Raw genomic sequence first — 125150 nt, 5'->3', positions numbered from 1 at the left:
AAACATGATATAGTCACAGAGCTGTTAAACTAGATCTGTGGGTCTCAAGATAGGTAGATCTCAAATACATAATGTTGAGTGATAAAAAGTGACTTATACAATTATTTGTACACTATTATATGAAAAATAACAAAACATACCAAACCATGCTATACATTTTTATGGGTACATATATGTGAGCAAAATATTTTAAAGTTCTGAAAAAATACACATTAAATTCATAAAATTGTTTATCTCAGCAGAGAGAAGAAAGAGACCAGAAGTAGAGATGGTTTTCCAAAGGCACTTAAATGTTAACCACAATATTCTAGTTTTTCACAAAGAGAATGGATTTTTGCATTACTTATTTAAATTTTGAAAGTAAAGATAAAGGAAAAAGAGAATAGACTTTGGAGCCAGAAAGATTAGGCTTTAGCTTTTAGCTTCTGATTCCACATTGAAAAAATATTTAACGTCCGAAAATCAGTTTCCTCTTTTACTACAAAGATAAACTATATATAGATGTAGATATGTAGATAAATATGAGAAAATAGAAAGAGAGAGACTATTGAATGAGTTAAGGTGTGTAACACACAGAGCACTCTGTCTGTTTATAATAGGTGCTCAAAAAATGCCAGTTTCCTTCCCCTCCACTCAATGAAAACAGAGCATGTGTAATGGTGCTTAAGCCTTTTATGAGGGTGCACCTAAGTCGTGGGTCTACAGTCTATCTTCAATGTATCTGAGAAACACTTGACCACGAGGATGGGAAAGAGCCCAAATCCTAAGTTCAGACATGATTCATTAACCTGTATGTAGTCTTGACTTCTCTTTAAAACTCATCTGACAGTTTTAAAACATATTCTTCACTCAAAGGAATTGAAACATTATTACACTAATTACCTTAGAAAACTAGAGGAAAGAGCCAAAAAAGTCTCTGAAAAAACATTTTTTTTTTGCCTCTTTGACAAATATTTCTAAGCACAGTAAAATTAAATATCCCATTGTAAAAAGATAAAGTGCACCCAGTTGGGATATTACTTTCTGAATAATCCTGTAGATAGTCCCAGTTTGAGCACCAAACCGTAACTCATTCTTGGAGGTTTGTTAGAATCGTAACTGCCAGACTACGGTTTTATGAAGGACAGAAGGACCTCAGACTGAACTTACCCAATTAAACAGATTACATTTAACTGTGAATTCGGGCCAGAGCCATGCATTATTGTTTTACTACAGAATAAACATAAATTTACCGATGCGGTGAAGCTTGCAGCTGGTGAAAGCCCTTTCCCCAATTTTCCCAATGGAAACGTTTATTTATTTAACTCCGATTATAAAGTTAAAAAGGAATCAAATGCATCTAAGGCAGAAAAATGAAGAAAGAAAACATCTGTAACCTAGAGATAAACATTTGGGACTAAATTGTTTCTCAGTTATTTGGGAACTATTTTAATTTGAGTTAGATGCAAAGTACTTGAGGTGCCTAAATTCACGGAGCAATAAAATATACCTTACAAAACAATGTCCCAGCGTACAAGTTGCAATGAAGATAATTTGTCTAAAAAAGTATTTGGCCTTAAGAACTGTATGTCAAATATAATTATTGATGTAAGGTGAAATTTTTTGTTTTAAGTTGACCCATATATTTTTCTTACAATAAATAAAACTAGTCAAAAGAATGAGAATAAATTAATATTTGTAAAATCTTTAACAATTTGGGGTTTGCAGGACAGAAGTGCTGCTTATAAAGACTAAGTGTTATTCTTTTACCTTAAGCTTGATGAGTCCTTGATTTAAAAATTAGTCCTTTTCCTTACACAACGACTTGAGGTATCATCAAGTCATTAACACTTTATCCCGTGATAACCTGTATATATCTGAAAACATAAGGCACCATCATTCTGCAGTAATTGCTGCGTGATCCAAATGGCTTGTAGGAAATTCTTGCAAGGACAGTACACTAAATATAAAATTTGTACACTGACATTGCAAGAACTCAAAGCATATGCAATTAAAATGGCTGTTAATGAGTATTTGCACAATGTAAAACTTCCTTTAATATTTCTCCCTTTAGAGATGTACAGGGATAAATAGATATAACCCCCTTCGAGAACTGCTTGCCTCTTGGGAATACTGGAAGTTACAAACATTCTGTGTCAAAAACATATGGCCTTAAGAACTATGGTTCACTTTCTCGTGCTGGTTTTCTTGGCATTCTAATGCCCAGAAAGACATGGTATCAGCTAGAATAGACTGACATTTTTGAACCAACGTGTACTAATTTGGGGCTTTGCATGGGGGCCTCTCTCTTGTGCACATACATATGTAAGCACACATGCATTCACTCAAATAACCAGGTTTGAGGAATCAGAAGCAGGCAGAACATTAGAGTAGTTCCCAGATGCTGTTATAATCAAATCTGAATTACCCATTGGCAACTACCTCCTGCCAGGGAAAAGAGTAATGAATCTTGACAGATGGGACACCTGGGCCCCGAATCAAAGCAAATTTCCTTACCCAGCAAGGGTATGTTGCTATCCGTACAGCATGACCCTCCTTCCCCAGGCTCTGACTCTTAGTAGCGTGGTCTTTGCCACAATTCCAGTTTTATTTGCTACTAAACCTCCATTGGAGCCCTATTGAGCAATCAACTGATCCCCCACTTTTTCCAAACATAGCCAGTGTGTCCTGCCTCCACCTAGGATGTTCCTACCATCTCCAACTGAAATGTCCTCTTTTCACCACTCTGCCTACCAACTTGCCTACCATCCCTCAAACCTAAAAATTAAAACAAAACACAGACAAAACCACACACACACATTCTACATCCTCTTTGATGCCTTCCTTGATCTTCCCGGAAAAAAAGGATCTTTGTCTGATCTGACTATCAAATACACTCATCTATATTGTCTATTTTACTTATGGTCTTTCTGGACTTTGGTTACAGGTACTCTTTCTCTGAACACGGTAAGCCATTGAGAAAAGAGGACCAGGAATAGGTATCTTATGGAATGGATCTGTCTTATGGAAATTCTACCTTACGTGTGCTGCAAAGTTCTCGTTATAACTCAGTTTCCTCGGTTGCAGAACAAGGGAATTGGGCCAGTTAATCTTTTTTTCTTTGCACCCCTGCCACTCCACGCAGCATGTGGGATCTTAGCTCCCAACCAGGGATTGAACCTGCACCCTCGGCAGTGAAAGCGCAGTCCTAACCACTGGACCGCCAGCAAATTCCCAGTTAATCTTTAAGATACCTTCGAACTCTAAAAATTATTAACTCTAGCATGTTACTGGAATTCATAACATTTTTATTTCTTGATTTCTCATTTTTCACTCATTGTGTTAGTTTCCTAGGGCTGCCGTAACAAAATGTCACAATTTTCTGCTACCTTTGACGTCTGACAGTTGGCCGTAATCACCTGTCTCAAAAGAATATCATGAGAACGATACAATAAGAAAGACTTTAAAGCACATTGGGGGACCATTTATCAGGCCCTACCAATAAATAGGAGCTAAACTGTTCTCATTTCAAAGACATATTAACTCTTTCAAGCCATAATAATGTGACTAGTAATATGGATCGTGATATTAAGCCTAACTCTAATTAATGAAAAAATCCCTTTGAAAATCTGATCCTCTATGAACAACAAGTGTCAAATTATATTGCATTTCTTTCTCCTGTCTGATAACCCCCTTTTAATCTCTTGGAATTTGTAAAATGCAATATCTTCGTGAAGCTAATCTGGTGATGAAGATTTGAGAATGGATTTAAACCAAATATGAAGTACATTTCTCATGTAATAAATGTAACATTGATGGATTTTTAATAAACTTATTGTCAGAATACTGTGGTTTCTGTCTTTCAATTCTTTCCTGAATCATTCAAGCCCATCTCTAAGCTTGTGGATTTAATAAATCCACGTTACGTTCTGAACCTAGAGAAACCTAGCCAAGACTCATGCTGGTGTCTGCCAGTGTTCCTATAGCCCTCAACCTTTGTAATGATGCAGGCGAATTTTGATGTCAAATTCAGGAAGTGGTGTGAAACTCTTGCTGAAGCCTGGACAGATTGTCAGTGTTTTCTTAGGAAGAAAATATGCATTCTGAATCATACAGTCAGATTCTGAAAATAAAGTTCCCCAGGAATTCTAAGGTGCCAGAGAAACTAGATGAAACCAGTAAAAGAAGTTGATGGGTTCCACCAGCAGGGAGTGCGGGTCCAGTGCCTCAGGGTTGCTCTTTCCTTGAGTTCCACCTCCTCCAACCCCACACATCCTGCCCCATTCCCCACTCCTACTCTTTACTTTTGCAGAGAAAACTTAAGAGGTGCTTCCTTGCCAAACTCCACACAAGTGGAGTCTGTCCTCTCAGCTGGTTGTCCAAGGTGCCCATATTCCTTCAGGCTGTCTTTATTAAATCATTCAGCTTCGATTCAAAGAAATTCATAAAAAGTAAAATATATACTCTCACATGCACAAATATACAACTCAGCATTTCAGCTTTACTAACTAGGTAAATACATATTGATTTTTCTGGAATGGTGTAAAATTCAGCCATTATTTGAAAACTAAATGTGCAAAAATGTATAAACTTTTATTCATATAGTTTCATTTCCAATAAATATATTTTATGACAAAACTAGATTTTATAAAGTACAGCACCAATGAAAGGTATCAACTAGACTTTTAAAAATCACTGTGGAGGCCTGTTTTCAAGTTCATAGTTAATGGCATACTTAACTTGCGGAAGACAATTTTGAGGCTGATTTTCTTCACTAATTAAAATATTGTAATATGTATAATGTGTAACCATTTAAAATTCACCTCCATTCTGCACTGGCAAAGAGATGACATAAAACTGATTGCCAATTCTAATAATTACATGTAAAGCTACTAATAACTTTTTTGCTTTCCTTTCTCTATTTGTTGTTACTAAAAGTGTTACAACACAAAATTGCAGCCTCGCCTCCTAGAAAAAACACAAAAGTCAACTATGACCATTCAGCTAGAGAAATTGCACATCTCTAGATGAAGTAGTGCACTGTAGAGGTTAAGTTTTTATAGATATGTGTTGTTCTATATTTACTTCAACAAAATAAATATTGCTTGGTAATGTAAAAAAGCAGTAGTTAAGGGGCTTCCCTGGTGGCGCGGTGGTTGGGAGTCTGCCTGCCGATGCGGGGGACGTGGGTTCGTGCCCCGGTCCGCGAGGATCCTGCGTGCCGTGGAGTGGCTGGGCCCGTGGGCCGTGGCCGCTGAGCCTGTGCGTCCGGAGCCTGTGCTCCGCAACGGGAGAGGCCACGGCAGTGAGAGGCCCACATACCGGAAAAAAAAAAAAAAAAAAAGCAGTAGTTAAGTTTTTTGTTATGCTTGGTTCTACGGTGAGCAAGTGTGAATAATCTTTTAGAAGTAAGTCATTCATTAAGTTAGATCATTTAAACCAGACTCACACAAGAATTTATCACTTTTTAAAATGAAATTCTCCCTCATTTTCCCTCCAAGCAATAGGAAGCAATTTTGGTAAATACAGTATTTAACTGAATGGGTTTGCATGTAAACATCACCCCAGGGTTACTCTTATGGCTCACATCACAGAGTACCAATCTAGGTTATTTCCCCTAGAAAGCACAGGTCTTCTAGAACTGTTCATTGCTTTCACATGCGATGATATTCAACAAACTTCCCAGAACCTGAGGAAAATAGAGTTTCCACACATTGTAGTTTAAGAATGTTGGGGAAAATGAACTGCAAAGGTGAACTCATCTGTTACATCAATCTCTTTATTCAATAAATGATAAACACCCATTCGATCCATCCTTCTTCAATTAAACTATTTCAAACAATAATTATAAATACTAAATATGAATAACCTCTAAGGGATTCATGCATTAGTATGGTTGGAGGCATAGCCCTTCTATAATTGGTTCTAAGCCACCATTTTCTCCTGTTTTCCTTAGATGTATCTTCTCATAGTCAGTGAGTCTTCAATCTTTTCTTCTTCTTTTTTTTTTTTTTTTATGCAGTACGTGGGCCTCTCACTGCTGTGGCCTCTCCCGTAGCGGAGCACAGGCTCCGGACACGCAGGCTCAGCAGCCATGGCCCACGGGCCCAGCCGCTCCGCAGCATGTGGGATCTTCCCGGACCGGGGCACGCCCTGCATTGGCAGGCGGACTCTCAACCACTGCGCCACCAGGGAAGCCCTCAATCTTTTCTTCTTGTTTCGCTCATCTAAATCCACCAATCTGGAACATGCTTTCCGTTTCTCTTTCCCAGTCCAAACCTTGAAGTCTTCCTTGATTCGTAAGACCACATTGCCTTCTTTCTGTACAAGTAGTTTTAATATTTAAACAGCTGCTGAGATGTGAACATGGTATCACTACTCTAGTTCTCCTGCAGACAATCTATTTCCATGAACAAATAATATTCTGATTACAAGTATTTTTATATTTATATAGATGTTGTACAATCTTTCAGAATTAAAGAACATTATAAAGATTTCTGAAAACCAGCTCATTCTAACCTAAAGTTTCCTAATTTAATTAGTTTCTGACCCTACTGTCTGCAAAGTCAGAGACTGGTTTATTGGTACAACATGATATTTATGTATGACATTTATTAATAGTTAAGAAAATTATCAAAAGGAACTCTTATCCCCCTTAAATACAGGCATATCTCTTACTGTACTTTGCCAATAGTGCATTTCTTACAAATTGAAGGTTGTGGCAGCCCTGCCTCAAGTGTCTTTTGGGCATATGCGTCATTTCTCCAGTAGCATTTGATCACTTCCTTTCTCTGTGTCATATTTTGGTAAGTCTCACAATATTTCAAATTGTTAATTATTATATTTGTTATGGTGATCTATGATCAGTGATTTTTGATGCTACTATTGCAAAATGATTATGACTTGCTGAAGGCTCAGACAATGGTTAGTACTATTTAGCAATAAAGTATTTTTAATGAAGATATGTCCATTGTATTTTTAGACACAATGCCATTGCACACTCAGTAGACTACAGTATAGTGTAAAAATAACTTTTATATGCACTGGGAAACCAACAAATTTGTGTGACTTGCTTTACTGTGGTGGTCTGGAACCAAACTTACAGTATCTCTGAAGGATGCCTGTACTGCATTTCTGTTCAAATTAACAGGCTCACATATTTTTCACATAGCTTCCAAAAGGAAGTTCATAGCCATGTTTCACTGTGTAAGTTACTGGAGTATGTATACAATTTCTCAAATGTCTCCATATATTTAAAACCCAACAACATTTTTGGCCAGAATTTAAAAAGAGGAGGCGGTTTTACACCAGGTGCACTTATAACTATAAGGCACATAAATGGTAGACTATTGATGGTCAAGATTTGTCTTTCAATGAAGAATATGTGACTGTGATGGTACTTATCCTCTTCAAAAGTGATTCACATCATTTACTTGACTTTGATCGTGGGCAGCCCATCACTTTACTCACCGTTGGTCCACTGCAGGTTATCCAGGGAAGGGGAGAGGAGCGTGATGGGCTGGAACTCATGGAGATATTGGCAAGTGTTAATAACCCACAAAAGTAAGTATGCAATTAAAATGAAAAATGTAAAACAGTGTGCAATTTTCCCTTAGAAAAATCAGTTTACTTAGGTGTGGATAAAAGTGTGATGTGCATATGCTAATCCTTCTTTTTCAGAAAACGAATAGAAGAAACATATAGCCTCCAAACCGCGGTCAAGTTTGACAAGTGTGCTCAGGATAGATTAGGCACCATACTTAATATTTGGCTTTAAACGGTGTTTCTTGAAGCTGAGTTTTTGGTGAAGAGCGTCAGACTCTCAACTCGCTTACCCTTTTATTATCTATGGCCAATGGCATATATATATATATATATATATATATATATATGATAATTAACATTAAGTGAATTAATAAGGTGGAGGCAAAGATTGCATTTTTGAACCAGTGAAAATAAGCTTTCTCCTCTTAAACTGGGAGACCTAATGTTAATGTCCTCTCTCTCTGGATTTCATTCAGGTAGCTGAACCATTATACTCCTTAACTTCCCAACCAACTTCTTTAGGGAGTTTATTAGTAAAGGAGAGTTAGTGATTTAAAAAAAAAAAGTGTGAAGAATTTCCAGAGTTTAATTCAGCTTTAACTTTCTATTCAAATTCATTTGCTTATGCAAAACACATGAAAAACACTCTGAGAAAGATAAAACAGAAGTCTCAGAAGGTCAAGCTCTTTAGCATAAATGCCAAACTGTGAAAGACGTTAGGTTGTTAAAATACCCATCATACTGTCAGCTACAAATTGGCCCTCGCCATCTACCTCTACAGGGATTAAATCACGTGCTGCTGCAGCTGCTGATTTTCAACACCCCCTGAAAGGAGTTCAGGGTGGAAAGCAGAAATGAGACACTCTGTGCTCTGGGAAAAACTGGCAGAACAGGTCTTCAGATAGATATTTTCAGGAGCCAATTTTATGAGCCCAATTCTTGCATCTCCTCAAAACTAGAAAAGCACTAAAATCCTTCATGGTGACGTCTGCTCTTGTGACTAGCAGTAACGTGCACGAGACTAGCAGAAACCTCTGCAAAAAATATGCACTTGATTGCATGTATTTCCCCTTCACCAAAATCACATATATACTGACCTTCCCCACTGCGTCTTAGGAGCAATTTCTCAGAGCTATCTGAAATGCTGTCTCCGGGGCTGCAGTCCTCATTTTGCCCCAAATAAAACTTAACTCGCAACTCTCACGTTGTGCATTTTTTAAGTTGACAATACTGTACCCTAATATTATCCCATAACACTTAGTCTTTTACTATTATTAATACTCATTATATAATAATGACTGTTTACTGACTAACTGGCCAAAAATCTATACCCCAGAGACAAGGCCTTTAGTAGCAAGAACCATAAGAAATAATGGTATCAAACTTTTTTCCCCATATTTAAACTTTCTTTTTATTTTAGTGATGGGGACATTGCTGACAGAGAAAATCAGACAAGGAGTATCTGATACATAATCTTGCAACAGAGACAGAGATCCTCAGAAATGTGCACTTCTTTCATATAAGGAAAGCTACTGGTCCATGATTTAGAAAAACTGTGTTCTTTTCTGACATATCTAAAAGAGCAATGTATGGGGCTTCCCTAGTGGCACAGTGGTTAAGAATCCACCTGCCAATGCAGGGGACACGGGTTCGAGCCATGGTCCAGGAAGATCCCCCATGCCGTGGAGCAACTAAGCCCGTGCGCCACAACTACTGAGCCCGTGTGCCACAATTACTGAAGCCCGTGCACCTAGAGCCCGTGCTCCGCAACAAGAGGAGCCACTGCAATGAGAAGCCCGTGCACCGCAACGAAGAGTAGCCCCCGCTTGCTGCAACTAGAGAAAGCCCGTGTGCAGCACCGAAGACCCAACACAGCCAAAATAAATAAATAAATAAAATTTAAAAAATAAAAAAAGAGCAGTGTAAACAATTCCTTCAGCAAATATCTGAATAATACTTTCTAATTCTCAGTTGTTTCTGCTCCTTGTGAAAGTGGCAAAGCAAGGCAAGTAAGGTCAAGAAAATTATAAACCTGGAAGGAACTCCTGGAAGGTTTAAGCTAATGTTCAAAAGAACAAAATTAGAGCCAGAAGTTGCAAGACAAACCCTCACTAAGCCTTTATAATGGGCAGCAAGCTTCCTTGGGTGCAGGTGAGATTGTCTGAAACTGCTGGGCCCCGTTTGTGGCTGAGTCTCAGGGCTTGGGTCTGGAAGGTGACACCCTGCTTCATCAAATTGCTTTTGACAGCTCTTGTACTTCCCCAGCAATAGCTCAGCACGAGGGGAGTCCCCTTGCGAATTAGGAGGGATGAGGATTAAGGGGAGGATGTGGTATCACTGCAGGGCATGGGCAAGGTCATATAACATCCTATGTACTACATTCTGCTTCTGAAAGATCAAGCTTCATGACTCTTTTTTCCTTCACAGTCTGGTGTTAATAGGAATGGGACAGTTGGAGATATAAGACCTGGAACGAATCGCATTGACATGAACTCAACACAAACCACATGTTCACTACTGATTTCAAACTTGTGCTCCTCAAAAGAAATCAAAGACATAATCTACTTTCTTAAACAATTAAACAGGCCTTTTGTCAGTATTTAAGAGGGCCCTTCCACCCTTTGGGAAAATGCTACCCCTCCCCCTCCTCCATGTCATGTTGTTTTTTCTTTGCTTATACATTTGATGATGTAAAAAACATGTTTTTTTCCCTCCAATATATTTTGATTTGCTACGAGCAAATGATTTATAAAGATAAAAATTGGTAACATTTGCATCTAGAAGTGATTTCAAAACCATTTCACTTCAATCAGTATTTCAATCTAGGCCATTAATTTCTTCATTACACGAGTACCATCACCCCCAACTAAGTTAAGTTTGGGTTAATTCAGGTTTGGAGAATTTTATTTTTGATCAGCAGAAACATGCTTATTAAAGTGACATGATGCTGTCAATTTGCTACCTTATAAGGAAGAGGCTTTCATTATAATCATTTCTCAATTTTCTAGTGTTTTCCCCCATCCTATTCATATTTTAATTAATGTTGCAAAGAATATTGTCTTTCCTCTCATCTCAGATTCCCCAACTCCCAATCATCCTCAAAAATACATACGTAAACAAAATTTTAAAAAGAACCAACTGTGTGGGTCCGGGGGAAAAGACACATAGTCTGATGTTTCCACCTGACTGTTATTTTCAAACATGCATGCTTTCATTCACCAAGCCCTTTTACCTCCATTCCAATCTTTTACTCTACACATTATTAAAAAGTTCTGTTTTCTTTTACTATAGGAACATAGACACTTAAGATAATTAATTACCATCCTCATTATTTCTTTAAATAATAGCAAAATTTACAAAGCAATTTAATACAGGAACCCATCTTTAAAACACTTTACAAACTTAAGCTAATTTGCCATTGTAATTGCCCAAGAATAGCTATTATCCTCTCTTAACAAAGGGTGAGCTAAAAGGTTAAGTGAAGAGCTTAAGGCTACTGAATAAGTTAATACTATTTCTGGGAGTTGATCACAGGAATGTCAGGTTCCTGACTTTAAGCTCCAATTAGAATACCACTTTCAAAAGAATGGCCCACTGAAAAGTCTGAATGTAGGCACATTTTATTCAAAGCACTTTTTCTTCTTTAAAAATAACCAAATAAAATATATCTGATCTATTTAATTTTTTTTTAATTAATTAATTTATTTTTGGCTGCATTGGGTCTTTGCTGCCGTGCGCGGCCTTTCTCTAGTTGTGGCAGGGGCTTACTCTCCGTTGTGGTGCGCAGGCTTCTCATTGTGGTGGCTTCTCTTGTTGCGGAGCACGGGCTCTAGATGTGCAGACTTCAGTAGTTGTGGCTCACAGGCTCTAGAGCACAGGCTCAGTAGTTGTGGCACACGGGCTTAGTTGCTCTGCAGCATGTGGGATCTTCCCAGACCAGGGCTCGAACCCGTGTCTCCTGCATTGGCAGGCAGATTCTTAACCACTGTGCCACCAGGGAAGCCTTGCTCTATTTAATTTTAAGTAATTTTTCTGCATAAATGTTTATTGTAGAACAGTTGGAATATACAGAAATATATAAAGAGTAAAATAATAACCACTCACCATTCAAAGTTAGCCATTAGTCAAATTGTACATAGATGTACATTTTCTGCACATAAGCTTACTTTTATTTTGCATAGTTGTGGGTATGCTTGAGTTGAGATTTGTAAACTTTTTTTCCACTGAAATACACATTATATACATAATACATTCTCATGTTAATTTTTTCCTAAATTATAGCAAAGGCAAAGCGTCAGTAGTGAATAGAAAATAGGCAGAATAGAACAAAGCATACAACTTGAGGACAACAGCAAATGTTCATGTAAGAGGTAGCTTAGAACCAGAAAAATGAAGGCTTTGTCTATTAAGCAAAGGAATCTGAGTTTGATAAGTGAAACCATCACTCACAAACCTGAATGCCCCTATCTTTTAGTGCATGATTTCGCCAAAGCTAAGAAACATAAAACATGAAGGACATCAATTACAGCGAACGTCAACTGAGACCTTCCTATGTGCCTGCCAAGTATTTCTCCCAAAGTGCCAGGGGCGGATCCAGGTTTTGTGGGTTCTAACGTGTATGCAGTTGCGGGGGGTCGTAACTTCAAGGAAAAAAATACAAAATTAAGACACAAAATTAGGTATGAAAGTGAGAATTTATTTAGATGAGAAAGAAATAATAAATTATAAATTTTAAATAGCTGAAAAAACAGATAAGTGCATTCTGTAGTATATAAATTGTACTTTGAACAAAAATTTTTCAATGAAACTACAAACATCCCAAAATCCAGGGGAAAAAATGCAATATGCTGGACACACTTCTGTAGGGCTTCTCTGGTGGTGCAGTGGTTGAGAGTCCGCCTGCCGATGCAGGGGACACGGGTCCGTGCCCCGGTCCCGGAAGATCCCACATGCCGCGGAGCGGCTGGGCCCGTGAGCCATGGCCGCTGAGCCTGCGCATCCAGAGCCTGTGCTCCGCAACGCGAGAGGCCAGAACAGTGAGAGGCCCGTGTACCGCAAAAAAAAAAAAAAAAAAAATGCAATATGCTGGACACACTTCTGTAATAATTTCATTGCCTCATTTTTTTGGTGCACTCTTTTTTATTGCTATTTCTTATGACAAAGATTTAGTGATGTTGTTTTCCATAGAGAGAAGAGAAAGATAATTTAAAATTTCCTCTAGCATGATTACTTGAAATTTGTTTTAAGTGCTAACAGTTTGGAAAAAGTGTTTTGTAGCTTCACAAATTATTATTAGTAAAGTCACATAAACTTTTGTATGTTTTGTTAAGTTTGCTGAAGTCCCCTACTTTTTATAAACTGTAGGACTTTGGGGCACTTAAAGTTGTGTGTGTGTGTATGTGCGTGTATGTGTGTGGGTATATGTTCAGGAAGTGATCATACTCATTAAACTGATGATTAGGCAACTTTTAATTGGTATCTTTGGTTGTAATAGTGGTTATGTTTCATTTTATTTGTTATTGTCAGTATTTAATAGCCAATCATCAAGACAAGCAAATCTTTTTCCTGTGTGTATATAATTCACTTCTCTTCAGGAATTTTATTGTTAAACAATCCCAGGGCCTATTTATTATTATTTTCAAACCTTATCTCTTCCTTTTAATTAATTGCAACTTTTGAAATCATCTAAGGTATTTTTTATTACAATTTGCTTTTCAACATCAAATTAATTTATATAGATTTCATCACTCACCTTAACACTTCTGTTTCATATTTCATTAATTTTTATCTGAATTTTCAGTTCTTTAATAAGTAAATTTAAAGATAACAAAAGCTATGACCAAATCAAGTGAAGTTTATAAATTTTCCACTTACTTTATTGAAGTATTCCAAAACGTCTTTACAACTTCCAATTAAAATGGTGTACAAGAGCTTTATTGAATATGACATAAAAAATAAAATTAAAGTATTATGTATCTATAATTATATACTATGCATTATGGACTATATTCCTGACAGGAGAGAAATTTCCACAGATTGTCTTATACTATGCGTTTCAAACCTGGTTTCTCCACCATTATCCACATACTTCAGCACTGGGCGCTATAGAACGTGCTCATACTGTGACCTCTGGCCTTGCCATGCTCTGTCATGGCACAGGTGGGGACGGGAATATTCCTGGAAATCATTTCTACACCAGGGACAGCTAGCAATAACTTAACTATGCACCTCCCCCAAAATGCCATGGGCCACTCCAACCTCACCCAACCAGAGAGAAACTGGGATGGAGGAGGTTGGAGTCTTTGGAAGTCTTAATCAAACGTAAGACATCTTATTTTTGGAAAGTTTATAAGAACATATAACCATTTGAGTAGATTTCTAGCTACCTCCTCTACCCTCTGCCAAGGTCTTGGGGTCTTAGAAGGAGCCCATAGAAATGAGAGGCTTAGTTTCATGGTAAATCCACCTCAGATTAGTTCATCTATCCTTCATGGCAACCTTATGAAGTAAATACTATCATTACCTCTAGACGAGGGAATTCAGGATGGTTAAGTGACTTGCCCAAGGTCACATAGCTAGCAAGGGCTGGAACCAAGATTTAACTCCAAGTGGTTAAGTGTGGAGAACAAAACATGTAACTAAGTCCTTACCAGGAATTACGTGAGCCAGGAGTTATGCTGAGCACTTTACAGTCACTAGTTAATCCTCATAGCAATATCATATTATAGGTACTGTTATCATCCTCATTCGGTAGATGGGTGTAATCAAAGAGCAAAAAGATTTTTATCTTCCCAAGGTCACCCAGTTGGTAAGGAGTAGGGTGGGCTTCAGATGCAGGTTTTGGAGTCCAAATACTGAACCACTACAGCACCCATACCTCAATTCCCAAACATCATGACTATTATATGGATATATTATGAAGAAAACTGAAAAATCCACTTTAAAACATTTAAAAATAATTTTTGCACTTGCAGAGAGCCCCTTGGTCTAGGCTCCCAGATCTCTTGTAAGGGGTAAGCACACACTCTTTTTATCTATTAAACCTGCTTTGATGAAAGTTGACATTGACAATAAAAGCATTGTGAATTTTTACACAGGGGATGGCATGATAAAAATATTGTTTTAGAAAAGGCATAAAGAAGGTTTGGGTTAGGAAGAAAAAGGAGGCTAAATTAGGGCATAGCTGAAGTGGCAGAGGGGAGTAGCCCCCGGAATTGAAAAGATAGACAAGGTTTGAAGAGAGAAGTTGGTGAGAGATGTTATAAAAGACAGAAAAAAGTCAAAAGTAAAGTGCGACAGAAACTGGAGAGTAGGGTAAGAATAAGTGCTTTGAGGTAGAGAGAGATCAACTCAGATTTGGAAATAAATTAGCACGAAGTCTTTGGAATTCCATGAGACTTTTGAGATCATCTGGTCCAACCTCCTCATTCTATAATGGAGGGATAGTGAGACCTAGAGGGTGGCATGGCTTATTCAAAGTTATCAAGTGGTAGGAGTTGGCACCAGCATTTGAGCCATGGTGTTGTCTAGCTAATGCTGAGACTTTTCACAGGAGATGTCCTATCCGCACTCAGGAAGTAGGGACCTGGAATGCAGGCAAAAGACAGGGAATATGATATTCCTTTAGGAATTATCTGTAAAGGTGACAGTCGAAACCCTGCAATTGGATGAACTCAAGGTTGGGAACTTATAGAGAGATGAACAGATGTACTCAGATAAAACTGGGTGCAAAAGCAGCATAGGAGGCCCAACCAGGGTTGCTGGGGAAGGAAGGAGGCAGTGTCAGTAAAGAGGATGAACCAGCAAGAGTCAGAGCAACGGGCAAATTGAAACACTGAAGAGAGCTGGAAGGCAAGCCAAGGGAAGACAAAATTGAAGAAAGTCTGAGTGGTACAAAGAGGCCTAGGAAGAATCAGAGATGGGGATTGAGCAAGGGCCATTTCAATTTTTCAAGAAGTGGTCAGAGCTGTTGTAATTATGTTAGGTTTTTAAGAGTTGAGAATAAAGGGATTTGAGGATCTATTTGCCAGAAGTTACATCGGGGATGTTCATGCAAGCTTTTTTTGCGGTATGCGGGCCTCTCACTGTTGTGGCCTCTCCCGTTGCAGAGCACAGGCTCCGGATGTGCAGGCTCAGTGGCCATGGCTCACGGACCCAGCCGCTCTGCGGCATGTGGGATCTTCCAGGACCGGGGCACGAACCCGTGTCCCCTGCATTGGCAGGCGGACTCTCAACAACTGCGCCACCAGGGAAGCCCCATGCAAGCTTTTAAATGCCCTCCTACTCTTTAAGTTTATTACCATCCTTTAGATATTTTTATTTGCTTCAATTGCAAGAGACACACAGAGGTGTGTAGGAAATATTTTCAATAGACATGCTAAATATGAAGCTATCAGTGGGAAGAACGCAAGCTTGGGTTCTTTGAGGGCAGGGACTGTTTCTTTTATCTTTGTAGTTTCTGTGCCCAGCACAGAACTTGTTACATATCGGGCGCCCAGAGAATGGCAAATAAATGAAACATGACTGGTCAGCAACAGAGTGGTTAGTAATTGGATCTTTGGTTTCTTAGTTTACTGTCTCCTGCACTTCACTCAGCTCCCTTAGGACAGCCACCAAAGCTGAAACTGGTATTTAAGTATTCTATATACAGAGTACCAGAAAATAATGTGAGGTTTGGGGGTGAAAATAGTCTGTTAAACCAAGTAATGAAACACATCAAGTCTCTCTCCCCAACCTCTCCTGTATGTAGTAACTATTCAGTTTGGAGGGCTGACCTCTAAACTCCAGAAGTGAACCTTGATTGATAACCAATCAGGTTAATTCCATCTTCTTTGCTACAAGACACGTGACTCATGCTTAGGCAGCTGAGTGCGAGACATTTGCCTGGCCACAGAGATTATTTCAAGGACTATGGGGACACGCACAACCTCTGTCATAGAAACCCTCGCTTTTTTTCCATTGACTTAAATTGGGACAATAAAAGGTGAATAGCACAGAAATCAGGAAATTTTCTGGGGATTCTGGCGTCTCTCTCTCTCCCCCTTTTGGGATTGTGTTTGATGTCATGTGGCAAAAAGCACAAACTGTCTGCTTGATGCTTTCTTTCGTGGCTTCATTTTCCCAAAGCTTGAGCCAGCAACTTGGAGAAGTACAGAGTAGAGAAAGTGACCCTTCTAGACTGGGGAAGGAATGGAGGTCTCTGGGGTGCAGGGGAACTGCATTCTGCTCTCTGACAGAGCCCTTGGAAGGAATAACCACACGGGACATTGAGAGAGGCCAGTTTTGAGTGACTAAAACTTCCCCAAAATATCCGTGCCAAGGGTGACATCACAGGATCAGAATGGCCAGTCCTGTTGAGTCCCTTTAGGATATAACCCTCGGTGTCTTACCAGCAAAATGGGGAAAAATGACCAGCAGTGACCCAAAGAACCTTATGATGTGCTATAACATAAAACACATATATATGTTTACATAAAACTCTAAAGTATACATAAAACTCTAGAACCTTTCCACACGTTTGCACAGGGGAGCTTGGTATTGACTGAAACTGAATTCTCTTCCAGCTTGACAGAATGAGGGCTTTAAAAAAATAAATACAACTTTAAAAAATTTTGCTCACTTGAGTTTGTAAACTAAGAATCATACTCTCTTTAGCTATCTCCTACATTATGGTAAGCCCCTAACACCTAACACACAGTGGTCTAAACATAAGAGGTGCCCACCAAATGTATGATGGATGGATGGCATTTTAAAACTAGATTTGAAAGTTAGTGCTCTAACAGATGCTTCTTACTCCCCATTGAATAACTTTGAGAACAATGAACAATGATCAGAGATCATCCACATCCTTAGTAAGTCTGTAAGAGTCAAGCCTAGGTGGGTTAACCTTTCAGCTGTACTGAGTATTATGAAAGTACATAAATGTGGTGTTACCCTACATCTGAGTCACTCGGGCCAAACGAAACTGAGCAGAAAAGGAAACAACAGAACTCCAAATTGCACAGAGTTCTTGATAATTTGAGTCAGAGAGGTCTGCTCTGGCATCCAAGCACAACAGAAGTGCAGGTGCAGGTGCGGGAAGAGAAGTCGCGAACAGAGCACATGTGATCTTGAAAGTCACAGAGTGTATTCACTTGCAGAAGAGTTAACCAAGTGATTGAGTGGCTCCAGTGTGTTTTAGAAGCCTTATTTTTCCCCGTGCAGGGATTGTCCTTTTGGAAAGCTCTATAAATTAGGTACTGATCAAGGGACTATTTTGGTCTATCAGTTAACTCTCTACATTTGGCAGTACAACTGTACAATAAAGTCATTATGAACTCTTGAAAGACCTTTAACAGTCTGAAGTGTTTCTGTAATGAATAGGACATGGAAGTTTAAATTCCATGTTGGGAATTTCCACGAGAAATAAGTCTATGCTAGAGCAGAAGCGCTCCTAATTGATAAATGCCAATTTACCTATGTTCAACGTGAAGTGTTAAGTATTCAGATCACCCCATCATTTATTAACTTATATTTGGAAGGTGATAAATAGCTACATAGCATAGATATAATTCTCAAGAGACTGTATTCAGTAACTGCCGGAGAGGTAATATTCGTATTGGCACAAGAATGGACACATTCTGAGTGTTTCCATGACTAACAGTACACTGGAAAAACATTTCAAGGATGTACTGTATGTAAAAAATTACCTCAAACCTTTACGGTTTCTTCTATACATGATGAAGAGTACCATGCAAAACTGACCCCAAGGCAGATTTCTCTAGACGATGGATGAAGTGTACAGTTGCTGCATACTGACAGAAAGAAATTCTTTGAAAATATGTAACTCCATAACAACCTTGGAGTGCTTGATAAGTCTAAAAAAGAATTGAAATTGAAAAGCAAGCTTACGAGTTGTATAGTCAGGACAGCTTTCCATTGTTCTGGGTCCATGGAGAATATCTGAAGAAAATATATCTGTCTTCAGTTGGGATGGTATGTTTTTAAATCTTTGTCTAAACAAGTCTATTCTACTATTTGCCTCTAAACTATCTTGCGCAGGTCTTATCCATTACTTATAAAGTTCAAATGACAGCGGTGGCAGAGCAAAAATGCAGGACAGGAAATATTGCATCATAGCAGTGGAACAAGTTTTAACGGGTCTTTTGGCAGGGATGCCCAGTCAATGTGCTTGCAGTGAGGACCTCAAAATCGTTACTCAGTGGAAGGAGGTGTGAGGGGAAAGAAGAGATTGGGCAAATAGATACATTTTCCTGTCCTATCTTTGCTTACAAAATTGATCAATGGCCAAGGGAGACTTAAGGTAACACGGCCTCTATTTTCCTTGGTGTCACTTTTTCTCCCTCTTTCCGTGGTAATGAGGGAAAATTTTAACTTAACCAAGAATGCTGTGAATGTCTCAGAATAGGGTAGAGTCATCTTGGTGGAATGGCAATAGTTCTTAATTTTCGAGGTTCCTTCTGCTGTGACCTGAGAGGTCATTGAACCTAAACATGTAGGGGCCCTGTATAAGTCACCCCAGTCCATCTTTCCTTCTACTCTTCTTTACTAGAGTCTTCCTTTTCAAAAGCACTTTAGGGGTTGTCACTTCACCGTTTGAGGAGGTAATCAAGAGGACGTGACTGCCAGTTGACCCTTGGGCTGGACCTAGGCGATCGGAGGCTGCTCACCCCCGCCCCTGTCCTTGGAATGTACGGTCTGCCTACCATTTCTACAGTGAGTGCTGTGCCAAGGATGTAGCCTTGAGAGAGTGAGGAGGACCTCTGGATACTATACATGACCAAACCCAGTTAAGGCCTCTTTAGAAACTTTTAAGATTTGGCCATGGGTGCAGAAATTTCCTCGTCTTGTAACCACCCAGGACAGGCCTCTCTTGTAAGTTCCCTTGCTCATTAAAACTTCATCAATCTGGAAGCCTTGCCTCCTTCTTAGGTCTCTCCCTGCCCTCCAGCTGGTTTCAGATCACCCAGGAAACTCCTCAGGTTATAACCCAACAATCACCTTAACTATTGTCCAATTTATTCCTGAAAGATGTACATTCACATGTGACAATAATATCAGTACAACATTCCAAAAGATGGTCCTATCGTCATTAATATGTCCTAGTAGGGAGAGGATGAAAGGCTTCATGGATATCTCTAAGAGCCTCACTTTGTCATATACCTGGATTGGTCTCAAAGACCTAGGAAGAAATAGCTCTGCAATATATGCTCTTGTTTCACTGAATTCTCCTAAAGCGACTCCACGTTTCTATCCTACATTCTCTTACCTACTGATTGGCCAGTGCTTGGCAGCTGTCTTGGGCAATTTTCTGAACCAAATTTGATCTAAGACAACTTCATTTGCATATTAGAGCCTCCAGGACATTGCAGTGAACTGAAGGGATACAAGAAGTCAATGGAACATGTTGAATCCTTCCAGAAGGATTTAATTCAAATGTTTATTCAAAGGTTTGAAGAAAAAATGTTTCAATGTTAGAGACTGCAAAGAAATTTTACTACAAGCAAATTTGCATTTTTCCTTTGCTGGGCTGTGCAGAGTGGACATGAAGACTTACTTTTGTGAGGATGTAAATAAAGACAATGAACCTTAAAATTGGACATGAGCAGCCTTTGTTTTTCAAACTCTCACTTTTCTTCCACTAATCTAAATTGAGAGTAATAAAACGGGATGTCAGGATGACTAAAATTGTTTCACGTCCAGGCTGACTCTTTACAGGGACTGAGAGAGGAATTAACCAAACAGACTCACACAGTAGGCAGCCTCGAGGACTGTACTTTGGAGAAGCCAATGAACTGTGGCCTCAAAGTTCATTACTGCCTTGTTAGCCTTGGGTTACTTTATATGATTAAGCTGCGGAAGGTGCTGATCAAAATTGTTTGAACTCATGGGGAAATTTCCAGAGGTAGAAGAAAAGAGGACAAAAATCTTGAAGTAAATTAATTCATGGTTCATCTTAATGATAATTTTTAGCTCATTAAATGATTTAACATTAAAAAATATCTGTTGGTATATTACTTCATGAGGCAAGAGTGTTTCAATAAAAGTGAGGCTCAAATATCAGATAAAGAATATCGATTGGGCTTCCCTGGTGGCACAGTGGTTAAGAGTCCGCCTGCAAATGCGGGGGACACGGGTTCGTGCCCCGGTCCGGGAAGATCCCACATGCCACGGAGCGGCTGCGCCCGTGAGCCATGGCCGCTGAGCCTGTGCGTCCGGAGCCTGTGCTCCACAACGGGAGAGGCCACAACAGTGAGAGGCCCACTTACCACAAAAAAAAAAGAATATCGATTATAGGGAAGAAATTTTCTATTTTTTCAGTCATTTAAGAATCATTGGGCTTCCCTGGTGGTACAGGGGTTAAGAATCTGCCTGCCAATGCAGGGGACATGGGTTCGAGCCCTGGTCCGGGAAGATCCCACATGCCATGGAGCAACTAAGCCAGTGCACCCCAACTACTGAGTCTGCGCTCTAGAGCCTGTAAGCCACAACTACTGAAGCCCTGTGTGCCTAGAGCCCGCGCTCCGCAACAAGAGAAGCCACTGCAATGAGAAGTCCACGCACTGCAATGAAGAGTAGCCCCCTCTCACCGCAACTAGAGAAAGCCCACGCTTAGCAGCAAAGACCCAACACAGCCAAAATAAATTAATTAATTTTAAAAAATCATTAAATTGTAAAATAAAAGCATATGTATTATGAAATAGAATGTAAAACTGACCTATATGTTTATAATGAATCAGATTTTAGGGCTTCCCTGGTGGCGCAGTGGTTGAGAGTCTGCCTGCCGATGCAGGGGACACGGGTTCATGCCCCGGTCCGGGAAGATCCCACATGCTGCGGAGCGGCTGGGCCCATGAGCCATGGCCGCTGAGCCTGTGTGTCTGGAGCCTGTGCTCCGCAACGGGAGAGGCCACAACAGTGAGAGGCCCGCGTACCGCAAAAAAAAAAAAAAAAAAAAAATGCATGCCACAAGCCAAAGAAATCATTTGAACATTTGGATTATACCTAGAACTGTCTGAATTCAGCAAGAAATAGTTAATTTTCCTCTGCCTTTTGAATTAGTTTACCAGGGAGAGAAAGAGAATTGGGCCATTGAGCTTACTTAGTAGTAAATGACAGACAAATCCTAGCCCTGGGAGTAATTCCATTTCCATTTCCCAAGTCTGATACTAGAGTGATATGGCCTCCTTCCCACCCTATTGTATGAAAGCACCTTTGGGAGTTACCTTATCCAAGTTCACAATAGAACACCTCATTAGTCATGAGTAACACCTACTAAAGAGCCAAAGATTCTTAGAATTCCTCTGTAAAATTATTCTTCTTAGAATTTTTATTTTTGACCTTCAAAATAGGTTTTCAGGAACTCAAATTCTAGGCCAGTACTAAATTCCCATGATTTGATTCCTTTAACTCCCCAGGAAAATACACTCTAAGCTTCTTTGATTAGTTTAGTGGGAAATCACTGGCATGATGTTTGCTTCTCATGGCTCAGACTTCCCACTGGCAAGTGAGATGAATAATGATACAGGTTACTGCCCACAAAGGTATGCTTTGAGAAAGTATCAAAGTTTAAAACAAACATGGAGTAGTAAAGCATTTAATTTTATATGCTTTATAATTAGACACCTGAGAGAAAACCAGTTCCTAAGTGTGACAATTAGATGAGAAGAATGAGAGGTGTACATGCAAACGATAGCTGGTGTTATAAACTGCAATCCTGATGATCTGCTCTTCAAAACAGTCTGGTCAGCTTTTCATTTCACAGCAGGACGTGTTCAAATTACGAAGCTGTCTGCTAGGCAAGCCAAGGTCATATGAAAAAATGAAGGAAAATATCCTTAAATCTTATTTTTGGCTGCAGTAGGTCATTATTAATGTTGCTCTCAGTTTTAAGAAGAGTATTTTTTCCCCACTACAAATTCAGGTTTGTGTATTTAAAATTAGACTTCTGGATTTAAAACAAAATTTTAGTGACTAACCAGGAATGGAAAACTTACACTTAAATCTGAAGGAAGTATTCTAACCATCATTCTATATAAAACTCACTTTCCACCTTATATTGTTCTTATGTCAAAGACTTCTTTGGCTTATCCTTCGCTAGGTTCCAAATATGACAGAAATTAGAATAGAAATAGAATTATTATAAATCTATATTATGCTGAAATGAGCAATCTCATTTATTCCACTATGGACACCATAATGTACCTAACAGAAAAACTATATGAAATTTGAAAATAGGCAAAGGAGATGATATGGTGTCCTTTTAGTGTAGCACTGGGCTTGATGTTTGAATGACTGGGGTATATTACAATTCTGTAGGAGCAAAGGTTATATGAATAGTTTCGGTCTGGTGGAACAGATAACCACAAAATTAACCACCTTGGAAGATATTAACCAGTTTAGTACCTAATCTAGCAATTTTATCCTAACATTTTTTAAAAATTTCAGATAGATATTTCTTAAATGTTCTTTGAGCCAATTAAAACATCTTTCATTTATTAATGAGTTAAATAACATCTTTGATACACATTCATTTACACTTGCTTGACAGTCATAATTTTAAACTGATAATTATATTTAACATGCCCTAAATTTTAAGTTTAAAATAATAACAACCATAAATAATGAAGCTATTAATGCACAAACTTAACATTACAAATTTATGGAATTTTACAACTAAGAGCCCTCAAGGATCTCTGATTCATTGTTTCTAATTTCAGTTGATATTCCTGAGGCAAGGTAACTGGAAAGAAAAGTAAAATCCTTGATATCTTCTTTTCCTCTAATCCTCACATCAAATGAATCTATAAATTCTGGGGATCCTACTCCTTAATACGTCTTAAACTGCATTTCACTGAAGCCACCCAAGCCCAAGCTACCGTCATCACTTTCCATTACCAAAATAGCCTTCTATCTAGTCTTCTCATTTCCATTTATGTCTCCTTCTTTCTATATTGTACAGAGAAGCCAGAGTGCTCTTTTAAAAGTATTTACCTGGTGAGGACACTTCCTGTTTAAAACACTTCAGTGGCTTTCCATGGAACGTAATAGAAAATCAAAAATAGTTTAACTATGATGTTAGCTGTGGGTTTGTCATATATGGCCTTTATTATGTTGAGCTTGGCTCTGTCTGTACCCACTTTTTTGAGAGTTTTTATAATAAATGATGCTGAAGTTTGTCATAAGTTATTTTCTGCATCTACCTAGATAATCTTACAATTGTTATCCTTTGTTTTGTTAGTGTGGTATATCATGTTGATTGAATTGTGGATATTGAACCATCCTTGCATCCCTGAATATCTCACTTGATCATGGTGTATACCCCCTTCAAGATAGTGTTGAATTTGGTTTGCTGATATTTTGTTGAGGATTTTTGCATCTACATTCATCAGGGATATCGGCCTATAATTTTCTTTTATCGTATTGTCTTTGTTTGGGTTTGGTATTAGGGTAATGCTGTCCTTGTAGAATGAATTTGGAGGCTGTCTTAAAATTCTCTCTTTAACTTTTGCCATTTTAATTATGATATATATTTTGGTATGGGTCTCTTTGGGTTCATCTTGTTTGGGAATTTCTGTGCTTCCTGGATATTTGTTTCCTTCCCCAGTTTAGAGACGTTTCCAGCCTTTATTTCTTCAAATAAGTTTTCTGCCCCTTCCTCTCTTTTCCTTCTGGGACCCTTATAATGCAAATGTTAGTATAGTTGTCTCAAAGGGCCCTTAAACTATTCTCATTTTTTAAAATACTTTTTCTTTTCACCATTCTGGTGGGTGATTTCCACTATTCTGTCTTCCAGATCACTGATCCATTTTTCTGTATCATCTAATTTGCTGTTGATTCCCTCTAGTATATTTTTCATTTCAGTTATTGTGTTCGTCAACTCTGATTAGTTCCTTCTTATATTTTGTAACCCTTTGTTGATGTTTTCACTGTGTTCCTCCATTCTTCTCCTGAGTTTGGTGAGCATGTTTATGACCATTACTTTAAATTCTTTATCAGGTAAATTACTTACATTGGTTTCATTAGGGTTTTTTTCTGAAGTTTTAAATGTTCTTTCATATGGAAAAAATTCCTCTGTCTCTTCATTTTGTTTGACTTTCTGTATTTGTTTCCATGAATTAGATGAAACAGCTACCTCTCATTATCTTGAAGTCATGGCCTGTGTAGGAACTTCCCCTGTGGAGACTGCATGTGCCGGGTGGCTTTGACAGGCTGGCTGGAGCAAGCGTGGACCAAAGGGGGTCCCAGGAGGTGCCACATTGGGACAATCCTGATGGGATGTCTGGAGTTGGAGAGAGTGTGGACTGAAGGGGGGTGTCCTGGGGTGTGCCATGCTGGGGCTGCCTTGATGGGATGGCTGGAGTGGGCATGAGGGATCAGGGCTGCACTGTGCTGGAGCCACCTTCGTGGGACAGCTGGAGCTGAAGTGGACTGAGGTGAAGAGCCTGCGGCACACTACATCTAGGCCCCCTGGGTGGATGACTGGAGCTGGTGTGGGCCAGGGCCTGTGGGGATTTTGTTGAGGATTTTTGCATCTATGTTCATCAGTAATATTGGCCTGTAGTTTTCTTTCTTTGTGACACCTTTGTCTGGTTTTCGTATCAGGGTGATGCTGGCCTCATAGGATGAGTTTGGGAGTGTTCCTCCCTCTGCTATATTTTGGAAGAGTTTGAGAAGGATAGGTGTCAGATCTTCTCTAACACCTATTGATAGAATTCGCCTGTGAAGCCATCTGGTCCTGGGCTTTTATTTGTTGGAATATTTTAAATCATAGTTTCAATTTCAGTGCTTGTGATTGGTCTGTTCACATTTTCTATTTCTTCCTGGTTCAGTCTCAGAAGGTTGTACATTTCTAAGAATTTGTCCATTTCTTCCAGGTTGTCCATTTTATTGGCGTTTAGTTGCTTGTAGTAATCTCTCATGATCCTTTGTATTTCTGCAGTGTCAGTTGTTACTTCTCCTTTTTCATCTCTAATTCTATTGATTTGAGTCTTCTCCCTTTTTTTCTTGATGAGTCTGGCTAATGGTTTATCAATTTTGTTTATCTTCTCAAAGAACCAGCTTTTAGTTTTATTGATCTTTGCTATCGTTTCCTTCATTTCTTTTTCATTTTATTTCTGAACTAATCTTTATGATTTCCTTCCTTCTGCTAACTCTGGGGCTTTTTTTGTTCTTCTTTCTCTAATTGCTTTAGGTGTAAGGTTAGGTTATTTGAGATGTTTCTTTTTTCTTAAGGTAGGATTGTATTGCTATAAACTTCCCTCTTAGAACTGTTTTTGCTGCATCCCATAGGTTTTCGGTCCTTGTGTTTTCATTGTCATTTGTTTCTAAGTATTTTTTGATTTCCTCTTTGATTTCTTCAGTGATCACTTCATTATGAAATAGTGTATTCCTTAGCCTCCACGTATTTGTATTTTTTACAGACTTTTTTTCCTGTAGTTGATATCTAGCCTCATAGCATTGTGGTCGGAAAAGATATTTGATACGATGTCAATTTTCTTAAATTTACCAAGTCTTGATTTGTGACCCAAGATATGATCTATCCTGGAGAATGTTCCATGAGCACGTGAGAAGAATGTGTATTCTGTTGTTTTTGGATGGAATGTCCTATAAATATCAATTAAGTCCATCTTGTTTAATGTATCATTTAAAGCTTGTGTTTCCTTGTTTATTTTCATTTTGGATGATCTGTCCATTGGTGAACATGGGGTGTTAAAGTCTCCTACTATGATTGTGTTACTGTCGATTTCCCCTTTTATGGCTGTTAGTATTTGCCTTATGTACTGAGGTGCTCCTATGTTGGGTGCATAAATATTTACAATTGTTATATCTTCTGCTTGGATTGATCCCTTGATCATTATGCAGTGTCCTTCTTTGTCTCTTGTAAGAGTCTTTGTTTTAAAGTCTATCTTGTCTGATATGAGAATTGCTACTCCAGCTTTCTTTTGATTTCCATTTGCATGGAATATATTTTTCCATCCCCTCACTTTCAGTCTGTATGTGTCCCTAGGTCTGAAGTGGATCTCCTGTAGACAGCACATATACAGGTCTTATTTTTGTATCCATTCAGCCAGTCTATGTCTTTTGGTTGGAGCATTTAATCCATTTACATTTAAGGTAATTATCAACATGTATGTTGCTATTACCATTTTCTTAATTGCTTTGGGTTTGTTATTGTAGGACTTTTCCTTCTCTTGTGTTTCCTGCCTAGAGAAATTCCTTTAGCATTTGTTGTAAAGCTGGTTTGGTGGTGCTGAATTCTTTTAGATTTTGCTTGTCTGTAAAGGTATTAATTTCCCTGTCAAATCTGAATGAGATCCTTGCTGGGTAGAGTAATCTTGGTTGTAGGTTTTTCCCTTTCATCCCTTTAATTATGTCCTGCAACTCCCTTCTGGCTTGTAGAGTTTCTGCTGAAAGATCAGCTGTTAACCTTATGGGGATTCCCTTGTGTGTTATTTGTTGTTTTCCCCTTACTGCTTTTAATATTTTTTCTTTGTATTTCATTTTTGATAGTTTAATTAATATGTGTCTTGGCGTGTTTCTCCTTGGATTTCTCCTGTATGGGACTCTCTGTGCTTCCTGGACTTGATTAATTATTTCCTTTCCCATATTAGGGAAGTTTTCAACTATAATCTCTTCCAATATTTTCTCAGACCCTTTCTTTTTCTCTTCTTCTTCTGGGACCCCTATAATTTGAATGTTGGTGTGCTTAATGTTGTCCCAGAGGTCTCTGAGACTGTCCTCAGTTCTTTTCATTCTTCTTTCTTTATTCTGCTCTGCAGTAGTTATTTCCACTATTTTATCTGCCAAGTCACTTATCCGTTCTTCTGCCTCAGTTATTCTGCTATTGATCTGTTCTAGAGAATTTTTAAATTTCATTTATTGTGTTGTTCATCACTGTTCGTTTGCTCTTTGGTTCTTCTAGGTCCTTGTTAAACGTTTCTTGTATTTTCTCCATTCTATTTCCAAGATTTTGGATCATCTTTACTATCATTATTCTGAATTCTTTTTCAGGTAGACTGCCTATTTCCTCTTCATTTGTTAGGTCTGTTGGGTTTTTGTCTTGCTCCTTCATCTGCTGTGTGTTTCTCTGTCTTCTCATTTTGCTTAACTTACTGTGTTTGGGGTCTCCTTTTCACAGGCTGCAGGGTCGTAGTTCCCATTGTTTTTGGTGTCTGTTCCCAGTAGCTAAGGTTTGTTCAGTGGGTTGTGTATGCTTCCTGGTGGAGGGGACTAGTGCCTGTGTTCTGGTGGATGAGGCTGGATCTTGTCTTTCTGGTGGGCAGGTCCACGTCTGGTGGTGTGTTTTGGGGTGTCTGTGGCCTTATTATGATTTTAGGCAGCCTTTCTGCTAATGGATGGGGTTGTGTTCCTGTCTTGCTAGTTGTTTGGCATAGGGTGTCCAGCACTGTAGCTTGCTGGTCGTTAAGTGGAGCTGGGTCTTGGCGTTGAGATGGAGATCTCTGGGAGATTTTCTGTGTTTGATATTATGTGGAGTTGGGAGGTCTCTTGTGGACCAGTGTCCTGAACTCGGCTCTCCCACCTCAGAGGCACAGCCCTGATGCCTGGCTGGAGCACCAGAAGTCTGTCATCCACACGGCTCAGAATAAAAGGGAGAAAAGGAAGAAAGAAAGAAAGAAGATGAAAGAAAAAAGGTAAAATAAAATAGTTATTAAAATAAAAAACAATTATTAAAAAAAATTTTACGTAATAAAAAAGAAGAAAGAAAGAATGCATCCAAACCCAAAAACAAATCCACCAATGATAACAAGTGCTAAAAACTATACTAAAAAAAAGAAAAAGAAAAACCAAAAAAAAAAAAAAAAAAAACGGACAGACAAAACCCTAGGACAAATGGTAAAAGCAAAGCTATACAGACAAGATCACACATAGAAGCATACACATACACACTCACAAAAAGAGAAAAAGGGAGAAAAAATTATATATCATTGCTCCCAAAGCCCACCTCCTCAATTTGTGGTGATTCCTTGTTTATGAGATGCAGGGTACATCAAGTTGATTGTGGAGATTTACTCCACTGCTCCTGAGACTGCTGGGAGAGGTTTCCCTTTCCCTTGTTTGTTTGCACAGCTCCCAGGGTTCAGCTTTGGACTTGGACCTGCCTCTGCATGTAGGTCACCTGAATGCATCTGTTCTTCGCTCAGACAGGACAGAGTTAAAGGAGCCGCTGATTCGGGGGCTCTGGCTCACTCAGGCCGGGGAGAGGGTGGGGTACAGATGCCGGGCGAGCCTTGTGCGGCAGAGGCAGGCATGACGTTGCAACAGCCTGAGGCGCGCTGTGTGTTCTCCCGTGGAAGTTGTTCCTGGATCACTGGACCCTGGCAGTGGCGGGCTGCACAGGCTCCCGGGAGGGGAGGTGTGGACAGTGACCTGTGCTCGCACACAGGCTTCTTGGTGGCGGCAGCAGCAGCCTTAGCGTCTCATGCCCATCTCTGGGGTCCACGCTGATAGCCGTGGCTCGCGCCCGTCTCTGGAGCTCCTTTAAGCAGCGCTCTTAATCCCCTCTCCTCGCGCACCAGGAAGCAAAGAGGGAAGAAAAAGTGTCTTGCCTCTTCGGCAGCTCCAGACTTTTCCCCGGACTCCCTCCCAGCTAGCTGTTGCGCACTAAACCCCTGCAGGCTGTGTTCACGCCACCAACCTCAGTCCTCTCCCTGCGCTCCGACCAAAGCCTGAGCCTCAGCTCCCAGCCCCGCCTGCCCGGGCAGGGGAACAGACAAGCCTCTCGGGCTGTTGAGTGCGGGTCGACCTTGATCCTCTGTGCGGGAATCTCTCTGCGTTGCTCTCCGCACCCCTGTTGCTGTGCTCTCCTCCGCGGCCCCGAAGCTTTCCCCCTCCGCCACCTGCAGTCTCCGCCCGCGAAGGGGCTTCCTAGTGGGTGGAAACCTTCCTCCTTCACTGCTTCCTCCCACTGGTGCAGGTCCCGTCCCTATTCTTTTGTCTCTGTTTATTCTTTTTTCTTTTGCCCTACTCAGGTATGTGGGGAGTTTCTTGCCTTTTGGGAGGTCTGAGGTCTTCTGCCAGCATTCAGTAGGTGTTCTGTAGGAGTTGTTCCACGTGTAGATGTATTTCTGATGTATTTGTGGGGAGGATGGTGATCTCCGTGTCTTACTCTTCCGCCATCTTTTTTTTTTTTTTTGGCGATATGCGGGCCTCTCACTGTTGTGGCCTCTCCCGTTGCGGAGCACAGGCTCCGGACGCGCAGGCTCAGCGGCCACGGCTCACAGGCCCAGCCGCTCCGCGGCATGTGGGATCCTCCCGGACTGGGGCACGAACCCGTGTCCCCTGCATCAGCAGGCAGACTCAACCACTGCGCCACCAAGGAAGCCCCAGTTTTTAAATCTTAAGAAAAAAAAAAAAAAGGAGAAGGGAATTCCCTGGTGGCCCAGTGACTGGGATTCTGAGCTTTCGCTGCCGAGGGCCTGGGCTTGATCCCTGGTCAGGCAACTAATCTAGTTATACTTATTTATATATTTGGCCTTACCTTTTATATTATTTTTCTATCTATAAAAGTGCTTCACTGTGTGATTTGTTTCCTTTTTTAAAAAATATATAATTCTAAATTTTAGGAAGTTTGTATTTTTGTTCTAGTGGTTTCTTGAGCTCCTACATGTTCAAAATGATCTGTGATCTCCAGATTTCCTTCAAATTTTCAGATTGTAGTTATTCTCTCCCTTTATGTGTCCATCTCTTACTTTAGTTATTGTACTTATGTTCTGTAGTCGTCCATGAATTTTCCAAATTTCTGTAGGACCGTTGGATTACAATGTTAATATCTTCTGTGGCAATATTTTTAAAAGAATTTTCATTATCTATAGCACGGGGAGATCAGCTCAGTGCTTTGTGACCACCTAGAGGAGTGGGATAGGGAGGGTGGGAGGGAGACGCAAGAGGGAGGAGATATGGGGACGTATGTATAACTGATTCACTTTGTTATAAAGCAGAAACTAACACAACATTGTAAAGCAATTATTCTCCAATAAAGATGTTAAGAAAATAATAAAAATAATAAATTGGAGAAATTGAGCCTCTCTTTTTCACAGTTTCCTTTATGGGCTCTTCATATGATTCTGTGCTTATTACTTTCTCAAAGTAGTTGAATGTATTTGATTTTCTTGGACCATTAGCAGGAGTTTCCAGTGGAGGAAGGAATGAGCCAAGGTAGCATTCTAAAACTCACAGCTTAAGGTCTCCCTTTTCTGCTACTAGACCAGAGTTTCTCAACCTTGGTACCACTGACATTCAGAGCTGATCGTTCATTATCGTGGCGGCTGTCCTGTGCATTGTAGGATGCTCTCCAGGGTGACAACCGAAATGTCTCCCGACATTGCCAAATGTCCTCTGTCTAGAGAAGAAAATTGCGCTGCGTCGAAAATCGCTGTGCTTGAGTGATAGACTGTTTCTTTTTCATTTGTGCCACTTCCTCCGACATCCTGTCATATCTGATTCAGGAGGGCTTTTGCCACCAGCCAAGGCTTCCCCCCATCTTCCCTCTCCATACCCTGGAGTCCTCCTCTTGCCCATCAGCAAAAGATATCAGTTTACCTCCCAAGGTGACAAATGCACACTATCCAATTTATATTTTGCTAAGATCTTTTAAAGGCCTGCCACCTCCAGGCTCCTTTGGCTACAGTCCTCACCATTTTCTTTCTCGGCCTCTCTGCCCATTCTTTTGCTCAGTATGAGCCTCCTTCAGCCTTGAGCTCTGTCTGATCTCAGCCCAGGTGTCTGCAGCTCCCTCTCAGGATGACGCTATCTCCTTCTGGGAGTGATATTTTCAAGAGATCTCTGGAATTTGCTGCCACTAGCTTCCCAGCGCTCTGTTCTTCTGTCTTGCAGTTTTCCTGCCTCTGCCTATGACACCTCCTGTACGTAATCTGTAGTTTTCTCTATTGCCTTGTGTAAGGCCAACTGGCCCGAGGCAGGGGAACACAATCAGATTCACAGGTTGCATCAGAACGAAATTCTCCGGACCACCCAGTTCCAAAAACTGCCCTGGAGACATTCCGGACCACCCAGTTCCAGGAACTGACCTGGGGACTTTGAAACCAGCCCAGCCTTCCCGCCTTTCGAGGGGCGGGACTAACGGTCCCCCAGGATACCCGAAAAGACCACCAAATAAGAAATACCCTGCGCCCTCTCAGATTCACCACATCCCTTTCCCTTCTTCCCCTATAAAATCTTGCCCAACCCTCGCCCGGGTGCGACTTCTCTGGCCCCTTTCTCTCGGACCGGTGAACCTCGCCCAGGAGCGCTCCCCAATAAAGCTCACTTGAAGCTTTCCTCTGTTTCGCGGTGCCGTTTGTTAAGATCCGATCTTACACCTTGTTTTACAGAAAGTGCAGTTTGTGGGAATTTTTTGTTTCCATTGTGCCTCTTCTTTGTCTGTATAGGTTTGAGGGGAAGTGGGATGATTCAGAACTATATATATTTTTAATTTATTTACTTTTTGCTGTGTTGGGTCTTCGTTGCTGCATGCAGGCTTTCTCTAGTTGCGGCGAGCGGGGCGTACTCTTCGTTGTGGTGCAAGGGCTTCTCATTGTGGTGGCTTCTCTTGTTGTGGAGCACGGGCTCTAGGCACACAGGCTTCAGTAGTCGTGGCTCTCTTGGGCTCTAGAGCGCAGGCTCAGTAGTTGTGGCGCACGGGATTTGTTGCTCCACGGCATGCGGGATCTTCCCGGACCAGGGCTCGAACCCGTGTCCCCTGCACTGGCAGGCGGATTCTTAACCACTGTGCCACCAGGGAAGCCCCAGCACTATATTGCTTTTGCTCTTACTAGAACCAGAAGTCTTGAAAATGTACTTTAAATATTTTTTCTTTATAGAAAAGTATTTTTCTGTGGTGGATAGAGTGGATTGGCACTTGGCATCTGTTTAACCTCCTTCTGATGAATCTTCCTGTACTGCTTGCTAAAATGTCTGGAGGCTGGTTTGAGGTTGTGGCTATCAGAAATAGCCATGTAGGGTTTCACAGGCCAGAGAGGCAGAGGCATTCTGCCTACTGTTCTGTTTTTCTACCGGGAAGCACAATCTTTGAGGCATGGGATTTTTCTTCATCAAACATCAGATATCCAGTCATTTACTATGTTACTGATAAGATGTGGTTATGGCGGTCACAGTGTCATGACCTCCTCCCTGGATCTCAGCTAAGGCTGTGTGCTTTTTCTTTTTAATTGTGGTAGAATACATGTAACATAAAATTTTACCATCTTAACCATTTCTAAGTGTACATTTCAGTAACGTTAAACATATTACCATTGTGTGCAACCAATCTCCAGGACTTTTTCATCTTGCAAAAACGCTATACCCATTAAATGCAACTCCCCGTTTCCCTCTGCCCGCAGCCCCGAGCAACTACCATTCCACTTGCAGTCTCTATGTACTTAACTACTCTAGGTAGATCGTAAGTAGACTCGTAGAGTGTTTGTCTTTTTGTGACTAGCTTATTTTACTTAGCATAATGTCCTCAAGATTCATCTTGTGCATGTGTCACAAGTTTCTTCCTTTGTAAGGCTGAATAATTCCATTGTGTATATACACCACATTTTGTTTATCCTTTCATCCGTCGATGGGCATTTTGGTTTCTTCCGCCGCTTGGCTATTGTGAATACTGCTGCTATGAACATGGGTGTAGGCAATGTGTTTTGAAGTCAACAGTTTGCTTACAGCCTCCCGATTCCAATCTAGCCAATTAGAGCAGAGGTAGAAACTCCTTTGCAGTGTTATTCTGAAGTGTGCTTCTCTGACTCTTCTTAAGTTTTCTTTTTTTTTTTTTTTTAAGATTTTTAAACAGCTAAATCCCTTTCTCTTCATGACTGCTAGAATAGTTTTGGTTTTCTGCAATTGGACCTTGTTTCATTCAGTCGTGAGTTTCAAAATAGTTGCAGGCAATTAAACCTCAAGTACGGTAAACTAAATTTGGTTATCTGATTTATTTGGGTTTGCAGTGAGGACGATCCAGTTATCAGTGGAAAATGGGACACAGCAACAGCAAAATAGTTATTTAAATTGTCCCCTGGAATAAAGGCCTTTGAAGGCAAGGCTTGGGTAGGCTGAGAGGCTGCTGTGATGGGCTATTATGGATGGAATACAAGGACTGAGGGTGGGCTGGCTCCTCCTGATTTCTAGAGATTTAAGAAGTGTAAAGCTCAGGGTTTTAAATTCTTACTCCAATTGAAAAGGCAGAGAACCAGGGACCTTCTATGAGTGTTTTAAAAAGGCATTATCTCCTGGTGCTTCTTTGCTGGAATAACCAAGATCAGATATAGAGTCCAACCTCACAAAGTAAATTGAATTCATAGTCTTTCCTGGTCTCTTATATGAAATTTAGAGTGTTGGTTGGGAGAGAGGGGAGCTGAAAATTGGAATGGGAACACTTAGGGGGATTTAGATTACTTATAGCACCTGAGCCCAAGCTTCACTGCACCTTGCTTGTCAAAAGTGGAGGAAACTCCCTCTCCTTTTTCCTAGGGATGAAGTTAGAAAATATTGCTGTTGAAATGGGCTTGATGGTGGCAAAGGCTGAATGGCAACTCTCAGTCACCAGAGCTAAGATACACATGGTTATCACAGTAGGCATCAGGGTAAAAGTGGTAATCAGAAAGGTTTTACCTGCAAAAAACTTGGGCAATACTACTACTGGGTCAATGGGCATCCTCAAACTGAAATGGAAAGGCAACTGACCCAAATCTTCTACAATACTCTAGACCTAACCAATACAGCAGCCTGACTTGAATTATCTCAGTAGAGAGGAATGGCTTCTCATGCAATTTGCAGAGCTTCATTAGTGAAGAGTACATTAAAGGCAAAGGACTGTAATAAGGCATAAAGTTTGTTGTGTAGATATTTTTGCTGTACTTCACTAAAAGAACCTGTGACTGTTTATTGAAGTTGTTTATCTAGACTTTTCAGGAATCACTGGGCTCTATTTGATTTATTTATTTTTGCTGTGTTGGATCTTCATTTCTGTGCGTAGGGCTTTCTCTAGTTGTGGCAAGCAGGGGCCTCTCACTATCGCGGCCTCTCTTGTTGTGGAGCACAGGCTCCAGACGCGCAGGCTCAGTAGTTGTGGTTCACGGGCCCAGTTGCTCCGTGGCATGTGGGATCCTCCCAGACCAGGGCTCGAACCCGTGTCCCCTGCATTAGCAGGCAGATTCTCAACCACTGCGCCACCAGGGAAGCCCCTGGGCTCTATTTGGATGCTGAGGCTTGCTGCTTAAATACCACTGCTTTCTACCAGTTACAGTTGGGGCTTACGGAGCTCAGGTGATAAACGGAGTTTTATCTTGACGCTCTCTCATAGTGGACATAAAGGCTCCACAAACATACCCTGGTTATTTCCCCCATTTATGAATATAGATTTTAAAATAGGAACATTTGGCAAGTAGCAAAATACATACATTGGCTCACTAACTTCTGAAGTAAAGCCTATTTTGATGTAAGTGCCAAGAGGAAGCATCTGTAATCACCCTTCCCTATCAAAAGGGTTAACCAAATGCAATATAGATTTTCTGGGTGATTACAGATGTTAACGTCATCGTTAAACACTTGAAATAAGTAGAAGTGGCTTTTCCTATCATGTTCCCTTTTAACTTGGGTTTTGTCTTAGAGAATAAAAAGGAATTTTTCTGAAATTAATAAGGCGGTGACTCAAATCATAATTGCTGTTCCAGATGTGCTCTATTGACAACACTGCTGTTAACATATGGTATGCAGCCATTGATTTGGAAACTGCTTACACTGAACCAGCTGGAAAGACTTCTAATGCCCAGGGCCAGTCAAAGCTGGCAGCTTTATGGCTTATCTGAGAGAGAGTAACACACACACACATATATATATATATATATATATATATGCATATTATATACACACACACACTCACAAACATACATCACAAATGTGACGTATGCTTCTTTCAAAATCCAAATCCTTTATAAAGGCCTTTCAAGCCTTATGCTTCTTCTTATTGGTGGTAGTGTGGAGTGGGGCAAGATGCGGCGCTTTGTTTCATATCTTCACTTTGGAGATCATATTCTGATATGTCCCAGACTCCAAAAAAAAAAAAAAAAAAATCACTGAGATTGAAAGAATCTGCACTTTCCCAGGTTATATCTCTTTCTGGCACATGACTATTTTACTAAGGTGTTTAGGAAGTTAAAGCTACATCCTACTCCTAATGGCCTATTGTAATGCTATCATCAGTATAGCTGTTCAGAAGGATGTCCTGTGAGGTTGGTGATTCCATTAAAACGTGGCTACTGGGCTTCCCTGGTGGCGCAGTGGTTGAGAGTCCGCCTGCCGATGCAGGGGACGCGGGTTCGTGCCCCGGTCCGGGAAGATCCCACATGCCGTGGAGCGGCGGGGACCGTGAGTCATGGCCGCTGAGCCTGCGCGTCCGGAGCCTGTGCTCCGCAACGGGAGAGGCCACAACAGTGAGAGGCCCGCGTACCACAAAAAAAAAAAAAAAAAAAGGTCAGAAATATCCCAATAACCATAAAATATAAAAATATAAATATTTTAAAATTTTACCCTCCCTACGCTTATCTTCTCTGCAGCTTTGGTCACTGTGAACCACTCCCCTTTCTGATCCTCTCTCTGCTATTTCTCTGTTCTTATGCTATAAATGCCCCCTCTGAACATCTGCCATGATGTTCTATAAGAATACCTATAACTTAGGTGTTTTCCTAGGGAGAAAGATGTAACTCTTTCTAAACCTTAAATATCTCAGAAGAATTGGGATTCCTTGATCATATGCTCTGTTGTCATGATGAACAGCAGTAAGAGGCAGAGAATTTGTAGAAAATTTTTTAAAAAAGCAAAATCTTTTGCACAACTGAATATGCATGAGTGAAATGTCCCACGTGGTAACACACTGTAGTTCAACTGTTGGGATGCAACCCATTAGGTAGTCATCAATTTTGTGTGTTGCGTCCAGCATCTAAGATTCAGGGCAGGTTTCATAGGCTAACTTAAATACAGATGATTTCCAGAACAAAAATGATTATTATTTATCATACATGACTGAGAAGTCAGGAAACTAGATTATTGCATCCAAGCCATGAAAACAAAACCCCTAATACAGCTGGGTCCATTCTAGAGAAACAGGTTGAATTTTCCTTAATTCCAGTCACAGACTTTCCCACTTAACTAGTGGTATTTATACAGGTGCAACAAGAGTGTTAGCTATAACACACACTACCCCAGTCCTGCCAAGACAAATCAAGGGCTATCTAACTATCAGTGATAATCCTTGCTAGTAAATTTAAATAGTTTTGGGGGCACCTCAAGAGCACTTGCAATAGTACTAATAACTTCTTCCTGGGTTAGAAACAAATTTCATCCATATTTTCTAATTCAATTATGCCTACTGTTGGAATAACAGCCCATGCACTACACATGGAGTGGGAGCCTGACTCCCTCATGTGCCCCTTCATGTAGTTCTCCTGAGCAGTCCTTATTTTACTTATTTATTTTGGAGGTATCTAGGTATCCTCTGAAAGTCTCTAGCTATTATGCTATATACACAAGAGCATTTGGTGCATGGTAAGTAAATAAACTTGGTGTCCACATAAGAAGTATTGATAGTATCTTAGTAGGGCACAGATGATCAGAAAAGGAGTAAGTCAATTACTGATCCTCTGCACTGGCTGGTAGATTTCTTAAGTGGAATTAAATAGGTACTACGAAGCTGGCTGGAGAATCTTAAAAAAAGTAATAATAATAACAGACTAACTACTACAGCCAAAATTATTGATCCAATACCTATTCTCAATCTGGTGAGGTCAATGCCACTGAAATGGAGGTACAGATTTCAGTAGAAGTATTTTGTTGGTTTGTGGTCCACATTCAATTTCCCTTAAGGCTGAAGATTGGCTCAATACTGTGAGGACACTGCAAGTACCTGAAGAGACCATTGAAAGGAAATACACTTTCTGATATTGCAGCCTAATAGTTATTAAAGTTTTGTTAGGGGCTTCCCTGGTGGCGCAGTGGTGGTGCAATCTGCCTGCCAATGCAGGGGACACGGGTTCGAGCCCTGGTCTGGGAAGATCCCACATGCCGCGGAGCAACTGGGCCTGTGAGCCACAACTACTGAGCCTGCGCGTCTGGAGCCTGTGCTCCACAACAAGAGAGGCCCCGACGGTGAGAGGCCCGCACACTGCGATGAAGAGTGGCCCCCGCTTGCCGCAACTAGAGAAAGCCCTCGCACAGAAACGAAGACCCAACACAGCCAAAAATAAATTTTAAAAAAATAATAAATTTTGTTAGCAGGATCAGATGGGAGAATAACAAATCCAGTAATCCATTAGATTCTCTCTCCTTTGCTGGTAGAGAAAAGTTATGGGAGGTCAAACTTCTGAAAATTATACGTATGTATAAAAACATATTGATAAACCATTTTGGGCAATTATAGGGGTTACCAGAGTACAATAGCAAGTAAGATTAACAATAAAGAAAGGATAAATAGGATAGGAATGCTATCAGAAAAATAATCTTGTTGCATCATTTAAGATGGAAGCTGTCCACTTTGTCTTATCCTCAGCTTGATCTAAAGATCTTGGGTTAACAAGCTTGTTAGGATTATCTGCAGTCTTCTGGATTCTCCAGAATCCTTGGTTTAAAGCGTCCTGATGAAACGGATATCCAATGGTCCAGGGAAGACGATTTGTGTTTTTTAAATTAGAAAACAGGAATCCAAGGATTCCTAGGAGCTTACCATGGTACTATTATTAACAATATCTGATAAGTTCTTTTTAATCAGATTTTGAGGGCAATCTACTTCTAGAAGACCAAATCTCTGGATTTTAGATCATTCAGAGGCTGCTTAGTAGGACGGGGAATAATATGGGGAGGCTGCTTACACTTGCTGATGCTAAGACTGGGTATGTGAAGCCCCCAATAAGGAATTAACCTCCAAAATATACAAAGAGCTCGTGCAGTTCAATATCAAAAAAACAAACAACCCAATGAAAAAATGAGCAGAAGATCTAAATAGACATTTCTCCAAAGAAGACATACAGATGGCCAAAAAGCACATGAAAAGATATTCAACATCACTAATTATTAGAGAAATGCAAATCAAAAGAAACTACAATGAGGTATCACCTCACACCAGTCAGAACGGCCCTCATCAAAAAATCTACAAACAATACATGTTGGAGAGGGTGTGAAGAAAAGGGAACCCTCCTACACTGTTGGGAATGTAAATTGATACAGCCACTATGGAGAACAGTACAGAGGTTCCTTAAAACACTAAAAATAGAACTAGCATATGATCCAGCAATCCCACTCCTGGGCATATATCCGGAGAAAAGCATAATTCGAAATGATACGTGCACTCCAATCTTCATCACAGCACTATGGAAGCACCTAAATGTCCATCGACAGAGGACTGGATAAAGAAGATGTAGTACATATATAATATGGAATATTACTCAGTCATTAAAAAGAATGAAATAATGCCATTTGCAGCAATATGGATGGACCTAGAGATTATCATACTAAGTGAAGTAAGTCAGACAGAGAATGACAAATATCATATGATATTGCTTATATGTGGAATCTAAAAAAATGGTACAAATGGGCTTATTTACAAAACAGAAATAGAGTCACAGATGTAGAAAACAAACGGTTACCAAGGGGGAAGGCTGGGGTCGGGGGGAGGGATAAATTGGGAGATTGGGATTGACATATACACACTACTATATATAAAATAGATAACTAATAAGGACCTATTGTGTAGCACAGGGAACTCTTCTCAATACTCTGTAATGACCTATATGGGAAAAGAATCTAATAAAAGTGTATATATGTGTATGTAAAACTGATTCACTGTGCTGTACAGCAGAAACTAACATAACATTGTAAATCAACTAAACTCCAATAAAAATTAAAAAAAAAAAAAAGACTGGGTATGTGCAGGAGTCCATTGTAGTGCTTGGCTATATCAACTTGCAACAGGGATTGAAAGTGACATTCCTACACGCAACAGTCTCTTAAAAATGTAAAAGGACAAAGCTGATGAATCCTGCATGTAGTTGACTTCACTGGCATTAAAGCTAACGAAATACCTTCGGCCAAGGGAAGTTGACTACCTCGGAAAGCATTGCTAATGTTAGTCTGAGAATTTCATTTATTTGCTCTACTTTTCCTGAAGATTGAGGATAAAGTTTTTGTTAATAAAAGCCAAGGCTTTGCAAAGTTCATTAGTAAAAGCCCCAGTGAAATGTGTGCCCTGTCATGGAGAGATGGGTTATATTTCCCCATATCAGAAACAAAAAAAATCAAAATTTTCACAACCATCAAAGCCTTCCTTTCCAGCAAAAAAAGCCTCAATGCATCCTGGAGAATAAGCAACTAACGACCAAAATATACTTGTTCCCAGTTTCTGGGGGTAGATAGCATTGGAAGTATTCAAAGGAACTTTGAGGCTCTGAGTCTTGTCCATGTCCCACCTTTACAGTCTTGCCAGGATTATGTTGCTGGCAAGTAAGACATACACTGGAAACATCCTTTGCAATACTCTTAAAATTACCTAGCCAATGAGGATTCAATATCATGGCCAGTTTAGATATGCTATTATGGGTAAAGTAATGAAGCATTTTTTCTGAACTCCAGAAGATCATTTTGTATGACCAGAAAACAGTTTTGTGAACACAGTTATCTTCAAGCACTTAGCATTCTGATCTTCCCCAATGTTTTTTCTCTGAATCAGGGGCTTATCTTCAGCAATTAAGAATGGGCTTTTTTGGGGCTTGCCTGGTGGCGCAGTGGTTGAGAGTCCGCCTGCCGATGCAGAGGACACGGGTTCGTGCCCCGGTCCGGGAAGATCCCATATGCCGTGGAGCGGCTGGGCCCGTGAGCCATGGCCGCTGAGGCTGCGCGTCCGGAGCCTGTGCTCCGCAACGGGAGAGGCCACAACAGTGAGAGGCCCGCGTACCGCAAAAAAAAAAAAAAAAAAGGCCTTTTTTGAATCTCTTTGAGTGGTACGGGTGCAGTAATTTTAGTTACTGCTGCTTGTTCAGCGTAGTGACCAGGTAGGTAATTATCATGAGATTCTGGATCATTCTGCTTTGATTGAGTCTCCAGTTTTATTATGGCTGAATATTTAACTTGTTTTCATTTCTATGTGAGTGTCTGAAGAGATCAGCTCTTTGATTGGGGAGCATTGCCTCACCATGGCCTATCCTACAAGGTTACCTGCCCTCAGAGTAAACATTTGCTCTCTAACTCCTGTGATTTGATTGTCTCAGGGGAGGGTGATTAACCATTTGGCAGATTCAACTTGACAGAAGTTCATATTCTAACGGTGAATTTTGATCTATGATAATATAACCTGCTTAACATTTTTTTATTTCTTTTTTTAAAATTATTAATTAATTTTTGGCTGCGTTGGGTCTTCGTTGCTGCACGTGGGCTTTCTCTAGTTGCGGTGAGTGGGGGCTACTCTTCGTTGCGGTGCGTGGGCTTCTCGCTGTGGTGGCTTCTCTTGTTGCGGAGCACAGGCTCTAGGCGCACAGGCTTCGGTAGTTGTGGCACGCAGGCTCAGTAGTTGCGGCACAAGTGCTCTAGAGCACAGGCTCAGTAGTTGTGGCACGTGGGTTTAGTTGCTCTGCTGCATGTGGGATCTTCCCGGGCCAGGGCTGGAACCCACGTCCCCTGCATTGGCAGGTGGATTCTTAACCAGTGCCCCACCAGGGGAATCCTTATTTCTTAATTTTAGGTGCAAACAAATGAAATTAGGATTAACCAAGGGAATTTCAAAAAAAAAATTCTCCCATAAAGGTCAAAAGATTATAAGATTCTCCTTCCTAAGGTAGAGAGTTGCTGGGTTCCAGGTTTTGTTTTTTTTTTTACTGTTCTTTTCATACTTTAAAAAAATATTTTTTTTAACTCTTCTTTTAATGTTCTGAGCATCCAGTTTCCCATGTGGGAAGTGGTGGTCGGTTCCCCCATACCTCCAATAAAGGAATTCTCAAGCACCAGCAGGGAGTTCAAGAATTCAGATCGATTCTGACATTATCTACCTGGAGATAGCATCAGATTCTACAGACTGAGGGCTCAATCCTACGAGACTGGCCTGCTCCATCCCCTCTTAAGACTTTGGACACCAGTCAGAAGCCCAGGTTATTACCTGTACTTCTGACCAAATGGCGATAAATCAGAGGTTCCCGAGACCCCATCCCTGGGTTTGAATAATTTGCTATAGAGGCCCAGAGGACTCAGAGAAACATTTTATTTACTAGATTACCAGTTTATTATAAACTGGTGTATAACTCAGGGACAGCTAGATGGAAGAGATGCATAAGACAGGTATAGGGAAAAGATGTGGCTCTTCCATGCCTTCTCTGAGTCACTCTCCCAACACCTCCATGAGTTCAGCAACCCAGAAGCTCTTCAAACCCTGTCCTTTTGGGGTTTTATGGAGGCTTCTTTGCATAGGCATGATTGATTATACCTCTAGCTCTTTCCCTTCCCCAGAGGTCAGGGGGTGGGATTTAAAGTTCCAACCCTCTAATCACATGGTTGGTTCTCTTGGCAAATCATCCCCCATCCTTAGGTGCTTTCCAAAAGTCACATCATTCATGTAACAAAAGACAATTTTATCACTCTCAACACTTGGGAAATTCCACAGGTTTCTAGAGCTGTGAGCCAACAACTGTGGATGAAGAACAGATATATATATGAGAAGTATATTTTGGTTATCTGAATGACCAAATATATATTTCTTATAAATCACAATATCACAATTAGTCTCCTATTGGTAGACATTGGGCTATTTCTGGTCTTTTGTTATTAAGCAATAAAGCCATGAATTCCCTTGAATATTCCACACGTGTGCCAGTCGAACTAGAGGTGGATATGGCTTCAGGAATCACTGGATCTGGGGCCAAAAAAAAAATAAAAAAAATGATGGCAGAGCCTGCTTCTCTGTCCAGCCCCAGCTCTCCTTGTTTGGCTCTAGTCTCTAGCTGGCTCTTCCCACATTGCCTGGTGTGGGCTCTGAGAGAGAAGTGAGCAAGAGACAGAAAACTCCCTGCACTGTGGAGCTCACATTCTAAAGACAATAGCACTCTACTAAAAATTAAAAGAGAAGCAAAACTGGCTTTGACAATAGAACTGTCAGCACAATCTTAAGTCTGCTACTTGCAGCTGTGTGACCTCCAGGGAGTCACTTAATGTCTCTGAGCCTCAGTATCCCGACCTAAGGATAGGGATAAAAGACTTATGTAACAAGATGACTGTGACAACTAAGTAAAATAATGAGTATATGACTGCTCTGAAGTGTAAATCATTGTACAAATATATAAGGTGTGATTACTGTGGACTTTTCTAAGAATAATACTGTCAAATTATTTTTTATGACAAATTGTGTCTATAGGAAGTACTGAATGATGCAATATTTAAATCCTTTTTATTGAAATTGCTTAATAGCATGAAGAGCTAACTGAATGTAAAATTGTGTCTTAAGTTTTATGTGATGAGGAACCTGGACACTAAAATATCCAAGATCTCTTTTATTACTTAAAATTGGAAACAAGAAAGAACATTCGGATAACACTCATAGTGGAAGTTTTTATTATCTAGGAAAGATATCTAATTTTTACCACTCCTGAAAGTGATTTCCTAATTTCTGCCTAATTTCTAAGAATTCTATTCAACTTAAGCTATAATGAATTCCTTTTGACTTAAGTATCGTTGAATCCATAAAACGTTGCTTTTTCGTTGCTTTTTGATATTCACCAAATACAATTTTCAGTGATCTCAGGCAAGTAAAGAGTGCATGGAGTTACTTATGCTATGAATCATAGAATTTTATTATTAGAAGGAACATTAGGGAAGCTCTAATCTAACCCCTCATTTTGCGTTGAGAAAGCGAAGCTCCTGAAAAAGGAAGTCACTTTCACCCACAACCGGTGAGGTTTCCACCTGGGCAGAGCCCTCAGCTCTAGGCTCCCAGTTCAGCACTGCCAGCTTAGGCCTTGTTCCAATTCAGCCCAGCCTCTCAACAGTTTATGCCCTTTTATAAGTTTCACCGCATCCCTGGGGCAGAGCCCCCGGTGATACAGGAAATGAAAACTTAACAGTTACTCTGTTAGATAACATCAGTGGGTTTTCTTTTTCCCATAGAAATGTTAATATTTCTGGGGTTGAAGTTTTTAAAAGTTTTCCTAATAGAACTTGTCCTTGTTGGTCTGAGTTGCATTGTCACCCAATGCACCCCTTCTTTTTTTTTTTTAATTTAAGCCTCTCTATTTATTTATTTTTTAAACATCTTTATTAGAGTGTAATTGCTTTACAGTGGTGTGTTACTTTCTGCTTTATAACAAAGTGAATCAGCTATATGTATACATATATCCCCATATCCCCTCCCTCTTGCATCTCCCTTCCACCCTCCCTATCCCACCCCTCTAGGTGGTCACGAGGCACCGAGCTGATCTCCCTGTGCTATGCAGATGCTTCCCACTAGCTATCTGTTTTACATTTGGTAGTGTATATATGTCCATGCCACTCTCTCACTTCGTCCCAGCTTACCCTTCCCCCTGCCCGTGTCCTCAAGTCCATCCTCTACATCTGCATCTTTATTCCAGCGCTTCCCTTCTAACAATCCAGCTCTGGCATTCAAGAGCAGAGCAATAAAACATCTCACCCTCAACTCTCCTTTTAGGTTAGATTTGTATCTTCATTTAGAAGGAAATAAAAGGATAGCTTTCGTACCATAAGCTTTTATACTTACTTTTAAAGCAGCCCATGACACTAGCTTATCACTAAGATTGTCGTTTGACCCAATACTCTTATTTGAAATCCCTCAAATCTATATATTAGAGATGGGAAAAATAAACAAAGCAAACAACGAAACCTTCCAGTTTCACTCCTGACTGTTTACAATGGTGTATGAAACTAGCGCTGGCCCGTTTCACAACTCCCGCTGATACCACTGTAGCGTGGGAGACTCAGAGGTGCCCCAAAGAGCCCCGCGCTGGCTTCATCCTGCTCTTGCTCTGCAAGGTCTGGCTTCTCTGGAAGTCCTCTGCATTATTCCACATGTGACCAAACCCCCCAGCATCCTCTCTGATAAGCCCACCCTTCTCTTGTGTTGCTTGTGGCTCGTTCTTACTTTGAAGGATGGAGGATGTAGAGTTTCTGTTCTGTACCAGCTCTGGCATTTATCAAGCCTCATTGCCTTTAGCTTTGGCAAGCAATGCTTTTAGTTTCACCCAGAAGCCTGCAAACAACTGGTACCTTGTAAGTTTCGCACAGTTGTTATTAATGATTATTGCTCCTCAGCCCCTCAGTAAGTAAGAGTGGGTCAGAACTTGTTTACCAAAAGAAAATAGACTTTGATTAGACGTGGAATGTCTTAAAGGGCAGCTAAAAGGAGAACTGATTTATAGGCCAATCTCTCATTTTAATGTTACTTTTGTTAATTGGTATATGCTATTTCTGAAGTCGTGCTCCAGGTAGTTTTAATGATCAATGTTATTGCAAGTTGGAAACGTGTAGGGGAGTAGAAATCTATCCTCCTGACCATCACATTTACCACTGAAATCTGAAATTTATATTTGCATGAAGTTTTGATTATTGAAAATACTTCTGAGAAATAATTAGGACTATCAGGTCAAAGTTTGCTAACTAATTCTGAAATTGTGCCAGTGACTGGAGGCGCCAAACAAAGGAAATATTGTAGAAAAAAGCCTTTCAGTAGCAATCAAAGAACAGGCTCTGTAACTTGCTGTGTGACCCTGGGCAACCTGCTTCATCATTCTGAGACTGCCTTGTTAACTTTAAACTTAGGATGTTTGGATTAGCTGAGAGAGCTCTTCTAGGATTAATTATCTATAGTGGTCTCTCTGTGGTTTTATGACTTGCTAGAAATTACTTGGTGTGGAGGGGTGAGATTGTTTCCACTCTGTTTCTGGGTTGTTGACAGGGTAGATTGTTCATTTCTCATCATTTGAGCCCATCTGCTTCATAACATTGCAGTTTTACAGCCCTTGTTTCAAGGCACCCACATTATCTATTTTGTAAATGTGGAGGATCACAGAATGTTTTTCATAAGTGAGGACTGAAACAGCAGGACCATTGCATAAGCTTCTTCGAACAGGCATGTGTTAAAGAAACTAATCACAAAAGCTCAAGTCATGACATTAAGCAGACCCAGAAGAGGGCCATTTACCTTTTATTTGCAAACAGACAGTTTTCGTCGGCCCTTGGTAGAGTATATGGCTTGGATAACACACTTAAATGGTAAGGTTTGCCAGCTCCCGATACATAGATTATTACTAACACACACTTTTTCTTCCATTATCAAATGAATAAATTTTCTATGGTTACTTTGTGATATAGGCAATGGGAAGTCATTGAATTTTTAGTTTCAAAATGTGTGTGCTTTCCAAGACTGTGTTATAGTTGTGTTTTTCCGGGACTCCATTCTGGTTTATAAGTAGGCAAAGGTAGTATAAGAGGAAACCTTAGTAAGACTAATATCAACAACAAAAAAAATTGAAGGCTAAGGTTTTCTTATCTGAACTCAGGTTTAGTTTCAACGCAATTTCCTCTTTTGATCCTGATGTCTGCAATGGTGTCAGCAACCTTGAGTTTATTTATGGCTCCTTGGTATAATCTAACTATGTGTGAAATCCTGGTACCAGGCTTCCCTAAATGTCTGGGTGATAAAGGTCAGACCAGAGCAGAATTATGGGGGGGAAGCAGCTACCTTTACTCTGTTCTGTTTGACCTAGCAATAAAACATCTAGCCAGAGTTGGAAGTGGGCTTCCACAAAAGATGAAAATTTAGAGGTGGATATATAGACATGTATTTTATAGATACATACATACCTAAATAGGCATTCAAATATCACATTTGAATTTGGAAAGAGATGGCTGAGGACAAAATTAGTAAAAATCAAAGGATTTCAATGCCCCCAAAGAAGCAGTTTTCAGTTGTATCTTTGAATCTGCTTTCGAGGCTAATGTCATAACCAAGGAAAGAAACGAAACAACATAGAGTTAGTTTCCACATTCTTAAGTTTCTGGCATTTAGATTCTATACCTAGTAGAAAACTCAACTGACTCTCTTAAAATTTTGACTTAATATTTGTAAAATTTTCTTAAATAATAGTCTTTACCTAAACTTGAAGATCAAATATTAAGTACAGTTGAAATAATACCTTTAAAGCTTGTTTTGTTTGGTAGCATCTTTCTTTTATCAATTGAAAATGATGAGAAGATACTTGTTGGGTTTTTGAATCCCATTTGTTCTGCTAAAACAACATTGTAGCCAAAAGACCCTAATGAAAGTTTCCCTGTGACAAGCCTAAACAATGAGCCAATAGGAATGAAAAACCAAAATACTGAGAAAATGACATAAAAGCCCAGCTTTCTGCTCTCCCCGTAAGGATTTTAATTACAGAGAAATCAACACCTGTGAGAGACCTTCAAGATGGCAGAGGAGTAAGAAGTGGAGGTCATCTTCCTCCCCACGAATATATCAGAAATACACATACATGAGGAACAGCTCCTACAGAACACCTACTGAATACTGGCAGAAGACTTCAGACTTCCCAAAAGGCTTTTTTTCTTTTGCCCTACTCTCCACATACCTGGGTAGGGCAAAAGAGAAGAGAAAAAACAAAACAAAAGAATAGGGACAGGACCTGCACCTCTGGGAGGGAGCTGTGAAGGAGGAAAAGTTTCCACACACTAGGAAGCCCCTTCACTGGCAGAGAACGGGGTGGGCTGGGGGGAATCTTCGGAGCTGCAGAGGAGAGCGCAGCAACAGGGGTGCAGAGGGCAAAGCGGAGAGATTCCCGCACAGAAGATGGGTGCCAACCAGCACTCACCAGCCCGAGAGGCTTGTCTGCTCACCCGCCGGGGCGGGCGGGGGCTGGGAGCTGAGGCTCGGGCTTCGGAGGTCAGACCCCAGGGAGAGGACTGGGGTTGGCTGCGTGAACACAGCCTGAATGGGGCTAGTGCGCCACAGCTAGCCTGGAGGCAGTCTGGGGAAAAGTCTGGACCTGCCTGGACCCTGTCTCCACCTGCGCATGGAGAGGGGATTCAGAGCACTGCCTAAATGAGCTCTAGAGTCCAGCGTGAGCCGTGGCTATCAGCAGGGACACAACAGAAGGGCATGAGATGCTAAGGCTGCTGCCGCCACCACCAAGAAGACTGTGTGCGAGCACAGGTCACTCTCCACACTTCCCCTCCTGGGAGGCTGTGCAGCCCGCCACTGCCAGGGTCCCGTGATCCAGGGACAACTTCCCCGGGAGAACACATAGTGCGCCTCAGGCGGTTGCAACTTCACACTGGCCTCTGCCGCTGCACGCTGGCCCGGCATCCGTACCCCTCCCTCCCCCGGCCTGAGTGAGCCAGAGCCCCCTAATCAGCTGCTCCTTTAACCCTGTCCTGTCTGGGCAGGGAACAGATGCCCTCCGGCGACATACATGCAGAGGCGGGGCCAAATCCAAAGCTGAACCCCAAGAGCTATGCGAACAAAGAAGAGAAAGGGAAATCTCTCCCAGCAGCCTCAGGAGCAGCGGATTAAATCTTCACAATCGACTTGATGTACCCTGCACCTGTGAAATACCTGAATAGACAACAAATCATCCCAAAATTGAGGCGGTGGACTTTGGGACCAACTGTAGACTTGGGGTTTGTTTTCTGCATCTACTTTGTTTCTGTTTTTATGTTTATCGTAGTTTAGTATTTAGAGTTTATCATTGGTAGATTTGTTTACTGATTTGGTTGCTCGCTTCCTTTTTTTTTCTTTTATATATATATATTTTTCCTTTTTTATTTTGTGAGTGTGTGTATGTATGTTTCTTTGTGTGATTTTGTCTGTATAGCTTTGCTTTTACTATTTGTGCTAGAGTTCTCTCTGTCCCTTTTTATCTGTTTTTGATTTTTAGTATACTTTTTAGCACTTGTTATCATTGGTGGATTTGTTTTTTGGTTTGGTTGTACTCTTTTTTCTTTCTTTTTTTCTTTTTTTGCAGTATGCGGGACTCTCACTGTTGTGACCTCTCCCGTTGCGGAGCACAGGCTCTGGACGCGCAGGCTCAGCAGTCATGGCTCACAGATCCAGCCACTCCGCGGCATGTGGGATCTTCCCGGACTGGGGCACGAACCTGTGTCCCCTGCATTGGCAGGTGGACTCTCAACCACTGCGCCACCAGGGAAGCCCTTTCTTCTCTTTTTTTTAATTACTTTTTAATTTTTTTAAAAAATTATTTTAATAACTTTCTTTTCTTTCTTTCTTTTTTTCTCCCTTTTCTCCTGAACTGTGTGACTGAAAGGATCTTGGTGCTCTGGCAGGGTGTCAGGCCTATGTCTCTGAGGTGGGAGAGCCGAGTTCAGGCCACTGGTCCACCAGAGACCTCCCAGCTCCACGTAATACCAAACAGCGAAAGCTCTCCCAGAGATCTCCATCTCAATGCTAAGACCCAACACCACTCAATGACCAGCAAGCTACAGTGCTGAACATCCTATGCCAAACAACTAGCAAGACAGGAACACAACCCCACTCATTAGGAGAGAGGCTGCCTAAAATCATAATAAGGCCACAGACACCCCAAAACACACCATTAGACGTGGTCCTGCCCACCAGAAAGACAAGATCCAGCCTCATCCACCAGAAAGCAGGCACCAGTCCCCTCCACCAGGAAGCCTACACAATGCACTGAACCAACCTTAGTCACTGGGGGCAGACACCAAAAACAATGGGAACTACAAACCTGCAGCTTGTGAAAAGGAGACCCCAAACACAATAAGTTAAGCAAAATGAGAAGACAGAGAAACACACAGCAGATGAAGGAGCAAGGTAAAAATCCACCAGACCAAACAAATGAAGAGGAAATAGGCAGTCTACCTGAAAAAGAATTCAGAGTAATGATAGTAAAGATGATCCAAAATCTTGGAAATAGAATGGAGAAAATACAAGAAACGTTTAACAAGGACCTAGAAGAACTAAAGAGCAAATAAACAATGAAGAACAACACAATAAATGATATTAAAAGTTCTCTAGGAGGAATCAATAGCAGAATAACTGAGGCAGAAGAACGGATAAGTGACCTGGCAGATAAAATAGTGGAAATAACTACTGCAGAGCAGAATAAAGAAAAAAGAATGAAAAGAATTGAGGACAGTCTCAGAGACCTCTGGGACAAAGTTAAATGCACCAATATTTGAATTATAGGGGTCCCAGAAGAAGAAGAGAATAAGAAACGGACTGAGAAAATATTGGAAGAGAGTATAGTTGAAAACTTCCCTAATATGAGAAAGGAAACAGTCAATCAAGTCCAGGAAGTACAGAGAGTCCCATACAGGATAAATCCAAGGAGAAACATGCCAAGACTTATCTTAATCAAACTATCAAAAATTAAATACAAAGAAAAAATATTAAAAGCAGTAAGGGGAAAACAACAAATAACATACAAGGGAATCCCCATAAGGTTAACGGCTGATCTTTCAGCAGAAACTCTGCAAGCCAGAAGGGAGTTGCAGGACATATTTAAAGTGATGAAAGGGAAAAACCTACAACCAAACCTACAACTTCTACCCAGCAAGGGTCTCATTCAGATTCAACAGAGAAATTAAAACCTTTACAGACAAGCAAAAGCTAAGAGAATTCAGCACCACCAAACAAGCTTTACAACAAATGCTAAAGGAACTTCTCTAGGCAGGAAACACAAGAGAAGGAAAAGACCTACAATAACAAACCCAAAACAATAAAGAAAATGGGAATAGGAATATACATATCGATAACTAGCTTACATATAAATGGATTAAATGCTCCAACCAAAAGACATAGACTGTCTGAATGAACACAAAATCGAGACCATATATATGCTGTCTATAAGAGAGCCACTTCAGACCTAGGAACATACACAGACTGAAAGTGAGGGGATGGAAAAAGATATTCCATGCAAATGGATATCAAAAGAAAGCTGGAGTAGAAATTCTCATATCAGACAAAATAGACTTTAAAATAAAGGCTATTACAAGAGACAAAGAAGAACAATACATAATGATCAAGGTATCAATCCAAGAAGAAGATATAACAATTTTAAATATTTATGCACCCAACATAGGAGCACCTCAATACATAAGGCAAATGCTAACAGCCATAAAAGGCTAAATCGACAGTGACACAGTAACAGTAGGGGACGTTAACACCCCACTTTCACCAATGGACAGATCAACAAAAATGAAAATAAATAACGAAACACAAGCTTTAAATGATACATTAAACAAGATGGACTTAATTGATATTTATAGGACATTCCATCCAAAAGCAACAGAATACACTTTGTTCTGAAGTGCTCATGGAAGATTCTCTGGGATAGATCATATCTTGGGTCACAAATCAAGCCTTGGTAAATTTAAGAAAATTGAAATAGTATCAAGTATCTTTTCCCACCACAATGCTATGAGACTAGATATCAACTACAGGAAAAATTCTGTAAAAAATACAAACACATGGAGGCTAAACAATACACTACTAAATAACCAAGAGATCAGTGAAGAAATCAAAGAGGAAATCAAAAAAATACCTAGAAACAAATGATAACGAAATCACGACAACCCAAAACCTATGGGATGCAGCAAAAGCAGTTCTAAGAGGGAAGTTTATAGCAATATAATCCTACCTCAAGAAACAAGAAACATCTCAAATGAACAACCTAACCTTACACCTAAAGCAATTAGAGAAAGAAGAACAAAAAAACACCAAGTTAGCAGAAGGAAAGAAATCATAAAGATCAGATCAGAAATAAATGAAAAAGAAATGGAAGAGACAATAGCAAAGATCAATAAAACTGGTCTTTGAGAAGATAAACAAAATTGATAAACCATTAGCCAGACTCATCAAGAGAAAAAGGGAGAACACTCAAATCAATAGAATTAGAGATGAAAAAGGAGAAGTAACAACTGACACTGCAGAAATACAAACGATCATGAGAGATTACTACAAGCAACTATATGCCAATAAAATGGACAAGAAGAAATGGCAAATTCTTAGAAAAGCACAACCTTCCAAGACTGAGCCAGGAAGAAATAGAAAATATAAACAGACCAATCACAAGCACTGAAATTGAGACTGTGATTAAAAATCTTCCAACAAACAAAAGTCCAGGACCAGATGGCTTCACATGCCAATTCTATCTAACATTTAGAGAAGAGCTAACACCTATCCTTCTCAAAGTCTTCCAAAATACAGCAGAGGGAGGAACACCTCCCAAACTCATTCTACGAGGCCACCATCACTCTGATACCAAAACCGACAAGGATGTCACAAAGAAAGAAAACTACAGGCCAATATCACTGATGAATATAGATGCAAAAATCCTCAACAAAATACTAGCAAACAGAATCCAACAGCACATTAAAAGGATCATACATGATGATGAAGTTGGGTTTATCCCAGGAATGCAAGTATTCTTCAATATACACAAAACAATCAATGTGATATACCGTATTAACAAATGGAAGGAGAAAAACCATATGGTCATCTCAATAGATGCAGAGAAAGCTTTCAACAAAATTCAACACCCATTTATGATAAAACTCTCCAGAGAGCAGGCATAGAGGGAACCTACCTCAACATAATAAAGCCCATATATGACAAACCCACAGCCAACATCATTCTCAATGGTGAAAAACTGAAAGCACTTCCACTAAGATCAGGAACAAGACAAGGTTGTCCACTCTCACCACTATCATTCAACATAGTTTTGGAAGTTTTAGCGACAGCAATCAGAGAAGAAAAAGAAATAAAAGGAATCCAAATCGGAAAAGAAGAAGTAAAGCTGTCACTGTTTTCAGATTACATGATACTATACATAGAGAATCCTAGAGATGCTACCAGAAATCTACTAGAGCTAATCAATGCATTTGGTAAAGTAGCAGCATACAAAATTAATGCACAGGAATCTCTTTTATTCCTATACACTAATGATGAAAAATCTAAAAGAGAAATTAAGGAAACACTCCCATTTACCATTGCAACAAAAAGAATAAAATACCTAGGAATAAACCTACCTAAGGAGACAAAAGATCTGTTTGCAGAAAACTATAAGACACTGATGAAAGAAATTAAAGATGTTTCAAATGGATGGAGAGATATACCATGTTCTTGGATTGGAAGAATGAACACTGTGAAAATGACTCTACTACCCAAAGCAATCTACAGATTCAGTGCAATCCCTATCAAAATACCAATGGCCTTTTTCACAGAACTAGAACAAAAAATTTCACAATTTGTGTGGAAACACAAAAGACCCCGAATAGCCAAAGCAGTGTTGAGAAAGAAAAACGGAGCTGGAGGCATCAGGCTCCTGGACTTTGACTATACTACAAAGCTACAGTAATCAAGACAGTATGGTACTGGCACAAAAACAGAAATATTGATCCTTGGAACAGGGTAGAAAGTCCAGAGATAAACCCACACACATATGGTCACCTTATCTTTGATAAAGGAGGCAAGAATATACAGTGGAGAAAAGAGAACCTCTTCAGTAAGTGGTGCTGGGAAAACTGGACAGTTACATGTAAAATAATGAAATGAGAACACTCCCTAACACCATACACAAAAATAAACTCAAAATGGATTAAAGACCTAAATGTAAGGCCAGACACTATAAAACTTTTAGAGGAAAACATAGGCAGAATGATCTATGACATAAATCACAACAAGTTCCTTTTTGACCCACCTCCTAGAGAAATCAAAATAAAAACAAAAATAAACAAATGGGACCTAATGAAACTTAAAAGCTTTTGCACAGCAAAGGAAAACATAAATAAGATGAAATTACAACCTTCAGAATGGGAGAAAATATTTGCAAATGAAGCAACTGACAAAGGATTAATCTCCAAAATTTACAAGCAGCTCATGCAACTCTATGTCAAAAAAACAAAGAACCCAATCTAAAAATGGGCAGAAGACTGAAATAGACATTTCTCCAAAGAAGATATACAGATTGCCAACAAACACATGAAAGGATGCTCAACATCACTAATCATTAGAGAAATGCAAATCAAAACTACAATGAAGTATCACCTCACACCAGTCAGAAAGGCCATCAGCAAAAAATCTACAAACAGTAAATACTGGAGAGAGTGTGGAGAAAAGGGAACCCTCTTGCACTGTGGGTGGGAATGTGAATTGATATAGCCACTATGGAGAACAGTATGGAGGTTCCTTAAAAAACTACAAATAGAACTACCATACGACCCAGCAATCCCACTACTGGGCATGTTCCCTGAGAAAACCATAATTCAAAAAGAGTGAAGTACCACAGTGTTCATTGCAGCATTATTTACAATAGCCAGGACATGGAAGCAACCTAAGTGTCCATCGACAGATGAATGGATAAAGAGGATGTGGCACATATATACAATGGAATATTACTCAGCCATAAAAAGAAACGAAACTGAGTTATTTGTAGTGAGGTGGATGGACCTAGACTCTGTCATACAGAGCGAAGTAAGTCAGAAAGAGAAAGCCAAATACCATACACTGACACATATATAGGGAATCTAAAAAAGAAAAACAAAATGGTTCTGAAGAACCTAGGGGCAAGACAGGAATAAAGATGCAGACATAGAGAATGGACTTGAGGACATGGGGAATGGGAAGGGTAAGCTGGGACAAAGTGAGCGAGTGGCATGGACATATATACGCTACCAAAAGTAAAATAGATAGCTAGTGGGAAGCAGCCACAAGGCACAGGGAGATCAGCTCGGTGCTCTGTGACCACCTAGAGGGGTGGGATAGGGAGGGTGGGAGGGAAACGAAAGAGGGAGGAGATATGGGGATATATGTATACATATAGCTGATTCACTTTGTTATAAAGCAGAAACTAACACACCATTGTAAAACAATTATACTCCAACAAAGATGTTAAAAAACAAAAAAAGAAAGATTAGGTCATGAGCCCACGTGACTGGGATTAGTGTCCTTATAAAAGAGGCCTCAGAAAGTTAGCTCATTCCATGTGCGGACTCAGCAAGAAGTTGGCAGTCTGCAAGCCTTAAGAGGGCTCCAGAACTTAAGAGCCTCCAGAATTGTGAGAAGTCAATTTAAGTGTTTATAAGCTACCAAGTATGATATTTTGTTATAGCAGCCCAGACAGACTAATGTTACTGAAACTGGGGTCCGGCTGCTCGCTGCTCAAAAGCCAATAAAGAGGCAAAGTTGGTGGAAAGGAAAGCTGCTGTAGTTCAGATGTCGGCAAGAGCTTTTATCGATGGAGGGAGGGGGCTATATACAGAAACAGCACAGTCAGCTCTGTCAGTTGTCAGAATTGTGGCAGCTTATGTCATGGCTACAGTCTGGTCATCACGCAATTAACTGCTTCCACCTGGTGAGGGGTTTCAGTATCTATAAGACAGCTCACAGGATGTGGCTTGGAATATATCTATAGCCCTTGAAGAGGAACTAAAGGTCCTTGACTATGCTTAATGTCTAAAGTATTATTATTTAGTCTTGTTGGACTGTTTTCCTTTGTTTCTGCATTTTCTCACTTCTCTGATTAAACTTCTTCTTTAGCTAAAGTTTTTCCACAGAGAAAAGGCAGGCTGAGGATGTACGGGGCAAGGACCACAGGATCCTGTTCCATTTCATAAACTAGGCAGAGGAACTTGGTTTTAGTTTCCATTTTTATTTCAATTTTTCCCAGCTCTTTGAGGGAATGGGACGATGACCGCTCTGGCTAGTTTCTGCTGAAATGGGGGGTAATGCTGCCTAATTTGGGGAATGCACACAGAGTTGGAACAAATCTCAAGTTCCAAGCTTAGTATCAATATTTTCTATTCTGAAAACATTACCTCTCTCTTCGATTACTTTGTCATAGTACCTAGACGAACATTTGAAAATGAGTTGACCTATTACAATGAGAATAATAATCAAAATTCATCTTTGTATTGTTCTCTGAATTTTTTTTTCTTAGTGGTTAAAGCAGGTGTAAAATGTATACTTAACAGGCCACAAACAGCATGTTTTCGTTAGCCTAAAGTTCAAATTAAATCATGTATAAGCCAGAATGACTTCCCCATAGCTCAATATGTGAAAATTTCGTCCATCATTTTCCCCTTTTAATTGTAAATCTTTTCATAGAAAGCACTGATAATTAATATATTTTTCCAGCATTGCCAGAGTGGCTCAGCTTCCACTCAGTGGCTCCATTCATGTCCGTCAGTACTAGGCCTACTTATTTGTTTATATGTTTGCCTAGTCATCTATTTTTGGGGGAAATTAATCAGACATAACATACAAGTATAAAGAGGTATGCTGATGGGGAAACATTTTATAGGCTATACATTTTATCAGTTATACCCAATTGTCACACAGACTTTGTACCTGTGCTTCAAGCAGTAAACTTAAAGCCAGAAGTGATACACACCATAAGTAGTTATATTCAGTATAAATTGTCAGTAGACAATCTCTTCATCTTGAACATTGGAGTCAAAAGTATGGTTAGAAGTAAAACAATAGGTTTCCATTAGAGTTTTTAAAATTTCTTAATAATATTTTTCTCTGAGATGCCTCAAGGGCCCTCTGGAAAACTCAGTTAGCTAGAGAAAGAAACTTACAATCTGTTAACAAAAGCAGCTCAGTATTCCAGGAAAACTTTGTTTTCTTTCCATAGAGAGAAAACCAAATTCAATCTTGCATCAGTTTACTGCTAGTGACAAAATTCATTTACCTAATTAAATTCAATCTAATCTTAATCCTGACAACATACAAAATTCTTTTCTCAAAGTTCCTTTTTCACATTTTATTGCTTTCTGGATCCATATTAACTTGTCCCTTATTTTCTCCACACATAAGTAACCAGACCTAGGACAAAATTATTCTCCTTCTTTTCCCCCTCAACAAAAATGTCTCCAGTCTTTATATCTTCTCTCGCCGGCAAAACATGTCCTGTTTGCTTTACATACAGAAATGCTTCCCTTATCATTTTTATGTATTAAAAATTTTAATCCTTGAAAACCTTAACAAAACCAAGAAACAAGTAGTTGAACTGTCATACCAGCATTTTTTGATTGGCAAACTTAAGAACATATTTTATAACCTTTAAAAACGTACATTTTTCTCATAGCACAATATCTCTTTTTAATGTGATACAAGATACATGTTTAATAAACCCAAACCCTCTTTCTTCTTCTTCTTTTTTTTTTTTCTGGCTTGAAGTTCTACTAATTAACCCAAGGTTGAAGTCTGAGGGTCTCAGGCAAAGTGGGTTGTATTTATATTTCAAGGACATGATGAGAGTTAACTTTAAGCTTTCTCCTAGGAATATTTTTATTCTCTCAGAGTCAGAATTCTGCAAAAAGTATTTTTATCAAGCCGGCTTTCTATAACTGCATATGCAAAAAGAACCAGTTTGGGAGTTTCAGAAGAGTTTCATTTTAACCAATTTTCTCTGGAGTTGGAAGGATAATGTTGGTGACCACACAGTGCTTAAACAAATTATCTTTCTTTTTCTTTAGTCATAATTTCATAGCTAAAATCTTTCTCATGAACAGAACCTGAATTTCTCATTTTACAAAATCCAACAAGAATACCAACCACAAAAACGGAATACACATCGACACACCAGAAGACAGAACCGTCACAAATCCTCTAAGACAGTGGAACCCAACCTTTTTGGCACCAGGGACTAGTTTCCTGGAAGACAATTTTTCCGCGGGCGGGGCGGGGGTGGGCAGGAGAGGGGGGTGTGGGTAAGGTTCAGGCAGAAACGCGAGTGACAGGGAGCGGCGGATGAAGCTTCGCTCACTTGCCCTACACTCACCTCTTGCCGTGCAGCCCGGTTCCTAACAGGCTGCGGCCCGGTACTGGTCTGTGGCCCGGGGCTTGGGGACCCCTGCTCTAAGAGGAGTCCCAAACAAACACCTCCCCAACACAAATGGCCTTCAAGGTCAGACACACGTCAGAACCAATTGGCAAAACGCCCAAATAGCAGTTCAGTGCTCACAAATGGCCCTCAACATCAGACAGTCAGAACCAATTGGCAAAATGCCCAAATGACACTCAGGGCTCAAAAGTGAAGTTTGCCCGGGTGCACACCGGTGGACTTACTCGGTCTTGGAGCTCATCAGCTGGTCCAGATGCACGTTTCCGTTCCACCAAGGAAAAGTGTAAGTTGGCAACCAGTGCCGAGCAAGGGAGAAACAGGGAGAATCCCGGAAACAAATGGTTTCAGCAGCTCCTACGAATGTCCCCCAAAATCTCCCTCTCGGGGCCAGCTAGCCACGAGCAGCGGACTCCTCGCGGCCATCCAGTCCAGGCGTGTCGTCATGGCTGCGGCTCTCCTCGGGAAATCCCCGGGGAGCCAGATGTCACGAGAGCGCTACAGCCCCACGTTGGACTCAAAAGCTGTTCCTCAAAGTGGGGTCCGGCTGCTCGCTGCTCAAAAGCCAATAAAGAGGCAAAGTTGGTGGAAAGGAAAGCTGCTGTAGTTCAGATGTCGGCAAGAGCTTTTATCGATGGAGGGAGGGGGCTACATACAGAAACAGCACAGTCAGCTCTCACAGTCATCAGAATCGTGGCAGCTTATGTCATGGCTGCAGTCTGGTCATCATGTAGTTAACTGCTTCCACCTGGTGAGGGGTTTCAGTATCTATGCGACTGCTCACAGGATGTGGCTCGGAATATTATCTATAGCCCTTGAAGAGGAACTAAAGGTCCTTGACTTTGCTTAATGACTAAAGTATTATTATTTAGTCTTGTTGGACTGTTTTCCTTTGTTTCTGCATTTTCTCACTTCTCTGATTAAACTTCTTCTTTAGCTAAAGTTTTTCCACAGACAAAAGGCAGGCTGAGGACATGAGGGGCAGGGACCATAGGGTTCTGTTCTGTTTCACTGAGACAGAAACCAAGATCTGGGTGAGAGCTGTGTTTATTGCTACTGGGGTGTCACTGCTTCTACACTCTCTCATTGACAGAGCATAGAAATACATGTGTGTATACTAATCCGTGTATATACACGTATTGATAAACTTTTCTATACTAACCATCTGTATTTATATTATTCTAAACATGAGTTTATACTGGCATCTCCAACTCTATTTCATCACCATCACATGGATCATTGTAGCCTCCTCTCCTTGTTTATCAGTAATCTCCCATTCCAACGGTGAAAAACCGGCTTCCCCCATCTGCCATGCATTTACCCAATTGTACAATTCCAGTATATACTTATAGCAGTACCAGAATTGTTAATGCTTACCCCCATGGGAAACAACTTTGTCAACTGGACTATAGTGCTCATGTAAGTTTCTTTTGCTCTTAGTTTTACAAATTCCATTTCATTTCCAAATTTACTTAGGTCAGCAATTCCCTCCTCTCCCGCCCGCCCTCAGCAAAACCATCCCCTTCAGTGGTGTGGTTTCACATGCATTTGTAATACAATTAGATCCTCTGGCCAAAATCTGTATTCCCTTTTGGGATCCCCTGGCCTCCTAGATGATTTCTTAAAATTTGCATACATTAAACTGTACAGTTAGAAAATAAAAAAGTGAAAATATTTAAGCTAAGTGATCAATCAACTCATGCAATTAAATGCAAAGAAAGCAGAAGGAGGAAAGCAATAGAGATAACATTAGAAATTAACAAAACATAAAACAAACAATTTAAAAGAGTAATAAAACCAAAAGCTGCTTTTTTTGAGAAAAAGAAAACAATTGACAAGCTCTTGGGAAGATTTAAGAAAATAAGACAAATAATTTAAAAATAATAAAGGAAATAAAATTAAAAGTATGTAAAATATTTAAAGAACATAATACTATGAATAAATTTGGAGCAGTGCATTTGAAAATTTAAGTAAAATGACAAGTTTTAAAGAAAATATAAATTTTTGATTTAAGATAAAATAGAAAACTTGAGAGAATACTATCAGTAAATAAATAGAATAGTCACAACGCTCCAAAGGATAATAGAACCAGATGGTTCCCAGGTGTGTTTTATCAAGTAGTCAAGAAACCAGTAACTCCTAATAGTATACAAATTGTTCCTGAGGATAGAGAGAGAAGGAAAGCTTTCCAATCAATTTTGTGAAGCAAAGAAAACCTTTATAAGAAAACCAGACAAAGGCAGTCTGAGAAAGAAAAATTAGAAGACATTCTCATTCTGGGACATGAAAGCATATTTTATGTCTTATGGTTATAGTCTATATATGGTTTTGTAAATATTTTTTTTATATTTTATGGTTATAGTCTATATATGGTTTTGTAAATAACTTTATATTCTCTGTGTATTTATATAAAATATACATAATTTTTGTAAACACATGTAAAATCAGGCCTTGTACAACAAACCAGATGTTGGCATTAACTTTGATTTTATCTGTATTTTATCTTACCCAAAATGCAATAATCATTTTTATTATATAGTCTTTAAAAGTACTTTCCAATTCTTAGTTCAGTCCTCTATAGATCCCTTGAGAGTAGTTTCATTTTACTTTTTTATGGTTACTTCATTTAACCTGAATTTGTAATGAGCATGAAATGGGAATTTTAAAGGTATTTGCTCAAGCTCTTGTCAGAGAAGAGTGTCATGACGTTTAACCCCGAGGGGATCCAGATACTGAACCAGTCTCTGCCCCCGTTCTTGCCTGCCATTCAGCCCCCTACCTGAACGCTCCAAAGAGCTGCCTGCAAAGGAGAAAGCCTCAGGGTGGCTTGAAGATGTGTGTCGTTTCCATCTCCGACAGAATTGTTTGGGAGCGCCGGGTGACTAGATAAGAGACTTTCCTGCCTCACTCTTCTCACCCCTCCCGGGAAACTGATTACGATCCAAGACACGTGTAGGCTGAAGCTTTGATTGAAAGGACTTGGTTCCTGGCTCTCATGGTATTAAGTGGCTGGGGTGGGGTAGAGGTTTATGAGGGTGATCATAAAAGAGAAGCCAGGGAATGACCTGCTTTTAACCCAACTTCTGTGTCACATGGACTCAGGGACAAATTCTACGTAGAATCTCAGCTTTCCTTGCCAATGTCAACTTGAGTAGTGTGGATCAGAAACACAGATCCTCCCAAGAGTGTTAAACATAAATGGGAATATAACAATCACGTCACCTGGGCTTTGGAAACATTTCCTTTGAACTTACATTTGAATATATTTGCCTGATTGTGGGTATCATGTGTGCATGAACCCCTAAGCAGTATTCCACATGGTGGGTGAGCACTCCCACAGAGATACTGACAAGGCTGAAGATGAAGACAAGGTCTGGAAGTAGTTTACTTGTGCTAAAAAAATGTATTCTGATACTTGTTCAGATAGTAAGGTGGACTGTATTCAGGACTGTTGCAATAGGTGTAGGGACTACTGCAATGGGGTTTTGCAGCAAGGAGAGATTGGGCTTAACTCAGGATACAACAAAGAAAAGTAGGGATTTACAGCCAAAGAACAGGGTGGGAGGAGGGAGTCAGTGGATGAAAAATTATGATGAGAGTATGGTGATTCTTGTTAAACTGACCTAATGGGATTCTTGCTGAAGGCAGGCTGGGGTGATACAATATTATCTGAGGGGGGTGGTAGGGGATGAGAAATTTGGCCAGATGTCCAGAGTCATCAGATTCCAGGGTGGGGGATTTAGGTTAAACTGACTTAGCAGGATTCTTGCTAAAACTGGGCTATGCAGGCCCTCCCAGGATGTACACTGAGATCCACGCCTAGGCAGCTCAGACCAGCCTGACTACAGGTCAAGGAGAGAGTCTGTCACTTGTTGGGAGAGGACACCCGTATGCAACAATGAACACAGGAGAGGTCAGCGATGGTTCAGTCCTGAATTTGAGGATGGTTTAACATGTAACTGATAGAGACCATCACTGTGTGTTCATATTGATACACATTTTACATATCTGAGGGGAATGGGAGGAAAGGATGTTTAAATGGGATCAAGCTGACATGGAATGTGGGCCCAAATATCAAATTCAATGAAAAAAGCCAGTTGCAAAACTGTGTGTTTAGTATAATTCCATATTTTGTAAAACTGAATGGTAAAAATAGTTTATACACAGGGAAGGAAAAAGTATTGGAATGTAAACAGAATTGTTAAAAATAGTTTTCATTGGGGAATAGAATTAGAGTGAAGGTTCAAGTTTCATGGTATAGGTTTGAGGAATTTTTTAGTTGTTGTAGTTTTCTTTTTATAACAAACACTACTTTAGCAATTAGGAAAAAAATAATTTTTAAATGGGGGAGGGGCTAAGGGGGCAACAGAGCCCTCATCTCTCCTTAGTACTGCCTAGGAAAGAGTTCAACAAAAGAAGTCATATCAACTAACTCACTGGCCCCAAAGGCGATACTCGAATCCTGTCATCAGCTGCTCTTTCCCCAGGCAGGACACAGAGTTCACCAGCTTTCAGCCTGCGACTCAGGCAGTGGCTGTGTGAGCTTCTTAAATGCCAGGTACATAGGAAAAATTTATATGGGAACAAAGGTGTGAGAGAGGGAATCAGGAGAATGTCAGTATCAAATACTCAATGTGCCAACAAAGGAAGTCCTGAGCACAAGTCCAGCAAACTTTAAAAGTAAATCTGTGCCAGTGGGTTCTATGGGAAGTCAGAGGATCTTTCCCAAAGGCAGGAAATGAGAATCACCCTTTCCATCATTGGCTTTATCTATAACCCTGGATTTGACACTGAGTTGTACCCCTTATTAGCTGTGTGATATCGGGGAAGTTACTCAACCTCTCTGACCCTTGGTTTCTTCATCAGTAAAATGTGGAATAATAGTATCTACCTCATAAGACTGTTGTGTGGATGATCACAATATGCCTCAGCTTGGGGGCTGGCATATAAATGAAGGCCCAGTAAGTATCTGCAATTAAAAAACCTATAACAAAAGAAAGTAAATCTGTACAAAACAAAATCCCAGACAACCACAGATAACTCTATATGCTAAAACACAAAAGCATTAAATAAAGGTTTATTGGCATCATATTACAGACACATTTTATCTTATGCAAGCATTACAGCAAATTCTGTATAATGAGATATATAAACAAATGGAAAGAAAGGTTGTTGTGATATAGTATAAGACATCATTAAATGGAGAAATCCTACACAGTAAAAGGAACTTAGTGATCCTTTGTGAATTATTTCTCTTTCATCTCTAGCTCTTCATATTTATCCATGTCAAAGATAATTTGTTGATAAATGTCCAGGCCAACCTTTGAATATGTTTTAAATTTTCCACATTTTTATCAATTGTCTCCTCATGTATTCTATTCTGTAAGTTCATTAATAAGCACTAGAGCTCACACCACACAAATGGAAATAGAAAGATGCATACGTTTGGAGCCAGACGTATCCAGTTTTTATTCAGTTTGTGACCCTGAGCACATTATGTAATTTCTTTGTTCTTTGGATCCTTGTCTGTTCAATGAGACTGCAATAACGTCTTCATCTCAGAGTTGTTATGGGGATAAAATAATTGTATCTCACATGCTGGCACTCAGTTGTTAGTTTCCCTGCTTTACCAAAAGGAATCTTAAGAGATCATCACCCTTCTCATTTTACGAATGAGAAAAGCTCAAGACCACAGAAGTTAAAAAAACCACACATCCTGAGTCCCATTTCTACACTCCTTCCACTGCTGTCCTTTCTCTTATTAGCTTGTTTATCTTCAATAGAGAAGAGAAAACTCAGTGGAATCAAAAAGTATTGTTTTCCTTTTTTTAATATAGGTAAGCCACCAAGAGACTTTTAAAGGAGGAGTAAGTTTTATGAAAGGTAATAAGTAGTCTAAGAACCGTCTGAAATCCTCAGAGATATTAAAAACAGAAGGTCTGTTTTTCCAAGATTTCCATAGCAGAACATAAGTATTCTGTAGGCTTTGGCACCAAAACCTCCAGCACTGAGTATTTATCTGCACATTTGAACTCAGGCCTTAGGAATGCTTGCCCATCGAATCGGCAAAGGAATTGGAGTTCAGTATTCAGAGCAGCGAAGTTTGCTCAGCACACAGCTGTATTTGAAGCCCGGCTCTGTTCCATTAGTCAACGGAACTTGCACAAAATGCAAAGTAATTTAAATGTAAGTGCTGGGATCTTACCCTGCTTTCATATCTTTGTCATCTTTTTCCATACCTGAAGATCACCTGTGGATAAGCCAAGAGAACCCGTGATCGTGGGCATGATGGAAAAAGTCAAAATTGGGCAACCTGTAATTTAGACCTTGGCCTCTTTACTTGAGGAAGCACGGCAAGCTTTATTTGGCAGGAAGGAGATATTCAATACTACCATTAAAAACAGCTAAAAGAGGGCTTCCCTGGTGGCACAGTGGTTGAGAGTCCGCCTGCCGATGCAGGGGACACGGGTTCGTGCCCCGGTCCAGGAAGATCCCACATGCCGCGGAGCGGCTGGGCCCGTGAGCCATGGCCGCTGAGCCTGCGCATCCGGAGCCTGTGCTCTGCAACGGGAGAGGCCACAACAGTGAGAGGCCCGCAAGCTAAAAGAGTCTGTTATTTCCTTAAAAACATGTTTTTAAAATTACATTTTACCATAGTAAAATTGGTTGAATTTTATTTGGTTATTTAAAAAATATATGTACCTTTATTTGTCTCTCTCAGTTGTTTCACTTGCCTCTTTGCTGGTCTCAAGTAAAGTTCTTACTACATCCAGAAGCACCAGGAAACTTTAAATGTCACTAAGGCTACTTGTGGCTGCTCTGATACTTGGGAACACAACCATTGGAAATGGGCCATATTTGTGACTACACCAGTTGTTCATAGCAAATTGCTCCCACAGCAAACTATATCTGTGGTTATAACTCTTAAATGGTTCAGCCACAATCCAGGTATTTTAACCATATGGATCCACAGAAGGGCACAAAATTGGTCAGTCAAATGCAGAGGCCTGTGCGACATCTCTGTGGCTTTTGAGGGTAACAAACTGCTTCCAAAACTGCCTGTTGATTTGGCATTGGGGAAATTTTGCAACCTGCATGGTAAAAGTAGCAATATGTTAATTTTATTTAATAGGTCAGAGTTCATTTTATGGGAAGGGATGAGACTGAACAGTCAAACCTCTAACCCTGCTATGTATTAATGTACTTGGTTCTGTTTATTACAAATAATTTTTCTCAGAAGCAAAATCCTGTCAGAATTATAATTAAATATGGACATTTGGGAGTCTTGTCAAGTGTATCTTAAAACAACTGTTTATATAATCCTATGCTGCCTTATTTACACAATGTAGAAAGATTATACCAAGGCCTAACTATAGACAAGAAATGGATATTTGCTCCTTTCCAAATTATGACAATTTGATTGGATATTAATATTGGCAAGTATTTACACAAGCAGAGAGAGACTTGACACATTTTGAAATTGCTTCTTAAAGCTCACTTTCTGACAATAGCACCGGACTCAAAAACAAAGCAACGCGTTCATCGCTTCTCTTAGTTGTAAGATGGTTATTATTATTATTATTTTTATCTGTTCTGTCTGGATCTCATCACCCATAACAAGAACCCATCTGCTGTAACTTCTTTGTTTTGCACCTTAGTCTCAATTCATAAAATTATTTCAAATTCTGAAGTCTTGGGACATGTCCACATCCTGGGAGCCTGCTTGACGTGTCCCTGCTTCAAAGTTTCTAGACTCTAAGTTTCTAACAAGTTTCCAGAAAACCTTACACTTTTCTGAAAATTCTCCCCTGTAGGGCAATGGGATGACAAGTTACATTCATTCTTCTCTCTGTTTTCTAAGCGGTCTTTTACTAGGATGCAGTGTCCCTCCTGGCACTACTCTCTTCCCCCTCTAACACTAGATGCCACACTATCTTCATTAGAATCTGAATAATGACAATATAGCAACATAACCACCCCTAAGGCCTTGCACTCTTCCATCTTGGAACCAATTATTTTTCTGTGATGGCGATCAGTAGCCTTCTATATATTTTATACTTTGAAAGAATATTGTAAAATATCTTTGAAAGAGGTATAAGGGTGGATATGAAAAGCCATTCTAAGTAATTTCATCTCTAAACTTTGATTACTAAGTTTATTTCTCAAAGGTTGAGGAAGGGGAATGCAAAGAAACAGAAATGAAGGAAATCTTACCCAGATACATGATCAACCATTCCTAGCAAATAGCGGGATGCAATTTTAATAGAGTGGATGGTGATCTATTAAATTTTTCGGTGTCAGGTTGTGTGTAGAACAGAATCCAAAACCTTAATAAAATTAAGCTGTATTAGATCTCTCACTTCCCTTGATCTCTCAGACCACTTTGAGAAAGAAATTAGATAAAACTATACTTTGCTCCATGCTCCATTTCCTCTCTCTGTTCTCCTCTCTCCCATTTCCCACCTTCACAACAACAACAAAGACCCAAATCCCAAGCTACTGCATATTTTTCTGACCAAAACTCTCTGGGAAAAACACAATGATGAGTGTGCCCTGATGTCTCCCAGGTCCTGCGGACAACTTCAAACAGAGTACAGCTGAAATCGGGCTGCAGTCACTTTGCTTGGTCCTGGGGGAAGGACCCAAAGGCAAGTTCCCAGCTGACTTTATCTCTATTGCACCATATCTAAGTGGGGAAGGAAGTGGCTGGAGATGCTCCAAAGGACCTTGTTCTTCAAGTTAGATGCTGGTTTTTGTGTTGAAGCCAGCCAGTGAAGAGAGACAAAGGTGCACAGTCTGGGTGAGCGGCTGCATGTCTTCTGGAGTGAAGAAGTGTTTAAAATGAACTCCTGGAGTGAACATTAAACTGGGAGTACAGGAATCTGGGTTCTAGTCTTAGCTGAGCCTCAATTTCCTCATCTATAAATTGAGATAGTTGAACTAGATGATCTCTAAGAGGCATTAGTAATGTGTTGGAAGAGATTCCTGTTGGTTTCAGGTCCAACAAATTCCTTGAATTGTATTCAAAACGTGTGTGTGTGTTTGTGTGTGTGTGAGTGTGTGAGTGTGTGAGTGTGTGTGTGTGTGTTTTCAATGGTGTCTGGACCTCCCAAACTATTAAAAACCATTAAAACTGATTTCAAACTCTAAAGTTCATCTAAGTGATTTTTTATTTGACGTTGCTTCATTTGGCTTTTCAGGATACAAAGATCACAACTTTTCCAAGTGTATTCGGAGTAACTAAAATAATCAATGCATATATCCTTTCCAGCACTAATCCTCTGATGCATGTTTAAAAAATTAATCTAGACATTGATTATAACTTAACCAAGAAAATCATCTGCTATAAACTTGTATAGATTCTGAATAGTTTTAGATTAAAATAATTGACTAACGAACTTAACAGCCTCAGTTTGTGTGTACATGCAAACCTAGATTGGAATACCTTCTGTCTCTAAAAATAATCATAACTTTTTTTTCTTACAAGTTTGCAGTTGTCAGTTATGGGTTACACACACAGTCTTAACGAAATTTGAAATGGTCTTTAAGAATGAGTTGCTTTGAAGTCATAAATAAGACAAAAATTTTATTTCCTTTTGGAAAATAATCCATAAGTGACTTCTTTTCCCTAAGAATTGGTGATTTATATTCTAGTAAGGATTTTGGAGTCCAAGCAATTCTATTACTTATTTGTTTCGACTATGAGAACTTTCTTTTTATTTCTCTGGTATTCAATTTCCTTTTGCACCTGAAAAATAAAGATAGTGAACTCAAATAAAATGTCCTCAGAGATTCCTCCCTCCTCAATGATACTATGGCTATACTTGGTATTCTAAATGCCCTGTTCTCAATACAGCTATCCCGGAGCTTAATGGAGAAAAGGTGGTGTTTTCATATTAGCTTTCTAGTTCTTTTGTTAATTAAGAACAAATTTTTCTTTCTTGTCCTCAGTTCACCTGAATGCTCCTAAAATCTAAACACATTAGTAAATAAGAGAGCTTTGTTTTTAATAGGTTTCTCTCTTCCTTTATGAGTGATAGAAGTTTTACAATGTGTGTTTAATTTTCCCATAATTTTTAAAAGGCAAATTTCACTGGGGCCATGAAAGAATTCTCTGGTATATCCAGAGTACATAGAAACCGCCATCCCAGTTGGCTAAAAAATAAAAGCTTGGTTAAATTGATTTGGCCTGGCTCCCAGCGTTTCCCAGGCATTTAGCAATATCTGAGAGTTAAGTCCGTCACCTTCAGAAGCTGCAATAACTCTTTGATTCACTGTAGTCCCATTTAGCACATTGCTCTGTAATAATATATTTGTGAATAATATGAGAAAGTAGATTCTCCTTCCAAAGGCACCGTATTTATAACTTAGGATAAGAAGGTCTCTGGGATATTGTCAATTTTAAAGTTCTCCTTCCAAGTTGGTTGGTTATGTGGCCACTGGGGACATGCTCTTTCTTCCTTTTAAAAAATTATTTCAGGTGTCACAATGCTTCATACAGATATGATAAATTTTGTTTTGATATCTTAACGCTGATGAATTGGATGACACATTTTTAGAGGGAATATTTTCTCCTAAGGACCACCACTTATACTCCCCAAGCCATAGTGACTTTATACTCCATAAGAATGCTACTCGGGCTTCCCTGGTGGCGCAGTGGTTGAGAGTCCTCCTGCCGATGCAGGGGACACGGGTTCGTGCCCCGGTCCGGGAAGATCCCACATGCCGCGGAGCGGCCGGGCCCGTGAGCCATGGCCGCCGAGCCTGCGCGTCCGGAGCCTGTGCTCCGCGGCGGGAGAGGCCGCAGCAGTGAGAGGCCCACCACATGAAAGGCGGTGCCAGCACATAGGGGAAATGCAGTGGTTAAGGAATTACACCTGCCCCACTTGTAGTTACAGAGACACTTTCTCATTTAGAATCATAGAATTCTACAAAACACAATGTGTCATGATAGAAGGTATCCTATGATATCATCTTATCCACATCTATCACCACTTAATTTATAACTGGGAAAGAGGAACAAGGGGACGTAGCAGATTTTCCTAAAGCCGCATAGCCTAGTTGACTGGAAATCCCAGACTCTTCTAAATCCTCCAGTGTTTTCATGACACATCATGTATAGAACCTGTGGAGAATGAAACTATCTAAAACTGCCCTCTGTAAAGAGTTTTTGATAAATGAAGGTTCCTATTATTATTTGCCTAAATTTTATCTTACACCTAAATTACTTTTTGAAGATTCATGAAAAATCAAAGCTAAAAGTAACAGACTGTAAATGTTACAAACCAGCAGCTTCCATATTTTTCTCATGACTAATTAAAGTCCTAATTGGTGGTTGCTTAGTTGTTCCCACTAGAAATCAAAACAATTATTTTGCTAATATTCAAGCAGCTGGAAAATATTTGGCATATCCCAATTTTGTACTTAAAATAGATGGTTATTTTTAAAAGAGAGGTAATATATTTTAGGTTGTTAAGGACGATTTGTTGAATACTTATCGAGCTACAGTATCTTGAGGCTTGTCTTATTCCAAGTCCATTGGTGCGCTCTCAATTCTCACAACAGCTAGCTCCTATTCAATGTCAAAATACAAATTTCAATAACTGTCTCTAATGCCACAGTAACTTTAGAGAGATGCAGCATGCCTTTTAACTATTAAAAAAGGGTCAAACCTGGTGCAAAATTACATAAAGGCGCAGTTTGGGGGACAGAATAGAAATCGAATACACCAAGGTAGCTGCTTGGGAAAATGAACAGTATATAATCTAATATCTTTAATTTTATATACATGAATATAATGTATGTCAACTTTGTACATGAGATACATACAGTATTTAAACATTTTACTCAACAGATAAGAATTTACAATAGGGCTTCCCTAGTGGTGCAGTGGTTGAGAGTCCGCCTGCCAATGCAGGGGACATGGGTTCGTGCCCCGGTCCGGGAAGATCCCACATGCTGTGGAGCGGCTAGGCCCGTGAGCCATGGCCGTTGAGCCTGCGCGTCCGGAACCTGTGCTCCGCAACGGGAGAGGCCACAACAGTGAGAGGCCCACATACCGGAAAAAAAAAAAAAAAAAAAAAGAATTTACAATAGCAATAGAACTGACTAAAGGGCTGTCCACTTAATATACTTAGATTAGATCCGTACTTTAACAGGAAAAGAATTTAATAGTTTACAATCATAGAAACACTGACATTTAAAACAAGACTTTATAAAATAATTTATATATATTCTAGCATCTATTGAGAGGAATAATTTGCATTTGTGGATGTGTGCAATGAATGGCATATTCAAAATTTTTAGGTGATAAAATAATTTAGAAGCAGTTCATGCAGTGGTCAAAGCAAGGGATGGCAGTTCCTTCAAGATGTCCTTTCTCTTTGACATCAGTGGATATCAGATACACACTAGGTACCATTGGGGCACACTAGACCAAGTCTCCTCCAACAATTACTTATATAAACATCAATATACACCAGTTGATATCCCTTCTTCCATAGTACAAGTACAGGTCACAACTTCTCTCAGCTGTGGGAGTAGTCAGTTTATACTTAAAGTGATTTAATGTCTCTCCTGGAGTTCTAAGTGATATATCTCTATACAAGGTAACTAACAGAACTTCCTGGTTTTTACAACTTTACTCTGATACTTCACAGAGTGCCCCCCATGTCCTGTGACATAAACATCCAGCAGGTAAGATTTTCCAGGCTGAAGACCTTTGATTGTTTCTGTGGTCACTGCTTTGTGCAGGTTTTGACTGTGGAAATATTTACAGAGGACCTTCTCTGATTTCTTCCTTGTATCTGGTCCAAGGCATTGGTTTTGCTCTCTTTTCTTCTGGTCTTCACTGTAATTATCATCCACTTCCTTTTTGTAGATGCAAAACTTGTTCCTTTCCTGGGTGCCTAGCCAAGCCACGGTGGCTGAAGAACAGGTACGCAGCTTGTCGAAGGCTTTGATGCGCGTGTCTTCAGGAAGAGAGGGAAATGACTGCTTACTGGGCCTGGTGGTAGCTAGTATTTTCAACATAGATGCTCCCTTCTTGTTTCCTTTCAGTCGAATGAGATATTTGGCTTTAGGTTTTCCTCTCAGCTGAAACTGTCGAATGCCTTCCACGTTCTGAGACAGAAGAAGTTTCCCATCTCTTCTCACTTGGATTTGGACAGCGTCCAGACAAGAGTGAATAAATAAGGTGACTTTTTGGTGAGACGAGATTGGAGCAAACCGTAGAAACTTTGCCCCCTTCCTTTTAACGAACACATCCGTAACTTTCCCATCTTTCAGCTCAACTGTCTTCTGTTTCGCTTCTTCCTTGGTCCTGGCAAAGGTGCCCACGTAAGCAGTGCTCATATTGCTGTTGCTGTTGGCCACGAAGACGTCAAAGTAGTACTGCGTATCGGGTTTCAGATCCGAGACGGTGAAGATGTTCTTGTTTCCTATGCAGATTTTCTGAATGTCAACCTTGGGCCTCGAGTAGGCGTGCCTCCCCAGTTTTGGAGACGGCTTTGTCAGGAAGCTGTGCTCTTTACCTGAATTATCCGAAGCAAATCCGAAGTGGGCAAAGTCAAAAGGGCTGAAGTCCAGACCGGGCTTTGGTGCCATCATGAAAGCGTCGTCTGCACTCAACTTCGCTTCCACTGCGCAGAGACTTTTGAAATTGTGCTCTTTGTTGATGACCACACAGTACTGAATGGGTTGTTTCAGCAAAGAGGCCGTGGGGCTCGGTTTCCAAGCCAAAGTGACCGTGGTGCATCCCAGGGAGGTAACGTCGACTCTCGGGTCATAAGGTAATTCAGGGTAGGGCTGGTCAGACTCTGGAGTTGTGGTGGCATATACTTTGAAATGTGTGTCTTTCTCTGTTGAAAGAAGCTCCAACTGATATAAACCAGATGGAGAACTAGAAGATATGAAATATTCCACGTCGTTGCCTTTGTAGGAGAATAACTCTGCGCCTTCCTCATTGATGATCTGCTGCTTCTGCTGAGCCAGAGGCTCTGGATCACCTAAAAGACACAAGAGAAGCACAGCCTACACGTCAGGGCATGTGCTGTGGCTTGCCAACCTTAAACTGTGTTCTTAAGACAATTTCATTTAGTTTTTCTCCATTGTAAAAAGAATACATGTTCCCAGTAGAAAACTGGGAGATAGAGAACAAGATAAAAAAAAATCATCCATTAATACAAATCCATATAGTCCTTTATTAACAGTTTGGTCTATTTCTATCAGTCTTCCTTCTACACATGTTTATGCAGTTGTTATTATTTTCTCTTATTTTTCTCTGCAACTTTATAACACTTATTATCATGCATATATGTACCTAGAGAAACCTCCATTTTTCTCACTTAATATTATATCATAAAAATGAATCTGTTGGTTAATTTTTGACCATTATAATAATGCTGTTATATATGTAAGGCTTTTCTGATTTTACATTATTTCTTCAGGATAGATTCCAGCTGGTAGAATTTTTAGGTCAAAGACTGCAAACCTCTTAGAGACTAATCCCTACTGTCAATTTGCTTTTGCCAGAAGGGTTCTGTCAGTTTGCACTTGGATGGCTAGCCATTTCACTAATTTCACTTTTGTTAGTAGGACTGGACAACCTCTTTAAAATATAGAATATAAAGCACCAGTAAGAGGACCTAATTTTCAACGTGTAGAACACGCGCTCAGGAGGAATATAGGGAAAGTACTGAAACTAAAATAATGTTTTCCATTTTTTGTTCCTATTAATATCAGATGTCACACAGATATCGGTGTTAGAAGACCCAGAGAAGGACCGTGTAGCCAGAGTGGGAATGGATCTTTTCCAGCTGATCACTGCAGGTTGAGAGTGAGGTATGTAGAACTTCATATTCCTAAACGACGCAATTAACACAATCATCATGTGACTACTCATTCTATCTCAATCTCGCCACTCCCCATACGCCCTTTCAATATTTTCCTAATTACAGAGTTCCCACATCACTGTACGTATCTAGCTGGCTACCATCCTGTCATGGCACCAGTCTCAAGCCTTCACTTCAAGCTAGGATGCCTTTGCCCCTTAAAGGGAAGCAGCATCAACCCAGGGCCTCATACAGACTCTACTCATTTCTTTGTATCTGTCATTTGCTTCCCACCATCTGCATCTTCTTCAGATGCCTGACCTATTCCTCCTGACTTTCTTCTCATCCTGGACTTCCCGTGGTGCTCGATGCCCTTTTGTTCTCTCTTTGTGGTGACCCTTTACTCCCCAGAGATCAGAGGCTCTTATCCTTGGGTGCATATTAGATTCACCTGGAGGGGAACTTCTACCATCCCAATGTCCAGACCCCACCCCAGGGCAATTAAATCACAACCTCGGAGGTAGGATGCAGGCGTCAGTAGCATATACAGCCCCCAGTGGTGAGTCCGGTGGTTAGGCAAGACTGCAAACCACAGCCAGGGAAGCCGATGCTCACCCCTTGCCTTTCCTCACTCCTTCAGCCCACACACCTGTCTCTCTCAACCTTTTATTTCACCAAATCACCGCCATCTGATGTCATCCTCTGTTTCCCTCATCTCCAGCCCCAAATCTCCAGCTTCCCCCACGCATCCGTGCTGGTTTTTCTTACTAAGAGAAGGCTGTCTGTCTCATAAGCCTTTCAGCTATCCATCCAGAGGTCCGGGGTCAGGTCTGCCGCGCCGCTTACCTGAGCCTTCCCCGCTCGCCTCCTCTGGCAGCTCCTGGAGGCTCAGCGTCCACGCTAAGGGCGCATCGCAGGGAGTCACTGTGACTGACAATGGCGTGTTGTCTTCTTCAACCACAAAGAAATACCTGGGTGAAAGTGGACCACTTCAGACCGAGGTAATTCATCCTAACACTTACAACCAAGATTAGTGGGAAAAATCGCTTGGTTTAATTTGTATTCACTTAACAGAAAATCAAACTGGCTATCTGACATAAATCATGATATTTTCAGCAGTAACCGTGGAAGTCCAATAGCCCAAGGTTCTGCGACCAGATTTACCATCGACACAGTCTGAAATAATTGAAAGACATTGAACCAAAATGTGGAGTTTGGGTGTTACTCGAGTTAAGAATCAAAACTTACCAGTTTGGGGGTGTTATTTAACACCAGTGCAAAGTAAGTCACAACCAAGAGGAATTTCCAGGTACGTTGCCCTACAGGTACTGCATTTTCCATAAATTTGGCGATAAATTTATAAGTTACCCCAAGGGCACTCTAAAGCGCCAACCATTCCAAGAGATCATTTTCACAGCAGTGTCCTTCTAAAATGCATGTTGGTCTCTGGCAAAATAACACTGTATTCAGGCTTTTACAATCTTGACTTTTGTTCAGTTTTACTATTCCATATCCTTTTGGAGAGAGGTATCTAATGACCATTTGAGAAATATTTTTAAAAGGTAAAGATAACTGTGTCAGTCAGTGGAAAGGCACATTTCTCTGTCACTAAGATTTTCTGTTGAATTAATAACCTAGTGATTTGAAAACATTTTAAAAGAACAAAACATTCTCCTCTATGCTTTCCCCTTAGATTTTTTAAATGATGTCTCAAAAGAACTTTTAAGTAGAATAAAAATATTGCCTATGTATAACAATGCTATATATTCTTACTCTGAATAATTTAGATGATTCCATTTATCTTTCAAAGCCCATAATCTTGCAAGGGAGGAAACAGTGGTTTCCTCACTGGTTTCACGGCAAAAAATAAGCAAGTTTCACCTCCTAGAGACTGCACCTCCTGGGTACCTCTTTGCCTCTCGATTCTCTCTATATCTACCCCAACACCCTCTCCAAACTGACCACCGTGGCCAGCTGCTCCATCAGCCTCCTCTGCAGTTCTTCTCACCTCCCCGACCTCTAACCCATGGGGTGAACCAAGGGCCTGTGCTAGGACACTCTTTTCTACCCGGGCTCATTCCCTGTGTGATCTCACCCAGGCTCACAGCTTTAAGCTCTTCTATTTTAATGATTCTCAAATGTAAATTGTCAGCCTGAACTCTTAGCTAAATTTTAGAGACAACTATCTTCTCACCATCTTCCTTTAGAGATTACTGAAAGTTTCAAACTTAAGATGTCTAATCCAAACTTCTCATTCTCTCATCAAACCAACTTCTGCAGTCTGTCTCTACTCAGTAAATGACAGCCCTAACCTTCCAGTTGCTCAGGACAAACGTTTTAGAGGCATTCTTGACTTTTTCTTACTCTTCCACTCCACATACACTGAATCAGCAGTCATTTTTTTTTTTTTTTTGGCTTCATCTTTAAAATATACCCAGAGTCCATCCCTTTGTTCCACTTTCCCTGTTACCACCAGATCAAGCCACCATTTTTTCTTGTCTGAGCATTGCAATAGCCTTCTGACTGGCCTTGTTTCCACTTTGATCCCCTTAGTTTATTTACCTCCTTCCAGGAGGAGATATCCATGTACACCTAAGTCTGAACACACTCGCTGCAAACCCTCCAGGAGCTTCTGTCTCATTCAGAACTTGCAATGATTTGCGTCCCCAACCAAATCTCTAAACTCGTCTCCTCTATTCTCTCCCTTCTTTACTCAGCTCCTTGCTCTCTGTGGAATGACTACGGCACACTCTTGCCTCAGGGCCTCTGAACTTGCTGTTTCTCCATCTGAGATGCTCATCCTCCAGCTGTTGACCTTACGTGCTCAGTCACTGCATCAACTCTCTTCTCTAGAGTCGGTCACCATCTCGCCATAGACCGACTCTGACCCCTTATGTAAGACATCACCTTCCTACCCGTGAAGCTGTTCTACTCCTCTTCATTTTTCTTCAAAGCACTTACCACTACCTGATGTATTAGATATACCTTTGTTTGTTTTTTTATTTTCCCACCTCTCCCAACTAGAATGAAAGCTACAAGAGGGCAGGGCATTTAGTTCATTGATGAAGACTTAGAGACTAAAATAATTATTAATAAATATTTGTTGGATTAATGAATAAGTTTAGCTTTTCACTTTTGGGGAAAAAAGTCTTTACTTGTTCAGAGAGTCTACAACTTCCCCAGCAGTGGGGCCTCCGCCTACCTCACTGTCATGTCATCATCCCTTTTGCTTTCTGTGCTCGAACCACGTAGGGCTTCTTTGAGCCATTGGGATGTTGTTTGCTCTGCCTGAAATACACCCCTTAGTCCTTATTAATATTTGTAAATAAATAATTTTTTAATTGAAATATAGTTGATGTACATGCCCTTACTAATATTTAAATGCCACTTCTTCAGGGATGCCTTCTCTAACTGTTCTGGCTCAGGTTCTCTCCCATGCTCTGAGTGTCCTATACTTTTCACTTTGGGCACCTATTGCAATTTGTTACTATATATTTATATTATTATTCGATTAATGTCATTTTCCCAACAAAGGCCCACTTAAGGTTCATTTTCCATGTCATTTTATTCTCAGCATTTAGCACAGATTTCTGCAGGTAGAAAGTACTTGATAAAGTCTACTTAATGAATGCATTACTAAATGAATAAACAGAACCCAAGAATCATAACACCTACCTTATTCTAGCCTTAGGATACCTACACTTAGTCTGTTCCTACCTGAAGATACTGAATCTGAATGGAAATATATGTGCTTTCCCCCCTTCATTATTCCAAGATGAATTAGGAGCTGGAGGGTGGAAATAGGGCTGTGGAAGGACAAATAAAGGGAAGACCCTATAAAAGCAAAAAAAGCTTGTTCGGAATATAGTAAACTTAGGCAATCATCCAAACAAAATAACTAGATGATTGTACTCTTTACTATATGGAAGGTTTATGGACTTAAGCATCCCTAAAGAGAGGTGTCAGATGGTTTAATTTTCAAATTCAGTCAACTTTTGGAGAGTAGAATTTTGTTCCTTTGGCCAGGTTGCATAGGTGATATTAACCACATAAACATGACTGAACCTATGAACATTACAAAGAATTAGGTAAGACAAAATAATTTATTTAGCATTGTGTAATTTTAAAAGTATTCGAAACTTTTTAGTTTTGTTTGTTTTTGGTTTTTATGTGGGTAGCCGAGCTAACCAGTGCTGAAATCAATGTGCACGTTCACCTATTATCTTCTGTTCTCATTTCAATCAAGAAAGTAGTTTATTTCCAAAAGTATGCAACTGTGTCTTAGTAACTTTAATACAGGCCATAAGCAACCAATAACAGAGAAAACAATGCTTGCATTCCACAGGGTAATCATTTTACATATGAAACATCAGAGAGTCCCTCTAAGTCAACATTTTCATATGGAAGCACTTATGATTAGGGATAAAAGACAATCTGAATAAACTTTAACAATTTGACAAACATTTATTGTCTACCATGCACAGTGCACTCATGGAACGGAGCTGCAATCAGAGATGATAGGGCACGATCTATGAGCACCAGGTATTTACTGGCTAGTGAGGGAGACAGAAATGTGACAAATATGCTCCAAATTATAAGGCCAGAGTTGAGGGATAAACACTCCGTGAACCATTTAGACTTTGCAATCTATGTATAAACATAAGCATAATTAATGAATTTGTTTTCTTTTGCTATTCTCTGCTTCCAAACTTTATCTGGAATTTCATCTTTAGTTGTAATATCAACAATGTCTATATGGGTTCTCCCATCACATATTTTACCCCTAGAAATGACTGTGGCCACAACTCTTTAACTATTGTTAACATTGCATCCAAATGTAGATATCAAAGTCTCCAATCATGATTTGTGCGGGGGGGAAAAAACCCAAAAGAATGAACAAATGAAAGAAATAAAAACAGAAGGAGGAAAGGAGCATGTGTTGTTTTGAAATGTCTTATAATAAAAACATGTTGCTTCAAAGAAAAAAAAATGTAATTTTAAGACAGCGCTTAGAACCAAAACTTATTTAGTTTTTAAGAGACTGGAAGATCAAAGATAAACCATTTATTTGATTAAGTGAAATGATTACATAATGAGGAACGCTGTGCTTTAAAGAACACTGCAAAGCAGTGCACAAGTACATTTGGGAAATCAAAGTAATTTTTTAAAGAAAAATTTGGATTCACTCAAAAGTTTCAAGAGACAAAAGAATATGACAAGCAAAATGGTTCGGCATGAATTCAGCTGATATTTAAGACTAATTTGAATCATTAAAACTGCCTCCTCTACCCTTCCTTCTTTTCACAGACTAAGTCTCTGTAAATACTAAGACATCAAGTTCCTTTAGTATAATCATCCTTGCATTTTGTGCCTTCAGTCTTAGGAATGTCATTGAAAGAGTCATAATTATTTTATATATTACTGACAAATCAGTTCCTAATCTATTACTTCCATTCAAACAAATAATTTCATTCAGATGGTGCTGAAATGATACCCAAACAATAGGTCACACCAGTCAAAATATGAAAACTGATTATCTACTCTCACACAGACTGACCGGATGGTAACATGTCTGTGCCATTCAGTGGAAGAGGAGCACCACGTTCCATTCTTATTGTCAATTAAAACTGAAGTGACGGGGCTTCCCTGGTGGCGCTGTGGTTGAGAGTCCACCTGCCGATGCAGGGGACACGGGTTCTGTGCCCCGGTCCTGGAAGATCCCACATGCCGCGGAGCGGCTAGGCCCGTGAGCCATGGCCGCTGAGCCTGCGCGTCCGGAGCCTGTGCTCCACAACGGGAGAGGCCACAACAGTGAGGCCCGCGTACCAAGAAAAAAAAAAAAAAAAACTGAAGTGACAAGAGAAAGACGACAATAATTTGATACACCTCAATCTTTGGAAAATGGATTATTGATGACATGACATAGTTTTATCCTTTGGAATGCCAAGGTGCCCTAGGTTAAAAGGAGAAACTGTTTTTGAAATATGATAAAGAGGAGTTTGGGTACTGCAAAGTAAGTAACTTTAAATATAATTAGTTTATATGATTGATTGATTGATTGATATATGTTGATATATGTAAGTTTTAAAGGTCAAAATACTTAGAAGCATTATGTGAGTTCAATATGTTGATGTTGGAGTGAAGATAAGTGAGGGGCCAGTTTTTTTTTGTTTTTTTTTTTTTTGCGGTACACGGGCCTCTCACTGTTGTGGCCTCTCCCGTTGCGGAGCACAGGCTCAGCGGCCATGGCTCATGGGCCCAGCCGCTCCACGGCACGTGGGGTCTTCCCGGACCGGGGCACGAACCCATGTCCCCTGCATCGGCAGGCGGACTCTCAACCACTGCGCCACCAGGGAAGCCCGAGGGGCCAGTTTTTATCTCTGTTTGGTTTGATGCTTTCAGAACCAATCATATTGATCAAAGAAATACTATCCTTACAAGCCAATGCAAACCCTTGAAGAATCATATGTGTTCAATTAATTGCATTCATCCTGTAGAGTCATTCTTAGAAATTTCCTACCATCCTGAAGAAAAGAAAATGACCATTCCAAAACGTTAGACACGCAAGGACTTCTCTCTCCACCCAAAAGATCACAATCAGCGAGAATCAAAGAGACGTCTAATGGCTAGACGTTGCACTGCCGTTTTATTTTCTTACTTAGAGAAAACTAGGCAATGCTATCCAGAGGTTGACTGCAAATTACCTAAACTAAGTCTAAAAGGTCACTTTCTTTTTCAGAGACACCCGTTCTGAGCTTATCGATAAAGGAAGTCCTGCAGGGAGAATACCTTTTAGGTGTGTCTCTAAAGAGATAACTGCTAATTTCAGCTCCATCTGGAATTACTGACGAATCATGAAAAAATGCCTTGTCCCGAATTTGCATCTGAAAGAGTTCCTCATCTCGAGTGGGTAACTTCTGGGTCCTGGAGCTGAGTGGTAACAGCAGCCACAGCATACACCAGTGGAGAGGCACCATCCTGGGGCAACAAAAAAGAATTGCTTACATTAATTTTACGGGCAAAACACTTGGGCAAGTTGCGAACTCTCTGAAGGGTTCACACTATTTGGTTTTGACAGAAAGAGCTGTATTATGTATTTTGGACACATGCACATGAGCTTTAAGGCGACTTTCCAGTTCTTTTTTTTCAAAGTATTTCAACAAGTTGACAATGAATTCACCAGAATTTCAGATATTAAAAAGATTTTGAAACAAAAGGACTCTTGGTGCATTGACTTCCTTGGGTATTCAGGGAGAAAAGTTCCCCCTTCATTATGGCAGAAGCCAATATGGTCATTGTAGACATCTCCATACAAATGTCTCAAAGCTTAAACCATAACATAAGTCTCAGAGACCCACTGAGAGCCTGAAAATTACCACTACACAGTTACTTTTCTTCGTCCTTAAAATTTGATTAAGGATCATATATAGAATTATTATGCAAATCAGATTTTCATAAATCAGAGATTTTAAGAGATTATAAAGTTTAACTTTCTTACAGGATAAGCAATTTGTCTAAAATCCCAAGATGAGTTATTTGCCAGTGTCTAATATTACAGGTTTACCAGACTCTTCAACACAACACTTATATATAAACTTTTACCATATTAAAAAGTGGGCTTGGATTCCCACTTTAAATCAAGAAAGACCACCTGGGGACTTCCCTGGTGGTCCGGTGGTTAAGACTCCACGCTTCCAATGCAGGGGGAGAGGGTTCCATCCCTGGTCAGGGAGCTAAAATCCCACATGCCCTGTGGCGGAGCCAAAAAAAAAAAAAAAAAGACCATTGGAAAGTTCTATACGTAGGTCATTTGTCTTAACCTCCAGCAGAGTTATATATTTACCACTTCAGTTTTCATTGAGTTACACTTTGATATTTATCACTGACTTTCATAAAAAATCCTATAAGCAGGGCTTCCCTGGTGGCGCAGTTGTTGAGAGTCCGCCTGCCAATACAGGGGACATGGGTTCGTGCCCCGATGCGGGAAGATCCCGCATGCCGCGGAGCGGCTGGGCCTGTGAGCCATGGCCGCTGAGCCTGCGTGTCCGGAGCCTGTGCTCCACAACGGGAGAGGCCACAACAGTGAGAGGCCCGCGTACCGCAAAAAAATAAAAATAAAATTAAAAATCCTATAAGCAATCATGGATCATTCTCTAGGGCACCTTGCTTTAGGGATTGTTTCAAGGACACCATCTTCTACATGTTTCCCTTTCCCAACAGGAAGACGCAGGTAGGCGAGTTCTTTTCACCTCAAGTGCTAATGAAAGGCTTTGCTTCCTTTGAGGATTTGGTGCCTGTTTTCCTCACAGAAAAAACTAGGTAAGGAGTTGTTTTCCCTTATCTCTTTGACAACATACATCAGGGAATTCAAGCATTAGGGAAATATAGTGTTTTTACGTTGAAGTACTTTAAATAGTGAGAAAGTCAAATGCAAATATTTGCAATAATTTGAAATGAAGAGAATGCCAGTTTTATTTCTAAATAGTCATTGCTATAGCTATGCGGTCACCTCTACTTAAACCATCACTTGACTTTAAGTTTTCTTTGAGTGCTACCAAAAATAGATTCATACAACTGAAAATATTTTTTTGAAGGGAATAAGCTTTTCTTTCTTCTGTGAGAGTTTGAGAAGTAATTTTTCCCAGTGAGCTTGCTCAGAAAGTTCCTTTAACTTACTTTTTCAAAATTTGCTTTCTGCCATGTGCTCTGCAATTTTCCATATAAATATCCGCAGTAATTAGGAGTTACTATGTGCAAAACACGGTGCGAAGCTGCATTTGTATTCACAATAACCTTGTGAAGTAGGTGCTATTCTTATATAAGTATAAACCTCCTTTAACGTAAGCAGAGAAAGGATATAAACCCAAGTGAATCTGACTGCAGAGCCCAAACATTTATTTCCCATCCTATTTCTCAATTGTATTGCTATTGAATGAGAGTTTGACTGAGAGCTAAGAAACTTGACTTTTTAGTTTCAGCTGCTAACTAGAAGTGTCATCTTAGGCAATTCACTTAAAATTCTGGACCTCAATTTTATGAAGGGTTTGGATGGATGATCTCTAAACTCTGAAAACAAATGATGATTCTGAGACTGAACACTGAAATCCTCTTCCCAAATAGCTAGCAGTTTAGGAATAAGAACAGGCCTCCTTGAGTTTCATTAAATAACCTGTCCCTCAGATATCCAGGTGATTGTCAAGGTGGAATCCAAGGAAAGCTGGGGATGTAAACGAGAGGTCATGGGAGTTACTAAAAGCAAACAAAGGTTATATCTACAAAAGATGGCTGGGGGGATCAAATATCAAAGCTCAGTGAACCTATTCAAAACAAATAGGGACATGGTGGAGTAGACCGAATGGGACCACCACTCACGACCCTCAGTCCCTCTCCTCTGATGCCCTTCATCCTGCAGCCAACAGAAACGGAAAATCTGAATAGAATTTGATATGCCGCCCCTATAAAGAAATACTTATTATTTCAGCATAATAAAACACACTCAGTTTACTTTGTAGTAGCATCTCTGAAAGTTTGCCTCCTGAGAGCAGAAGAGGCCAGATAATAAAATATGTCTCTTTAGAAAGGGTTAGAATTTGGCTTTCCATATTTATTAGGAACTTAGAGCAAACATGCCATGGCAGCACTTGAGTGTGAGATACTTGGGCGTATTTGCCCTAGAACCGCTCAAGGGCAGCCTTCTCCCACGAGCCCCATATTTGCCCGCAAAGCTGTCAATTGCACAGTACCACTGCACAGCTGAACAGGACAAGCTGCCCAATGCCCCTGGGTATTGGGGATATTTAGGTCAGCCCCAGAGTTAGACAGCTAGCATGTTATGACTGGTGGGAATTTTCCCAGCATCCTCAGCTGCCTGTGGGAGGAACTTTCTCTTTATTACATCAGCTAATAAGCAGAGATGAATTTTGAGTTAATAACAATATTAATAAATTTGTTGTGTATGTGCTGCATGCCAGGCCCTCTTCTAAGTGCTTCATGTCTATTATCTCATGAATGCCAGCAACAAGCCTATGATGTAGGCCCTATTATTTATCTCATCTCATCTCAAGAATGATCAAACTGAGGCTTGGACACATAAGAACACATAGTGAATACAATATGATATGAGAAATATAAACTATCAGGAGTGTGGTAAATATGATTATTACATATTCCCCCAGGTCAGCTACTTAGCCATGTAATATTTAGTAAAGTGAACAACTTCAGATGATAGGATTATGCAGAGTAAGTGTTAAAAAGACAATACTCCATGGGTTTCTGTGCTTGTTTGTGCATATGTGGGGAGCACAAGAACTGACTGCCTTTGTTCCAGATTATCTTTTCAAGGATGTTTGTATAGTAAACAGCCTTGGAAGATAAAGCTTCTGGAGCAAAGAGCAGGCGTGATTGTTACCCATTATAAAAATCTGGGTTCCCTAAGCTCAGGGCTGCTCTCTTATAATAAACGCCACTATATGGGCTGATGCCATCAGGCCCTCTTTCAATCATCCTACGAGAATTGGGGGGTCAGGCAGTGGGAGAAAATGCTGCTGCTGTGGATCTGTGGCTCCTGCTATTGCTGCGTAATAAAGTCCTTTGTCGCCGACCCAGGAGTCTCATGCCATCTAGCATCCATGAAACTACGGCAGGCTAACTTGTTAGCTTGCAAGGAGGGTAAAATCTCATACTCTTCACAGTTATTGACACTAAGATTTTACTTGTTAAATTATTTTACTGGCTTATTGACTTCACACTGGCTCAGGTAGACATTTTTATTTAGATAATCACCAATAGGGAATAGACTAAACTATCTTTTGCTTTCTTTAAAAAAAAAAAAATCGTATATCCTCAACTAAAGTTCTATCAGGTCACACTTTCCGTTTCTGAAACAATTTTAGCTATTTAAATTGCCACATCAACTATGGGCAAAACAGATACTTTTCAGAAAAGTGTTTAAAATGAGTATGATCCCTTTTCTTTTTATTGTATCTACAGGAGAAGATGGGTGTTAACTGAACTTATTGTGGTAACCATCTCACAATGTATGTAAATCAAACCACCAGGATGTATGTCTTAAACTTATACAGTGATGTATGTCAATTATTTTTCAATAAAACTGGAAAAAATTAGTATGATTCCCCAAACACAGGACTTTATATTCTGTAGGATTATTGTTTTCAAAATGTTATCTAATAACATCCATGTATTGCTGGGGAAAAACATACTCCGTTTTTAGGGAAGCCTAATAATTTGTTCAATTTGATCAGGTTACAGGCAGCATTTTTTTAACAAGATGTACTTAAAAGAAGCATTGAATATAGCTAATCAAAAAACGATTATGCAGACATATTGTGCATGTTTTCACAATTTATATTCACTTATTCAAATTTAAAGCTTTATGTAAGTATTGTTTAAAGGATGGAATTTTACAGATTTTTTTCCCTACCAAAAAAAATGTTCTCTCTTAGACATTCAGCTTAAGAATTAGTCACTTTTAAATAAACAACTGAAAATACATTCTGCTTAAGAATAAGCCTTGGGTAATCCAGTCTATAAGAACAGACTTTTCTTCTAAGATTACAAAAGTGCCCTCTAATGGCATAACTTTTCCTCTCATTTCTTTTTGTTACTTCTAGGTATCTAGAGCTTATCTAGGTTTAAAGTTTAAAGTAAATAACGTTTCTTAGAATTTCTCATTCAGCATTATTACTTCTGTCATGGACATCTTGTGGATAATCTAGGAAATGTGTTTGCACAGCAAGAAATCTTGCTATCTTTCTACAGTCAAGGGTCTAGTTCCAACAGAAGTAGAAAGTTGCTAGGATAGTTCCAAATATTTTTATTTTACTAGGCAGATCAATCAACTTGGTTGCACAATGATTTTCAGCCCAGAAAAACTAGGTGGTGTTATTCTATTACTGAAGATTGACTTTGTTTCGATTGAAAAGTTCTGGTGAATCGTGTTCATAGATGCTAATCTAAAACTCTGAGATTGTTCATATTGTCAGAGGCCTTCCCCATATTCGAACATTCCTTCTTATCCTACCAAAACAGAAATGAGAAAACAAAAATGACCTAATGATTTGATATACCTCAAACTTTAATCTAGATTACTGGGAATCCAGATTATTGGAGATATGAGGTAGTTTTAACCTTTGGAATGCCAATGTGTCCTGGATTAAAAGGAGAAATTGTTTTGAAATATAATTGTCCAATGAGATTAACAATGTATTCTATACCTGGAAAGGTAGAGACAGGTTTGGGCACTGAAAAGTAAATAACTTTAAATATTATTAAAGTTTATTAGTTTAACTAATAAACTAAACTATTATTAGTTTAGACTACACACACACACACACACACACACACACACACACAGAGATATCTAAATTCAAGCTATTTAGATACACTATATGAATCCAATTAGTTGATGTTAGAGTAAAGGTACATGAGCAATGGTTCTAAAAGAACCTTTTAAATATGCAATTTTATTTTTATATTTGCTGCCCCCTCTCTGGCGAGCGAGTGAACACTACAGCTCTAGAAGGGTGGAGGGGAGCTACTTTTGAATGTTTGAGGGCTGTGATGACTGGAGCTGCTTCTCCCATTTGCCTCCTCCCCTGCTGGGCTCTCTGCTGCCCTACCCCACAGAGAGAACGCGGAGCGTGGACCGCAGTGGGTGAATTGAAGATCAGTTTTAAACAAAATGCCAATGTAGAGATATAAAGCATTTGTATTGTCCCAGAATGGGTAGGGAGTAGAGCAGCTAATGGGTAACTGAAAACACATAAATAATTCTAAGACTTTATTTTCAGCATTAACATGACCTTTTTTAAAAAAATTTATTTGTTTAATTTATTTTTATTTTTGGCTGCGTTGGGTCTTCGTTGCTACGCCGTGGGCTTTCTCTAGTTGCGGCGAGCGGGGGCTACTCTTCATTGTGGTGCACGGGCTTCTCATTGCGGTGGCTTCTCTTGTTGTGGAGCACGGGCTCTAGGTACGCGGGCTTCAGTAGCTGTGGCACTTGGGCTCAGTAGTTGTGGCTCGCGGGCTTAGTTGCTCTGCAGCACGTGGGATCTTCCCGGACCAGGGCTCGAATCCGTGTCCCCTGAATTGGCAGGTGGATTCTTAACCACTGTGCCACTAGGGAAGCCCCCAATTTTATTCTACGTGGCTTTTAAACAGTCAAACTGACCTGGCACAACCTTTTCCCACAAACCTGTGGAAATGCTTGAGAATTGTAAAATGGTCAAATGGTATGCAAGAAAAAAAATTAAAGGGGCCTGGAATAATTTATCAGTGTACCAACTAACCACCCAGGATGACCTCTATCACCACAAAAAAACCACAATAGGCCTAAAAGCAAATAAAACTTTCCCCAGGGAGTCAGCAGCAGCTCTACTACTGTCATTTTGCAAAAGTTATCTTCAGTTACATAGTCAACTTATCATCTTGGTTAATCCACTGATTCACTTAGTGAAAATAAAAATTTATTATTTGAGGGCTTCCCTGGTGGCGCAGTGGTTGAGAGTCCGCCTGCTGATGCAGGGGACATGGGTTCGTGCCCCGGTCCGGGAGGATCCCACATGCCGCGGAGCGGCTGGGCCCGTGAGCCATGACCGCTGAGCCTGCGCGTCCAGAGCCTGTGCTCTGCAGCGGGAGAGGCCACAACAGTGAGAGGCCCGCATATCGCAAGAAAAAAAAAAAATTATTATTTGAAACTGTGTAAACAATGAGAGTAAGTAAATAAATCTGGTTAATTTTTTTTTTACTTTGAAATAGGTATTCAATGAATTTAACCACAAATCCTAATTGAGAACCTTGTCTTAAGAGTAGTGAATATTTCAAACCATTAAAATGCTTGCGTTTAATATTTATAGACTGCTGTTTAGTTACATCATTTCACTAATCTAAGAAATTTGCAAGGCTGGTAAATAAAAAGTTCTTTAAGGTTTTCATGGAACTTCCAAGGCTCTGTGAATAGAAGATGTCATATAAATTGAGGCATTACAACCTTTCTCAGTTCTGTAGATTTCTCAGAACAGCAGCCGGCAGCTCTACCTACCTGTGAGTTATATGATCAAAGCAAATTCCTCCATCCCTTTACCACCAACCACCAAGATTCTGCAAATTCCTTGTAGAACATGTGAACGTATTTGTAAAAAATGTCATCGAGCTCCTATAGACATTACATGGTATAAAACTTAATAATCAGATTCATCAGGATAAACAGGCCACACATAGCATACAATTAAAAAGAAAATTCATAGAGTCATTAAAATGCACTTAAAAACTATCCAATGCGCCCAATCATGTGTAGGCCACAAACATGAAATGAACTTACAATGACCAAAAAGAAGGATGGGGCGTTCTGAATTTACTTGAGACAAATGCATCTGGAATAAATAAAATCTAATGTTTAATTACAGAGAGTGGAAAGTGCATGATTATAATTTAGTGAGGATAATTTCAAGGAATGGTCTGCCGCAGAGATTTCTGTTATTTTCTTTTCCTTTTTAAGTGCAAATATTTAGTCTTTTAACTTCTATTTTTAAACTCAAGGGCATTTGTTTTTGTTTGAATCATCCATGCCACATCTGATAATAAATCTGAAGCATCTGATCTAGCTGTAAAGAAAAAAAAAAAAAACGTAGCCTTGGTCGGGGGGGATGGCCCCCGTGCCTGCCAGGATGTGATCTGTGAGCAAGGAGAGGTGGCGGGGTCGGGGGGCGGGGGCGGGGGGGTCTGTCTGTGCACTTGACGCAGTAGAATGTCCAGCCTGGACCTACAGATTCCCTCAAGGCAGAAAAAAGTGAAAAAAGCTGAATTCCCAGAAGTCGTTTTGTTCTGCCGTCTTTTGCAAACAATGAAAATGTTAACTGAAATTAGTTGGTTGTTCCTATAAATATACAAGTAGCCTCTACTATGGTTGCAAATTTGAGGGAACTAGAGCATTCTGTGGTTTGGTATGTTTCCATATTTGAAAAGGGTGAAAGAAGCAGGTAGAAGTCAAGGGTTTCTGGTCTGCGCTAAGGAGTGGTTTCCTGCCCGTGCTGGGTGAGCTGCAATATTTCTAACGCCTATAGCCCAACAGAGCAGAGCCAGCCTTGGGCACAGAACACATAGGCTAAAGCTCTCTAAACGCAGGCTGTCATTACAGAGTGGAATGATTATTAAGGGTTTTAGAGTTCATTATGTCAATAATCTATGGATTAGGGACCTTCACAGGCATTTCAGCTGCAATGATTCCAACCTCCTCTACCACTTCTCTAAATGATTGCCAACTTTCATTCTGGAAGGAAATTAAATTAGTATGAAAAAGCAATGTAAAATTAAAACATGCCAAAGATCTGAATACAGTTTCCATTCTGTCATCTCCTTCCCTCTGATCCTCATGGTGTGCAGTTCACAGCAGGGCCAAGGCTAGGGCACTCTAATTTTAAAAGATGGCCAAGCCTACATAATAAGAACAGCTTGAAAGAGGATAAGGTTTGAAAGGAAGTGACCCTGTATTCCTACCATAATTAATGCCAATGGAAAGAATCATGAACAATAGAGATGGCCAAAATAAATGTACTAGAGATAGAGAGTAGTCTTTGATTCAGGAAGCCACACTCATTTTACTAAAGGAAGGAGCAGATCTCCTAAAATGCATCTGTTAGTTAGGTGATTCGAAGATATGATAAATTCAAAAGCAATTTAGAAGATAATGCAAAATAAAGCTGGAACAAGATACTGAATATCCTCCTCCTCTCCAAATTTCCTCTGTAGGTGCAATTGAGATACCTGGGCTCATTTCCACTGTCTTGGGAGAAGCTAATGATTCCTGGAATAATGAAAGCCCCTAAGGGAGGAGGAATATGCTCGCTTGCTTTTCTTACTTTAGTTTGGCAACTAAGCCTTATTTCCTGTTGATCTGCCACAAAATGGAAATGACTTCCTGTGCAATGTTCTCCAAAGCAGTTAAGAAACGACACACGCCATCCGCAACAGAAACGTAGCTAAGATGGAACGTGGCAATGTACCAGCAGCATCTAACAGCAGCACATGTCAGCCTCCAAAGTGAATCGTCATGGTCAGCAGAGTCCCTGCTGTGTAAAACACGCCAAAAATACACTGAGAGTACAACAATACTGAATACACAGCCATACCGTCCCACTCTCTACCATCGAGTCAAGCGGGCATTAATCAAGCATAAAAGTGCCCTCCAGTGTGAGCTAACGCATACCAAGAGGAAAAGGGTAGTTGAGATAATAAGTGCTTAACAGGGTTGGAGTGAAGAGTCACCGAGAGCTGGTGAGGACAGAATGGGAATCAGAGTGGAAGTAGGATGAAGGGAGAAGAATGAACTAGATTTGGGGAAGGGAGATGGAGGTGGGGAGGTCAGGGAGTTGAGGCAGAGAAGTAGAACTGCATCAGTAAACAAATGTCATCTGAGCCCCCTCCATGTGCTGGACACAGAACGGTGTGCCAGTTAACACAAGACATACTCTCCTCTTGAGGTGTTTATGGTCTAGCAAGAAGTAAGGAAGAAAATATTCTTAGGAGAGAGATCAGCAGGGAACTGCGTTCTGAAGAGGGTCCTTAAAATTTCACATCATGTCCCTAAGATCACAGAGAAAGACCGCAGAGGCAAGGACAAATATTTCATCAAGACAAGCTACCTTTTCGAAGATCACCGTTCTTTTCCACACAAAGTCTCCCGCCACCCCCAAGGTCAAGAAGCATGGTTCAGTGGAAAAATCACAGACTGAGAGTCAAGACACTTCCACTGCAGGCAGGAGACCTATTCATGTTGATGGCTTGTTGGCCCAGGTGTTCTCCAGGGAACCCTGTAGCTGTGAGCCCCTGAGTCTAGGGTTAGTTCAGCCTGTTTCTCACAAAAGCTGGTAGCACAGGGCAGAAACTAAGTTCCTCAAGGACACGATGCAACTTGGGTTCCTCTGTATCTAATTCTAAGATGAGAAATAACAGGTTAAGGACAGAAGTAAAGAAAAATCAACCTACCTTTACGGAAACATGTCCATCCATTTCATGTATTGAATGGTTGCTGTTGTAGGTTAACCTTGAGAAAGGGTTTCCACAGCCATGGTAACACTACAGAAGAATATTAATGTGAAATTCTACTGGCAAGTAAACCCAATTCTACTTTCTTGGAAATAATCATTAAAACACTGGAGGTGAGTTGTTGTAGACCTCCTGGAGGTTGGGACTATAGTATATGAATTATAGATTTGATATTTTTACAGTTATTTTATTCAAGAAGGGAACTTTTCAGTAAGATACTCCATAGATTTCTTAGGATACCAAAAACTAAATATGGTCAAAAGAGCTAAAAATCAAGAGAATAAGAATTTTCCAAGCACTGACTCCATATTCTAAACTGAAGTAGGTGACATAAGGGCTCAAAAGAAATATCCTAGGAATTTATAATCTACTCATAAAGACAAAAGTTACACAACTCAGACACCAGAGTCCAATCATGTCCGTATCACTCATTCACTATTTTATTACTTAACATATATGTAATGAGTCCTTGCTACATGCAAGGCCCTCTTCTGGGGCCAGGGATGATCTCATGAATCCATGTTCTCATGGGGGTCATAGCAAGACACAGATGCATAAGTCAGAAAGCACTATTGGCTGGTAGTCATTGGTATGCAGAGAATTAAAAGATGCCTGTGTGAAAGATAGTGTGGTGAGGACCACTCTAGATGGTATATTTAGAGAAGATTTCTTGGAGAAAATGACATTTACTCTGAGATATGAAGGAAAGGAAGCAGTGAAACAAATGGCAGGGAAAAGAGCATTCCTGCAGAGAAACAGCAGGTGTGAAGGCCCTAAGTTGGCAGTAGGCCTGGGGCACTATGGAGAGGAAAGGCTATCAGTGTGGAACAGAGTGGAGGTCAAAGGGCAGATCACACACAGCCGTGCAGACCATATGAAGGAGTTAGGATTCTATCCTGAGTGTGATGGAAGGCCCTTTAAGCAGGCCAGGACCGTGATCTGGTCCATGGTTTTTCGGTGTAACTCTGTCTACTGTGTAGAAAATGGGTTTTAGGGAAGGGATCATTGTCAAAGCAAAAACCAAGCTCATCTCTGTAAAAGCAGAAAGATCAGATGAAGGCAAGGCTACTACAGTTGTCCACGGTAGACATGCTGATGGCTTAAACCTCGTGGCAGAGATGGACAGTAGTGAAGAGATTGGGAATATGTTTTACAGGCAGGGCCACCAGAATGTGCAGGTGAGTTGGAGGTAAGAAGTGAGGAAAAGAGAGGAATCGAAGATAACACCTTGATTATAGTAACACAGGTACAATAAAATGACAAAACCTAAGTAATGAAGAGATGGAAGAAAACAGAGGGAAATGAGATGAGTCAAGCAGAATTTCCAGCTGGCATAAAATAATTTTTGAGTTGCTGGCCATCTTGATGCAGTTTTTGAAAGCTAATTCTTATACTGGATAAAGTATTAGAAAAGAGGAGAAAAGAGGAAGGTGTTCTCTTCGTGTTATGACAAACATAAAGGAGCGCAGGCCAAGGTGGGAAGTAGCAGGAGTTCAGTTGTTAGGGTGGGAAATGGGATCCGCCGGATACAGGGAAGGTGGTGAGACATACTGGGGAAAGGCAACACACACACACACACACACACACACACACACACACACACACACACACACACACACACACACACACACACACACACACACAGTAGTTGCTTCAAAGGAAAGGATGCATGAGGTCAACTATTTTGTCAAAATTTCTGGTAAGGGGTTGTTTGTGGTAAGTGCGCAGGAAACGAAGAAAGACAGATACAGAAGTTATGAAGAAAATTTGACAAGAAACCATTGCCATTTGGCATATATGATCAGACCCCTTTATAAGCTATGTCCCAATGGATAGGCTAGATAAAACTTATGAACTTTCTGATGAAGCCACACCTGCCAAATGTCACGTAGCAGAGGCTCCCAGGCACTTTTCTGGCAAGCAGCACCATGAGAGGAATCCCAAGACAGAGGGATAATATGACAAGGAGGCTGACGACACAGGCGTGGGCAAGGGAGAGGCAGGCCGTGAGCTCACCAACAGGCAGGAAAAAGCAGCAGAGAAAGCAAAGATGTGACCTCGGCAGGGTCATTAGGACAGACGCCAGGCTCTGAAAGATAAGAGTCTAAGGGAGAAAAATTAGCAATCATTTCAGATATTTTGTAATACACAAATTAAGTGTTCACTAAATATTGATTGACCGATGGGCCAAACTGAATAATCACTACATCTTCTGAAATGAGACCATTACTGGTTTTGTGTGTTAGTGACACCAAGGATAAAACTAAAAGACAAAAGCAAAATACTGTAGCAGGAACAAAAGATTCTAAAAAGTGATCAAGCTCATCACTCATCCATCAGCAACAACCCTGACTATTTATGTCCTTTCCATCTATCTCAGGGCAGACGTACTACCTTCTCAAAGGAACTTCAAAATCTAAAAGGCTTTTTTAGTTCTATTTACCCTACTAACAAAATCAGGTACTTAAATTATTCAAGTTCAAAGATAGTCCTGTTCTCAGGACAAACCTGGTTTTAAAACTTGCTTTGGGGGCTTCCCTGGTGGCAGAGTGGTTAAGAATCCGCCTGCCAATGCAGGGGACATGGGTTAGAGCCTTGGTCCGGAAAGATCCCACATGCTGCGGAGCAACTAAGCCTGTGTGCCACAACTACTGAGCCTGCACTCTAGAGTCCACGAGCCACAACTACTGAGCCCATGTGCCACAACTACTGAATCCTGCCCACCTAGAGCCTGTGCTCCGCAACAAGAGAAGCCACGGCAATGAGAAGCCCGCGCACCGCAACGAAGAGTAGCCCCCGCTCGCCGCAACTAGAGAAAGCCCACGCGCAGCAACAAAGACCCAACATAGCCAAATATAAATAAATAAAATAAATAAATTAAAAAGAAAAAAACTTGCTTTGGTAGTTCTGCCAGCTATGTCTGCTGAACACATGGGCTGCATCTTCCATAAGTTTTGATCAAAGAAATGTTTTATAACAGAGCTTCTAGTGATGTAATAAAAAGCGGTACTCATCCACAAGGCAATGAGGACAGAAAGTTTTTTTAGGACAGCAAGCATGATGGAAATGCAGATCTCATTGGCTGATCCAACAAACAGTTTGGGGCACTTGCTCTGTACCAGGCACCGCTTGATATCTAGAAACACAGTAGTGAACAAGATGTGTGCATGAGGTTCTCATGCTTGCAAAGCTTACGCTTCGGCGGGTAAGAGAGAGATGATGAATAAGTAAATAACCACACATACTGATTCCAGAGAGCAGTAGCACCATGACGAAAATGAAACTGGTGACGAGGCTGGAGGGGAGCCACAGAGAGGGGCAAGCTGGGGGGACAGCGCGATTCTAGGCTGAGTGCTCAGGGAGGACCTCTCTGAGGAAGTGACATTTCAGCAGGGACTTCAATGGAGAAAATAAGCCATGGCGAGACACAGAATGTTGGGACTAGAAGGGATCTTTTACAGATGAGGAAACTGAGGAAGACAGAGGGGAAGGACCTATTTCATCTCCTGGGCTTCACATCCGGGAATCTGCCTCACCTGTGCATTAACTTCAACCCTCAGCACCCAAGAGGCTTTGTCTCCACACTGGCAAGCCTTGGGGACCAGAAGACAGGCACTGAGGACCGTGACAATCACATCAGGTGGGGGACAACTGGCCAATGTTAAACCCAGGGTGTGCTAGGAAGGGTGACACCAAATATTGTTAAGGCCCCTTAGCAGATAAAAGAGGGATTGAAGCCCTCTGGCTAGCCCAGCTAGTCTCAGTGGTTGGCACGGCATTATAGGGAAGGACATTGGGACTCAGTAAAATAAGGATTTATCTGATAAAGCCATTAAACTGAAGGGCGAAGGCGCAGTTTAAAAAGGAGGAGGTGTTCTGACAGAGGAAGGATGCTGCCTGACTTTCCCCAGGGAGATTCTTAATAGGATTGCAGCGGGGTGGTGTTTACTTAGATGGTCTGTTATCTGAGCTCTCTCTGTACACCGTCAGTAAATGAGCTAGTGTTTATTAAGTGCCTATTGTAAGTTCCCTGGGGACATCAGAGGCGGATAAGGCAGAATCACAGTCCTCTGGCGAAACCAGAGACTTTGATTCTTCTGTACTTTATCTCACTTGAATTATAGCTATTTTTATATTTTTTCTTGTCCCTAAAAAAAAGCTCTTCACGAGGCTTACATAACATGAATTTACTCAAGAAAGTGCCCCGTAGACCAAGATTACTTTTTTACTCTTTATATCCCCTGCATAGACTTTTTTAGTTCTTGCATAAAATAGGCACTAAATAAATATTTGCTTAATTATACTGTTTTCAAGAAGCTTATAGGAAGAGGAAGGTAATCAGAAATGTCTCCCATCAGAAAAATCCCTAAATGTTCTGAACTGTGCAAGGCAGTTGGGGGTGGTTATTGGCCAAACCCTCAAGGCTGATTGCTAGCTCCAGACCCATCTTCCTTCCTTTCCCAGGCACCCAACCCTCAACGGTGTGGAGTGGCTCAAGGCTGGCCTCGCCAAGCCAGACTCAGGAGTCAGGCTCGAATCTGAACCTGGGTTCCTTCCTCTGTCGAAACCCCTGGGTACCACTGCCACTGTGGGCAGATGAAGTAAGCGGAACTGCTCTGAGCCTTGGTTTCCATGTTTGTTGTCTGAAAGGGCACAGTAGCTCCTGGTGAGGCTGCTGAAGGGCTACCTTGACATCAGTGCACATCAGTATTACCTCAGCAGCCCGGTCCTGCCAGCAGCTAAACTAGAACCTCAACGTTATCTGATATTTTGATCCCCGTGTCCCGTTACCCATCAAGTCCTGATGATCTCCCTGCTGCATCTTCTCTCAAAGTTGCTCTCTCTCCTCTAACCAAACGGCCAACGCCTCAAATTGTCCACTTACTGCATCTCCCCTGACTGTTCTCATACTCATTTCCTGCATCTTTGCTCAATCGTGCCGCACAGCACTGTGCTGTCCCCTTTCTAAATGGAATCTGTTTCACTCTTCTGCTTAAAAAAAGTCAGAGGCTTCCCATGAAGTACAGAATGAAGGGCATGCATGCGAGGTCCTTTAGGCCCTTCCTCACTCTACAAACTCACTTCCTACAACTTCCCCGCACTCTGCTCACATTCCCAGCTCGCGGAGGAGCTGCCGCCTCCTTTGCCAGGATACCACTGCCCCCTCTCTGGTGGCAAAATCCCACTCATTCTTCAAGACGCCAGCATCTACAGCCACAGAGAAATTTAGTTGTGCACTAAATTCCACGCTCATACTTCTATTGCAAACCATTTTGTTCCACGCTCATACTTCTATTGCAAACCATTTTGAATTCTCTGTACGTATTCTTGACACCCCCCGAGGGTGGCAAGGACACATGCTCTCTCTCTACAACAGTGATATGCTGATCACGGAACCCAACCCCTAGCAGATGCCCATGATGTTTCATGAGTGTGTAACGAATAAAGGGAAATGAAAATAATAAAATTGACTGTTGTTGCTGATTTATGGAATCTGCTTCACAAGAGATAATACAAGCTAAATAGGAAATAAGTTACGGATGCTTTTGACAATTTTATGGGCGCTAAACTTATAATAGTTACTGTGTGAAACCTAAAAAGTTGGGAAGAATATCTTTAATCTTTTGAGGTGGACATCACAGACGTCTGCTGGTGTGGCTGCCACAGACAGATGGTGTGTGCTAGGCAGTGCCGGGACTTCGTATAAGGATGCATTTCTTTTGCCCTTAAGAACACAAGAATGTCCTGGTAAGAATAACATAGTGCATTACTCAGGAGGGCCTCTGTCTTCTGTAAACACGTAAAATATGTTTGGTTGGGATACAATCTGATCAGAGAATAGGAGTGGTACAGACTAGTGCTTCTGAAACCTTATTATGCACACAAATCACCCAGCCTCCCTGGTAAAATGCAGACTCTGATTCCAAAGGTCTGGGGTGGGCCCTGAGACTCATCCTTTCGAACAAGCTCCCTGGAGATGCAGGTGCTGATATTTCAGGGACGGTACTTTGAGTAGCTCTGACTCTTCCAATCCTATTAATCCGGTAAGATCAGCACTATGATTTTCATCTCCAAGATTTTCATTGTTTGAACTTTCTGATTTCTAATTTTCATTCATTACCAAAGTTTAACATTTTAAACATCTATTTAGGGAGAAGCATGGGTGAAATAGAGGTTGTCCACATCCTCTCTTCCTCTTACCTTGAGAACTATTATTATATCCACACAATTTCACAGCTTTCTCTTTTCTCTACCTCCTTTAAATTAAAAAAAAGAATGACAGGCAGGTTTATTGCCTTTGGGGAATATGTCTAGGTTCATCTTAAAGCCCAATAATGGACAAGTGGACCATTTACCATTTGGGAAATTGTGAGAAGGTTCAAAGTTATTCCAAAGTTTCTAATTTGTTCATATAGTGATACATACTGGAGTTGGCAAATACAGTCCTAGTAAATAAATGCTATCAAGAAGAAATTATTTATTATTACCATAGAATAATAAATATCATAGACTAGGAAGGGGTGTGGTTCCATGGACCCAATCCCATATTTTCCCAAATATCTGATGGTCCTAAAGCTTTACTCCTTCCTCTCCCCTGGCAGTTGTTTTGATATGACAGCATTAGAGCTTGTCTGCTACCAAAGAGGATTTAAAGGGGTCTCCGGTGCCAAAGCCCAGGACAAGATCAAAACAGCGATTTAGAAATAACTGTACTCACGATAACGTAATCGAAAGAGAGATGAGTGAGCTAGATATACCAGGGACCTTAAAGAGTCAAAATGGTTTAACCCTAGATTATTCTTATTTCCAGAAAAAAGGAGGGCATGCGAGTATGTTGTTCTTGTAAAAAGAAATAAGTTAAAGTTTTCAAACTGTTTGGCCTTAAAATCCAAGGCCAAAAACAAACTATAACCTTAGAGCCATGTCTTTGGACAGATGAGGTAATATTCTCCAAGGACACTGGTTCCTGACAATTTAGTAATTTAGAGATTCTCTCCTGTCTTTCTCTGTCTCACCCTCCTGTCTCCTGTCTCAGTGTCTCAGGTGACTATTCCCACAACTTGGGTTCCTATCAATTCAGGATTGAATATTTTTACAAAAACTTGAATTTAATTTTTGGCTTGTTCTTTATTCTTATCCATTCTCCCCCTGTCATGTAATTTTTATGTATGTATTAATTTATTTATTCAAGTTTGGGGACAGTTAAAAGGCTGCCAAAATTTCTGTTTAAAATAGAAAACAATCACTGGACTGAGAGTAAGAAGATCTGGGTTGGAGAAGTTCTGACCAAATAATTATCGGCTTTCGTTCTTTGAGCAAGTCTCAATCTCTTTGAGTCTCAGTTTCCTCATCTACAAAATGAAGACAATTATTCCCAGGATTGTTATAAGATTAAAAAATCGTAGACATGAATGCTCTTTTTAAAGTAAAGAAGGCTCTATTTATTTACAAATACTATAATCCAGCTACCCAACTAGTTGCAAAATTGTATTCAATGGCAAAAGATACAGGTTTTGACTCGCTCTTAAAACAAGATATGAGAAGGAGTTTCAGCATCAGATTATTCTACCTTTATTTACCTAATCTATCAGGTAAAAGGTTAGGTTCCTATTTAATAAGAGACTGACTAGAAACACGGAGGAAAGGCCAAGATGTTGGGTTTTTAAAAACCACCACACAGACAGTAGAAACTCTTAATATTCTTTTTGTTATCCTTGGTATGCCTTATCTGAGGACATCAGTACTGTTTAATAAAAACAAAGCTGGATTAAAACTGATTCAAAGGTGAGTGTGCGCCAGCTTTTTAGGCACTAGATCCAGCAAAGGATTTAAGATGCATGTGCTGAGATTAGAGAGTTAGGCTCAGTCCCTGCGATGTTCTGCATTATCATTCCTGGATTAAGAGATGATTGAAGAACAGGACAGTCAAAAGGCAGACGATGTGGACTGATCTCACAGTCACTTTTAATAAAGAGTTTATGGCAAATTATGATGAAATAATACAAACATATAAGCCTGCAACAATTAGTGAGATGACTAATCACAAAATACTGACCCAATATGGGTATTCAGACCCACAATTACTTCATTCCTTTCCTCCCCGAAAAGTAAGATGTATAGGTAGGTGTGGTTTTTATTCTTATTAAAAACTTTTTAAGGGAAACATTGAGGAAAGGCTGCAGCTGGTGAGTGTTGGGGGTCAACAGTGTTCAGTGCTCATTACAAGACAGAACCTGCCAAGAGAAAAGATGTTTCCAAACTGCCTCTTTGTGGTCGTTGCTTTGTAAGTGTGAATAAACTTTAAATGTAGAGACATTTTTTCAATTATAGACTGAATCTGGTGGCTGAAGTGTTAATATGGGGGTGTGTATAAATACTTTCATTGTCTGAACTTACTTATTCCTCACTGTGTTTTAAAGGGCTTTAAACTTTTTGGATATTTGGAATATCTTATCATATATGTCTATAATAGCTCTCATTATTCCATTGAAAAATAAAATTTCATCCAAGTTTTTGGGAAATCACTGTTTAAAACAATCTTAGCACTGAACTAACTTGAAATCTTACCTCTCAAAAATGTCACATTATTAATGGAATAATAAAATAACTGTAGTGTGAATTACTATTAATTACTACTAATTTTAAAAGGGATTCTGTAGCTTATTGATTTTTCAGTACTATACCTGCCACATATACTTGGAATATGTGTCAAAATCATAGGTTATATGTCTCTAATACACTTATAACTCAATTTTAATCCCTAATTTTCTTATTAGTCTCCACTTTCTGAGGAAAATGTTTTATTGTTTCCTTTTCCAGACAACTTGTCTCTAAAGTATGTTAAAGACTTTGTCTGTTATACACACACACTTACACACAGACACACACACACACACATCAGACGCAACCAATAGCGTATCTTAGGGCATTTTAACACCCAGGGTTGGATGGCTGGTCAGTGAGACCATAAGAGGAGAGCTGAAGAAAGGAAAAGAGATTTGCCTTCAAGAATTGATTCCATGGCTATATGTAGATTTAATAAAGCAAAGTGATGAACTACTTTGCCTTTTGTGATTGGGGTAGAATCTGTGCAAACAGAGGTGGGATTGTGGGGAGGCGGGGCAGGTTTACACCAGAACTTACACATATAGTCAGAAATCGATACCCCATTTCACTTTCAAAAATTCTCCTTATTAAAAAAAAAGTCTTTAACCTTCTAGAAGGACAGGTGTGGGGCATTGTTTTTCTATTTATCCTTGCTGGACCTTTGTGTTATTTTCAACTAGAATGTGTTTATTCTCAAAGAAAAGTTGTTTAGGCATGACCTTAAATAATGATTTAAAACTGGAAAACGTAATCATTTTCCCCTAAAAGATTCCGTAATAAGTTAACTAATATCAAAACAAACAAACAAACATGTAGCACACAAAAAGCTTACGATTAAAGTCTTGCGGATTTAGACTAAATTAATGATATTTTTGAATCATTATATTTAAAAAAATTCTAAGCAAATTGTGTCCTTGCAAATTAATTTGGCAATTAATCTAAATTAAAAAATTTTAGACATTTCTATCAACTTTTCTTCTAAAATCAAAGAGTCATCACTTTATTTTAAAAGTGTGTGTTTCGGTAAGTCTTTTAATCCGAAACTTCAGATTTCTCAGGAGAAAGAGGATATAATAACTTCCTCACTGAGTTCCTGTGAAGATGAAAGAAAACGATGGATGCGGAAGCACCTTGTAAACAGTCAAGGGCTATAATATTATTAGTAAACAGAATCTTTTCCATTCACTCTGTGAAATCCAAAGCACAGAAACAACTTTAACACAGTTAATAACTAACCATACTGAAAACTAATAAAATTTCAAATAAAAATTTCAAAAGGTAACACAATATACATTTTTATGAGAGCATTAAGAAGGTTAGATAACTTTTTTTAACTCTTAAAATACTGAAATTTCAGAATATAATGGAGTATAATACCTAATTATCGATAACAGAGGACTTATGAAATGTTTGTACAAATAACTAAGAATACCCTTGAAGATAATGGTGGCTAATTTAATTGAGGGTTCTTCTAGCTACCTGTCCACCTCCTTTCAAGACCTCTGGCTCTGTAATGGGTTGTCTCCAAATCTCTTAGAATTCTGATTAAGATATATAGATATATTTCATTTACATAAAATAACTTAAGGCATTCTATACTGGAATAAGTATCATAATTAATTATAGTGGATGAAATTGTATATTTAAAATTTTTTTCTAGTTAATCTGTGGCGAGGGCTGACTTCCCGTAAAAGCTGATTAGAATGTCATTTTTACTTTGTTTTTTTACGTCATAGAAGCTGTCACCTCTGCCATGTTGTTTTTGTCGTTCAATGACCATCTGATATGCTGAGAGTGCCTTTTTCAATAGATATATTGAAAATAATATTAACAAAACATTTTCCTTCTTTATACATAAAAGTAAATATAAATAAAGCATCTGATATTTTCTCCTTTCATCATAATGAGACACCGTGTGTTCTGTAACGAGGGGAAAAGGACACTCTGTTTTAGGGAATTTTGCTTTACAAGACTGACACTATTGGAAGCTGGATAACTACTCAGTATAATTTTGGAGGCAATGGGAAACCTTTACCTCAATTGTTTAAAGAAGTATCCTGTCTCTTTCATTTTAGTTAAAGACATGTTTTTAAATCAAATATTCACTGGACCTAACCTTGCAAAAATAATCTCAAATGTCCTTTCCAATTCCTTGACATTAAGATTCTGTCTTAAATTCACACCAAAGGAGAATGAAGGTGACTTCCATGATTTGTGGGACACAATGCAAGATTTCTTGTTCATAAATTAAGAATTTCAAGATGACAACAGCAGACTACTCAACTGAGCACAGGGGTTCCTCCTAACTGCAGCCCATGAAGCTGGCCCTGAGTATAACTTATACTAGAGTATAAGAAACTGAGAATCGATTACCAGAGGAAGAGACCATAGAACAGGTACATACTAAGGGTAGGTTGTCTACAGAAGGAGAGGCTAAGACAGCCCAAGATATACATCATTCCTCTCTAAAATTCTGTCTAAAACTAGCCTCATTTCAATCTGGCTTTATCTAGCCATTAACATCTTTGGAAGATGTTGGCCAATTGCAGCTTACCCTGTTTCCCATCTTGGGGATATTTTCATATTTATAGGGGACACTGAAAAACAAAATTACTTTAAAAATGAAAAATCATCTTTTTTTAGGTGGTGTTTTAGTACCATGAGAGACCATACTGACATTTGGGGCAGGGTCCCTCTCAGGCCATCTCTCAGGAGACCCATCTGTTGGTTCATCTACTAGTACCTAATCCTGCTACTGCAATTGTTAGAGTGTTAAATTTGTATCTCCTATTTAAGAGGCAGTTTTATTTTTCCATTAAAAAGTAATATATTTTCATAGCAATTTTTTTAAAGAATTTTTCTGATGTGGAACATTTTTAAAGTCTTTATTGAATTTGTTACAATGTTGCTTCTGTTTTGTTTTGGTTTTTTGGCCGCGAGGCATGTGGGATCTTAGCTCCCCCAATAGGGAACGAACCTGCACCCCCCTGCATTGGAAGGCGAAGTCTTAACCACTGGACTGCCAGGGAAGTCCCTCATAGCAATTTTAGCAAGTTTTGAAGGATCAGCCCCAGAACTGAGACTTGGAGAGGCCAAGAGGTAAGTGATTGCTGTCTCTTCTCAGCTGGCCAGGTGTTTTAGCCAGCACTGCTGTTTCTGATCTCTGTCACCACTGTTGGCAACAAATATCTCTTCAATTACAGGATCCAGTTACTTCTGAATCAATCTCTATTTGAAGCTTTTGATAATATCAGTGAATTTTAGTGAATGCTGTAATCTAATATGAAATTACAACATTTACTGAGTGCTATCAACATATGAACAATATTTAGATTTAAATCATGATAGATATACTAGTATTTATTATTTACCTTTAAATGTATTTTAAACAAGATAACTAAGAAGGATCAAGTACATTTATGTTCGTGTGTGTGTATGTGTGTGTGTTTGGTATGACTGATAATTTAATCAGAAACACATTTTATTACTGGAATAAAATGCATAATGTTACACTTGGCAAGGCCTATGGGCTTAGAGTACATATGACCTGAACAAAAGAGAGTAATCAAAGCCATCTCCTAGGTTCACATGCATTGCTAGGGTTTACTTTTCACGGCGATGTGCTATAAATTGTAACCATCTATACTCCAAGAGGCACCTATATTGGAGAAATTAATCCTAAATAAATCAAGCCCTTTTACATTAGATTTTTCCCTTTTAAACATAATATCTCCAAGTAACTACCACAATGTTTATCATTTTGTCAACTGTCTAGATATGGTATTATCTATCTTTGCATATAAACACTTGTTCATAGTTTCTATAACTTGAAAAATAATCATGGTAATTTCAAAAAGGTGTCACACCTCACAGATCTTTCTAATTATGGGTTCAGTTTTTACTAATTATTTTAGAAAATGATAAATTTCAGTCTTATACTTTACTTAGATCTGTGTATATAAGGACATGCCTCAGCGAACAAGATGTACTTATGATAATCTTTTGTTGTTGGTAAAACACCCATTTGAATATAGCCCATATTTTTTGGCTATGTCTTTAGATTGTGGAATATAGGCTCTTTGATCACACAGCTGGAAGAAGAGGGCGTTTACCCTGATTTCATGTTAGGGAGAAGAAACACTAACAGACAAAAATCTTACGTAGTCACCATTTACTTCAGTCGGTCTCCCCTACTTGTGCTATTGTGTGAAATCATTCCAACTAGAAAACAGACACGAGTGCATAACTTGATTTTTTTGTTATTTGGTTATTATATATAAAATCTCCACACTGCAGAGGCAGTGTGTAAGAGTTCCACTCAAATGAACTGATTTTCAATCATGTGTAATCATGTTTTTTGTTGTGTTCCTTCCAAACTTTATATAACCCCGTTACTTCTAAAAATGTTTTTTCTTTTCTCATAACTATATAAAAGGCAGCAAATTCTTTCAAAAGAATAATTTAAAGAGATATTTGATAACCATATGCATTCTGTCACATTTTTCTTTTTCAAAGAAAAGATTCATTTCAGAGTTTTTACAAGTGAAACTAAAAATAAATACTTCAGAGAGATATATGAAACAGTAAATATATGTCATGTCCAAATTTGCTACAGGAAAAAATTAACAAATGAAAACCAAAAACTATTCACCAACTTACTAAAATAAATCAGTTTCCAAAGGATCCGGAACTTATTGAAGGAGTAATAACATGTAATTTTGGAAGTTTCTATACTTATAAACTTGAGGTCTGCAGACTTTAAAGTTAATTTTAAATCAAATCTAGCTTGATGAGTTCTTTAAAAAATTGACATTGTAACAGGACCCAATATCCAGCTGTTCTGTGGTCAAATCTGATTCTTCATCCCAAAGGGAAAAGTCTGCAGAAACATATTGCTAGTTTGCTTTTATTCCATACTGATCAAATGCTTCACTCTTACTTTTTAAAATGCAAAGCAAGCAATGCCTTTTTTATTTGGGGTGAATTAAAATTATATATTTCACGTGTTCCAAATATCTCAAAAGACTAAAATGTGTGGATTTGTTGGTTTGCAGTTTTTGGTAAAATACCAAAATGAAGGGGAAAGGTGCAGATATAGCATCTTTGGGTTTAAGAAGCGTGTTTAGGAAATAAGCAGCCACGAAACCACCTGCTTCCTATACTGGTTTGGGCATTGGTGGGATATAGAACAGCAAATCTCAGGTGTCATCTCAGAAGTGGCAATAGACACATAAGTCTGTACGCACAACCAAACACACACAGATTCACACTAAAAGGGTGCTGGTTTTCCCAGCAATATAATTGAATTTATGGTCAATATACCACTGTGTAATTCAATAAAATATTAGCAATTCTGTTTTCCCATGTCATACTATACGATTCTCTTTTTTTTTCTTTAACCACAATAACAACAGCAGTATTTACTTTTCTTCCTAGGTAGAAATTGACAATGTGGAAACATAACTGTGTATCCTAGGTGTCAATTTGCATTGTAATACAGTGGGAAAATAGAGCAGAATTTAGCCTAAATTCAGGACTTAAATTGCAAAGTATTTTTAAATGGGGTATTTAAATACTGGAGGACTTTAATTTTAAAAGTCTTCAAGGCACAGACTTGGTGTGACTGACTATTCAACTGTAACTTTTAAAGCTATTGCTTCTGCTAAATGATTGTGTACCAATGGGGAAGAGTAAATTACATTCTTCAGAATAATCGTTCCAAAATAAATATTTAGAGGTATTCGATATCATTTCAAGGTCAAATGAATACTCTGAATGATTCTTGCAGGTTACGCTTGCCTTTGACCCAGTACAGATCATAGGAAATGCCTTCTTTCTGGTGAATGGCTGATGGCAACTGACCCTGGCAGGTTTCATTAATACAAGGCTGCTACTACGGATGCGCTGGTGCCCAAAGCAACGCCTGACAAGAAGACAACGAACAAGTAAGTGTCAGAGAACCCTGCTTGGTTACTAGAATCAACCACATAATCATTGGGAAAACTAAGGAAGAGGGATTAAAATAATTTCAATCAATGCAAATTATGTGGAATCACACTGCTCCCACACTATCTGTTAGTTCAGGCACAACCGTTCCATTTCCAATATCTACTCATCCATCATAGCAAAATGCAAAATAAGTTCTGTCCTAACAATGACAACAAAAACACAGTCGGTTTTAAAATAAAAATTCTGACGTCTAGATAGACTGAATAGAAAAATGAACATAGGAAGATAACAGACAGTTTATGCTTTATTTCTACCTTTCCCCCCTTTATTTCAAATAATTTGTCGGAGCTTTACAACACATTTCCCCCACTATCACACAGAGAGCCTGGTCAGTAAATCCAAGTGAGGAAACTAAAATCTGAATCACCAGGCTCATGAAGCCGACTGAGAAAGTTGCTGCATTAAGTTATCTGAAGACTGACCCACTGTGGCTACTTCGAATGTAGCGTTCCCTCAGCATGCCATTATTCTTTACTCTTTAACATTCATACTTCACCACACGGATGTTCAATAAACCCAGGACAAATAAACTGAGGGCGGGGGCTTCCCTCATTCTTACAAGGGTATTTTTCAATTATATATTTTGCTACATTTTAAAGAGATAAAAGCTGTATCTGCAAGTGATTAAAAGATGTTTTATATTCATGGTTTCATTTCTGCTGAAATAAATGCGTAATTTAAACCACACATAATTCATACCAATTTAGGCCCATTACAGAGTTCTAGCTTCTTTTTTTATGATAGCTACTAATTAAAACAGAGTGTTACTGTCACGCTGAGCCTGTGACTTCGACATACAGGTTAATGAATAAAACAGCCTGACATAAAAATGAAAACAATGATACAGACAGAGCTGCAAGCTGTTATGTTCCCAGTGTGTGGTAAAGATTAAGTAGATTTGCTGAAGTTAAGAACTGTGCAGAGAAAAAAACTTGTAATTTCTTTTTTCTTTTTTTTTTTTAAGGAATTAGTGAAGGATTTTTGAGAGAAATCTGAAATAGTATTAATTTCTCTAACTTCTGGGGCCCTCATTCCCAGCTCCCCATCCAAGAATTTAAACTCATCAGAGTCACTTTTAAAGGATAAATGATGGGATAGTTTAATATAATCCTGAATATAGGTTTAGATTGAAAATGGGAATTGGGACCATAATTAATTATGTTGCCAAGTTTTTTGAACTTTAAGGAGACAGATTGAGGCAAATGAGGACATTTATAAGACTGCAACCTTATAAAGTTCATGGGTTAAAACTTTGGTAAAACGACAGTATCTTTTTGACATTGATTAATTCCATGTGCAGCATGAGTGTGAGGAATTAATACCCTTTTGGTGTTTTCACTTTCTGAAACCACTGTAATAAGAGACTGACGTAAAATTAAAACCAAATATAAACATAGTCTTCAGCCAGGGTTACGGCCTTATTATCACTCTTAATAAACGATAATGAGTAATAATAAATACTGATCGCCCTCAGTACCCTCTGCTCTGCACACATATTTGCTCTCGCATCCATCCATCACGTCTTTCAGGATAATAACACAATTCAATCCCATCAAATCCTCAAAACCGCTCCCTCGGGAGGGATGTTTTATCTCTACTTCTGCAAGCCCAGGGAGGATTTTACTTGTTTGAAGGGGGCGGAGAATGGAGCGGGGTCCTATTTATTTCCATTGATAACTCCCCTGGTTCTCACAGGCGCTCAGGGATCGGGTGGGAGGAAGAGAGGAGGAGGTGCGGAGATTCCCTCCTTCAGAAAAGAAAAAGGGTTCAGGAAACGAGGCAGGAGGAGGAGGGGTGCGGGGGAAAGAGAGGGTAGCGTGTTCGGAGCGATCAGCAACGAAATGAATATATACACATATGTATTTTGCGTGATTTAGCGGGATCGAGGGATGAGGAATAAACATTTACAACCCAACTAAGTTGCTAAAAAGAACTTGGTTAAAAACACACAAACCAACCAACCCAGAAACATTTTCTCAGGTTCATTTCCCGCTCAAGGTCTTGGTGGTTTCAGGGAACTACTTTTACAGAGCAGGAGATGGACAGCGCCCCGAAGGGGACCGAGAGAGGAACCGCGACCTGACCCGAAGGACAGCTCAGCGGCAGCGCCGAGGTGCCCGCGGTGAGCTCCAGGGGCCTTGGCGACCCGTGCGGAGCGGGGGCTGGGGGCTGCGGGGAATTCTCCCGCCTCGACCTCTGGGGCCGGGAGTGTGCAGCGAGGAAGGGGTAGGAAGGGCGCACGAGGAAACGAAACAGCACCCCAAATTCAGCAGTTTGCGAAGTGCCCCCAAGAGAACAGCTGGGACCTAGAGCCAATCGTTCGGATTCCTGAGGGTCGGAGCTGCCCCGCCTGCAGTCCTGAAGGCAGCGCCAGACTCCCTCATAGACGGTGCTACGGCCGGATGCCCTGTCGCTCCAGTTGGGGCGGGAAGGAGCGTCCCCTCGGTGGCCGCTCTGCTTTCCCGGTAAAAGTAGGATCAGGTCCCAGGCCACCCCGCTGAGCTCCAGGAAGTTTCTCTAACGATGCTCGCCTACCACGCAGAGGGCAAACGAGGAGCCAGAGCGGTGGGGGGTCCGCCGGGCGAGGCCGGCGAGATCCCAACGCCCCCGGGGGCTGCGCGGCTCCGGACCGCCCGCCAGGAACCTGCGCCACCCCGCCGGCGGGCGAGCCCCGCGCGCTGTCCTGACTTCTCGCTTTTCGCCTCACACGCAGACGCGCCCTGCAAGACCCCACCAGCCCCGCAGGCTTTCTCCAGCGGCCGACGGAGGGCATGAACCAGGGGAGGGAGGCAGCAGCCCTCCCGGCGGGCGGGCAAAGAAAGTGTCCAGGCCGAGTCGGGGATAAGGGCTCGGGGGCGGCTCCCCGGACTCCGCCGCCCCCTGGGCACCGGACCCCGTGCCCCCGGCCTATGCACTCTCTGCGTCTCCTCCCAGCACCGCTGGGGCCGCCCAGCCACGAAGCCAGCCTGGAGAACTGAGGGAGACCTGCTCCACGCCCCTCACGCCCTCGGCTCCTCGGGAGCCGGCGCCCTCGCCCTGCTGTGACCGAGAACCTAGCGGGGCCCCACCAAGTGAGGAGACGCGCGCCTCCACCCCCATCCCAGACGAGCCCTCGGGTGCGAACGCTTCTTGCGCCAGGTCTCGGGTGGCGGGCTAAGGCGTCGGACGTCGGGGGTTTTTCTCTCGCAACTTACCTTACAAAAAATGTTTTCCTGTGGGGAAGAGGAAATATCCCTTCCCGAAGTGTGATGGGGCCACGTCCCCGGCTCCGGCCAAGATGCTAAGCACCAGTACTCAGAAACCAAAGGGACTTGGGGGAGGTGGGTGGAGGAGGAAGCGGATAAAGGAGAAAAATGAAATGGGCCGAAGTGTCCCAACTTTGCGGCCGGCGCTGCAAACTTCAAAGGCGGGCGAGGGCTGGCGGCGCGCGGCCGCCGAAGTTGCTGCGAAGTGGCGCAGGGAGAAGCGCAGAACTGGGGGGATCCCGGGGCAGAGCGAGGGAGAGGCGGAAGGTCCTTTTAAAAGGCAGGGAGAGTGCGGGGGCCGGGCGGCGGGAGGATGCTGCAGCTGAGAGGGGAGCCGGCGCGGGCTCCACGGGCGGCCGCTCTGGGCACCGGCTCCAGGCTGGAGCGCCGCGCGGGGAGAGCTGGGCGCACGGGGCGGCGGCGTGTGAGCGGCTCGGTTCGCTCCGCTCTCTCGCGGCTCGGAGCTGGGAGTGTGTGATCTCTCCCGAGTGTCACTGCTGAAGCCCGGAGCCGCTCCCCTCCCGCCCCACCGCTGCCCGCCCGCCCCCTCCCTCTCTGCCCGCTGCCTCCCGCTCCGTTCCTCCCTCCCTCCCGCTGCGCGCCACCGCGCGCGCGCGCGTACACACACACGCACACACACACCCTCCCCCCCCCTCCCAAACGGACCCTCGCGGGCGGCGTCGCGGGGGGCGTACTCCCCTCCGTACCTCCCAGACAGCCGCGGGGAAGCAGAGGGAGGCCCACCGAGACCCCCTCAAAGCTACGAAACCAAGAGAGACGCATAACGGGACCATCGCCCTGTCTGGGAGACCTGGGTGCACAATAAGGGGGAACTCGGGTTGATTTGAGGGCGGGGTGGGGAGACGAACTAAATGGAGAGGTTGGAGGCGGAAGCAGAGTGTGCAAACTGTGCATTCCTGTCCCACTTTTCACCCGGCCGCCTGCCTACCACAGCCTTCAGCCGGGGAGCGCTTCCCCCTCTGCGCACTCCGAGCCTCCTCGGGTTTGAAACTCAGCAGCTGTTTTAACAATTGAAAAGCGGCCCTGCAGGACCAGAGAGACTGAGCGGAGTGTGTGAAGCCATTAAGGCTGACTAGGTAATTATGATAAGAAGTTACCTAATTTGCAACCTGGCCTGGGCGCAGGAAAGGGCTGCGGGAGGGCGGGGGGGGGGGGGGGGGCGGGGGGCGGGGCGGGACTAAGTGATTTAGTGACCTCACTTTGGCAACTTCGAACCTAGTTTTCGGCTAACCTGGTTTGTAGACCCTTGCACTTTAAGTTCTCAGAACATATAGTTTATTAAGATATAGTGTCAGGAATGAAAGAAGGAAAAATACTTGCCCGCTTCTCGTTGCCACAGAAAAATGAAGACAAGATGAAAATCAACCTTACCGAGGTAATATTCTTGTTAAATACCTGGTCACAGAGAGCAGCCCAATGCAGCTCCTTAAGTTTTGTGGCTCCTGGATGAGAACACTGCAGTAGGTGGATTTATGAAACCGATTTACTCCACAAAATCGCTTTATAAAAGCCTTAGAATTTTTAAGCGCTAAAAGCGACGTTGAGATCACTGTGCAAACGTTTTTAGCAGATGAGACAATGAGGTAGGAAAAAGGGATCTCTGGATCTCTGCTCAGAAGTTCTGGAAGAGTGGCTTCTGCACTTCTGAGGTATGGCCCCAAACAGGTCATTGGAGAACTCATTAGCAAACATTTATTAAGCACCTGCTGTGTACCATACATGTCTCGGTGCCAAGATTTCAAGGTAAGACATAGTGCTGGGCCTTTAAGAAGTTTATAGCCTTGTGGGGAGACAGAGGCATCAATGAAAATGTGATTAGTGCTATAATATGTGTTTGTACCTGTTCCTGTAGGAGCATGGAAAGGGAAGCAGCTAATTCCCCTTTAGAAGTTACTCTTGGTAGAGATTTTAGTGTAGAGTTCCGAAGCATGAGGAAGAGAATGCCAGGCAAACAAGGATGGGGGAGGAAAGGACTTCCACAAACAGAGAGAAGCAAGTGAAAAGGTTAGAAAAGTGTCAAAGTACACGGTGTGTCCTGGGAACTGGGAGAAGTTAGATGTGGCTGAATTGCCGCTGAAGCAAGCAAGGCCAGGCCACACCACACACTACAGGCCCAGAGAGCCAGAACTTTCTGGAGGTGGTACGTGGTTGGGAAACTATTAAGGGTTTTAAGCAAGGACAGAGTTTAAGGTTTTCAAATGTCATCACATACGAGTTTTGGAAAGTTACCTCTGGAATCATGGTGGAAGACAAATAGATAACAGTGAAGAGGTTATTTCCAGAGGAAAAAGTAGGCCCTAACTAGGGCAGTGAAAGTACCAGTTGGAAGATCGGGACAGCTCTAGAGATATTTAGGAAATAGTAAAGCAGGACCTAGTGGTTGATTGCACATGGAGGGTAATGCAGAGGAGGAGGAGTCTAGACTGCCTCCCAGATTTCTGGCTGGGGCAAGCAGGCAGGGGACTGTGCCATTTGTCAAGAGAAACAATGTATAGAGAGGAGGAATTTTAGGAGGAATGGGATGAGTTCTGTCTTAAACTTGTTGAGTAGGGGGTGCATTTGGGACACCTGAGTGCAGTACCTTGTAAGCAGCCAGACAAACAAAGTTCCTAGGAGAGAAGATCCAAGCTGCAGGATCCATCAGGAATTATCAGCATTCAGGTATTTCCTGAAGCCAGGGACAGGGGGAAGGCAGCCAGGGAGAGAAGACCTAGGATGGAACAGGGCAGAACACCAGTGTTCTAGGGCTGGATGGGGAAAGAGGAGCCTTTGAAAGAAACAGATGGAGACCAGAGAGGGAAGAGGAGACCAAGGAGGGAGCGGCATTGATGAAGCCGAGGAAGGAAAGGACTGGTGACCAAGGTGGAAGGCGGCAGGGTGAACAATACAACCGGGCTAAAAAGCAACTGCTACTCTTTTCAGAATGTCTCAGTGATCTTGACCTAAGCAATTGTAGTTTCTGTTGTATGTGTGTAATGGATCCAGATAATAGCAGGTAGAGAAGGTGAGATCATGGGGACAGAGAACATAGCTCATGTCCCTGGTACTTTGGCCCTGAAGGGAAGGAGAGAGATGATGAGAAAAGCATTTTTGTAGTTGTACTTCTGTTTGTTTTCCTGATTTGATATACCTGGTCTTAATTGCACAGTGCTGAGGCGAAAGCAGGTGGAGAGAGAAAGGCAGAATAGTCTATGAAGTTCTCTGAGGATCTGTTCCCGCCTCAGTGCAGTGGTGGCACCAGTATCTCCCTGGTGAATCTCACAGTGTTGATGGGAGTTCAGATAAACCAGGCATTAAGATAGTGATTTAAAATTGCCATTGGGGAGAAACTGAGTCCAAAAGATGTTAAAGTGACTTATTAAATCAGCCAATTAATGACAGACTGAGGAGTCTATGGGGAAAGTTCTATAAAAACTCTGTGAAAGGTTTTTTTTGGTTTTTTTTTTTGCGGTATGCGGGCCTCTCACTGTTGTGGCCTCTCCCGTTGCAGAGCACAGGCTCCGGACGCGCAGGCTCAGCGGCCATGGCTCACGGGCCCAGCCGCTCCGCGGCATGTGGGATCCTCCCAGACCGGGGCACGAACCCGTGCCCCCTGCATCGGCAGGCGGACTCTCAACCACTGCGCCACCGGGGAAGCCCCGAAAGGTATTTTTATGAAAGTTCCCCCAAATATTCCTAATTTTGAACATCAGGATTTGCATATATCAATATAGCTGTCTTCTCAAAAAATGTGTCATTGGTAAAGCCAATGGCATTGTGGGTATTTATATTTATACATGTACGGATCCTCAGTGTGTTTTGAGAGACTTGGGAGATGTACCATATCAGTTAGAACATGCGTTATTTAGTCAGACAGACTTGCATTTAATTCTAAACCCTGAGAATTATTTGCTGTGGGACAAATAGGTTAATCTCACTGAGCTTCAGTGTTGTTTTTTTCCAGTATAGAAATGGAACAAATTATAGCTGACATACAGATGTTTTGTGAGGATTAGGTACTATACTGTATTCAAGTGTTTGGCAGATATTTGATTACTTATATTTCAACTTACTTTTTTAAAATAAATTTATTTATTTATTTCTGGCTGCATTGGGTGTTGCTGCACGTGGGCTTTCTTTAGTTGCAGCATGTGGGGACTCCTCTTCGTTGCGGTGTGCGGGCTTCTCATTGCAGCGGCTTCTCTTGTTGTAGAGCACAGGCTCTAGGCACGTGGGCTCAGTAGTTGTGGCTCGTGGGCTCTAGAGTGCAGGCTCAGTAGTTGTGGCGCACGGGCTTAATTGCTCCACGGCATGTGGGATCTTCCTGGAGGGCTCAAACCCATGTCTCCTGCATTGGCAGGCAGATTCTTAACCACTGTGCCACCATGGAAGCCCTCAATTTACCTTTAAACTATGAAATTCATAAATATTCAGTCAATTGGGAAAAAATTAAAAGTCCAAGACTATTATAAACTTAAGAGTGTAATTTAAGTCTATTTAAGAGAAGTCCTAGTTCAAGCCCTTGTCTCAAGGCAGCAGTCCTCAGAGTGTGGTCCCCAGAACCGTGGAGGGGTGGGGCATGAGACCCTTTCAGGGAGATCTGTAAGGCCAAGGTACTATCATATTAGCTCGAAGATGGTAATTTGCCTTTTTTACTGTGTTGACATTTGCGCTAATATCAATAGTACAAAAGCAATAGCGGGTAAAACTGCTAACATCTTAGCGTGAATCAAGGCAGTGGCACCAAACCGTACTAGTAGTTACTGTCGTCTCCACTGCTACAAATGTCAGTTTCTCCTAAGAATGCCTTTGATGCAGTAGAAATTATTCATTTCATTAAATTTTAACCCTTGACTTTGTCTTTTTAATATTCTGTATAGCAAAGTGAGAGACACACATAAAGCTTTTCTGCTGCATACAGTGTTTGTCCTGAATTAAGACCCTTGTGTAATTGAGTTGTGAGCTAAACTAGTTGTTGTTTTTTTTCATGAAACATATTTTTCCTTGAAAGAACAACTGACAGACAAGCTATGGTTATTCACAGTTGATGTTTGGCAGACACTTTTTTTCAAAACAAATTAAGTGAGCCTGTCACTTCAAGGTAAACAACTGGCAGTATTTATTTTCAATGAAAAATTTGAGCTTTCAAGGAAAAAAAAATATAGAAATTAGAAAACTTGTATCTGCTACCATGAGCTTGACAGGCTCATAAACATAAACTCTTTTCTAATAGGATTGTGGCCTTTTTAATTAATGTGGTTTTTTGATATTGTACAATGAAATGTCTTGATATTTGGAAGTCTGCTTATGCAGTGCACCAGTATTTTCCAAATGACCAATAATGTGTGATGTTCTAAAATCATGCATTAGTTACAGATCCATTCAAAGCCCAAGACAGACCAATGAATTTTTTTTTTTTTTTTTTTTGCGGTTCGCGGGCCTCTCACTGCTGTGGCCTCTCCCGTTGCGGAGCACAGGCTCCGGACGCGCAGGCTCAGCGGCCATGGCTCATGGGCCTGGCCGCTCCACGGCATGTGGGATCCTCCCGGACCGGGGCATAGAACCCGTGTCCCCTGCATCGGCAGGAGGACTCTCAACCACTGCGCCACCAGGGAAGCCCAGACCAATGAATTTTAATATAAGAGTATGAAACGTTAACTGATGTCGTTTCACATTCCGTATTGCAATTATAAAGTTTAAGAAACTACCACTTGTTGAGTTTTCGTATAGCACCAAAGAAAAATATGCAGAATTATTTGAAAACGTTATTAAACTGTTATTTCATTTTCCAACTACATATCTGTGTGAAACCAGATATTCCTCATTTGCTTCAAACAAAACAGCATATCGCAACAGATTGAATACAGAAGCGATAGGAGAATCCAGCTGTCTTCTACTAAGCCGAACATTAAAGAGACTTGCAAAAAATATAAAACAATGCCACTTTTCTTACTAGATTATTTTCTTTGGAAAATATATGTTATTTTCAGAAAAACATGATGCAATTTATGCTAACATAGTAGATATGCTATAGTTATTTTAAAATAAATTTAAAAAATTTTCTGTTTTAATTCCTAATATGTTGAATACTGATAGAAATAATCCATATAAACAAAAACTGCTTGGGATCCTCAACGATTCTAAGATCCTCAGTGATTCTTAGTGGTTCTTGAGAACCACTGCCTTATAGAACAGGCCTAATCATGAAAATAGATGGAAAGATCATCAAAGCCTTATCATAGTGTTCTGCCTAATGATTGGCCAACACCTCACATGCATTTATTTGTCCAACATATTTCTTATTTTACACAAATATACATAGACCCTTCTATACATATACTTAACTCTATAGAGTGTTGTAGTGGACATTTCTACACTGGGGACTGGAACAAAAGAACTGGTGGAAACCATCATACAAATACAAGTTTGGATAAAACAGTATCACGCCATGCCTGGGCATTCTACTGAATCAGTTTCAGGCATTCTTTTGTTTGTTGGCTCAGTTTTCAATCCCTTCCCTACTCCACCCTCTCCATGGCAGAGGCTGTTACACAATTCTTGAAGTAGGACTCTAAATTCCCTTCAAAATTAATGATTACCTCTGATTTGATGACTCTTACACACAGAACCAATGTTAAGTGGAAACCTTAAGCCTGAGTTACCCCTCATTCTTCATGAGGGCATTTATTCACTTAATAAATACTTGTTGAGCACCTACTATATTTCTGGCACTATGCTAGCTGCTGGGAAGAAAAGGATAAGCAGGGCACTTGCTCTCAGGAATCTAGTCTAGTGGAGAGTTAGGTAATTACCATGTAATGTAATAAGTGAGTAGTGAGGTGCTGTGCAAATCCATGAGAAATTGGAGTGGAGTGTCAGGGGAAGATTCTTGGGAAAAGTAGCATCTGAAAAATAGAGACCCAGAGAATGTGTCAGTCATCTTGGGTTAAAGGATGGCGGAGTGGAGTCAATGAGGGTTTGAAGCAAGAGGGAACAGCATAGTCTATGACATATTCAGAAAGTGTTACCAAGAAACCCACTACTATAGGAAATTACCTTAATTTTAAAGGTATAGATAAGATCAACATATTTTTCTTGAGTTTTAGTTTGTGTGAGAACTAGAATGGGATATTTTAAAACCATTATAGTACATTTAAATACATTTAATTTAAATCAGAATTACCATTATCTTACAAAAGAAACACTGGATTAAAAAAAAGATTAAAAATTTTATTAGAAACCTCAAACGCAATTTTGCGTGGCTTTCCAAAGATTAACTTAGTGCATCAAAAAAGAATGTTTTTATTGTTACCTTGTTCAAGGCACTGAACTCAATGCTAAAGAGATAAAAAAAAAATCTAAAGCATAGTGTTTGCCCAGGAAAAGTCTGTAAGATGAGTTCAGACATATTTTCTTTCCTTCCTTTAGACATTCAGTAAATATTTATTGAGTGCCTATTGCCTGACTGATCCTGAGGATGTATTATTAAAAAGACAGATGTCACCCCTGCCCTCAGAGAGCATATAGCACAATAGCAACAAGTCAGTTGGCTTTCAAATATTGGTCCCAACATCAGACACCAAGTGATAGTTCCAAGGGAGTAGTAAAAATTGCAGGACGTAACTTTTTCACCATTGGGAAAAGTTTGAATTAAGGGAGAGGAGACTGAGAACATCAAAGCCACAGAAGTGTCATTGGAAGAGGTTCAGAGGAAGGAAATACCAAGATGCATTAAGAGGCAGAAAATAGACTAGTTTAGCTGGGATGGGTTTGATAATGGAATTCATGGAATTAATATAGAAAAAGAAATCGGATACGTAGGTTGGGTAGATTGGAGTGACCACGTTATAAGGTGAGGTTTGGGCTTCATTCCTCTTGGCAAGGAGTATAACCTAAACAAATAAAACATTAAAGCAAGCATTGTTTGCCACACTTAACAAGGACACTCCTGGTTTGTAAAAGAGGCATTCTTTTGATTATAATAAATAGGCTCTTCTTACATAAAATCCCCTATTGTTTCACTTCAAAGTGCAGTCTTCCTTGGTATCCTTGGGGGATTGGTTCCAGGACCCGCTGTGAATATTGAAATCCTCCGATGCTCAGGTCCCACAGTCGGCCTTTCATATCCGTGATTCCTCATCCCTTGATTCAACCAAGCTAGGTTCATGTGGCGCTGTAGTATTTATTAAAAAAAATCCACAATCCACGTATAAGTGGACCTGCACAGTTCAAGCTCGTGTTGTTCAAGGGTCCACTGTATATATCTGCTTGTTCATTGCATTTCCTGTGAACAATTTTTCTAGTTGATATACTACACTTTATCAGTTATGTGATAGAAACACTAAAGTATTTTTTAATGTCAATCCAGAAAAACATTTCCTGAGTGCATCCTATGTTCTAGAAGAAGGAATCCACTGGTGACATTGAGTCTCAGCCTGTGGTATTCCACCACTGTACTTTGATCCAGGCTGGTTGACCAAATCGACATGGATTGCCATTTTCAGTAGCCTGCACTGTGTCAATTATGTAGAAAGAGCAGACCATGCAAGACAAACTAGCAGCACCGTAGTGAGGGTACTGATGATATGTGCACACCCGCAAAAAGAGACGCGAAAACACTAGGCCAGTCCGGGGCAGAAAAAGGGCTGAAAGGAATAGGGGTGGGGAGGTATTCTTAGATATAACAGTGAGTCCAGGATTGTGTGATTAATATGTTCTTATAATTTGGGATAATTTAAAAATTGCTTTATTTTCTACCTCGCATGGCTTGTTTAGACACAGTTAAAAAGAAAATTCTTTCACGTAGGAAGATTGGCCCAAGCGCCTGATAGCTACATGCCAGTGATGTCATACCACCTTAAGACCACTCAGACACAAAGCCCGGTTATTTTATTTTATTTTTTTTAGATTTATCAATTATATTTATATCAAATAATCAGCTTTTATTTTCTTTGATTTTTCTCCAGAGCCCTCTATTTTCTTCTTCTTTTTTTAACATCTTTATTGGAGTATAATTGGTTTACAATGTTGTGTTAGTTTCTGCTGTATGACGAAGTGAATCAGCTATATGTATACATACATCCCCATATCCCCTCCCTCTAGCGTCTCCCTCCCACCCCTCTATGTGGTCACAAAGCCCAGTTATTTTTGTAATGTTTTGAAGCTGAATGGCATCGATAGAGTGGAAGGAACACAGGCTTCTGAATCAGAGGTCTTGCGTACAGTTTCCTACATTGCCCCTTAACGACTTGGAGACTGTGTGACTTGGAAAGTTGTTTAATCTCTCTCAAGCTCTGTTTTATCATCTGTAAAATGGGAATAATAAAATTTCCCTGAGAGGAATTTTAGTGTCAGAATTAAACAGTTTTGAATATGTAAAGTGCCGGATATATAAATAGGCACTAAATAACTGCCCATTCTTATTCCCTGGCTTCAACTTGCCTGAAAACACATAATACATTTGCCCCTGCCTAATCAGAAGGCCATTTGTAAGTGAAAAAAATGAAATGAATGGAATCATCGAGAACCTGGGCATTAGGATGACCAAAATGAGCAATTTCAGGTTTATAAAATGTGCTATATCGAATACTCCTCCCTTTACAAATTTTTATCTAGTTTATTCCTTAAAACAAAGACTGAAAAACATTATTTTCCACATTTCACTGATGAGGAAACTGAGGTTTAGGGACACAAGTGACCTGAACCTCATTCTGTCTGACCCCAGATCCTCTGCTCTTAACCAGCTCCCCAGGCTGTCCAGGTATATTACTTGGAACCTCTCTATCAACTGTTTTCACATATTCATTTCTCTTTTTGGTTCTGTCATGTTAATAGACAATAATAAAAAAAAGATTTGACCACAGAATTTGAGTTGGTGGCTCCTTGGCACTCTCTAAGAGCAAATTTAATCACACACACTGTTTTCACAAAGTGTACGAATTCATCAATTCCAGCCACAAACTTCTCAGGTCACGAGTCTGGAAGATTAAACCAGAGGGAAGTGGAATAGTCCAACCTGATTTAGCTGCCTGAGTCTTTTACTTGAAAACCATTGAAACTCCATCCAGTTGACACAGTATGGATGCTTCCCTAATGGTACTTGACAAACTGGCTTGTCCATGAAAAACAGTGTGGCTAGGCGGGCTAACATAATTTTTAAAAATCTTCACATGTGCAGCTCATAAAAAGCAGACATGAGTATATATACCTTTGATTCAACCAGTTTCCATTACAAGGAACTTGTTAACCCTAGACGTCAATTACTGGAAAAAAAAAAAGAAAAAGGCATCCCCGCATTAACCTTTTGTCCGTCTAATCCCTGTTGTTAGGTGGTTTCTACACACCTCTACTGTTACTGCTCACTAGTCCCCACAAGAGCCAGCATCAGTAGGTATTGTTATGATGCCCATTTTAGAGATGAGGCTACTGAGGCTGTCAGAACTTGTCCTGTTTCTTGCCAAGAAGAAATTTGAACCCAGGCAGTGCTATTGGCTATGACACCCTCTTGGCCCCCTTTTGGAATCGATTCAAGGTAGTCCCTTACAAATGTGGGGAATGAACTAAAGAATTCAGAACAAGCCAAGTCCAGTCACATCAACATCCATTTTAACTAGTTTTTAGTAGTGTGGCATATCCAAAGTTCCCTTTGAGAAAATGAAACTTTTCTTGGATAGAATAACATAATGTTAAAAAATCTGTTAAGTTTCTCAGTGTGCAGTAACAGACTCAAACATTAAATTCCTTATTGGATTAGACCAGTTAACACTGGATTTTGTCACATTTCTACTTTAAATGCCACATCTAGGAAACAAATGTATTTTTTTTAAAACATCTTTATTGGAGTATAATTGCTTTACAATGGTGTGTTACTTTCTGCTTTATAACAAAGTGAATCAGCTATACATATACATATATCCCCATATCTCCTCCCTCTTGCATCTCCCTCCCTCCCACCCTCCCTATCCCACCCCTCTAGGTGGTCAAAAAGCACTGAGCTGATCTCCCTGTGCCTTGTGGCTGCTTCCCACTAGCTATCTATTTTACCTTTGGTAGTGTATATATGTCCATGCCACTCTCTCACTTCGTCCCAGCTTACCCTTCCCCCTCCCTGTGTCCTCAAGTCCATTCTCTACGTCTGTGTCTTTATTCCTGTCCTGCCCCTAGGTTCTTCAGAACCTTTTTTTTTTTTTTTTTAGATTCCATATATATGTGTTAGCATATGGTATTTGTTTTTCTCTTTTTGACTTACTTCACTCTGTAGGACAGACTCTAGGTCCATCTACCTCACTACAAATAATTCAATTTCATTTCTTTTTATGGCTGAGTAATATTCCATTGTATATATGTGCCACATCCTCTTTATCCATTCACCTGTCGATGGACACTTAGGTTGCTTCCATGTCCTGGCTATTGTAAATAGTGCTGCAGTGAACACTGTGGTACATGACTTTTTTTGAATTATGGTTTTCTCAGGGTATATGCCCAGTAGTGGGATTGCTGGGTCATATGGTAGTTCTATTTTTAGTTTTTTTTTTAATATAAATTTATTTATTTATTTTTGGCTGTGTTGTGTGTTCGTTTCTGTGTGAGGTCTTTCTCTAGTTGCGGCGAGTGGGGGCCACTCTTCATCGCGGTGCACGGGCCTCTCACTATCGCAGCCTCTCTTGTTGCGGAGCACAGGCTCCAGACGTGCAGATTCAGTAGTTGTGGCTCACGGGCCCAGTTGCTCCGTGGCATGTGGGATCTTCCCAGATCAGGGCTCGAACCTGTGTCCCCTGCATTGGCAGGCAGATTCTCAACCACTGCGCCACCAGGGAAGCCCCTATTTTTAGTTTTTTAAGGAACCTCCATACTGTTCTCCATAGTGGCTATATCAATTTACATTCCCACCAACAGTGCAAGAGGGTTCCCTTTTCTCCATACCCTCTGCAGCATTTATGAAACAAATGTATTAATATTTAATCCATTGTGCCAAATCAGATTCTATTATAAAACGACATCAAATATGAATCACTACCCTGTAAAATTCAAAATCTGTATGTGCAAGGTAATAAGAAACATAGGTGGTTCTTGTTCCCTGAGAATAACTTCTCAACAATCTTATGCTCTGTTGAAGGAAAATATTGCATTATTTTGAGTCATTTAAAGGAATAAAGCCAGTTTTCTAGATAATAAATTGTAAATGAACCACTGAAAGTATTTTGGGAAAACAGCTTTCATTCTGGTAGAGTCTGATGTGAATCTGAAAACTCTTGGTGTTTGTTACAAAGGAAAATTTTGATTTTTGTTAATGTAAACTTAGATTATCTAGTCTAAACCTGCTTCATTTCTTCAGATCGATCCTTATATGACATATTATCTCCATAAATATTACCTATTTAGAACCTTGAATTTTTCTCTTTTGTCTTCCTAGCGTTTTATCAGTAACTGTCTATATTTCTAAGTCTATAAATTTCTATGAATGTGCTAATCATACTGGTATCATATCACTTCCAATCCCCAAACCTTAGACTACTCAGTCAAAATCTGAGGGAATTCCTATGGTGAAGAAACAAAACTTAGGGGCTGGACATTTTTCTGCAATTAAAAGAGAATAACATCATGAAAATTCAAATAGGTTGGAAACTCAGTGGTCATTTGAAACACTAAACTCCAAAGAACTCATTTGTACATCTGTCAAAACATAGAAAAATCATTCTGAGTTTGAAAGAACTTTTCAAAGACCTTATCTGTGTGGGAAATTGCACACCAACCTATGAGGAATATGTAATTTGTGTTAAACACAAAGTCTCATTCAAGAACTAAAGATAATCTTATATCCGATCAATTCTAGACCAGAAATTTTGTAATTTATTTCTAGTGAGAATGTTCTTAAGGGAATAGGTGATACAAATCAAGCAGGATCCAAGTGCAGAAAGAACTTCAGAAGTGCAAAAATGTTTGATTCTCTTCATCTTTACATGAGCAAATACATTTACAAATCCCCTACTTGCTCTTCCTCTGTATTTCAAGGCAAGTCTAGCAAAACACATGTAGGGGGAGAAACACAATAAAATGAAGAATAAAGGTGATGGGAAGTAGGAATAAAAAGGAGAGAGAAAAGTGAAGAGAAGACAAAATAGTAGTTAAGAACTTAAAATAGAGAGTGATGAGAAAATAAAGACACGTAGTAAAGTGATTAGGGTTAAGGTTAGTCAGTAGTGGGCATGGGGGCCGGAAAATACAGAGTGCATCAGAGGAGTCGAGAAACCCAAGAAAAAAGGAAAAGTATGTGACTTAGCACCAAATCTAGAGGTAACATCACAGAGTCAATACTTACGTAATAAGAAAACAAAAACATACACCTACATTTACTGGGAGGCAGAGTAGCATATTTCAAGATTTTGCATCTCACTATCAGTTAGAGAAGCTTCAAAGAGCTGCTTCATTTTCATGGGCAATTTGAGTGAAAAGAAGGAAGATAGAAAACGGAAGTGGGGAGGATTTTGAAGTTAGAGGGGTCCTACTGGTAAAAGGAGAGAAACTAAACTGGATTGTGTATTTTCACTGAGTGGGATTTGAGCCAATATGCCTTACAGTAGAATTTCCCAAAAGTTTTCCATATTTAAACACAGACTTTACTATTACTTACTTGATCTGTTTAAACTGTAGACCTTCTTTTTTTTTTTTTACTAAATAGCTTATTTAAAAAGGAAATTAACAACCTAAACAGTAATATCTGTTTCACATGCTAGTTATGTTTTTTTTCTCATACACATTAAAATAAATAAAATATTTGCTATGGAACCACTTAAAATAATATCTCATGCCGTTGCTGCTTTGCATGCATGGAAAGTGAGATAGTCCTAGGCTATGAGGAAGGCAGGGAGGACTCTTGTCTGATCCACAGCAGTGGGAAGCTCTTGAAAGACCCTAAAGAAGTAGGAAATACAGGAGAGCAATGGGCAGTGAGCCCCCGAGGCCTGCAAGAAAGGGGGAGAGATGAGGAAATAGCCCCTTGAGGTCTGGCATGGAGGTCACACAATGTTACTTCTGCCTCATTCTATTGATGAAAGAAACTCACAGAGCCAGCCCAGATTCAAGAGGTGAGGAAGTAGACTCCACTTTTTTTTTTTTTTTAATATTTATTTATTTGGCTGCGCTGGGTCTTAGTTGTGGCACATGGGATCTTCGTTGCTATGTGCAGGATCTTCGTTGCAGCATGTGGAATCTCTTAGTTGCGGCATGCGGGCTCCCAGTTGAGGCATGCATGAGGGATCCAGCTCCCCAACCAGGGATCGAACCCGGGCCCCCTTCATTGGGAGCATGTCGTCTTAACCACTGGACCACCAGGGAGGTCCCTAGACTCCACTTCTTTTTTTTAAATTAATTAATTAATTTATTTTTGGCTGTGTTGGGTCTTCGTTTCTGTGCAAGGGCTTTCTCTAGTTGCGGCAAGTGGGGGCCACTCTTCATCGCGGTGCGTGGGCCTCTCACATTCATAGAAATTTATAGACTTAGAAATATAGACAGTTACTGATAAAACGCTAGGAAGACAAAAGAGAAAAATTCAAGGTTCTAAATAGGTAATATTTATGGAGAGAATATGTCATATAAGGATCGATCTGAAGAAATGAAGCAGGTTTAGACTAGATAATCTAAGTTTATAATCTCTTGTTGGGAGCACAGGCTCTAGACGCGCAGGCTCAGTAGTTGTGGCTCACGGGCCTAGCTGCTCCGTGGCATGTGGGATCTTCCCAGACCAGGGCTCGAACCTTTGTCCACTGCATTGGCAGGCAGATTCTCAACCACTGCGCCACCAGGGAAGCCCTAGACTCCACTTCTTGATGGAAGAATCTGTAAAGAATTTGTGGCCATTTTTGTTTTTTTGTTTTTGCGGTATGCGGGCCTCTCACTGTTGTGGCCTCTCCCGTTGTGGAGCACAGGCTCCGGACGCGCAGGCTCAGCGGCCATGGCTCACGGGCCCAGCCGCTCCGTGGCATGTGGGATCTTCCCGGACCGGGGCACGAACCCGTGTCCCCTGCATCGGCAGGCGGACTCTCAACCACTGCGCCACCAGGGAAGCCCTGTGGCCATTTTTTTTTTTTTTTTTTTTTTTTTGCGGTAGGCGGGCCTCTCACTGCCGTGGCCTCTCCCGTTTCGGAGCACAGGTCCCGGACGCGCAGGCTAAGCGGCCATGGCTCACGGGCCCAGCCACTCCACGGCATGTGGGATCCTCCCGGACCGGGGCACAAACCCGTGTCCCCTGCATCGGCAGGCGGACTCTCAGCCACTGCGCCACCAGGGAAGCCCCCTGTGGCCATTTTTAATCTACCTCAACTCACAGGCTCAAAAACTCAAGAGAGGGTCATCAACATAATTCAAAAGAGGTGATATTAATTTGAAATATCATTTTTGTGTTCTTTTGAAGCTATAATATGTTTGGGGCTAAGTTTAACAGAATTAGGTCAGTAGAAGAAGAGTATAGCAACAGGTTTATTCTAACTCTCACTTTTATTTTGGGATGCCAGTTCTTATAGATCGTACACACACTCACAGAAACACACACACACACCTCCAGGTCCATTATAGGTTTCTTGTACTATCTTTGTTCAAGAGAACTAGAAAATCAGTTTTATAATACGAATGGGAAGAACCAGATTAAAGGCCAACTTAATTGATTTTAACCTAAAGTAAACACAAAATGTCTTGTTTTTAAATGGCATCTCTCAGTGGGTGAAACACGTAATTCAGGCATCTCAAGAGACAGATATTCACTTAAGGTAGAGGAATAGTTCTGCTTCAGCGTGGAGATGGAGAGATGATTTATATTCCACTAAATTCATTCTTAACTGAGAGTAATATTATGGTGTTTTATCAAAATCTTCTAATATATTTGTTATCTCAAAAGCATAGAAGAGAATAACTTATAAATTCTACTGACCAATGTTTGAGAAGCTGTGGACAGTTCCCAGGTCTTCCTAAAACAAGGATGGACTCTTCATTTTTCACCTCTCGGGTTTGGGAATGATTCTCTTTTCAAAGGTTCCCCTTTGAATACATAACGTTTTTCACTCCGCTTTGTACCTCCCTCCTTCTCCCTCCCCGCTTTGTTGTGTTGAGGAGCTGGCAAAACAGGTTTCTGCTTTGCCAGCTGCTCTGGAATGGGCTCTGCCGATGGAGGATGGGGTGAGAGTGCAGGGTTGGAGGACAGAGAAGGGGCACTGCCTTCCTCAGTGCTTCCTGTTTCATTCCCACTGCTGCTTTTGCTTCCTGTGCCCTCAGACTTCACCCAGTGGGGCTTCTCCACTTGGCCATGGTGGTATTTTGTAGTAGCAGCAATGGATGCCCGTTTGCGGTTTTCCTGGCCTGTAGAGTCAGCCTCATCACATCCCATCAGAAACACCAGCATCCTGTCCTTAGAGGTCCAGGTCACAGGTCAGACACAGCAGCATGAGTTTAACTGTGTCTCATCCTCAGAGATCTGAGTTTCAGCTCCACCAAACTCCTTCATGCTTCTAATTCCAGGCTTGTAGGTTTGAACAGTTCCACCTCTTCTCTTTGTGCTCAGGGGAACCCTCTGCTTTCTCACTTGCTACCTCTGGGAGACCTCCAAGTTCCCTTTGTGCCCTTTTCAGTTCTCCAACACCTGGTTATATTACATTCTCTCTATTTAAAGAACAGACAGGGTTTCTGTCTTTTGATTGGACCCTGACTGAATAAGTGACTACAGACTAACACAGATGATCACTTAAAACATTAATCTTGATCATTTTAAGTGTGATCTTCAAAATTCAGGATGTACCTACCAGAAGACTTCAAAGAATACAATCTTTAAGTTTCAGGGTTTACAACGCTCATTTGAAGTAGTTTAATATTAGAGACGCTCTCTAATATTTAAAGCCACATACTTAAGCTACTGAAGACTTTTTACCTAAAGATTTGGAAGAGCTTGGTATAATGACACTTAATTAATCTGAGTTATATAATCTTGTGAATGTGATAGGATGTAAATGTCACACAAAAGTCAGCCAAAGGTTAAGATGGTTTCAAGTAGTGTACAAACAACTATTTCAAGCAAATATAGGGGAAAATCCAAATAAATCATTTCATATATATCAAAGTTGAGCAAGGGCAAGTGGAAGAAAAAAAGTAAAACAACTGATTTTCAGTGGATTGTGGCTTCAGTTGGAATGTGTGAGAATAGGGACCATTTAGTTATTGTGGTTCTGAGCAGAAGATGTAGCATCTTTGGGCTTCACTGGGCCCTCTGCTCCCTGGAGGGATTGTGCGCTGAAAATGATGGCTTTTTCAGACTTAGGACAGAATCCTTCTCAGTGACTGAGTACCTCTTAATAGTAAATACGGTTAACAGTGCAAGGTGGCCAGCTATAAGTGTCAGCCCTGGGTGTTGCTGGCTTTAAAAGTGTGAAGTGGAACCTTAGGCTGGAGGAAGGTGTAGGGGGCTGTTGGAGATTTTTATAAAAAGTTACATAATACATTGCATATAAATATATTAGAAAGATAAACAAAAAATACAACATCTGTTGCCCCTGGTGAGGGCAGCTGCATGGCTGGGGGACAGGAGTGGGAGAAAGACTTGCCTTTCACTGTCTACCCATTTATATTTTTAAAATTGTGTACAAAGTTTATATAATACCTACTGAAATATTTTAAAAAGCCAACTAAATGTTTAATTCATATTGGTATTTCCCTTCACAGTTTCCAAATGGCTCTCACTTCCGTAATTCTCTCTGCTCCACACTAAAAGCCTGTGAGGCAAATATGGCAGGGTTCTTCTTGTCTTATGCATGAACACCTGAGGGTATAAATGTCTGACTTCCTCAGTATCATACAAACAAAGTTAAGGTTAAAAAAAAAAGGCTTAGGTTAAAAACAAGGTTTTCTTGCTCTTGAGTAGTTCTTTCCATTATATCACACTGCCTTATGTGTGCTCAGGACTACAGAACAGATTGTGTAGAAAGAAGATCGGCCTTTACAAGACAGAGTTTACAGACCAACCT

General features: G+C 40.5%; 2 protein-coding genes across 2 annotated transcripts in view; both read right to left on the bottom strand.

Annotated features, from left to right (window-relative positions):
- The window catches only part of PRDM5 (PR/SET domain 5), a gene marked incomplete at its 3' end in the record, with an annotated part of 289496 nt that extends 231598 nt beyond the window's left edge, over window positions 1-57898 (bottom strand). The window contains exon 1 of the mRNA XM_079919945.1: window positions 57623-57898. The remainder of the gene's footprint in view (window positions 1-57622) is intronic.
- Window positions 57899-66158: 8260 nt separating this feature from the next.
- NDNF (neuron derived neurotrophic factor) lies at window positions 66159-107631 on the bottom strand. Its single transcript, XM_079920162.1, has 4 exons — window positions 107098-107631; window positions 79016-79204; window positions 73073-73197; window positions 66159-71401 (listed from the first exon to the last, which is right to left on the bottom strand). The coding sequence occupies exons 2-4, from the start codon at window positions 79201-79203 to the stop codon at window positions 70008-70010; spliced, it is 1707 nt and encodes a 568-aa protein (XP_079776288.1). The 5' UTR covers window position 79204; window positions 107098-107631; the 3' UTR covers window positions 66159-70007.
- Window positions 107632-125150: the final 17519 nt, after the last annotated feature.

Source organism: Stenella coeruleoalba, assembly GCF_951394435.1.
Source record: "Stenella coeruleoalba genome assembly, chromosome: 4".
In the NCBI taxonomy this organism is placed as follows: Eukaryota; Metazoa; Chordata; class Mammalia; order Artiodactyla; family Delphinidae; genus Stenella; species Stenella coeruleoalba.
The sequence above is the reverse complement of the archived record's forward strand: the minus strand, read 5'-3'. Positions and strand labels throughout refer to the sequence as shown.

Excerpts from the sequence above, each read along its gene's own strand:
- NDNF (XM_079920162.1), bottom strand. The coding sequence starts at position 79,203 with ATGGTGCCTCTCCACTGGTGTATGCTGTGGCTGCTGTTACCACTCAGC. Across the intron at positions 73,198-79,015 it reads TTTAGAGACACACCTAAAAG|GTATTTCTTTGTGGTTGAAG; the intron begins GTATTCTCCCTG and ends ACTTTCACCCAG. Across the intron at positions 71,402-73,072 it reads GGCGAGCGGGGAAGGCTCAG|GTGATCCAGAGCCTCTGGCT; the intron begins GTAAGCGGCGCG and ends TGTGTCTTTTAG.